Raw genomic sequence first — 143046 nt, 5'->3', positions numbered from 1 at the left:
ACCCATTATTCAACCACTAAAGACTACCCGCTACCGCTTATTTTGCTAAACAAGACCGTGTACTTTCGAGAATAGTGTGTGTAATGGAGTAGGAATCTATTATATTGCTTTTATTACAAAGTAATTTTATTTTCCCGTCAAAAAAAAAAACCTTGTATTTTGCTTCATCACTTGGTAGTATTCTTACCTTAGTTCTTAGAGATGTAAGGTTCAAATTATACTTGGTAATATTGAACCAAAAAACACTATCTAGCGTTAAAAAAAAAGGGGTCGGGTCAACTAAGTCTAAGAATGAAAATCAAACTTGTCATTGTGAATGTTCACATTTTGAGCAGTCAAAAGGTGATCGAATAAAATGAATGGCAAAATAAACTAAAGTTTTGTTAGTGTGGCTAAGTTAAACACTACACATCAACACATGAGAAACCATTCAAAAATTCAAATACATGATCTGAATAGATATTTTAAGACAATTAAAGGGGCAGTGGTACTCCAATATTAAAATTGGATGGAATTCTATTAGGAATATAAGAAAATTAAATATATCCAGTATATATACTATTGTGAGTATGTTTTATACGAAATTTATTTTAGACTAAGTTATTAAGGATTTTATGCATCTGGATATATATCCAACAATTGATACACTTCATATATGTATGCCAATTATTTTTAAACGATTAGGGGTGTCCATTCGGACTTTGGATTGAACTGAAGCCTAGTCCAATCCAATCCGAAATATATTTGGACTCTCATTTTATAGTCTAAATCCAAACCAAAGTTTTCAAAATCCAATCCAAATTAAAATTTCATAGTCCGAATCCAATCCGATCCTATCCGAATTAATAATAATAATAAAAAAAAAAAATTCCTAAGAAATTGATAAGAATCGGGACTCCAATAAACAAAACAAACTTTAAATTGTAATAAGGGGATTTGGCGAATTTGGGCTATTAAGTTTGGGCTTACTAATGTTATATGGGTTGAGGTTTACTATTTGGACTGGATTGGACTTAAAAAATTAGAGTTCAAATCCAATCCGAAAATCTGAATTTCAAAATTTTTGAGTCCAAATCCAATCCAAATTAAAAATAAAAAAAATAAAAAATCAAATCCGAATAGCTTATTTGGACTGGATTAAATTGGATTTCGGTCTGGAGTTCGAATAATGGACACCCCTATAAACAGTGCGGAGTACGATACACTAACTATGTACAAGTCTATCCGACCATGAACCATACCTCGAGTTTAATTAATTTTTTAACAAGAAGAAGTCCATAATAATCAACCATTTGAAGATTGAATAAAAACCAATGAAACAAAAAAAAGTTACATGCTAGCCTGTAAATTACATGTACTACTAGTTGTACAAGTAACTAGACTAAGGCCTTGTTCTTTTGAGCTTCTGGGCAGAGCAGAGCAGAGCAAAGCAGATTTCAGCAGAGCAGAGCAGATTGAAGCAGCTATTTTTGAGTACTATTTTTAAGCAGAGCAGAGCAGAGCAAGGCAGAGCAGATTGAAGCAGAGCAGAGCAGAGCAAAGAAGAGCAGATTTCAGCAGAGCAAAGCAGAGCAAAGCAGCTCTAAAGAACGGGGCCTAACTAGTAATTAACATTTATAATGATGTCACAAACTATTTGCATGCATGACGTAGCTTTACAAAAAAATATAAATCAATTGATGATAAAAGTACATAGAATTAATAGAAAAGTATTAATTATTTAAAATAGAATGTAATCCAAAGCATGCAGCAGCAACAGATCGAGACTTTCATATATATTTCCATCACCGTGTTGAAATTTCATTACGTTCCACGCATGTATTTTAAACGACTTTAATTTAATACACAAAATAATTCAGGACTTTTATCTTTTATTTTGTTTCTGTTTTATTAGGCGGTCTAATTATAATTTACGAGTACATTAAGTCAATAAAAGCATTTGTGCACCAACAATCAATCTATTGTACTAACATAATCAAACATGCCAAATTAAAATCAATAAATAAAACTCCAAAACATGCATTTCTATCTTGAGACGGACAGTGTCGGACTATGCTAATGCAATAAATAAACAACTCGATCTCCCGTTTTAGAATAGTTCGAATAGTTTTTATCTTCGTTCATAGGTTTCTTTTGTATTTCATTTTCGGTTTTATAGTAATTTGTTTTTACTTTGCGATTGTAAGGAGTTGTCAATGTATGTGTGGTTTGATTTGTTCCTATAGATACATAATTATTATTCGCTTCATTCATGCAAATTTTATTTTTATTTTTTTTTTGGTGAAAATTTTCATGCAAATTTTATAACGCTTAGACTTTATAATTAGTTAGAAAGTGTATCAAGATTGGTATATTGTCATCCATATATATAGACTAATTCACACAACAAACAATGACCGACAACATCCTTCTCAATCACTGCACCCTAAAATTGAGTTTCACCAACTATTTCCATTTCATCCTTGTGTGAGTTGTACTGATGTGTATAAAAATATTAGGGAAGAGTCATTCCAATTCAAAACAACATGACTTACCTCATAGATATAAATTAAATTTGAGTAGAAATTAGAACGAAAATGGTGTTAAACTACTTCTTTAGACTATTTTTTCATAAAGACATAAAGTGCTACTACCATGATAGTACACCAAAACATTGTTTTTTGAATTCCTTGATTAGCTTTTACGTGCAAATGCATGCATGCAGTTCAATTCATTTTAAAAAAAGTTATTGCTTAATTAATAACCTACCTTCATAGCTTTGTCCCCATGTCCCTATTCACTACGGAGTATAATTCATCTCAAAATAATTAGTACATAGCTAATACATTTAGTCATATAAATCTAAAAATATACGAAGTAATAAGCCGTTAACATTTTTAAATAATATATATACATTGAAACAAATCTAATCATATCTTATTATTTATATATTAAAACTAATTTATATGTATAATGCTTCATAATAAAAAAAAATATCATCAAAATAAAACATTCCATATATGTTCAATGTGTAAACTGACAATTTTGGGGGTACATATCAAGTTATTAACCGATCACCCATGTCTCATTTAGTCACAATATTGGGGTCAATCCCTTTTTTGGCGTGCATGATTCTGTAGATGACAATATAAGCAAGTCAAATTCTTTTTTCTTTTTTTTTTTTCTTTTTTTTTAATTATTAATTTTTTTATTTTTTAATTATTTTTTTTATGATGTGGCACCAACTAATGTTAAAGATCCGATTTTCTAATATTCAAAATAGTACTCCGTAATTAGCTAGTTATTTTCTACTCCAAGAACCAAGCTTGCAGCTTCCAAAAGCGAGAAAAGCTCATTCGATCGAGTGACTATCGAAGATTGATCTGAACATAAATAAATAGTCCATGTTCAAAAGCAATTTATGGTCATGACTTAGGACTTCTATAATTTTGTGAGCAGTCAAATAATATAAAGAAATAACCCAATAGTTAGGTCTTGTACCAGGGTATTGTTGTAACACAATATATTCGGATATACATAAAAAGGGGAGTAATTCTTTTTTGAAGAAAACTTCATATGCCAAAAATTATATACAAGCTAAGTACTTCAAATTTATTTATTAAAAATCAATTAACTTTTTAGCTTAGCGCCTGTTCACTTCAGCTTAATTTCAGTTCAGATCAACTCTTAATTTCCCTTCTTTCTCTCATAAAATATTCATTTCAGCTCATTCATTTCAGTTAAGCTCAGCTCAGTAAATATAAACAGGCCCTTAGTCTAACACATGTAAACATTTTTTAAGCTTACTATCACTATTTTGATAATCAAGCAAACGGCTATCCACAACACTTTCCTATTATTTAAAATCAAAATTTTAAAACTTTGACTAATTATATATTATTTACATTTTATGTAGACATCATCTGATCTAACTCACCCTTTCCCTTAATTATACTTTTACAACGAACCCTTAAAAATGGTTTAAACACACTAATGTTAATCAACTGTTGAATATAAATAGTTAGCTTAGGGAGGTTATAATATCGCATCTCTTTGATGTAGCATATAAATTGTGGTGAATAATTTTTTTTTTTTTAATTTACTTAAATTCAGAGTAATTTATTTCAATGATGACTTCCTTGTTTATCTATCATTATGCATGATATTTTTTATTTGGACAATCAAAATGTTATAAAAATATAATTATAGTTGAAAATTTTATTTCACCAAAAAAATGATTGAAAATTTTACCCATATACTTCATAGTTATTGGCTCCCTCAATCAGTATAAAGTGTACTAAAATAAATTAAAATTCAAAAGTTTTATTTATTTATTTATTTTATTTTATTTATTATTATAACAAAACACATATTTTAATTGATAGTATTTGTATTGTCCTTAATTATCAAAATAATTGTAAGAAAGGGCAGTTTGGACATGTCAATTAAGTAGCTAATTCTTGTGATTTCAAACAGGATAAAAAAAAGACAATTCATGTAAATAGCTTAGATACCAATTAAGCCCTTACCCTTCCCACTAAATAATTATAATAGAACTATAATGTAAATTTTATTATTTTATATGCATGTTGCTATAAAATTCCCAAGAAGGATTAAAGGAAATCAGCAAGCAAAATGCAAGAAAAAAAATTCCGTGGTTAAATAACAAAGTAACAAATGAGTGATACTATAATTAAGCATATTAGCATATATGCCCTATTATAACTATTCGAATAGAGTTAATTGATTCAAGGCATATTCTTTTGTTTATGTTATTTTAGTATGTTCATATTTAATCACGTTGTTGAATTGTTGGCCAAAAAACGATCTGGTAAGTTCTTATTAGAGATGGCAATGGATCGGATTCGGATCGGGTGGAGCTTCACCCGCATCCATCCATTACTTTAATCGCTCCATCCATATCCATCCATCATCCGCTTCACCTATCATCCATATCCGTCCGTCCATCATCCGCGGATGAAACGGGTGGAGCGGATGATTAATGGATAAGTATTAAAATGGAAAAAAAATTCACATAAACTCTAAATTCAGTTATTTGTACAATAATTTTTTTATTATTAATTAAAAATGAAACAATAACAATATATGTTTGAAAAATTAATTTGCAACATAAAAAATAAGTAATTTTCTTGCACATTTCATATTTTATTATTAAAATTCTTAAATTAAAAAATCTAATATATGTTAAATGGGTGGGTGGATGGTTAGCGGATGAAAAAAGTATCATCCACATCCGATCCGATCCATCACCCGCTTCATCCGTCACCCGCTTTTCATCCATTTAATTCGGGTTTTCGTCCATATATTTATAGTGGGTGGAGCGAGTTTGTGGATATCCACTTAATATTGCCATCCCTAGTTCTTATGTAGTTATGGACGGAGACAGACTTTGGTTGTTAAGTGTAAATATAGTCAATTAATTAATCAAGTAAAGAACAAATCGGTAATCATGCAAGCTAAAGCCACGACATTAATTAATCCAAATTACAAATTAATTACACATTTTATGAATGCATGTGGGTCATGCATTATACGAGTACTCTTTTTATTTTAATGCTTGTCTTTGTGGAAGGCCCACGCGAATCTTTTACTTTTAGTTTTTTACTTTCGAAATATGGTTGACAATCTTTGAAGAGTAAATAAAAATAAATAAAATCTTTGAAGAGTAATAATAGAGTTTAGACAGGTGAATATTAGCTATTCATGAAGAAATTTTATTCTATTTTTTCATACAAAATTACTCGGAAAAATAATTAGGATTGGAATATTGAAAAAATCTCTTGTTAATTATTTGAAATATTTTCAATCATTGGTAGTTTGGTACTTTAACTTATCAATATTTTTGTTAGATTGTAGATATAAGCTTAGAGGAATTAGATTTCCCCCTTTTTTATTGGATAATTTGTAGTGGTTACTGGTTAGTGCATACCCTATAACACATCAAATAAAAATAAATTTAGTAATTTGTTTTAAAAAAATTATAAGTGCATGGTTTGAGTCACAATTACTAGATCAATATGTTATACAAATTAGATTTTTTTTTATTATTTTTTATTTTTTTTTTCTCTCTTCTCTCTCTAAAACCCTAGCCTCCATTGTTGAATTTTGAAGGGGCTTCCATCGGATTTACCGGTGGAAAGCCCCAATCGTTGTTTCTTTTGTGTTTTTTCTCTTGCTTTAGGTTTATAATAATTCTTCCTCTTCTAGGAGGAATATTTCTCCCTCGAAAGACAGAGTTTTTCTTCCTCTTCTAAGAGGAATATTTCTCCCTCGAAAGACAGAGTTTTTCTTCCTCTTTAGGAGGATTTAGCTCCTTCGAAAAATCGGGTATTTCTTCTCTCTTTTGAGGGAGGATTTGCTTTTTTATTTCATGGATTGCTATAGAGTTGTTTCATGCAATGGTTAAAATTTTGTGCGGATTGAAAAAGAGATTAATATTTCGACAACAATCGAACGAATCAGACAGAAATTTTCTGCACGGCTACAACAGATCGATAGACCCCCTCGCCGAAAAAGGCTGTAAATCACAGCGATATGAAAGAGGGTATGAAGAATGTACGATTTGCAACAACGATCGTAGCTTTGCTTACGGAATGTTTTTATTTGATTCAATTATTATGTATTTGTTAGATCTAAATCTCTTTGTAGATGTCATATGACTTATTTATGAATCAATTTTATTTCAAAAAAAAAAAATGTAGATTTTTTTTACCAACAAAATCTTTGACAAATGATTAACTATGTTTAATTTAAGCACAAGATTATATTAAAGGTTTGAATTTTGGCACTTTAAAGTATGCTTTATTTGTATTTCAATAATTTGTTAATTATTTGAAATATTTTCAATAATTTGTACTACAACCTATCAATATTTTTGTCAGATTGTAAGCTAAGAGGAATTAGATTTTCCCCTTTTTTCTATTGGATTGTAGTGGTTAGTGCACTAGTGCATACCCTATAGCACATCATATATATATACTTCGTATAATATTAATTAAAGGTTTGAATTTTGGCACTTTAAATTAAATTTCATTTTTCTAGGTTTTGTCACTATACTTGTTTAGTTTGGCAATTCCTAATCCAATTGGTTCACCTTTCATACTAGATTTTGGCATTTTTACATACATAAAACATCTTAAAAGTAAATCTGTACTTGCTTAAGAAAACACAAAATGAATACGTTTATCAAATTAATTTATCAATCTAAGGGTCTGTTCTCACGAACTCAGTTGAACTGAACTGAACTAAACTGAAGTGAAATGAATATTTTATAAGAGAAGGAAATTAGGAGCTAAATTGAATTGAACTGAAAATAAACGTATGAGAACAGACCCTAAGATATTAACCTTTTCCGACGTTTTGAGAATTGATTTTATCAACCTTTATTAACTTGTAACTACCTAGTAATAGTAACTAAATATGATTAACGGTTAATCCAATCAATATAAACAGTCATACACTCATACGTACGATAATAAGTCCAATAACTGTATCGTTGTCCCCTCTTAGCCAAACAATATTGCTCATATTAACATTATATAATTAAATGGAGTGCAATAGAAATATTTCATCCCATAAAAAATATTCTTCTTGATCATACTTCACATGTAGTGTTATTATTTTTTTTTATTTTTTTTTTTCTTTTTCCGACCAATTATTTCGGCAAGATCGTCTACATTACCGTGTTTCAGTCCACTCCATAATTCCATATAGCCGTGTCTCACATGCCCAAACTTTATAAAAAATTATTATCGCTTTTATAATTTTATCAAAGCACTATATCTTACTTTTTATCAAAAAAAAAAAGCACTATATCGTACTTCTCACGTGTCACATCTTCTTGATGATTCTCCAAATAAATAATGATATTTCTCACACGCTATGCGTTGTATATAGTAATTAATTAGTATTAACTTGTATATAAATATATTATTTGACTAATTACTTCATTTTCCTTGAATATAAATAATGTTGATGTGAAGTCAACCATGCCCCACCATTCTTAATAATATTTCATGCACTACACATTGCCATACATGAAGATTCACTAATTTAGAATCTAAGGTAGATTAATAATCATTTTTACTTAATTGTATTTAGAGTGAGAGAGGCTTTGGAGAAACGAACCTTAGCAAACAAATTCATGAGTCGGGTTGACATGAAGGCCGCTTAGGTCTAACATGAATTCGTCTAATAACCTAACACAAGTCCATTGCAAGTTTGACAGGACACGAAAGGTATGCAAGGGGCTTGATCTATGGGTCCCGCATTCTAGCTCGCTCACTAATATTGATATAATAAATAGAATAAAGTAATTTTAATGGCCCATTGCATAACATGAATTGACAAATTAAGACATTTGGTTTGGGTTGTGCATGAGCCATGTATAAAGGATCGAGTCGAACCTGACATGCATGAATTTTCCTTTATTCATTTCAACCACAACCCAGTTCAGGACAAGACACGTGAGTCTACAAGGCTCGCTCTAGGCCCAACTCTAAGTTAGTTGTATAATAATGGAGTATTCTTGACCTTCTAAGCTTTTAATTATTTAATAAAGCTAAATAGTTAGAGAGTATAATAGGTCTTAAAATCTTTTTATTACTTCAAAAAAAAAAAAAAAAAAAAAAAAACCAATCATAAATTGCATAACCATTAAAACATTATTTCTATTGATCACTAAAAAAAATCATTTTTTATATGTGTTTATACGTTTCACATCTTTTAGGCCAACTATATACGATAAATAACAAATGGTATCTATGAAGATGACAAAAATTGAATCACCCAAAAATTCAGAAAAATAATTACTAATTTAATTTGTATAGAACACACTAATCCAACACAAAAACACAATCCATTAATCCATTATGGAGTATTCAATACTTCAATAATATGAATGTATGATTTTAGCCATAGTGAATTGAATATCGAAATAGATGTGCCATCTCCTTTCAAAATTGATGTCATAATCACTTTATTATAATGGGCTCCCCTCTCCTTTTTAATTGATCTGACTATTTGGCCGGTAGTAGCTTAGTTTACTCCTCGAGTGCTATCGTTATATTTTGCTTGGTTTTAAATTAAATGTATGTTATTTTTTTTGTAGTTTGTGTACTACTACCGTCCATATTATTTTGATTATTCTCACAAATTTCCCATTTCATCATTTGTATTATTGTTTCTCAATTTTCATAAATATACTACGAGGTAGTATTATCAACGACTTTCCTTGATTAAGTGATGGTTGAGTATATGGGTTGTTTCCTTTTTTTGGTGTCCTTAAATGATGCGTCTGTTTTTAGAAATACCGCATAGTTATCTTGTTATAAGGTGTCTACTTCGTAACTCTCAATTCGTGTATCAACGTAGGACACTTATTATATGTGTTATTTGAGATGGTTATTCAATAACAGAACCCTAAATCAAACTAAGCTACCATAATATAACCCATTTAGCTTAGCCAAATTATTGATTTAATTTTTAAAATTTTTTTGCCAAAAATATAATTAATTATTGAATTAGTTTTTATCATCATTTCAGTTATAGACAATAGATATGTAATGACTGGTCGTAAATATTTATTTTAAATTGTGTTCCTCTTGAATGTCAAAAATATATTCGTAATTCGTAATTCTGATTTATGCTAGATTTATAATTGACATATATATATATATATATATATATATATATATATATATATATGTATATATGTGGAGCTTAAACATGCATGTGCTGTTTTTTTTCCAGACTATTCAACACATGTATTTATGTAGTATATTGCTGTATTTTGTTTAATTTTCATGTTATTAAATTCCCTAACAATCATTTTTCTACCTTACCAGTAGACAAAACCTTTTATTTTATACTTGTACTATTTTTTGTACACCTATATATCGGCTATATATGGATCATATAAAGTAATAATTTACAAAATCTATGCACTATATATTGTTCGTTGAGGATATATTGGTTCAATTCGTTCATATGGCACTACTGTAATTACATTATTTTAGGATGATTAAAAGCTTAATAATGCTCGGGATTTGCGGTACATGTCTCTTAATTGACATTACAATAGTAAACTACTCTTATTAGTGCTCCCTAATTGGCTAATAGTGGAGACACACTTCTATGCATGTAAGTAACATTACTAACATATTTAAAAAAAAATTAAAATAGTATATAGTAGAATTAATTATATATGCCACGAAAAGTCATAAATAGAGGAAAATTTTATAATTGAAACATATTGGTACTTGTAATTATTAGTAGCAAAGACTGATTTTTTTCTAAATGATGCGGACTTGAAAAAAAGCAGCAAAAAACGAGTGCACACTTGCACATGATACATGCCTAACTGCTTGTGTGTGGAAAACCAAAAAGAAAAACAAAAAACATTAAAAAGCATTTAAAAATAAATAAAATGTGTAGCTTAATTCAGCGTGACTTTAATTTAGTGGTAGTTTTGTCCTTAGTAGTGTTAATTAGTTAATTAATTAGATTGAAGATGTATGTACCTTTCAATAGTGTGTTACGTCCATACTTTTGTAGTAGTTAGTACATGAGTAGTTGTCCTTTTTTTTTTTTTTTTATACCTTATTATAGCCTATGATTTTCACTTAAAGTATCATTATTCTGGCCGGTAGTCATAACTCATAAGTAGAAGGGGACATGGAGAAAATGAAGTTAGAGAGAGTGGTATCAAAATTTTTCGCATCTACCATGGCTATCGCGTTGGAGGAAGGTGCATCATGGTGACGCGTTGTCTAGAGTGTTCAATTTATAATTGAATTTAAACCTGACCTGTTTATGGTCAATTTCAGTAATATCGATTAATATGACTTGTTGAATCAACTTGGAAATATAATACCCCACAATGTTTTTAAGTGATGAAAATTTGTTAGGCCCTGTTTACGTACCCCGTTTAAAAAAAAATGATATTCAGTTAAATCAATTTCACTTCAATAAAAATGAGTTCAGTTCAGTAAAATAATTTCAATTCAGAAAAAAACGATAACTATAAAGAAGAAATATTGTACATAATCAATAAAAATAATTTCAATTCAACAAAATTAATTTTAGTTCAGTAAAAATAATTTCAATTCAATAAAAATAAATTCGTTTCTGTAAAATTAATTTAAGTTTTGCAAAAATAATTTAAGTTTAATTAGTTAAAATAATTTCAATTCAGCAACATGATCTTAGTCTACTCTTGACACAAGATCTTGTTTCTATTAATAGATAATTGGGCTTTTGTTCTTCAAATTCTTAGACCTTATTAAATTATTATCTTAGCATACATATATAGTAATTCCTCCTAATAGTAAAGTAATTTAAATTTCACTTAGTTTAGCAAATTAAATGTTAAGAAGGAAGTAAATAAGATAATAATTTACGTTTTAATATGTTATATGTAATTGATAGCATACATGAAATTGCTTGTTTTACTAAATTCATATAATTTAAATTTTTTTTTTATTATTATTATTGACTATAACCTAGTTACTATTGATTTTTAAGGTAGTATTACAGCTTTTGAAATTTAATAATTTGCCAGTATATATTGTCATCATGTGAAGTCATCAATTATTTAAGTTTGTTTTTACTAATATTTATTTAAAATGAAGAGATATGGCCTTAAAAAATTCTATTAAAGATGAAATCATCAATTAATTTAAGTTTATTTTTACTAATTTATATTTAAAGTGAAGAGAAAGGGCCTTATAATTATAGGGTATATGTGTATGTTGTTGAATATAGAAGTCAGATCAAAAGAAACATACATGATCTTGATCTTCATTGAATTGAATTGAGAGCATACATATATGGTGTAAAAAGGGTATAAATTTATTATAAAATGTTGTGAACGTTATTTTGTTTGAAGCTCTTTTTATGATAGGGTTATAGACAAACCTTACCAACAAATTTGTAGTTAGGAAAATTACATTACAAAACTTTCTGACAGAAGATTTTCATATACTAAAACAATTGGCAGTACGTGTATATGCTTATTATAGAATACGTATGTCCAAATTATCTAGCGAGCTACTGTGTTTATATTATTTATTATAATTATTATCGCGAATTGCGGTCTTTGTCAATTTCAAGTCATACTATTTTACGTGTTTTTTGTATATACATGTATATTTAAATATTCAACACTCGTTGAGTTATTGACACTTTTTGTAAGTCTTTTGGTTCATAAAAAAAACTCCGTATTACTCTATCCGTTTCGTATTAATCGTAACATCAAGGTGTTCACAAAACTTAAGAAAATTTATAGGGTAGGGTCCAAAAGAGAAATTTTTATAATACGTAGTATAAAGTATTATTGGTAAGAGAGAGAAATAATATTAATAAAAGAAAGTAATATAAGTGGGGTTAGTATTCTTAGTAAGAAAGAGAATTACTTCGTAATAAAATATTTTTGAAAGTGGGGTTAGTGGGAGGGAGAAATTATAAATAATGGTGGGTCCTTTTCAAATATAGAATTGTTACAATTAATATGAAACGGATGTAAAAAAAAAGTGTTATGATTAATACGAAATGGAGGGAGTAATTTAGGAAATCTTCATCCCTTAAGTACCCCTCCGTGGGGTTAGATTGCATAACCTTAAAACAATGAGGTAAAACCTTTAATACTACTAGATTGGCCTTATTCACTTCACCTTATAAAAATAATATTTAGTATGATCATTAAAAATAAGTTTAGTTCAGTAAAATACAATAATTTAGTTTGGTAAAATTAATTTTAATTCAGTAAAAATAATAATTCAGTTTCTATAAAGGAGAAATATAATAGAAAATCAGTAAATATAATTTCAGTCCAGTATATAATTTCAATTCAGTAAAAAAAATTAATTTCTAATTTCAGCAAAAATAAATTCAGTTCATTAAAAATAATTTCTGTTCAACAAAAATTAGGTGAAATAAACATAGCCTAAGTTTTGATATGATTTATTTGTGATGGTTATTAAAATAATGATTTTTGTACCATTATAACTTATTTTATAAAAAAATATAAGGATATCATTATATAGGAATAAAAAAAAAAAATACTTCCTCGCCCCGTTCTACCATTACTGTATAAAGTTACATCTAGCATTATATTTCAAAAATTATCTTTGTTCATACTTCATATGAGATTTTTTGGAATTTTATTTTTATTGTAATTATTTTATATAGTTTGGTAATAAATCAAATGCTCGTAATTGACATTAATATCAGAATTAGTTGATAATAATTTGAATAGTGCGCTATCATGCACATCAAATATTGACTTCTTCGGTCACAATTTTACTTCAAAAAACCCTTTTTACTTTCAAAGATACGATTTTATTTTTTCCTTTAAATTAAGGAAATCCAATGAACTTTACTGCGCAAGGCCTTTGGTGCTTACTTTTTAAGGTAGGTGGAAAAATATTCCTCTATTAGCAGCTCTTCAAAAATAGGAGAAAAATAAATTTGGACAAATATTTTGTTTGACTAAATTTTGTTGATTTAATATAATTTTTTAATATTACATTTCATTGATTCAAGGTAACTAAATTTTGTAGGGCTTTTTGTTGAACGAAATTTCTTACTCCCTTTAACACTGGTAAATTTTTTAAGATTATAAGTAAAGAATAATTCAAACAGAAAACAAAGATGAAAATGCAAAATTTTGTGATATTGTCTCATTGACATGATCAATGACGCTATTTTTAATCAAAAAAGTTCTCAATTTATGTTTCTTTTGGATCATATTTCAATAAACTTGTTCTTTGGCAGCAAATTTATGTCCAACAAATGTCAGACATGCAGCTAGCTTAAAACATACTTGTATATAACTACTTATTGAATGTATTGACTTGAATTGATACTTAGTTGTAGCTAGACATGAACTCATTCAAAATTCAAAGTTTTTACTAATTATTTCAAAAACTAGTTCTGAATTTAGAGCAAGACTTTTATGAGTTTTGCCCCTAAATTAAACAAAAAGAAATTCGATTAAATTAGAATTTTAAGTAGATTTTTTTTTAAAATAAAGAATTTTAAGTAGAGTATATGTATGCAATATGCTTATGGATTAATTGCTACAAAATTAAAATTAAAGCGAAACACATTTAGGGGCCGTTTGGTTGGGGGTATTCATCAAAGGGAAAGGGAATCAACCACCCTGATTCCCTTTGTTGATGTTTGTTAGCCCTTTTTTTTATTCCCTTTCCCCCATCCATTCCCCACCCCCTAGGTATTTCCGTTCTCATTCCCTACCACCACCACACCACCACATCACCACCTTCATACCTACCCAACCATCAAAAAACCCAACCACCGTCCTACCCGACCCTCGCCGCCCCTCCCCCAACCCTCGCCGACCCTCGCCGACTCTCCCCTGCACCGGAATCGGATTTGTTCGCTGCCCCTTTTCGCACCGAAATCGTACGTCGCTGCCCCTTTTCGCACCTCCCCCAACCCTTTTCGCACCTCCCCCAACCCTCGTCGGAGATTGTCGCACCTCAAACGGCGAGGGAGAATAGTTTCTAGGGTTTATTCGGGGCTGAGGGTGGTTTTTCGGGGTTGAGATAGAGCTGTGCGAGGGGCGGGGATGACCGGCGAAGGGGGAGGAAGGTGCGGCGAGTGGTTTGGTGGCTGGAAAAGGTGGAGAGAGAAGGTTTGAGGTGGTGGTGTGGTGGTGGGACTGGTGACCCTGGCCTCATTCCCTTTGTATTTAAGACCAAACAACATAGAAAATTTTAGGTATTTTCATTCCATTCCTTGTCTTTCCCTTTGTTTATTTCATTCCGATTACCCCTCGCGAACCAAACGACCCCTTATTGTTAGCTGGAAATTGACAACACTAGATTTGATGTATGCATTATTTTGTAAATATCACAACCAATTATTTCTTAATCAAATGTCGCATCTTTTCACCCTAATTTCTTGAAAATCAACCTCATTCATTTACTCATTCCAAGTCATATCCATCTTTTTCAGGTGGGTTGGCGATATGATGATAGTTATGTTAATTTGTTCGGTAAAATAAGGTATAAGTAAAAAAAAAAAAAAATACCAAATTAAATCTTATCACAAAAATAATAAGCAACATGAAACACTACAAGTAGGACATAATTAATTAACAGTAGCAAAATTTCTTAAAATTATATGAACATAAAACAAAAGGCAGAATTTATTCAAACCAACATTTTTCTTCTCTCATCTCATATCCCATACAGTGGGAATGGATCAGAAAATATGTTGACAAAAACAAAATACTAATAATATTAATATTAATAATAATACTTGTTGATCCATATAATAAATAACCAACTCCTATCAAAAAAATAAAAAAAAATAAAAAAATAAACAACCCTTAAAAACAGTAGTCAATACCAAAGTCATAAGCTCAAGAGAGGGTAAAGCCGTCATTTTAATAAAATCAAACAGATAATTCTGGTCAATTTATGAACCGGATTATTTTTAAACCAGCAGACTTTCAACCTTCAATGCTCTTTCTTTCGTCTCCGGTTCACTTTACGCGATTACACGTCTATATTCTTCAAATTAGCAATATGAAATAGTCTAAATTATTCATTTATCAATTTCCTATTTTACCCTTGATTGATATTATATTGTTTTCGCACTAATAAAGTCTAAACCATGGCATTTTCTGTAATATTAAACAATATCTAAGGGTATTTGGTGGAATGTAGTGGTTGGCGGTCTATATATACCCCCTCTGATTTATTCAAATGACGCTTCAGAGTTCAACAACCCAAACTAACAACCAATTTCATAATATTCTCTCTTTCTTTTATTTTCCCATCTTTAAAGAAAAATAAATGGCGCAAATTGCTCAATTTGGATCTATGCTTCCATCTCACAACCTTAAACGTGCCGGGTTACGGTGTGCACAACAATCTTCGTTGTCGAGGCCGAGCCGACTATGGGCGTCGGCTCGGGCTGCTCACGTTCAAGAAAAGGGTGGTAATCAAAAGACAAAAGATCATTTATCTAACCTTGATAAGCTGCTACAAAAGGAAGCAGCTCCATTGCCGCCGCGGCCAATGAAGTCCATTGACCGCGAGCAGCAATCTGAGAGCAACCGCAATAGGGGGTTATTGCACGGGCTCAATCTGGCCCAAATTTGGCCCGGGGGGATACCGGGCCGGGCTGTCGAGGCGGCAGCTGAAATGTCGCCTCGTCGCCTGACCCGGATCCAGCAGATGTTACTGAATCAGCAGCCCGAGTACTCCCCCCGGAACCACCTGGGAGCGCGGTGGAGGGAGTACCACGGGAGTAGGGATTGGGCGGGGTTACTTGACCCTCTCGACGAGAATCTTCGTCGAGAAATGGTCAGGTATGGGGAGTTTATCCAAGCTGCATACCAAACCTTCCACTCTGACCCCGCCACTACAGAGGCGGGGATCAAGTCGTGGAGAGAGGTGGGGTTACCTGATAAGTCGTATCACGTAACCAAAAGTCTGTATGCCACATCATCCATTGGACTACCTAAATGGGTGGACGATGTGGCACCAGATCTTAGTTGGATGACGCAGCGATCTAGCTGCGTCGGTTATGTTGCAGTTTGCCAAGATGAACGTGAAATTGCTAGGATGGGAAGGAGGGACATTGTCATCTCCCTTCGAGGAACCGCCACGTGCCTCGAGTGGGCCGAGAATTTCCGGGCCTTACTCGTCCCAATGGAAGAATCCAACAATCAAGCAACCGAAGAAGATGAAGCCAAGGTCGAATGTGGGTTCCTTAGCTTATTCCGAACCCAAGGAGAACACACCCCAAGTCTAGCCGAGTCAGTGGTACAAGAAATTAAAAGATTACTAGAAACATACAAAGGTGAAACATTAAGCATTACAATAACCGGACATAGTCTTGGTGCAGCCCTAGCCGTACTAGTGGCAGACGAGATTAGCACTTGCGCCCCGGATGTCCCTCCGGTGGCGGTTTTCTCATTCGGAGGACCACGTGTCGGGAACCGTGCATTCGCCGAACGTATAAAGGCCAACAACGTAAAAGTGCTAAGGATCGTAAACAACCAAGACGTGATCACAAGGGTACCCGGTGTATTTATGAGCGAAGAGCTAGAACAAAAGCTAATGAACAATGCACAAGTAGCCGGTGTTGTTGAATTCCTAACCAATAAAATGCCATTAGCATACTCTCATGTTGGTACAGAACTTAGAGTTGATACTAGAATGTCACCTTATTTGAGACCGGATGCTGACGTGGCATGCTGCCATGATCTGGAAGCTTACTTGCACTTGGTAGATGGTTTCTTGGCATCGAATTGCCCGTTTAGACCGAACGCCAAACGAAGCTTGTTTAAATTGCTAAGTGAGCAAGGGTCTAATGTGAAGAAATTGTATACAAGCAAGGCTAAGTCCTTGACTTTGAAAATCGAGAATGATGGAGTAGTGTCTATGTCTAAATGTTTACCTAGTCCATCCTCATCATGAAAATTAATAAAAAGATTATTTTCTCCCTGAAAATTAGTGTGGGAGAGAATTTTCGTATATTTAGCTTTTTCTGATTTATCTCTACTAATTAACAACTAACTCGTTTATAATTGGTGTTGCATAATTACTAAAGAGCAACCAATTAAACTTTTCATTCAATTTTTGGACCATCTATTATCCACACCAAATTTATATTTTTTGAGTGGACGAAATTAATTTAACATTCAGGTATGGCCCTACAGCTGATTGTGTGAGAGTTATTGAAATGAAGATTTGGCTTAGAACTAAGCTAACTAAAATGTCTGCATCTGCACTTAGTACTAATCAGAATTATAACCATTAAACAATGTTTAATTAACTCTGTAATTTATTTGTTTCAAAAAAAAAAAAAAAAAAACTCTGTAACTAATTATGATTATGCAAGAGAGAGCATGCTAAAATTCTCTTATCAATAGTTTATATTTTAGTAGGTAAATTAAAACTTTATGAAACTAGGTTTTTTTTTTTTAAATAAAAAAAAAAAAAAAACATAATTGAATTGACTTTTTAAAATGTACTGAAAATGAGCATGATACAGATTTTGTGGCAGACCAATGAAACAATTTCAAGTCGATCATGATGGAATTGGCGAGTGATTAAGCTCATGTAGGCAATTAACAATTACGAGTATAGACAAAGTGGTGCACCAATGTATCATGAAGCATGATGAATCGCGTAAAAAGGTGACGAAAAAGAACAATGTGATATTACTTTTGCATAAATAATCAATCGCAATGTCAACTAATCGCTGTTGGCTCGTTACATTTGTTAAACCCTCAATTGTGGAGCTAAGGTTTGAATGTACCCCCACATACCCTTAATTGTAACTTTTTTAAAAAAAAAATCTTAATTTCGATCTACCTTTATTTCTTATTGTTTAATTTATTACGGTTTGAAAATTTCTTTATAAGAGAAAAATACATGATCGAAATGTAAAAAACAAAAAGGAACGGATGGAGTATAAGTTAGATTGCTAGAAGTGATAATTTATTATTTTCTCTACTAGTTAGTTTGAATATGATTTTAAAATAAGTACGCCAAAATATTTATTGATTAATAATGCATCACTGCTATATAATTAGTATTAAGTATAGATAATCTATTTACCTTTTTTTTTTCTTTTTCAAAATACTGCCTCAATTTGTAAAAGCGAGCTATCAACATCACATTCTACTCTGTATATTGTAAACTCTTGATCTAGCTAGCTAAATTTTGTTATTTCATTTTAATTAGTTTATTAGCTTGTTCATTTGGATACAATGTATATAGGAAATATACATATGTTTTTTTTTTTTTTTTTATCTTTTTGGATGGATCACTAGTGAAGTCTTAGATTTATTGTTTACAATTGACAACTTCCACTATTCAAAATCAATAGTCTATGTCCACGTCATTTTTAAGCCATAATTTTTATCAAAGACTTTTTTAAGATTTTGGTCATACTTTCTACACATAATAATATTAATAAATTTGCATACATGCATGGAACATAGAAAATATGACTACTCTTATTATGTTCAAGTTGAACTTAAAATATATTGATTTGAACTCCTTAATTCCATTGAAATATATTTTTTACTCCGTATAATTTACATTACATGCATTATTGACAAGCTAATTATCAGATGTTAGAATCTCAATCAATTTCTCTTCTAATCCTTGTAATTCCACATTGGTTTGTTTTTCTTTTAAAAAGTTCGAAATCTCATTATTAGATGATTAGTTAATACGAATTTACAAATCGATACGTATTATACTACATACTATACCGTTAATTGATACAAGATGAGATTCCCTGGCCCTTGGAAGCAAAACAAATTAAACCAATATAACTCAACGCGTGCAAATTAAATACAATCGAAAGACAAATTCTAACATGTTAATAATATTTTGTTCTCTGACCTTGAGCAATAATACTAATCGGACAACTGTTTTTTGATACAAACTGATAGATGCTGATTTACGAATTCAGGATAATACAATTTTATTGGAGTACTACGTATTTTATATTGCAAGAAATAATGAAGGGAAAAGTCACGCATTTTTTTTTTGTAAAAAACGCTCTTTTGTTATTATTTATTTTTTTCAAAAAATAATAAAATAATACGGATTAAAACGCTAGTTTGACTAAACTTGCATGCAAAATTGTTTTACTTTTTTTTTTAGCATTAAACGACGTCTAATTATAGCCGCGTTTGCAGTCACATTCCCATTACTCGTACCTAAAAAACTAGGATAAGTCCACTTCGGATGGTGGAATATATTTTCAACAAGCATACGTTTGCTAATTAAATTAATGTTTATTCCATAACATAGGGAGGTTTGGGACTCCTAATTTCCATGATATTTGGAGGTTTGGGTTTCCAAACCAACACTTTAACCCCATTATTTCTTGATTGATTGCTGATCTGTAGGATTAAGGACGTGGAGAGGTGGGACCAATGATGAGTTAGGCTATATCGGAAACAGTTTATTAAATTCACCCAATTAGTTTGGTCGTATTCTCTTTACCTTAAAAAAAATAATGTTTAGTTAGTTTAGCCCTATTTTCTCTTTACTTTTAAAAAGTAATATTTCTGTGTCAAATTTAAAAAAAAAAAAGTAAAATTCCGAAATAACTTTAGTTCAGTAAAAATTGTAACTATAAAGAAGCAATATAAATAGAAATTAGTAAAAATGAAACCTAGATTATTCACATTTTTGAAATTATAGTTGGCTAGTTTCAAAATTGTAACCTAAGCCGCTATATTATTATTAACTCAAGTTAACATTTTTTTTTTTGACGGAAAAACAAGGTATCAATTTAATCAATTAAAGAGTCAAATACAAGAGTATCTGACACACACGTCGGGACTTCCTCAATTCACACTCTCATCTAATCATAGTTTCTAGGGGCGTGTTCGCATTTACTGAACTGAGCTGAACTGAATTGAACTGAACTGATTGGAGCTGAACTGAACTGAACTGATTGGAGCTGAATTGAAATGAATATTTTATGAAAGAGGGAAATTAAGAGTTGAGCTGAACTGAACTGATTGGAGCTGAATTGAACTGAAATGAGCTGAAATTAAATAAATGTGAACATGCCCTACTTAACTACTAACAAAAGCAAGCCTATATATGAGCAACACCATTGCCCTTAACAAGGCTAAAATATGATTGAATCTACCGACTACACAGCTACACCAGTATCTTTGATTAGTATATACATTTGCATACTAGTCTATTATAAAATACGTATGTGTACTCCGTATGTCATAAACTTATACTCCGTACTCGGTAACTCATAACAGAATATATACATAATGTGAATAGTAGTATATTAGTGTATCACTAGTCTACTATAAATATTTTTTAACTCATAAACGCAATAATCAAAGTGATTGTGAAGCTTACATTTATTTATGTTGAATTTGTACAACCTCAAGTCCATGGACCATGGGCCACGACAATGCCATTTGGCTCAATTCAATTTCAAAATTTTAACTGCTCCACAAGTTATTATGTCAACATATAAAGTTGCTCTTCATAATTCCATATTATGGCTATAACTTTCAACTTGCATATTAGCATAAATGACAATTCTGGACCATCTCATAATTTTAAGATTAGTCTATTGTTGACGATGTCTAAAGTTGTAAATTAGGCTTTCAATATGAGTGCGGAAGACAAATCACCAGTAGGCAAGTTTTTTTTGCTTATATGAATATATGTAACTTAAAATACGGAGTAATAGTTTTGCGGTAGTAATAAGAGGTATGACAAACATTTTTTATTTTTTTTTAAAATGAAAGTTACCTTAAAGTTTTTTTTTTTTTTTTTTTTTTTTTTTTTTTTTTTTTTGACAAAGGAAACTAACTAAAAAAAAACTTAAAAGACATGAAAAAGTAAATCCCGTCGTCGAGCAGTTGTAGCAAAAAAATGTGCCTTCGCAACTAAAACCTGAGAGACCTTGCGGATCTGACAATTGACGAAGGAGCATAAAACATCTTGAATCTCCTGTAGAATCCAAGCAACCGAGATATCCGTCGAACCCAGACCTAAGAGTAACTGAGGAATCCGCATACAATCAGTGAGAAGACAGACATGAATAAAACCCCTACGACGAGCATGCCTAAGCCCATAGAGACAAGCTAGCAATTTAGAATGCAGAGCAGAGGTGGCCATACTAGCACGGGCACCACCTCCCACAACCTGGGAAGAATAGAGTTCCTGAAAAAACCAGCCAGTTCCAGCATTATGGTTCCCTGGATCCCAAGCACCATCAAAACCTACCACGACCTCATAGGTAGCTTGAGGATCACCCCGAAGAATCCATGTCCGAGAAGAGGTCACGAAACCTGGAGCAAAAGGGAAGAAGGTCCCATGATCTCACGAGCCTTCTTGCTACGGAAACACCATTCAAAAGCTAAGTCTATCACTGATTGGGGAGAATAAACTGCCGAACAAAATCTAATATTATTGCGAGTCAACCAGATAGCCCAACATGTACCAAATAAACGGTCAAGAGCTTCCCAATTCTTGGACTTTACAAAGTTTGAGATGACCTCTGAAAACCAATCAAAAAATGGCATCAAGGTATCTGGTGTTGGGCCCGTATCCCAAGGAAAGAAGTCCCACAAGAAACGAGATAAAGAACAATCCCGGAATAAGTGATCCACATATTCAAAATGGCAACGGCAGAAGGAGCAAGAGGACTCAACTGGCAGACCCTTGAGACTAAGTAGTCATGCTGTTGGCAGGGCATTATGTAAAATTTTCCAAGCTAACAACTTCCATTTCGGAAGAATAGGCAAACCCCACAAACATTTCCACCAAGCAGAAGAAATAAAAGAAGGGTCCATAGGAGAATTATGAGAAAGTAAAGCAGTATAAGCTGACTTGGTGGAGAAAGATCCATCCCGAGTGAATTTCCAATAAACATAATCGTCAAACTTCTGACTTGGGCGATCCAAACCAAGGATTTTAGAAGCCACCGATTCAGGAAAAAGATGCCTAACCAGAGAGGTATCCCACGCACATGAATCTGAAATCATCAATTCAGATACCAAAGAAGGTCAGTCGGCCTCTGGAATAGAATCCTTAAAGATAATGTTAGTATGTGGAAGGCAACTATCATTAATAATATTCACTGTAGAACCTGAACCAACTTTCCAAGCAACACTTGAAGAAAGAACACCACCCCCTTCTAGTAACCCACGACTACCCCATGAAGGTCTGTTAGAAGTAAAAGAAGGATTAAAAGAAAGAAGGCCAGGATACTTAGCTTTGAGAACACGGGAAGCCAGCAATTGTGAATTTTGAATAAGCCTCCAAGCTTGTTTGGCCAACAGAGCCAAATTAAAAGAACGCAATTGACGAATACCCAAACCCCCCATTCCTTTGGGAAGGTGTAAAACCGAAGCCGGGGTTAAGGATAATCCTCTGGACTTCTTACCAGAACTCCACTAAAACCGGGACAACAAGGAGTCTATACGGTCACAAATAGTCGAAGGAACTTTGAAGACAGCAAGAACATGATTGAAAGTAGCCACCATAATGGAATTAATAATAACCAACTTCGCCGCCGGAGATAAGGAAAGAGAAGCAAAAGAAGACAGGCGCTTAATCACTTTATCCACCATAAATTGAAATTCCTTGCACTTGCTGCGACCTAAATCAACCGGAAGACCCAAGTATGTACCAACCGACGAGCATGATTTCATCCTTAGGGTTGAAGATAAATAGTCCCGATAATCTTCCGGCGTATTAGAAATAAACCTAACAAAAGACTTCTGTAAATTGATCATCTGCCCCGAAACCGAACAGAACTCATGTGTGACCGACAGAATGTTTTCACAAGCCGTCGGATAGACTTGAAAAAACAGTAATGCATCATCCGCAAAGAAAAGATGAGAAACCGAAGGAGCATGGCGAGAAATACGCAAACCTTTGAACAAGCCCTTCTGTTTATTTAAATTTAAATGAACGAAAGTTACATTATATATATAAGTTAGCTTGATATAAATAAAAATTATTTATGCTTGATAAAAGTTATCCAAAAAATAATCTAAAAGTTACCCTAATTTCAATAATAGATACCTCGATGTACAGTTATATTACTGTACATCGATTGTATACAAAAGTTTTTGATAAGGTATTAGCTAGCTGAAAAAAAAATGTTTAGAATGTTGACACATTGTATATATATGATCTTACATTTAAATCCATGTCAATAAAACTTTTTGGAAAGTCATATAATATACTTATAATAGTTTTTGCTACAAAATAATAGAAAATTAAAAAAAAAAGTAAACATGCAGAATTAATATTCAAATACTTAGACAAAGACTTATGTTGGTAGCCAAGGATACATGGAAAAGCAATTTAAGACAAAGTTAGCTGAAATGTGAAAAAACTGTAAATGAAATTGACCGATAGTTGACATTTACAACCTTATGGTAGATTATTAAGATTAATAATAGAGCTAATTAGTTGTTTAGGTAGCTAAAAATGTGAGATGAGAAGAGCTGAGGCATGAAAAAGTTGCAAGTTGTATTATTCTTAGAGCATCAGATAATTTATGGAATATGAGACTAACAAAAAATATCACACTATAAAATAGAAGTTATAATTTTCACAACGGAGAGTTTTGGAAACTAAGATAGATAAATAGATAACTAGATATATACTTCGTTTGTACAATAATGCATCATCACTTACAGAGTATTTGAATTCTTTAAAATTTAAATGCGAAGCGTGTGTCACGACACCTGACCCAATTATTCATGATCGAATATAGGATTATTATTCTAGATATTCTGTTATCGTTGGATATATTTTGTATATTTTGTGTAATTATCTTTTGAGATTTCCTAACGTGATTAGGACTCACACTTGTAACCCTATATATTGAGATCAATGGAATCGACTCCAAGCTGAGGAGTTTCATATTATCTAACATGGTATCACAGCTTTAGGTTTCGATCCAGTTTCCGCAAATTTTTATTTTTTAGCTGCCATCCCTGTCTTCTTTGTCTTCTTCCCACGACAAGTCTAACCTTGGTGCATCTGTCTTCTTTCCACTACCTTAATTGATTTATTAATCAATTCATACTTTGCTCCCAATTCTTTTCTTTGTAATTTCATTGGTGTACCTACTTTCTTGCTGCCATCATGGGCAAAGATGACGAGAGTTCCACTTCTTCTTCTTCTGACTATCATCCAGCTTTAGGTGTAAACAATATCAAAAACGTTTTCCCTCTTATTCTTGATCGAGAGAAAGTCCATTACTCTAATTGGGTTGAGTTATTTGAGTGTCATGCCCACGCATACGATGTTCTTGATCACATTGACTCTAAAACACCTAAACCGACATATTTATCAGATAACATGTGGAAACGCCTTGACTCTATTGTCAAGAACTGGATATATGGCACAATATCTAAGGATTTACTTGAAATGGTTATAGAAAAAGGGGCTACGGATCAACAAATTTGGGATAAACTCAAGGCAATTTTTCAAGACAATAAAACTACTAGAGCCGTATATCTTGAAAATCAATTCAACGCCTTGCATCTCTCCAATTTTTCAGATATTTCTTCATATTGCCGTGAATTGAAGAATTTAAAAGATCAATTGGCCAATGTTGATCAACCGGTGTCGGAGCAAAAAATGGTGATTCGCTTGGTCTCGGGACTTACCAATACCGACTTCGATACAGTGGCTGCAATGATTCAACAGACGGAACCCCTGCCTTCTTTTGAAACTGCCAGATCCCGTCTTTTGCTCGAAGAATCTCGTAAAGCAAACGACACAAGTACTCCGGCTTCTTCTTTTGTAGCACAAACCGGAGCACCAACCCAGTCCGGAACTCCTGCCCAGTCGACATCCCAGCAGCAGCAGTCGGCTGGCCGTGGTGGCGCACCACCTGGTCGTGGCAGGGGCCGTGGCAAGGGGAGAGGCAGAGGTCGAGGTCGAGGTCGAGGGACACCACAGCAACAACAACAATATCAACAGCAACAACAAGCTGCTCCTCAATGGGGCGCCCCTCAGCAGTGGGCCGACCCACAAAATCAGGCCCAGCAAGCCCCCCCTCAATGGGGTCAGCCATCGTACCCACATCCTCAGCAGTGGGCTGGGCCGCATCCTGCTAATCCAATGCAGCAGCAACAACCTCAACAACAAGCCTATTATTCTGGGCCACCACAGCAGTCACAACCCGGTTATGCTAATTCAAACTCGGAGTATGGCCCAACCATGACACCGACAGAGCTAGGCAATGCGTTTGCAACGATGGGATTTCAAAACTATGATCCATCTTGGTACATGGATTCCGGAGCCTCGTCTCATATGACAAACAATGCCGGTAATCTCTTACCCCTATTTAATTTAAGCACTTCTAATTATATTCAAGTGGGTAACGGTCAACGCATTCCAATAACGGGTTATGGTCACTCTAATATTGCAAATAAATCTCTTACCTTACGTGATGTTTATTTAACTCCCCAAATTATCAAAAATTTAATTTATGTTAGAAAATTTACTTCTGATAATTCCGTGTCTATTGAGTTCGAACGGGGAAACTAATAACCAGATGCAATAGTACCGGGGACCTTTATCCAGTGACCACATCACCATCAGCTTGTCTAGCCACCTCTCTCACAGCTTTGTCTCCAACCACATGGCACAACCGCTTAGGACATCCCGGGGCACCATCTTTTAACTTTCTTAGGAGTAAAAATTTGATTGATTGTAATCAGGAGCTTCACTCCACTTTTTGCGTAGGTTGTCAATTAGGAAAACATACTCATTTGCCGTTTTATAATTCCAATAGCACTACTATTTCTCCTTTTGATATTATTCATGCTGATTTGTGGACTTCTCCTATCCGTAGTGAAAAGGGTCACAAATATTATTTAGTGCTTTTGGATGATTTTACTCATTATGTGTGGACCATTCCTCTTATGTATAAGTCTCAAGCCTATCAAACCTTTCTTAATTTTCGACAATATGTTCTAACTCAATTTGAACGCCCTATAAAATCCTTTCAAAGTGATCATGGTCGTGAATTTGATAACGAACCGTTCAAATTATTTTGTGTCAAAAATGGAATGGTTTTTCGCTTCTCATGACCTCACACTTCTTCTCAAAATGGCAAAGCCGAGCGCATGATTCGAACTCTTAACAATGTTAAGCGTACATTATTGTTTCATGCCTCTCTTCCTCCTTCTTTTTGGCATTATGCCTTGGAGACATCTACTTATCTATTAAATATTCTACCTACCAAAACTCTCAATCACATTACTCCGTCTCAAGCTTTATTTGGGGTTGTTCCGTCTTATAGCCATCTTAGAGTTTTTGGGTGTGTTTGTTTCCCAAATTTATCGGCAACCATGCCTCATAAGCTTGCCCCTCGATCCACCCATGTGTCTTTTTAGGCTATCCTTCTGACCATAGGGGATATAGGTGTATGGATATTACTACTAGAAAAATTATAATCTCTCTCCACGTCACTTTTGATGAAAACACATTTCCTTTTACAAATATTTATAGTTTTCAATCTCATGATTATGATTTTCTAGCTTCTGATGATCCATCACCATTGTTGCAACATTTACATCACAAACCCCGTACACAGCCCACATTGCAATTGGGCTGCGGCACAACCCCACATACCGCAAGTGGGCTGCAGTCCACTCTGCCTCTCCTCCAAAACCCAGTACACGCTGGAAATCCAGCGGGCCAGCCAGCAACCCAACTGGGCAGCCCCAGTCATCCAGCACACTCTGGAAATCCAGCGGCCCAACAGCCCATTTCTGCCCCACACTCACCTCCTAGCCCACCTCACTCAAATCAGCCCAACACCCTTATTTCACCAACTGACCCAATCACTCCAACACCCACATCACGCCCATACACACCTCCACCTCTTCGAGGCCACACACCTATTATTCCGACTACTCCTCCGCCTCTTTCACCTCAAATGCAAACAAGGTCTAAGCACGGAATAATTAAACCCAATTCCAAATATGGCTTATCTACCACCATTCGATCTCCACTTCCTAAAAATCACAAACAAGCCCTTTCCGACCCAAATTGGAATGCTGCGATGCGTGATGAATATAGTGCTTTAATTGAAACAGGGACATGGGATTTGGTTCCAAGGCCTACGGGGGTGAACATTGTTAATTGTATGTGGTTATTTCGTCATAAATTAAAAGCTAATGGTGATCTTGAAAGACACAAAGCTCGTTTAGTTTGTGATGGCAGGTCTCAAATTGAAGGTGTTGACTGTGATGAAACGTTTAGTCCGGCTGTTAAGCCGGTCACTATTCGAACGGTGTTGAGCTTGGCTATGGCTCGTAAGTGGTCTATTCACCAACTTGATGTGAAAAATGCTTTTTCGCATGGTGAATTGAATGAGTGTGTGTATATGCATCAACCCCCTGGGTTTGTTGATAAGAGATTTCCAGGATATGTTTGCAGACTTCGCAAAGCTCTATATGGCCTCAAACAAGCTCCAAGGGCTTGGTACCAGCGTTTTTCTAACTATCTTTTGCAGATGGGGTTTGTCATTGCTAAAATGGAGAATTCTTTATTCATCTTCCGGCATGGGAATGATATGACATATTTGTTGCTATATGTTGACGATATTGTGTTGGTTACTTCCTCAGATAAACTACGTGAGAATATTATTTCTCATCTACGAAACGGGTTTCCGATGACTGACTTAGGTCCTTTGAATTATTTTTTGGGTATTGCTGTTACACGTACACCTTCATATTTGTTTCTGTCACAGCAAAAATATGCACAGGAAATTCTTGAACGTGCAGGTATGAGCAGTTGCAAACCTGCACAAACTCCAGTGGATACTCAATCCAAACTAAGTGCAGATGTTGGACCCCAGTTTCATGATCCAACACTCTATCGCAGTCTTGCAGGTGCCTTACAGTACCTCACTTTTACTCGCCCTGATATAACTTATGCAGTTCAGTAGGTCTGTTTATTCATGCATGATCCCAGAGTGGCTCATTATGATGCATTGAAGCGAATTCTGCGATACATTCAGGGTACCATTGATCATGGGTTACATTTATATCCTTCGGCTCCTAAAAACTTGATTACATATACTGACGCAGATTGGGGCGGGTGTCTAGACACTCGTCGCTCCACTTCCGGTTACTGTTGTTTTTTGGGTGACAACCTTATTTCTTGGTCATCTAAGCGTCAACATACTCTCTCCAAATCAAGTGCAGAGGCAGAATACAGGGGCGTCACAAATGTTGTTTCTGAGGCATGTTGGCTCCGCAACCTTCTTTTAGAGCTACATTGTCCTCTCCGGCAGGCTACTCTTGTTTATTGTGACAATGTCAGTGCAATCTATTTATCTCACAACCCAGTACAACACCAACGCACCAAGCACGTTGAAATGGACATTCATTTCGTTCGGGAAAAGGTGGCGTTGGGGCATGTACGGGTATTACACGTTCCTTCTCGGTATCAGTTTGCAGACATTTTCACGAAAGGCCTACCCCGACAACTATTTATGGATTTCAGGTCCAGTCTCAGCGTACGTCCTCCTCCCGCTACGACTGTGGGGGTGTGATAGAATATAGGATTATTATTCTAGATATTCTGTTATCGTTGGATATATTTTGTATATTTTGTGTAATTATCTTTTGAGATTTCCTAACGTGATTAGGACTCACACTTGTAACCCTATATATTGAGATCAATAGAATCGACTCCAAGCTGAGGAGTTTCATATTATCTAACAATTCATAAAAAATAGAGGATTTTGTTACTTACGACATTTTCAGGAAAAACCTTTAATAAATACAACGTATTTATTAAAGGTTAAGACTTTGTACCACATGATGGTAAAGTAAAACGGAGTACTAATTAATAAGCCACCATACCAATATACCTCTAGTATTTCTATACAGTTAACCTTCTATGTGTTTAGGCCCGAGTCAATTTTGATTAGTCACAGAAAAGTATAAGCTTTGAATTTCTTATTAGTACTTATGATTTGTGTCTTTATAAATATTTTTCTCTAAGCATCCTTTCACACTTCATTAACTTCAATTGCACCTTCCTACCTATTAATTCGGATCAATTATCTAACATTCTCAAATCTAGTTTCACAAGTAATAATTAATTAGTTGATAATATATGAATATGATGGAGTAGTTAGTTAGCTAGTCTTAATCTTCACGTAATTATCAATTCTTTTTCTTTCTTACCGAGTAGAGTAAGTGAGTATACATACTAGTATAAATTATAGTTGCTAATAGTATAGTTAACAATGTTACACGAATACACGCCGTCCATGATATAATATTATTATTGAGCTGAGGTTGACTTTACAACTTTAAATGAGTAGGAAATTAACTGATCACTAGATGACATAGGAAATTAGGCATATGCATGTGTAAATACAGTCAATTTTTATTAATTAACGGAGTACTTAAGACGTCATTAGAGCAACTTCAACCTTAAGAAGTACTATAATATAAGTTGTTCAAAAAAAAGAGAAGAAAGTACTACTTTGTATAATATAATACTAATAGAGGATTTAACCTAAGATGATACCAACAAAAATAATTTGAATTGTATAAATCTATATCAAATGTCAACTATGTTAATATTGATATATTAGAGCAAATTACGCATGTACCCCTTAATTAGTATATGAAAAGACGCATGTATCTCTCAACTAGTACATGAAAAGACGCTTATACCCCCAAATAAACAAATTTTGTTTATATGAAAGATAAATTGGACACGGTTCAAAGTAAATTCGAGTCGTCATAAACTCATAGCTCATATATATAAGTAGGGGTGTACACCGGTCCAAAACCGGACCGGACCTGGACCGGACCTGTTTGGACCGGGGACCTGAATTGGATAATTATGAGGACCGGGGACCGGACCTGAATTAACAGGTTCGGTTCCGGGCCAGACCTGAAAAATCAGGTCCGGTCCGGGTTTGGACCTGAATGGACCTGTTTTGTGTCTTTTTCGTTTTTTTTTTTTAATACAAAACCTGTTGGACCTGCATATGGACCTGCATATGGACATGTTTTGTGATTTTTAGACCTGTTGCATAATTTAATAATTACATACAAACCAAAATTATCAATTACAAAACTACATAAAGTCTATAAAGTCCCGATTCTCAAACACCAAAAATACAAATGAGTCCACCGAAAATACAAATAAGTCCACGAAAACTCAGTTTCAATTTTTCAGAGTTTGGTTTTCTTCTTTTTTTTTTTTTTAATTACGATTTTCCCGGGTTTCAGGTCCGGACCTGAAAACCCCGGGTTTGGACCGGGTCTGGACCGGGACCGGGAACCTGGATTTTTAAGAACCGGGACCGGACCTGAATCAACAGGTCCGGGTCAGGTCCGGTCCGGTTCAGGTCGGTTCAGGTCCGGTTTCAGGTCCGGGCCAATTTTTGTACACCCCTATATATAAGTGGGCAAGTGGCTAAACATACTATTCAAAGTTGTGGATTGTGGGGGTCGATGGTACGGCCGCGTGGGAAAATGGCTCCCTAAATAAGTTGATGTCTTTCCACTAATTTATTAATATGGATCATATACGTCAACGAACGTAATCATGACAATTATGTGATCTGAAATTGGAGTAATAGCAACTTGTAATATAAAGGTTTAGACTTTTTTTGCGTCAAATTCAAACTCATAAAATTCCTAGTATAGTTGTGGAGTAGCACCATATTGAAACATTATCCCTTGATATATGAGATATGTATGACAAAGTCAAAATATGTTACGAATTCAAGTATGTTGTTGGTACTTGGCATGCAAGTTTATATAGGTATTAGTTGTAGTCATAACTTCTGCCTAAGGTATTAAGAGCAACTTAAGTTATTAATTTGTATAATATTCGGATTCACATTATTCTTTGATCTAGGAATAAAGCTAAGGTCGTAGTATTAATCAACATCAAAGTAATATTTCTCATTAATAGATTATGAATGTAGCCCATTGTAGCTTTATAGTTTGTTATTGTCAAATGTTGATGATTTACCTTAATTGGTTGAGTGTAGGAATTGGTCAAGAAATGTGGAATAAAATGGTCTATGCATTTGATTAGACCTATTAGTATAATGAATTCAATCTTATTCAACATAGGCTCAAAAAATATCCAAAACTAGATAATCGGCAACTCAAATTGAACCTTGAATCGACTCATAAATAACTCACAAGTTTCTTGGCTAATCAAGGGTTTTTTTTTTCCTCCCTTTGATTAATTATATTTATTTAAATAAATTAACGTAGAATACTAACAACGCAAACTAAAGTTGTCAAAAAAGGGACAAAGGTAGCAATAGTAATCATGAACTCATCTATGACGATCTTGTAGTAGTAGTTTTTTTTTTGGTGAAAAGGTAATAATATGTAAAAAAAAATTGTACTAAAGGGAGTGGCATCCTATAGTAAAGATACAAGATGATTTATTTGAAAATGTAAAAAAAAAAAAAAAAAGAATGCAATATGTAGCACGGGAGTGTAGAAATAAGGTTACATTATATATATACCCTCAAAATTTCAAAATAATATTGATATAATTAAGATTGATAAGGTCTAATACTCTAAGGGGGTGTTTGGTTGGTGTACTTACAGATTCATTTAAACCAATACCGTTACCGTGTGTTTGGTTTGAAATCATGGTAACAATTACTATTACTTATGAATAATGATTACCCTTCATTTGTTACCTCTCAAAACCATGGGGTAACAAATACCCTTACCTTCCTCCCTTTCCATGGTTAAATCAAACAAATGAACATGGAATAGCTAAATGATTCATTTTTCCCCTCTTATTTGTTTCCTTTCCACTTCGTTTTCATTTTCCAAACCAAACGCCCTGTAATTGTGCGTAAACAAAGTGAACATTTGAATCAATCAAATTTAATAAGCTACATTATTCAAGTGAAGAGAATGTGTAGGAGTGATGTTGTGATGATATGATCATATAACTAATTAACAATAGAGTGGATATGTAAACGTTGTTCTAAAATGGGCCCAACTCAATTCAAAGCCCAACTCAAATCCAAATATAAATCCATGATTGATCCAAAACTATTAAACGACAAAATATAAAATTAAATTAAATGAGTTCTAAAGAGGGAAATAAGGATATTTTACGCGCGATAAACTATTTCACTTCACAGTTCACGTCTTCACTTTATTCCACTCTATCAGTCTCTCACTCGACAGTACACAAGTTGTAACGTCGGTCATCAGTTCATCACTTCCCTCGTTAACCGTCCTTGACGAAACTTCTAGAATTCGAATTAGTTTGTCTTCAAGGTAAACCCCTTTATCTCTCCTCCCAATTCTTGATTTTTAAGTTTTTATTACAATTGCATGCAAACAATTTAGGGTTTAATTTCGAATTTCTGCTTTCCAATTTGGTATAATTTCTTAATTTAGCGAAAGATTTACTTATTAGGGTTTTGATCATCTTTCTTATGTAGTTTTTCCCTAATTATATTCTGTTAACTTTCTTTGACAATTACAGTTTGGTTCTTGATTTTATTATGTGATTGTTTCAAATTATGGGTTGTTAGTTGTTCTTTTGGAATAAATAATAATCTTTTCGTTATTGCCTGCAAATTGATGCAAAGTAGATGATTGTTTGCAGAGTATGATTATCATTTTTTGATTGCAGACTGTAATTAGTGTTTGTAATTAAATAGTGTAGTTAGCATTTGTGATTGCAGAATGTAGTCAGTGTTCGTAATTACAGAGTGTAATTAGCGTTTTCAATAGTGTAAGTACTGTTTTGTAGTTGTTGTCTTTGTTGAGTGCAATTGCATTATGTGGCCAAAAATGTCAAACTCGAACTTGTCGGGTTTACGGTTGATAAATTAGTAGTTTGCGTCTAATTGGACTTTAGGCTACTGATTTACCTGGAACTGTAACCTTCGAAATGTTTTGGTTTTTTGGGAAATGCTGCTACCTTGTAAAGTTACAAGTATGTGATAATTTATCCTAGTAGTGTCTCTGTGTATGTCTCTGCTTTGTGGATCCCTTTGAATGGTCTCCCATCGTATAGGCCTATCGGGTTATGTTGTAGAGGTTTTGGGATCAAGTGTTTAAGTAACCAAGTTTGTGTTCGTTCTAGTTATTTGGTGAAATATTTAAACGCGAATTGTTACTGATTTTTTTAAAATGTGAATTGTTTTACTTCCATATATATGTGTTTGATCATACATAAATTTTATGTCCTTGTAGACGACCCTACTTATGGGATTAAGGCTTTCATTGATTGATATTCTATTTGCTTTTTAAGTACCATCATAGGTGATGGAATTTCACTTCTTCGATGACAGTTATTAAAACTTTTATGTGGAGATTCTAGCATATTATTATTTGCTGTAGTGTCTTTTGTCTAAGACAGTGCTTGCCTTATGATGCAGATCTGTGCATCGTCACTCATCTTATACAAATGTCTGTAAGTGACGAAGGTAAACTTGATGAAGTAGACTTCTCGTGGGGTCTAAAGAAGGGATTAGGTGGTAAGGATGGGGATTTGCAGATGTATCATTCTTTTACATATGATGGTGTGGAGTACTTTCTCTATGATTCAGTATATCTGTTCAAGGATGGAGTACCAGAACCATACATTGGTAAGCTCATCCAAATTTATGAGCGTCCTAATGAAGAAAGGAAGGTCAAAGTGCTATGGTTTTTCCGTCCTTCGGAAGTATCTAATTTTTTGGGAGGTGTAAATGTGCTTGAGAATGAGCTGTTTTTAGCTACTGGTTTTGGCAAAGGTTTGGCAAATATTAATCCCCTGGTAATGTTTTTGAGTTTTTAATCTTACATTTAAATGTTAAAATTTCTTTCACCTGTTCTCTATTTTTTTTTTTTTTTTTTGTTGTTGTTGTTGTTGTTGAGTGTGGAGTATGGCATGTACACGTTGCTTCCCATCATTGATCGTGCCTTATGAGCTTGTTGTAGTTATATATTACTAATGTTCATATTGCACTTCTCTCTTTTGTTTTTCTTTTTTGTTTTTGTTTGTTTTTTTTAAGTGTGTGTGAGTGGCTTTACCTTTATAGTTTACTAGCTTTGGTTATTCTTTAATTTTTGGCACGTAAGTCAATTAGGGAGAAAACTGTCTATGCCTTTTTACCTCTTGAAATGTACTAGTAGGTGCTTTGGGTTTTATTTGCAACAATATGGATTTGGTGGGTGTTGAGACGCTGCAGCAAGCCACTAATGCTATCCTATTTAATTGTCTTTAAGGCCATGAGTTGGTTTGTCTTTGTGTGACCAATCAAGGGGAAAGTTTATTAATTGTTGTTGTGCTGATGCTGTGAGGCTATTAAAGTAACAAGGGAGTCAATATATCAAAGATCATTATAATATTACTGTCTGATAGAGAAGGTAGAAGTTGCTAAATGGAAGGCATAGGTAACTGTGGCCACTTGAAGGTAATTCTGATAAGATAGATGACTTTTGGTGCATGTTCCATAGCATTGTTTTGTTGAAATAGGAAATTATGTTGAGGTGGATGGGCAATGGGTTTAGAAATTTTGATTTTGTTTGTTATGCTTGATTGAAGATTCCAAATATTAGAGGCATAAAATAGAGATGGCTTAAAAATCGGTTTGTTTAGTACTTTAGTATCTTAGTGTAGGGTGGTCAATTAACTTAGTTGTTGCTTCTACTTGGAGGGAGGATGAAAAGTAGTTATGCTTTTTAGATTTTCAATGGTTGTGCTAATGTGCGGTATGTGCTTGGGTGATACGATGAGTAGCATAACAACACAATATATTTCCTCCATTTTCCAGTTATGACACCACATGCTTTAGACATCTTCCATCATGGCACCAACATTATCAACTGATCCCCTGTATGTTTTCCCTTAACAAGCATCCTTCCACCCTCATTTCACCATGGCACACAGCCTTACTGCCCATTGGCCATCGTGAATATGCGCTACACATTTTTCCATCTTTGCTTCAACTAACAACATTTAGTTTAATACTCAAATCTTAGAGAAAATCCCTAGTGCCAGTCTAGTGTTCAATATGACACAACCGTGGTAGTGGAAGGTGATGATGCAGAATAAATTCCAAAATCTTAATAGTTTGTACTTTTTGAGCAATTAACAAGGGCTGACTTTTGGAAGCTAAATATAGTCATTTATGTGCTCAGTTCTATGCATTCAAATTTGACCTTCACTAGGTTTAATCTATTCACTAAAATAAATAGTCCAAGTTTCATATTGAGGTGAAACCATGAAGGATTGTCCTTTTACTTCTTTAGTTTCCCCACCCCACTTCACCTCACTGCACTACAATGCAAACAATAATAATTGTCCTTTGGCTTAAACAAGTTTTTACACACTATCACTTTCTCACTCTCAAGAGACCACAAAAGGAATGGTGTTATTATATATATATATATATATATATATATATATATATATATATATATATATATATATTTTATTTTATTTTATTTATTTATTAATTTTTTTTTGATGTGTGCTTGCATTTCACTTGCGCTTCTCAAGCATATATGAAATATGAACTTTAACGTTCGTGAGAAGTTGCTCTTGTAGAAGCTAATTCATTGTTTGCCTTAATGATCCTTTTTTATTTCATTCTTGATTCAACTTTATAAAAAAAGGTGAGCCGGAGGAGCTCCACTGCTGCACCTTTAAGATTAACAAGCCAATGAAATATGGTTTGTTAGGTTTTTTCTCGGGTGATTGAAGTGAAAAAACCATATTGGCTTTGAAACAATTTCTAATATCTTACCAAATGTGGGGGATAGTATTGGGGTACCTAATCTTGGTCGCAGAAGACGCGACAACATATTTAAGGTGCGTTTTGTTCACTTTAAAAAAAGTTTTAAAGTTAATCAAGATATAAGGTGAAATCAGATCTAAAAAGTGAGGTGAAGAGAACACACCCTAAAGGTTGTGATGGAGGCTGAGAGCCCTTGACTGAGGTTTTGATTCCCTAAATTCAACCACATCCCAATGACGAAGAGGACATTTTTGGAGTCAAGCTAAATTCTGTTCAATTTTTGCGCCTTTAGGCGTTTTAAGTTGCAAGGACGTTCTCAGTGTTGATTTTGATATGCATTACGATGCTTCCTCTGATTCTGCTCGTGCTAATTCAGGAAGCAATTGCCGGGAAGTGTAATGTTGTTTGTATTTCCAAGGATCAAAGAAACCGGCAACCATCAACTGAAGAAGTTAAGACAGCACACTTTGTGTTTTATCGTACATTTGATGTTCAACATTCTACAATTTCTGATGTGCTGGGTGAAACAATTGCCACAGTTAAGGGTGTGTTTTGAACCCAAAAATCTGTCTTTTAACCTTCTGTTAGAAAAAGTTTTTCTTTTGACAGTATTGTTTTGTTGCTATTCTGTTTCAGTTTCCTACTTATTGAACATAAATGATTTTTCACTATCAAGTCACGCTAAGTTAGATAGTGGAAATACAGTAGTGAAGATAGAAAATTCACCTAATTCTGTTGAAAATACTCTCGTGGCCGAAAATGCTGTAGAGAATGACGCCATTGTAGGCTCTCTAACATCGAATGATGATGATGGAGCAGAAGATATTTTGGACAAGTCAAAATCCTGTCCTCCAAAAAATCGTGAAGATGTTCAATGTGATGATACGGGTCTAAAAAAGGGACTAAAGAAAAACTTGGTATCCAACAAGGATTATGTTGGTGCATATGAAAATGTGTTGTTTGATGCTGGTGTGTCTTCTTTCTTGGTGAAGGATGACAGATTGTCAAACAAAAAGGGTGTTCCTATATCTGATAATAGAGGTTCAGTGGATTTATGTGAGACCAAAGTGGTCTTGGGTTCTGGTCAAAAAACCAGATTGAGATCAACTTATTCCAAACAAACTGAAGTGGACAAAGTTACTGAATTTGCTGCAAAAACAGGACCATCATCAAGTGGTACCTTGCTAAAATCCAAGCTTGAAAAATCTGTCTATCCATCGGATGAGAGAGCAAAGAATCATGGGCAGAAATCAGTTGCTGATTTTGGTGCTATGGTAGAGAGGCCTACAAAGAAACTTACTGGTAATGTTGCTCCACTACCAAGCAGTAATGATAAGGTTTCACAGTCTTCCGGCATTGCTGCTGAAACAATTGATAAAAGGAAGATGATAAAATTTGTTAATCCATCGGGTGGAAAGGCAATTAATCTCAGGTTGAAGTCACGTGATGATTGTGGGAAAGGTGATGGCTCTGATTCAGTTCCATCCTCTTCTGTCTCTGAGAAGGGAAAGAAAGAAGTGAAAATGGGTATTCAAATAGGAACTGGTTTGGTGCGGAAATTGAAGTCTGTTAATGATTCTGGTGCTTTGGAGGAGAGGCCATCAAAGAAACTTAAGCATAGTGTTATTAATCCATTACCATTGGATGATGGTGGTCGGTTCAATGCACATAACTCTGCTTCTGTTTCTGCTGCAAATAATAATGCTTCGGAGCCTTCTGGTGTTGCTGCTAAAACAACTAATAAAAGCAAGTTGAGTAAACAATTGGTTGGTAGAAGCAGTGGCATTCCTAAGATGCTAAAGTCTACTAGCATAACTGAGAGTAAACCTGTGGGAAAGTTGCTTAAAATGTCTACTAGACAACATGTTGGCAATGCTGCTGAAATTAGTGATAGCAGACAATTGGACAGGGGTACAAGTCATGGCCTACCTAAGACGCGAAAGTACAAAAACGTAATAAGTGAGAAATCTAGTGACAAAGCTAGCAAAACTGGTGCAATGCTATCAAAAGATATGCGAAAATCAGCCCTGGCCTCTCGTACAAGTGACAAGGCTCCACAATACAATAAAGTGGAGAGTGGTTGTGGTGTGGGGTTGGATGGTACAAAGGATGGCCTCACACATCTCAAATCTAAGGGCAAAGTAGAGGACAAATCTAATCTTAAGTTGAATAGGGCGTCCATCAAACAAGCTAAAGTTATGGGCGCTTATGCTTATGGGCATCTTATCGAAGTCACTCAAAGACCCCCTGTAAGTTTGTTGCTATTTAACCTTCAATTGGATGCTCCTTACCTTTTATCTATAGTATTTCACTATCTTGTACCCGTTCATTTCCTAATGGCTTAAAAAAGGATAAAATGTTCTCTCTTCTTTGAGTTTTTCGGACGTGCTTCAATAAAACTACTTGCTAACCAAACCCTTGTATTATTAGAATGTGTGAGTGAATGTGTGAGAGACTAGTGGAGAAAATCTATGTTTAAATTTCTTGTTTTGGTGTAGGTACTTCCATTTGCCCCAGATTACTTTTAACAGCTATCAAAATGCATATTCTAGGTTATAAGTTGTTTGTGCCTATTGTTATTTTATTGAAAAAGCATATATGAAAAGCTATAGGGAGGTATTATTTTATTGAAATGTTGGATGTTTAAGAGATCTTGGGGTGTATTACTGTTGGATGTGAGTGTGAGGGACTATATATTTTTGGTGGTGGAAAAAGAGGTATTAAATTAATAGTTGGGGTTTCTTCTTAAATAGTGTAAAATTCATTGCCTACGTGAAAAGAGAGAAGGTAAAATGTAACTTGGATAAAGTCAGAAGTAAATTTTTTGGTTTAGAAGAATGACTTACTTTGACTTTATTATGGTAAAATGAATGTTCACACTATTTAAATGGCAAGAAAAGAATATTGAAAAAGAATGTTTATTCATTTAATAGTAACATATTTTATTAATTAGATGCTAACATGTAAAACAATACTCCTTCCTTTCCCTAAAAGAATGTCCCAAATCTCTATCTCACTTTACAAAGAAGCAAGTGCAAGTTTATGCACAGATGGTTACAATTATTGATGTTGAGAGAAAGATACGCAGCAAGAGGGTTTCAAGTGGGAAATTTACTAATTAAGGTACAGAACAATTTTTAAAGGATATTGTTGTTTTAAATGTGATTATGGGATAATCTTTTGAGGATGGAGGGAGCATTACCTCTCGTTGTAATGGTGGTTGTAGTTCTTTGCTCTTTGGGCTGTAAAATGTAGTGCCTTTTGTGTTTAGACAAGGTGGCGTTATGTGACTTACCTAAGTTCACTAGAGGAACATGTTCCTTTTGTGTTTAGACAAGGCTATGCTAGGAGATTTACCTAGGTTCACTATGACGCCTCGAAAGGAACATGTGCCTTTTGTGTTTAGACAAGGCAATTTTAATGCCTAGGCTCACTAAGACATACCCAAGAGGCATAAAACTATTGTCACTTGAAAAATCTCTTTTGCCTCCCTTTATATTACCATACAATCGATGTTTCCTGATTGAGTGAATGGTAGAGTGATCACCCCATTGCCCGTTTATCTCTAATTTTGGTTCTTTTCTGCTTTTTATAGCCATGTAAAAATATCTTCTTGTACTAATGTGTCATCTCTTTCATTTGTTGACTTCTATCTCTTTTTATTGGTCATATTCTCTTCTGTTTTGTAGCTTATAATTTGTTTTTTTTAATAAATATTTTATCTACGAAAAAATGTTGATTATGATATGATTTTCCTGTGGTAGTAATCTTCTTGCATTCATTCTCATATTTTACACAGGACGAGAGCAAATGGGTGCGAGCTTGCAATGTTGTGAGTATTTTTCTTTACGCATATCTTTTTCTGTGATCTGCTATATTTGATTATTTGGTGTATTCGGAAGGGGTATGTGCCAAAATTTGCAAGTATAAAGTGCAATGCTTCCTCAGTAAATGTCTTGGTAGAAGATATGATTTCTTGCAACTCCGAGAATTTATTCATGTATGGTCCCGAGATGTTATTGCCTAAGTTGGTAATGGATGTTGCTTAATTCTAATGAATGTTATATTTGAATATTTGGATTTTAGTATGGGTCATTCAAGACGTGAAAACTAGGGAGAGAGGAGGTTGATGTGGAATTTGGTAGACATTGTTTGATACTGTTGGTTGTTCTGCTTCTACAGTTATCTTTTTTTCCCTTTTAGCTGATAATTATCCGACTCTACAAATCTATATGTACTTGTGGTCTAATTCTAGAAACGTAATTGGAAAATGTGGAAAACACTTTGTTCATGCTATGACTCATCTTTGCCTGTGAGAATATTCTTACTAGAGTTTGGGTAGGAGGTTGCTTAATTGTCATTGAGTATAGAATTGCTGCTGATTTTTGTTTAGTGAAAAATGAAGGCAATTGGCCTTTGGCCGTTTCTATCAAATTGATGGAAAAATAGATGGAATAACTTCTCTTTGTTGTCTAGGATAAAGAGTTTTAGTAACCATCCATTCTTTCTAATTGTGTTTATTGTATTAGCTTTTGTTAAAACATAAAGAATTTGATATTTACTTGATTGAACTAAGTGTTGGAGTTTATTTGAATTTCTATGGTTATAACAGTAATTACAGAGTAAAATTTAGCTATATACCTTAATGAAATATTGTTATAGTATTATTGTTGATTTCCTTATTCCTTTCCTTGTTGCTAATTTTTGTATTCTTTGTATTTAACGTTAGTGGTGTTGATATAATTGTTATCTTATTCACGTGTAATATAGTCTTATTTTAATGAAGCACAGCTCTAAATAATTATCACATATTGACTACTTACTAGCCGCTATATCTAATGATTAAAGTTAATGGACAATGATGATGCTTAAAGGTTGACTTTTTTTTTTTTTATAGATAGCTAATGTAGTTGATCTATTTGTTAAATCTAGCACAATTCATCAAAATACTTTCTGTATTCCTTCTCATAACAATGGTCACAATACATGAATATATAACACTTAGGATAATAATATCCTCAATATTCTATCATATCTTTTCACAAGATATATTTCCTAAGATATGCACAATAATATCACAATGATATAATATCCTAGATACACTAGAATATCTCCAATACCCCCCCTCAAGTGGGAGCATACGGATCATATATGCCCAACTTGCGGAGTAAAAATTCAAACTTGACTTTACCCAAAGCCTTAGTGAAAATGTCAGCCAACTGAAGCGTCGTAGGCACATACGACGGTTTTATCAGACCCTCTGTAATAGCATCTCTGACAAAGTGGCAATCAGCTTCAATATGTTTCGTGCGCTCATGAAACACGAGATTTTTCGCAATGTACAATGCCGACTGACTGTCACAATATAGATGCATGCAACTGTCATGGCACACCCCTAAATCTCGTAGAAGCCGCTTTAGCCACTTCAGTTCACGAGTACAAGCATTCATAGACCAGTACCCTGCCTCTGCAGAGCTCATAGCCACCGTTGGTTGTTTCTTAGTCTTCCATGATACGGGAGATAGACCAAGAAACACAAACCAACCTGTCAACGAACGCCGAGATAAAGGACAACTCGCCCAATCCGAATCACACCATCCTTCCAACTGTAGAGCACTATCAGATCGTAACAAGATCCCTTGACCTGGATTCTTCTTCAGATACCTTACAACTCGCAAAGCTGCATCCCTGCATAAATTGAGATAAGATATGCACAGAGTATGCCAAATCCGGCCTTGTAACTGCCAAATATATTAGACGCCCTACTAGACGTCTATACTTTTCAACATCACCAAAAAATTCCCCATTTGCCAGAGCTAGCCTGTAGTTTTGCTCCATGGGAAAATCTGTAGGTTTTGCATCAAGCAAGCCTGTTTCTGTAATAATATCCAAGGCATACTTTCTCTGACACATGAAATTCCCTGCTTGCTTCTGGCTATTTCTAGCCCCAAAAAATATTTCAGAACCCCCAAGTCTTTCATCTTGAAGCAGTCCCCCAAATATTTTTTGAATGACAATAAAGCAGATTTATCATTCTCTGCAACAATTTAATCATCAACATATACCAACACATTAAGTTGCATGTTCCCCCTTGTCAGAGTAAAAAGGGAATAATCATAGTATGACTGTTTAAAGCCATACTTCTTCAAAGCCGTTGTCAGTTTTGCAAACCAACACCGTTGAGCTTGCTTTAAGCCATACAATGACTTCTTCATCCTGCAAACTTTACCAGAATTATTTTTGTCAAAGCCAGGGGGAATTTTCATGTATACCTCTTCCTCTAAGTCACCATGTAAAAAGGCATTATGAACATCCATTTGATGGACCTCCCAATTTTTCACTGCTGCAACTGCAAGAAATGTTCTAACCGTCACCATTTTTGCCACGGGAGCAAATGTCTCGTTATAATCTAGGCCTTTAACCTGATGATTGCCGAATATGACAAGTCTAGCCTTCAATCGTTGAAGATTCCCATACTCATCATACTTTTCTTTGTAAACCCATTTGCTACCGAGTGCCTTTTTACCACGAGGTAAATCTTCTAAGACCCAGGTGCCTTGTTCTTCAAGAGCTTGAATCTCATCGGCCATTGCCTTCCTCCAACCTTCATGCTTCATAGCCTCTTTAAAATTTCTTGGCTCATTGCTTCCTGTGATAGCTGCAATATATTTTCTATGTTGCACAGAAAAACGGTGAGAATCAACAAAATGTGTTATGGGATAAACAGTACCTGAGGAAGGTGTCTTAGACGAGCGGTGAGGCGGTGATGTACTTTTATTCCGTATGGTGTGTGTCACATAATCGCGAAATTTGACCGACGGAAATTTTTGGCGCTTGCCTTTACCCATGGTGTTTGCATTGTCAGCATGCTCGAAGACCTCGAGATCACCCGCACTCGGATCCTCCGTAGCTGTTGTCTGCTCGTTGCTATGGTGAGTACACCCGGCTGCCGCTGGAACTCCAGCAGCCTCAGCAGACGTGCTAGGCTCCTCGGCAGTCCCTGCCGCAGGTTGGCTGCGGTGCTGCTGTTCCTGCCGCAAGCCACCTGCGGTCTCTTCTAGTGCTCCTCAGCAGTCCGTGCCGCAGGTTCGCTGCTGTGCTGCTGTTCCTGCCGCAAGCCACCTGCGGTCTCTTCCGAGGGCACACATTACGTCCCTCGCACTCACTCTCCACCTCGCTGCCCCCCTCATCTTCACTCCCCACAAATTCCGAAGGGTGCACCATTGTAGAGCTTCGAACATAGTACACATCATGCCTATTCCAAGGAAATTCATCCTCAATAAATTGCACATCACGAGAAACAAAACTCTCCTTAGTCTCCAAATCATACACCTTCCATCCTTTCTTACCAAACGGATATCCCAAAAACACGCACCTTCTACTCCGACTATCAAACTTGTCACCCTTGCTTCGTTGATTGTGAGCATAACACAAACACCCAAACACCTTAATGGAGTCATACAAGGGTTGTTTTCCAAACAAAATCTCAAACGGAGTTTTGTAATCAAGCAATCTAGGAGGAAGTCTATTAATCAAATAACATGCTGCTTGCACACATTCCCCCCAAAATTTCCGAGGTAAGTTAGCTTGAAACCGCAAGGCACGAGCTGCATTAAGAATATGTTGATGTTTTCGTTCTACACGCCCATTTTGTTGAGGCGTTCCCACACACGAGGTTTCAAAGATAATCCCATTAGCAAAAAAATAATTTTTCAAGGAGTTAAATTCAGTGCCATTATCACTACGAACCACTTTGATTTCACTATCAAATTGACGTTTCACCAAAGCAACAAAATTGAGAAACATGTATTCAACCTCAGTTTTATTCCGTATTAAATACGTCCACACTCCTCTTGAAAAATCATCAACTATAGTTAAGAAATAATGAGAACCACAAGTCGATTGAGTCTTGTAGGGTCCCCATAAATCTACATGAATAAGTTCAAAAATACGACTAGCTTTATTATTGCTAATGGGAAAACTACTCCTATGTTGTTTTGCTCTAGGGCATACATCACAAGATTTATTTTTAGAATTTCTAGTAGAACTACTCACAACGGAAAGATGTTGCAATATTTTTTCCGACGGATGTCTCATTCGTTGATGCCACAACTCTGTCGACTTGAACAACCTTCAAAGCCTTCACCACAGGAACACCACGGAAATAATAAAGTCCATCCACACGTTCACCCGCTCCAATCACCTTCCTCGTCGTTAGGTCCTGTGTAACACAAATTTTGTTAGTAAATTGCAGAGTACAATTTAATTCATCACATAATTGAGTTGCAGAAATCAAGTTGCAATTCAATTGGGGCACAAATAAAACATTATTAATGTTCAATCCCCCTTGTAAAATAACAGTGCCAATTTTAGATGCATTAGCACTCTTTCCATCCGGAAGGCCAACTGGACGACAATGTTGCACATCAGTCACATTTGTCATCAAAGTCAAGTCACTAGTTACATGATTGGATGCGCCGGTGTCAACGATCCAACCTAGGTGATCTTTACCCTGTAATTTTGGTTTCATACTGTTCAAGTGATCAATAAGTTGCTGAATTTGGGTGGGAGAAACACCCACAAGAGCAGCTCCATCGTTGGCCGTAGCACCTCCTCCTTGCGTGGGATTAGAGGACGACTGTCCAACCGTCTTGTTGGCACGCACCTGCTGACCAGCAGCGCCTCGACCCCCTGAACGACCTCCCCCTCTGCCAGAGCCCGAGTCCCCTCGACCTCGGCCCCTACCTCCACGGGGACGGTCTCCCCACCAAGACGGATAACCATTAAGCTGATAACAGTCCGTCTCATCATGGCCGGAGCGATTGCAATGAGCGCAAATTTTGTCGGAGCCACCCATTGATCGTTGCGGTTTAGCATTAGTGTCATGCTGAAGTTTGAAAGCCATAGGACTTTCACGCACCTCTCCTCCTTTCAAGCGCTCCGCCTGGATGATTTGTTGATAAGCTCTATCAACCGATGGTAAAGGATCTTGAGCCAATAATTGACCCCTAATCGAGCCTTAAACATCATCCAACCCGATTAAAAAATGATGAACAAAATCTTCCTGCCTCAATTTTTCAACTTGAGCCACAATATTACATGTACATGCACCGCAAGAGCAAGATGGGACAGTGATGTAGGTGTTGAGTTCATCCCAAATTTTGGTAATTCGACCAAAATAAACAGCCACTGAATCCGTCTTTCCTTGCTTGCAATAACTCAAGGACATCTTCAATTGACAAATTCGAGTGCCATTAACCACACAAAGCGGTTCTTTAAATTGTTCCACAAGAGAAGAGCATCATCATACTCTCCAATCGTTGCCCTTACCGAAGGGTCCAACGTATTTGTGATCCACGAGACTAACATTGAATGAATAGCCTCCCAATCCTCCAATTTCTCTTTATCAGTAGGTTTCTTGATACTTCCATCAACAAAACCATACTTACGTTTAGCCTTCAACGAGGTACGAATAGCCCTCGCCCACTCATTGTAGTTTTCACCCCGAAGTTGTATCGGAGTGATAACATTCCCGGGTCCATCACTCGAACCTAGGTGATAAGTCATGTCCACCTTAGTTTTCCCACCGTCACCACCAGAGCCGCCAGCACCACCCGTCATCAGTCACGACGTAGCAGAGGTAAGAAAACAGAACACTAAACGAACAAAAACCAAAAAAATTGAACAAGAAAAAAACCTGCTCACAGACTATCGTACATCAATTATGGAAATCGAACGTACGTAAAAAAAAAATTTAGACCTTAACTAGGCTCTTGATACCATGTTAAATCTAGCACAATTCATCAAAATACTTTCTGTATTCCTTCTCATAACAATGGTCACAATACATGAATATATAACACTTAGGATAATAATATCCTCAATATTCTATCATATCTTTTCACAAGATATATTTCCTAAGATATGCACAATAATATCACAATAATATAATATCCTAGATACACTAGAATATCTCCTATACTATTTGAGGCATTTATTTGAAGATTTGATATGTGAGTTATGTAATGCTAATCATTTTTATTATTTTCTTAAAATTTTTGGTAAGCAAGTAAGAATATATTACTAATAAACTAAATTTAAAGCAGGATCAGGGCAAGCCCTCAAGTACACCAACAAAGCCTAACCTAAACAAAGAGAATACAACAAACCAACAATAAATTCAATTGATATTTATTTTCCTTGTAGATTAGCGTACACATAAGGTCCAATTTTACTCAAATTAGACAGTTAGATTAGATTAGGAAAAAATAAGTTCAGATCATGTAAGCAAAAATAAGGTGAATTAAACAAAGCCTAAGATAGCCAATGTATGCATGAATGTAGATCAATCCTTTCTTGATCGATGTGTTAAGTGTCCCTTTTATAAATATTAAAAATATACCTGAATTAAATTTGTAGAGAAATAAATGAACTTGTAAAAAATATTACAAACTGAAGATGATGACTCTTAGAGAGCATATAGGACTTAACATGCTTTTTTTTTTTTTTAGACTTTTAGTCATTTTTAGACTTTTAGTGGAAACAAGCTCTTTATTTTTACACCAAGGAAGCTCAATTAAACTTTTTATTATTATTTTGAATGAGGTTATTTATTTTAAATGCCTTCCAACGAGTTTACGAAACATGTGTTCCAGCCTTGGGAAGAAAGAATGAAGGAAGCCCATGATCGGAAAACTCTTGTTCTGCTCTTGAATTTGGATCCCACATACACCTCACACGAAGTTGAGGTAATGACCTTTTGGATTTTATTATTTATTAAATAAGGAGTAATGTGTTTGTTTATGTATTTGGCTTCTGTAACAAGTTTAAGTTTGTCTTCTTGTCAATGAGCTCTAGGATAAATTCCAAGCATGTTGTAATAACCAATATTTTCTGTTTCAGTCTTTACTGTTAATGTCTCTAAAGGTCTGCTTTTTTTTTTTTTTTAAATGGTTGATTTTATAAACAATGTGGTCTTGTCATTTTATTTTGCTTTTTGTGTTGCATATCCATTTTTGGATTTCTATACATATGTGATTGGAAATTGAAACTTATCAGGATTCAGGATTAATGAAAGACCTCGCTAAAAGAAATAAAATCACGTGCATGCTTTATAGTCATGAGATTCGAGAAGTGATCTACCTAGAGTTATGGAACCTATTTTCTTTTTCTTCCCTGCACATACAAAAGTTGATCCTTCTTGTTGAGCTATTTATGTAGTGTTGATTTATTGCTCTTCCATGCCCAAAACACACGCCAGCACAAATAAAGAAGAAAGAAAATTGGCTGCAGGATAATATTTTGCTTGAATTTGTCTGTTTCTGGAGCATACCTTTAATATTGGGAATGCCTGCATTTTATGTCAGAACATAGTATGGCATGGTCTTGGATACGGTTGCACAGCAAAAATGGTGCCTCATACTGCCTTATCTAGCCCACATTCTGGCAAGTCACCCTATACTACTAAGAATTTTTTTACATAACCTTAAATCTTTAGTTTGTTATGATGTTGAGTTATGTTGAATATCCTGCTTGTAGGACAAGCTTTTGCTATTTTTAAAACTCCGGAAGCTGCAAAGAAGATTGTTAGGAAGCTTGATGAGGAGTGCTTAATTCTCCCTAATGGAAGGTTTGTGCAACTATATATTGTGTGTGTGTGTGTGTTCTTGCTTGCTATGGTAGGTGGGGTGGGAGAGGAGAGGGGTAGAGTTGAGAAGGGAAAAAGGGTGTTTTATTAATCATTCATAACTGTGCCTGTGATTGTAACTTCTTAGATACATTGTGCTAGATCTTTGATTATTATGTGCATGAATGTGATTGCAACTTTGATACATCGTGCAAGATCATCTTTCATTGAACTTCATCCTCCACTTCCAATTCTAAAGTTGATATCTGTAGGCAAGGTTCCGAGCCGCTGTTTACTGCTGTTGTAAATAGGGAATGGGTATAATGAGTTGGGCCAGACACCAATGAGCCTTTTTCTGGCAGTTAAGTGGTGAAACTGAATGATTGTTTGAATCTGTAGACGTCTGTGTAGCCTGGAAGTGAGATAAATACTCATAAGACATGCTCAACTGTCCTATCTTAGGGGTTAATTGTTAAATGTGCTGCTATTTAACTTATTTCTATTCAAGAATTGGTACGTTCCTTTTTCTTTGTGTATTGTGCAGTATGTCTTGGTTGTTTAGTTTTGCAAATAAATGGTGGAAATTCTTTTCAGGACATCATTTCCAGGCAGTGAGGTCAATATCTTGTTCCCAGATCTTGGAGAAGAAGCTTCTTCATCTGCTTCATGGTCCTTGGCCTTTTTTTTTTAGTCTAATTTACTGTGCTTGCACCAGAAGTAGTCCATACTCCAATGTGTTGTGAAATTGAATTATTTGGTTAATGATTTTGTCAAAGCCTAGAATCCTCTCTTTTGGGACTTGGGAGGTGTAGATGGGTTATTGTCTTGTTGGGGAATTACCTTTTCTGTGATGACTTTTTGTTGAATGTAGTATTTCTTGTGCTATGATATATGCGAGGTTAGAAATTAAGTATCGGTGGATGTCCAAGAGATTTTAAGGGGAGTTTTGTTGTTTCCAAGAGAAGCCTTTTTCTGTTATTTTGTAGCTTGCCAATATTTTCATGAATATAATCTTGATGAGTTTTTAAGGGAACCCCTTTCCATGCTATATGAATCTATAAATCTTTACTATTTGTTCAGAGCGTAACTTACATATGCTTTCAGGGCTCTTGTAGGTGTCTTTAAAGTTCTAACCTTCTTTGGAAAGAAGTCTTCATTTCCTGGGCATCTGGTCATTGATAAGCTTAGAAACCAAATGTCACGAGAATTGGTAACGTTAATTTGCTGGTTTATGTTTTTGGCTTCGTCTTGTAGTACTTTTATTAGCATCTTGCTTTTGTTTCCTACTTTGAAGTTGCCTAGTCTTCTCTATATTGATGTTTCTGACTTTTTCTATCAGAGAGAAGCAGTTTCTACTTCTCATACTTCTCAACCTAACAACCTTGAGTATGAGATGGCACTAGATTGGCGAATGCTTCAAGAGAGATCGAACGCGTGGTGGAATACATTGCATAAGGTTACATGCATCTGTAAAGTGATTTTTTTTTTTTTCCAAGAAGAATATTTGTGATCATTTCCTCAAATTTGTCTGTTTCCCTATCTGTAGAAACAAATAGAAGAAATTGAAAGTTTGAAGACGAAGCTGCAGTCAAAGTGATCAAATCACTGTATTGGTAATAACTTGATATTTCTACTGTTTTAGAATCAAACAAGTGAATTTTAAAAGCTCAAGCATTAAGTAGTTCGTTGTTGGTCTATATATCTCTCCTGTTATGCCCTTCCTGTTTAAAATTGTTCATTTCTTTTCTTTTCTTTTCATTTTTTCCCTTCATTTCCTTCTTTTAAATAAGGGTGGTCTGACAATTTCCATGTTTTCATAATCGGTGTGTACTACAGAAATTTCTGGATTAGGAGTCCATGCTAGAGGTCCTAGTGTGCTGCTTCGGCAAGGGATATGAAAGTTAAAATGCTAATCATGATGGATGAATTTTGCTCTTCAGTGTATATGATGATGTAATGATTTTGGGGAATGTTCGGCTCAGCAACTTCCAAGAACAGAGGGAGTTCTTCCCTTGTTTTTTGTATGACTACATTTTTTGCAGGTTGCTACTGCTGTGATGCCTGGTGTATATGTACATATATCTTAGGAGTATATACTTTGTATATAAAGAAACTTAGTCTTTGCAATGTTTACCATTTTGTGGCTGACACTGTTTTGTTGCATATGGCTTCAAGTTGCTTTCTAGCAAATTTCTCTTTCCCCCCCCCCTTCTTTCCCCAACTGATCAGTAGCTGTACCATAAGGAAGCATCGTTTGGTGGCAGGATTCGCTGTGTTTGGTTTGATGTCAAGAACTCAAACGATGAAATCTTGCCGGTTTTCACTAGAGCCGAAATATTATTAACAGGTTCTATGCTTATAAATCTACTAATGAACAGAAGCTTTGAGACTGGTGCGTTGAGGCTGAAAAGTGCTGGTTGGCCATTGTTGGGAAAAAACAAAATCTTAATCGAACAGGATTAGATATGTACCATTGTAAATTTGTAATAGACTAGTCGTTGGAGTGCGCGTGCCCCCCGACGGCAAGATAAGCAATATTCGTTGAGTTGTATTGCAATTGCGATATTCGTGGTTCTTTTACAGTATGAGATAACAAATACCTCTTGCGGTATTAGGGGGAAACAATATAATTGTGTAGTACATAATTTTATTCATTAGTGTTAGTGTTCCTATTGTGAATGTTGTATCGAGTAACAAATTTTAAAATTACGGGTATGTTTGCTATTTATGTATATCTAAATGATACGTTTCCGATTTTACGCAAGGATTTGTTGTGTTAGAATTATAGCGTGTCTAAAATAGACAAGAGAAAGCTTCTAACCGTATTTAGTACACGTGTGGTTAGATATCATGCTAAAAAGAAAGTACTATATGAAAAGGGACATTCTATTGTTAGATTTTCTGGTGATTGCATTTATAGCTAATTATGTCTATTAGTGGAATATGAAAAGGGACGTTTGACTGTGGGTATATAATACAGGCTATATTTTTTTGGGAGGGTCAAATATTAAGCGTTACTGTTCTGTTCTGTTCAGCTTCTGCTTTTTGTTCCTTCTTCACTGGGTCTTTGTTTTGGTTGAAGGAAATGGGGAGTGTGGATAGTACTGCTAGCTCCGGTAAAGGATTTACACCACCTGTCTGGAAGCCGAACTCAAATAAGTCAGAAGATGAAAACATTGCTAGTTTCCTTTCTTACTGTGCGGATGTTAAAGAGAAAATGAACAGGCACCTTTAAGTACTACAACAAGGGAGACGAAACAGAAAGGGGAAGGCGCAAGAAGGCGAACACATCAATAAGAGGAAGCGGGAAGTGGAACAAGATGAGCGGCAATTGAAAGTGATTGTTATTGAAATTGACAGTGAGCATGACAAAGATGAAATTCAGATAGTAGCTGAGCCTGCTGGAGAGGACAAGACCGAGGAAGATCGTGATAGTGGTGAAGAGGACGAGACTGAGGAAGACCATGAGAGTGGTGTAGAGTTAGAAAGTGCTTTGATTTCTGACTCATATAATGAAGATGACGAAGATTATGTCCCGGAATCATCTGGACTACTTGAATCAGATAGTGGTCCTGATCGCAGTGACTACTCTGACGCTGCTAATGATAGTGGTTTTGATTCTGATTCTGGCAATTATTATGGTGGAGATCAGGAATCAAGTGAAGATTCTGACATGTATAGAAGGAGAAGTCCGTAATTGGCTGGTAGAATAGTGGCTTTTGCTTTTGTAGTGTTTATTGGCTTTTGTAAGGTTATTTTTTGTGGTTCTAATGAAGTGATAATATGTAGGTAGGGCCTTATATTTAGGGTTCTTTTGGTATTAGATTTAAGAAGCAAACTATTATGGTAGGATGATGGGGGTATCTGTAGGTATAAAGATAGTCTGCTAAGTTGTAATTAGGGGTGGGACTTTTCAAACCGAACCGTAAAACCGTCCGTTACCGAACCGAACCATCACGGACCGAACCGTTTATAACCCGCTAATTTTAAACCGAAAACCGAATTGAACCGTATAATGTCAAACCGAAACCGAACCGAACCAATTAATGTTAACCCGTTACGAACCGTAAACCAATAACAAACCAAACCGTTTATAAACCGAAACCGTTTGAACCGATTAATGTTAACCCGCTAACTAATTAAACCGAACCGTTTATAAACCGAAACCGTTTAAACCGTAGGAAAAAACCGTTTAAATCGAACCATTTACAACCCGCTAACCGTTTAAACCGAACTGTTATAACCCATTAAACCGTTTAAACCGAACTATTTTCAAACCGCAACCCGTTTAAACCGATCCGATTACAAACTATTTAAACCGAACCGTTTACAACCCGTTCCATTCAAATTGAACTATTTACAGCCTTTAACAATTTGTTAGAATTCCACGAAATATATTTGATGTTTAATGTAATTTAACAGTACAATTTTTTTTACATATAATTATTGATTTAAATTTGTAAATTTTTTTGCTATTATAAAATTAAAATTATATTCTTGTATAACTAAATTAGGAGTTATAAATTAAATAAAAAATGAAAAAATTTGGCCACCCACCCAATCCAACCACCCTCCACCCACCCACCACCGTAACCCACCCTAACACCACCCCCGCCGTCACCCCAGACCCACCCTAACACTACCCCCCACCCACCACCGTTACCGTAACCCACCCCCACCCCACCACCGTTACCGTAACCCACCCCCACCCCACCAACGTCAACCCAGACCCACCCTAACACCACCCCCGCACCCACCATAATTACCGTAACCCACCCCACCCCACCCCACCACCCACCATAAATAAAAAAACCCAGACCCAAACCTTACCCCACCCCATCCACCACCGTCACCGTAAATAATAAAAACCCAGACCCATACCCCACCCCACCTACCACCATCACCGTAACGTACTCCACCCCACCCCCTTAACAAACCCCACCCCACCCCACCCACCACCGTCACTGTAAAAAAAAAAAAAAAAAAAAAAAAAAAAAAAAAAACCAGACCCAACCCCAACCACACCCACCACCGTCGCCGTAACACACCCCACCCCACCCCATACAAAAAAATCGAAAAAAAACCCAAACCCACCGTAACCCCACCCCACCCACCCCCACGAAACCCAACATCCTCGAAACCCCCCAACCCACTCTAATTGCTCACCCACCATAAAACTCCCTCCCTCCCTCGAAAAATCCTCCCTCCCCACCCACCCGAACCCAGTCTAACCGCCGCCGCACCCACCTTAACTCGGCCCCCTCCGTTGCCCACAACTTGAAAAAAAATTAAAAAGAAAAACAGAAAATAAAAAAAGGAAGAACGAAAACACCTTATATATTAATCCTGAATTTGGCCTCGAATTTGGTTTTAAAAGGCCAAATTCGATCATGAAACAACTAGATCTAGAGTTTCGTGGTCGAATTTGACCATAAAAACCGTCGTGCGTGGTGCCGGTGGACGGAGACGGAGAAACGAGATGGAAGAAAGGAGAACATAGACGGAAGAAGGGAGAAGAAGGAAGAAGAAGAAAGGAAGAAGGAAGAGGAGATGAGAGAGAAAACGAGAGAGCAGTGGGCATATTAGCAGCCATGGCTTCAAAAAATTGATAATATTACAGAAGAGGATTAAGAAAACGAGAGAGAAATCAAAAAGAGTACTAAAGAGACGATGGTAAGAGTGATCTGATTGGTGGAAAAGAAAACACACGGATCGTGAATTGGAATGTGTGCGATGATAGGTCGTTAGATGACATGCAAATCAATGGCTGATATTTAATATAAGACGGTGACACGGATCATGGGATAATGGATTTGGATAATATTTTTTTTTTATTCATAGCTACGTACTAATAAAAACACTACTGTACTCTTAACTTTATGTAACTTATAAATTGTAAGAAACACAAATGTTTGGAAATTGGAATTGATTCAATATGACATATTTAATGTATATTAGTTATATGTATATCAGTATATGTAATAAATAATAATGTATGGTACGATTGGTGTCATACTATCATTGGTATGTATAGATAATCGATAAATGTATCTGATTATTAAAACTTAAAACAGTTGATGATCGATCTAATTGAATACTTCTACTTCCCCACCCGTTTTCTTTAACTTGCAAGTTGCAACATATATATGTTGCAGCCTTGTAGGCACGTAATCTTAAAAGGTGATTAGAGAGGGTAAGACAACAAAGTAATTCAGCAATATAACTTTAACACCAAAATTATGGAATAGTTACAAACAATTGTCAATTATTACTTTATTAGACTAATGGGAAATTGAATAATCGTGATTTTAATTAAACATCCAAATATAGTTCCGTAACATTAAATTATTAGTTTATTACAATATCAATTATCGATTTATCGTATTCAAAGTACCAATTCATCAAATCATGGTTATGACGCGATCTTTAAAACAAGAAGCTGATAGCCTGATAATATTTGATAATGAAACAATAATACATTAATACCTTATAAATTTGTAATAGACTAATATTTAATAAACAACAACAAGACTATAACCAAATTTGAAACATAACACATTAACATGATATAGAATGAATGAGAATTTCTGTAATTCTATATAATCTGATATCTGAATCGATTTATCGTATTCAAAGTAGCAACTCATCAAAACATGGTCATGACACGATATCTAAAACAATCCAACAAGAAGCTAATAACCTAATAATATATATTTAATAATGAAACAATAATACATTAATACATTATAAATTTGTAATAGACTAATATGATAATATCGAATAAACAACAACAAGAGTATAACCAAACTTGAAACATAACATATTAACATGATATAGAATAATTGAATAAATGAAGATTTGTGTAATTGTATATAATCCGATGTCTGAAAATAAAGTGACGAAGTCCCAACTTTATATAAAACGAAAATAGCTAACCGGTCAAAAATCTCTTAAAACCCAATTTCTACTCGATCCATTATTTTTTTCACCAACCTATGCCGACCCGCTAATGAAATGGAAATACTAGTCCCAACTTGATATAAAACAAAACGCGCTAACTGGTCGAAACCACTTTTTAGAACTCGATTTCAACCCGATCCAATTTAACCGATTACCAAACTAACCCGAACGATTTTAGCACCAAACCGAGTATAAACCGAACCGATATGAATCGAACTAGCATTAACCCGGGTAAACCCGTCCCTGAACCGACCCATTTTAAAATAATCCGTTCATGACCCGAACCGATATGAACCCGGACCGACGTTGACCCGGTAAAACCGCCCCTGAACCGATCCGTTTCAAACCGGTCAGATCATGACCCAAACCGTTTATAAACCGAACGGGCATTGACCCGGGTAAACCCGCCCCTGAACCGACCTGTTTCAAACCGACCCGATTATTAACCGAACCGTTTAAAAACCGAACCGGCATTGACCCGAGTAAATCCGCCCCTGAAGCAACCCGTTTCTAACCGATCTGATTATGACCCGAACTGTTTATAAACCGAACCGTTTATGACCCGAACCGAATTTAAATCGTACAAAAATAAACCGAAACCGAACCGACCTGTGACTAATCAAAACCGAACTGAACCGACCCGCCGTCTAAATGAAACCGTTTTAACCCGAACCGTTTCAAACCGAAACCGTTTCAAACTGAGGTCAAACCGAACTGCCAGACCGAAGTCCCACCCGTAGTTGTAATTAAATAATGTATCAAGACATGAAGTATATATATAATGCTTGAGTTTCTTCCGGTTTTTTTAATAAATTTTTTGTGTTTTTTCTGTTGAATTTGTTGTTTATTGCTTATGACTACAATTTGCTATGTTGTATACTTGGTTGATATTGATAAGTGGTTTAGGAGAATGACTAATGTTGTCTATGCCACATCTAATCATGTAATGAAATTGTAATGTAGCTAACAAAGTAATGTTTGTGTCTATTGTAAACATGTATTTATAAGGTCTTAGCATCAGTTAGCAAATGAAACATATGTTTGCTGTCAGAATGAACTTTGGTGATCCTGCTTATGTTAATATTACCAAGTATATGTCCGACATGACTTCCACATCTTTTGCGAAGGAAATTTGGCATAAGATATATGATAACACAACTTTCCCTCCTGAATATTACCTGAGCAGGTATATAAAGGAAGGATTCATTAACTACCTTAAGATAGACTGATAAAGGGAAAGGAAATTAAAGTGGGAAGGTTTTACAGTAAAATTTACCAAATGCTTGAATTATGTAGGTGGAGTCAGCTACAAGATAATGGAACGAGTCATTTCTACATCGTTGATGCAGAGAGAAATGCAGTGTCAGTAACAACAACAGTCAACTATCCATTTGGAGGCGGGGTGTTATCCCCTTCTACTGGGATCGTGTTACATAACGAAATGGGTGATTTTTCAACTCCTGCAGAAGTAAGTCCTGACAGTCCTCCTCCTGATCCTGCAAATTTTATACAACCAGGAAAACGACCCTTGTCTTCGATGACTCCCCTCATTATTCTCAAGGTAAGATAAAAGGAAAACATTAAATTAATATTCTCTACCCTTATTGTCTTTTGAGAAGTTTGATCATGTTTCCTATTTTGGTTAATTGACAGGATGATCAACTGGCAGGAGTTATAGGTGGTAGTGGTGGGATGAACATAATTCCAGCAGTAACCCAGGTTTTCCTAAACCATTTTGTTTTGGGAATGGATCCTCTCACTGCTGTCCAAAATGAAAGAGTCTACCATAAGGTTTTATTTTTCTCTTTTTCCTTGCAACAACTGATTGAATCCAAAATAATGTGTATAATTTTTACTGAATTGCAATGGCCAACCTCTTAAGTGAAAATTGATGTTCTGCAGCTAATTCCGAATGTAGTCCTATATGAGAATGTGATTGTGATTGACGGGGAGCACATTGAACTTCCCCATAGGAAGGAGGACTTTCTTGGAGAAGAGGGGTCACAAACTGCAACCTATTGAAATTAGAGCAATCTGCCAGCTTCGAGAAGAGGGGTCACAAACATGAACCATTAGTCCATAGTTAGCAAATAAGATATTACTGATATAGGCAGCACGTATATAACAGTGTCTGATTTGTATCATTAGAGAGGGCATGCATTTAAAGCATTATAAGTTCAATATAGCTATTGGTAAGTATGTATGCCAAAAAAAATGCAAGTATATAAGCATAGTAGTTTCAGACTGAAAAATGGTTCATGTAGAAGAAAGCAGAATATACCTTAAGCCGAGACAGACTGATTTCATGTCCTGCAGAGGAGTAAAAGCTTCCTTGTTCTTTGTTTGTTATAGCTGTTTGATACCCTCGTTTTTGCACGAACTTGAATTTACACGTGCAGGGTTACTCTTTTACCAAAGGGACCATGGATAGTATAATTATCAAGGCTACTAATATGAGAAATAGCACTACCTCTGATGAACAGAAGTAGACCATGCTGCAATTTTTTTTTCTTTTCAAAAACTTCAAGTTAAAATCTAAAGAGTGTATATAATTTGATAAGTGTTCAGATGTTAAAAAGGGAAAAAACCATTTTTGCAAAGCTTTAAGCTGTACTGAAGAGTATATTTTGCAACACTTAAAGCAGGAAGTTATAATAACATAGGTTATATTATAGATAAGTATCCTGATTTAAGGATACAATGTGCTACATCATAGGTACCTTAGCATTTCTATATACACACCAAAAGATTCCAGTTCTACTACAATACTATTCCTTAGATACTATCATAAAGTAGCCATTACTGCATATTCCTAGCACTCTGTACGATACTTGATGTTTATAGGGAACAAAAGATGCCCAAAATGTTCCTTCTAAACATTCAAAAGGTACTTTAGACTAAGTAAGGCATGACACCATAATACTAGATTACTACCACTATTTAAATTGCAACAGCTAATGTACTCTAATATTTTTAAAGTTCACTTAGTTCATGGTTCATCAAGGAGGCTTCAAGGAGTCTCTTTGCTCTCTGCCCTGTCTTTCTCTGAAGTGTCTTTGAAAAGGGTTGTTCTGAGTTTCTTCCTCGGAACCTGATCTTCGTCATCTGATTCCAACATCTCCTCAACAAGCGCTGGCTGTTTGTTCTTGACATTGCTGCGGGTGCGAGCAAGCTTGTTCCAAGTAGGGAGCTGAGCATATGATGCCGCTGGTTCTGAAATTGTAATCCCTTTGCTCGGTGGCTGCACTGGAACATCAAAGCAGTCTGCATCGAATGTTTGAGAAGCTAGACTGAATTCATGGAACTGAGCAATTTCAGCAAGGACCTCATAACTTGCCTCTGTGTTTTCTTGACTGTAATCAGCAGTTAGCTCTGGGTCAGAAACAACAATTCCTTTGCTATGAGCCTTAGTGCAGGGAGAAGCTGGACTCCCATGCATCAGTAGTCGGTCTGTTGTGTGCCTTTTATCTGTTCCAAAGGCAGGCTGTTCTTTGTTAGGCTGCAAAGACGGTGAGCTTAGAACCTGGACATGTGGTTCTGCATCATCTATTTCAACAGTCTTCAGAGTCCATAAGAGAACGATGTTCCTGGCTAAATCCAGAGTCGGAGTTACCTGAATCAAGAAAGGCTTTGTTGCTAGTATAGTCTGGACAACCTTAAAAGCTTCGACATTCCCCTACAAAAGTAAAGGTATTATGTAAGTATTAGGTATACTATGAGCAATGTAGACATTATGTAATCTAATAATTGAAACATGAACTAATAAAAATGTATATCTTTCATAAGCAACTGTGATGAGCACTGTAGGTTTTGCCTGATACAGATAAGTGTATTGAATGCGAAATGTACAGCGTATCTACCCGTGATATTGTATATAAGTGTAGACACACTTGAACTGAACTTGCAAAAATGCAAAGAAGATAGTATTAGCAAAAATTCTTACAGTGGCTTTGATATCCCAAATTTCTGCTGCTGTCTTTCGGAAAATCTTTTTCGTATCATCACTAAAAGTTGTAAATGACATCGTTCCACTGTGATCAACAGCTTCAAACTTGAATGTAACTCTGCAGATGCATACAGAAAAATAAATCTAAGTCTTGCATTATATTTTATTGTAAGAAAAATAATACGAGGCAAGGTGTTAACACTGTACTTGTGTACAGCTACGGTGTCTCCTTTCTTGCAAGAAATGCAAGGGAACCGAGTCCCAAGTGCAAGATGTGTCCGTTTTCCACAACCAAGGCAACCTACATAGGCATTCACTCTCTGCAGATCAGCTTCTGATATTGTAACTTCGATCCAAGCAACTTCATCGGGAGTTGCATTAGCTGTCTGCATTAATGCAAGTAATCATACATTAGCTAGGAATTAACTGCTATATTTGAAAAGAATAATGCACTGTAAAGGAAGAAAATGTAAAATTAGAAGTGGATTTTAAAAGCCTTGACCTTTTTGCTTCTTAGTTCAGCTATCGTCACTACTTTCTTTTCTGCGCTTGGATATCTTACGTTCAGAATTCTTTCTTGTCTGTCTAGCAGGACATGCTAATATAATTTAACCCTGAAACAACAAAATGGACTCAGTTATGCGAATATTTGTTTGTGGCTTAATTTTACATTTATAATAAATAATAAATAAAATACTAAGTACCATTCTCGAAGCATGTCTGCCCTTGCTCCCTTAGGATTCATGATTATTCTAGTTGAAATTGTTGTATTCAAAGTGAACCCTGTGAAGAAGCAGTAAATTAATTTGATATCTGGTAAGTGATGATGAGTGTGATATCTACACTAATGCTACTAATTGTACCTCTTGTGTGACGGGTTTTGAATGCAGTAAATCCTACAACATTGAATTTCTCAGGACAGTTGTTGATAGCTGATAGGGTAAAGTCGTATCCCCTAATCAAAAGTAATGCCTAAATCCTCTAACTAATGTAGATAGGGAAGTAGGGTCGATCTCCACAGGGAAACAAGTCTTTCTATTCCTAATTAACTAAAATAATCTAGATTATGAAGTAACCAATATTTATATTTGAGTATGAAACTAAACTACAAAGAATGAGAATAGGGAGAAAACAATATATAAAAGTATCTAGGGCATAGGTTCACCAATAAATAATACTCCAGGGTAAAACATAATAATCAATCATTGACATTGCATAAATAACATGATTAACAGGCTCTCGCAATTTATTAATCAACATAGATCTAACAGGCTCTCGTAATTTACTAGATCTGATCTCTTATTGAAAATAGCCTTTAATATCAAATTAACATCTGCTCGATTCATCAATTCAATATTGCTATACTTTTACAAGCCGTAATTGTAAAACGTTAAAACAATTCAATAATAAATTATCATGCAATACCAATAATCAATAATAGTCAATCATTAATGCATCAATTAACCAGATTGTTAAGGGCTTTCGCTACGTATTACAATCACACAATTAATTTACCGGTATTAAATCTCATCTCTCGAATCTCGACTTAACCATTTATAAATTAATCTGCCTATTGAAACTAGACCTAAACATCAACTCTCATCTCTCGAATCTCGAATCAATGTTGTCAAACTCATGCATAAAAGATAGGCCTAATCTAGTCACAGAGCATTAAATTAATCAATAGGAAATTAATCTAGCATTGACAATCAACAACAACAAATAACCCTTTCATATTATTTATGGATCCCCTTAAACCCTAGAATTAAAACTACTCACACATATTAATAACTAAACTAATCAAAGCAATAAAATAAGTCATGATGAAAGGAATAAAATAAACAACTAAGATTAAGAGAAGAGAGATCGTTATCAAAATAAATCTGGAATTAAGAGTAGATTAAGAACAAAGGTTTTGGAGAAAGAAATCTAAGAGAACAATTAAGAGAGTCAAGAAAGAGTAAAAAGAGGGAGAGGAAAAAGATCTCTTAAAATCGTATTACGGAGGAGTATTTATACTCCGTACAAATCCTAAACTAAAACAAACTAAAACGACGCTAATCGTCAACTAATAAATACACGCGCCCGATCGGGCGAGGCACCGCCCGATCGGGCGCGCCTTTTTATCTCTAATACTAATCTCGCGCTCGGCTGGGCGCGTCATCGGGCGCCAGCCTTAGCTTCTCCCGCCCGGCCGGGCGCACCTCCGGGCGCCAACCTCTTTGGCCGGGCGGCTCTCTTGGGCCACTATTTGGACTACGATTGGGCTCCAATTCTTCGGGCCAATATGGGTTTCCTCTTCCGGTCTTGAATACTCGGTCCAAATACCTCGGAATCCCAATTACCAAGCCCTTAATCACCGGCTTGATGACTCTAACCGGCCTTGGGCTTCAAAGATGGTCGTATTTCTCCAATGCTCGCGATTGCTCCCAAAATAACTCGGGAAAATACTCCAAAAGCATAAATCCCTGCAAAAGTCAACCAAATCTACGAAAACACCAATTAGTAATAAAAATGGCTCTAAAGAGCCAAAAATACTACTAATTACGACTAAGGAACGGGGGTAAAATGCTATATAAAATAGACACATCAAACTCCCCCAAGCCAAACCTTTGCTTGTCCCTAAGCAAAGATCTCATCAATGAATCAATAAATATGCTTCACCCCAAAAGTAAAAATCAAACGCAAACGATTCAGGGTAAATCAAATAAACATGCTTCAAAATCAACCAATCAAATCCATCTAATTACCAATTTTCCCTAACAATTGTCAAGTAGAGTAAACCACAAGAGCATATAGAATTCAAGACTAGTGCTCACGCACTCAACTCTCATTTTTGTGGCGAGTAAAAGATGTACTCGATCGCTCTCCATCCAACCCCTTTATGTGAACAATGCCCTCCCAACTCACACTCTCGTGTGTATAAGAACAATGAACGCTCAACATACTAGTCGACTCGAAATATGCCAAGTCATAACTTGCATTGACAAACAACACTTTCACATTTACATAACTTCTATGCACAAGGTCGGAAGGTTTTTAAAGCTTGTAATGTAAGGCTAGGGTAAAGGGTAGGATAAATTTGGGAACAAGTGAGAGAAAAGCTATGCTTAAGGGAGAAAATCCTATCAAAACCCATGATCAAAATAAATAATGATCAACATCTCCTACATAACCAACTCTAACATCAACCAAATATACTCCAAACAATATAAACAATCCCAACACTTACAATTTCACTCATAAAAATATAATAATGAAGAAGTAGATTGAATAAACAAACTTTATTTCCAAACTTGAATTTTTTTATTGAAGCACTATATTTTTTTTTTTATCAACCTCCAATTGGAACATTTGAACATTGAACACTTTTTTCCTTTTCTTTTGAAGTTCACTTATTTTTCTCTTCTCTTTTTTTTCTTGAACTTCTCTTTTTTTTCTTCATAACATCATGCTTTATTTTTTCAAGAAAATATAACTCTCAAACTCATCAAAAATAAACATGATAAAAAACAAACAACTTCTCAAAACCCACCCAAGCTGTGCAAATAATAAGCACACTACAAACTCCCTTACCTCACTCACTAATAGCTCCCCCAAGCCAAGCTTGGGACTAGTAACCAATGGGGCAAAATAGGCTTGTAATGTGGCTAATAAACAACAAAAAGTCAAGGCAACAACATGGGTAGCAAGAAGGGAACAAATGTATCTACAATATCTGGAGGCTACCTAAAAGAACAAATGCCTTCATCCTCCTCAATGTGCATAATGATGAATCATATAAACATTACTAATAGTTGCAAACCAATACTCAAATTCATTGACATATCAGGAATTATGGAACTATCATACATTTCCTAACCAAATCAACTAGTCAAGCACTATATTCACAAGTAGTTGGACAAAATTGACGCATGTTAATGGTTTCAAGGCAATCAAACATCAAATCATGATCAACTAATCCACAATGCCTATCATGAAATACTAAGAATCAAAACAATTTTCTCAAGTAAGGGGCACAGGGAAGCATAATTTACAATTCATTGGAACAAAAATAACCTAAGAAAGTAATAAAATCTATACTAAGAAAAATAAAAATAAAAAGAGAAGAGAGAGAGTGAAAGATATACCAAGCGCACACGAGAACCTCCCCCCAAGCTAAATTAGACAATGTCCTCATTGTCTTAAAGGGAAGCTAGTAGTCAAGGTGACTACTCTTCATCATCACCACATCAATGTCACCAAAGCCTCGAGGATTGCAATGCATCTCTTTGGAACAAAATTAGGCAAGAAAGAAACAAAGTGTTAGTGGGAAAAAGTTCAAATTTGAGTCAGGTGCACTATTCTGATCATAACTTTTTATATATAAATGATAATACAGTGATTCCAATTGAATTGGAAACTAGACTTGAAGAGCTTTCCAACGACAGGTCCCACAAAAAAATCGGATAAGAAACGCAAAAGTTATGGCATGTCGAAGTTGACAAAGTTTGCTGACGTGAGCTCTGCCCGATCGGGCCCGTGCTACTGATTTGACGGGGCAGCTTGCTGCTGCTATTTGCCCCGGGATTCCTTTAGCCCTTCGATCTTTTCTCGACTTTTCTAGTATCTCTGCACAAAATCACACTCCCACAAATATAAGATATACTCTCCTCTACCTCTCTAAAACAAAACAAAAAGAAAACACACAAACAAATAAAAAAAACTAAATAAAAAGCAACAAAATACGGGTTGCCTCCCGCAAAGCGCTAGTTTATCAAGGTCCCGCTCGACCATACTCCTTCTCTCAATCGGAAGAATTCAATGCCTTGAGTAACTTATCAAACGCTCCTGCAAACATTTCATTAAGCACTATATAGCACATAAAGAGAACTCAAGGTAGAAGGAAAAATAAAAAGAGGAAGATGAAAATACACCACAACCTTCTACTTCCTCCGTTAAAAATTTAGAATTAATAGAACGAACATGGAGGTAGTCATTGTCCTTATCATCCAATAATGACTTGAAAATTCCACCCTTACGCATAACTTCATCATCAACAAAGGAATTTTCAACCACCGTTTCTACAACTAATGATTTTTCAATCACCGGTTCGTCAACCAATGATGTTTCAACCACAAATTCTATAACCGATGGTTCTTCATCCTCAATAACATTCACATTATTATAGTGTCCATAGACTTTTTCATCAAGAGCCTTCCAATAACTTTCATTAGCAACTAATCGTTTCCGAATATGATCATATGTATATGGAAAGACTCTAAAATCATCCGGAGCACGCACAAAAAACTCACTATAAGGGCATTCATGATTTTCATGACAAAGACATTGACAACTACAGTAGTTAGGCGCTGCATAAAATTTATATAATTCTTGTAGTGGCGTAAGCATGGATATTTTCAACTCATAAAAAAATAAATAAATAAAATTAAAAATTAAAAAAAAATTAAAAATAATCTAGACTCTAATAATAATTAGACTTGGTGGGAGGGCTAAAACTGGAATTTGATTTGCTTCATCAGTCGACGTCACACATACATCAGTACCTAATCCATTAACAGAATCAGTTTGCTTTGAACTGCTCTCCAAGCATTCAAGATGGTCCTTCAAAACCAAATAATTCTCCCGTATCAAAGAACATTCTCCACTAATCTTTGCTGCAACACCATAGTTAGCATCAATTATTTCTAGATTGCAAACAGAAGCTACAAAGAAACATGCTTTCTTTGCAACTCGCTGCTCAGCAATGTACACTTCAGGACAGGGGTCATTGAAAATGCACTCCATGGAAATACTATTACGAAGGCAGGTCACCGTTAATCAAGACATATAGCCATGGCCTTCTAATCTAGTGGTTTCAATGCCAGTCACAGAAACACCAGACTTCCTAACTAAAACTCCCAAAAACTGTGCAAAATCCAATGACACATGAACATCATGAAACGATGCATCCTCCCTTGTACTGCATTCTGCACGTATACGACTTAAATCTTCTCTGTCCTGCACTAACTCAGCACATCTATTCTTATACAACTTCACACACAATCGATACATCTTAATGCGCTCATAAGTGAAATCAGACACGCGCACACTAAACCGACACATCAATCTCTTCACAGCTTTGTGGGCCGCTCTTTCACGAGACTCTTCAACTGAACTAGCATCTCCACCATAGGAAATGAACCTTGCACGAGAGTTTGGCTTACTAACTCGCACAAAGACATTATTCTTAGCAGCATCTATAAATCCATAAACCGGCGATGGGAACTGCAGCCAAGCAACAACCTTTTCCAAAAGAGGCTGAAAAGGGACAAAAACTCTGTTTGACCGTCTAGCCATAACCTATAATGGCAAAAACGATATTCAACCAAAAATCATCTAACAAGAGGAAAGGGCTTTCTCTCCTAAACAAAACTACTAAACCCTACGCACACCAAACCGTAAAAATAGAACTAAATTCCACTAATAGAAACCTAATTAGAAAAGGAAAGCTACAATGGAAACAAAGCCAAATCATATAAGAAATCTAGAAGTAGAGCACAGATATCTTGTACTAAACACACATACACGTAAATAAGTATTCTTAAAATTACAAACACTCCACCAAAGAACAATCATGCCATTGGTGCTCTATAACAAAAATAAACTCTAAATCTGAAGAGGCATATATAGAAAACAACTCGATAAGTCCAACAAAATGTACAACTTTGTTCCAGTCCATGTCTGATCCCTACCCCTGTGTACTCAATTAAAGGTAACCATTGCTGAACACTCAATCATACTCTATCATTAGCTAACATTGAAGAGCTATGCCATATAAAAACAACCAAACAAATATTACTTTGCCTCTACATACAATAGTTAACAGGTACTATTTCTACTAAAATCGGACATGAAATAGACTACATAAACACTTAATTAATAAACCCAAAAATTATTATATGCAGCCAAGCTACCAGTAAAGCACCACATATAAAAAAAAGGGTCTTAACTATCCAACATCCAATACATAAAAAGAAGCAGAAAAAGTACCTTAACAAATGTCCAACAACACCACCACAAACAATGATATCAGCAAACCTGTAACCCCCCCAAAAAAATGAAATAAGAACATGGAAATGAATCAATTTATTTGTCGATATTCCTATTACCACAACAATTTAACCCATCTACCTAGTGCATTCATATCCACAATACTAACACTATATAAACCATTTTATGAAGACAATTTTATCACCATTTCTCAGAGGCTGCAGTACAAAAACAAACCCGAGACCACTATCATGAACATTCAATGAGCATAGACACATCTGTATAGGGAATTATAACAGGCTTCCAACACATTGTAGAATTGTATATTCAATATTAGTCATTGTATCACAATACACATAATAATCTGTTAGTAAATTAAGGCTCAATTTGCTAGAGAATCCGAAACAGAAACCATATGGACAAATGAAGCCTGTACTATAAGTAATGTAATATCATCCATAACAAAGCACCACCTTTCACACAAACAATTCCGCACAGGGAAATCAGATCACCCACCGCCAAAAAGAAACTGTTACTGCGCATGGATCGCTTGCCATGTCCAAAGAAAAGAACACCTTCAAGCTATATATATAGACTATGGTCAACAACCGCACCGACATCAAGAACCCTAGGAAAGTCATAATTTTTTTCCCCTTTGACACAGACATTGCAGTGGCGCCCAAGTAAGGCATTCCAATGCAAGAAACAAACCAAAATACTGGCTAGATAGCAAAAAGAGCGACGGAAACATACCAGCCATTCTGAAACATCCACCCACAGAAAGAAAACTCCATTCCAGACCTGGCCATCAAGCAAAAAAGCTAGCAAAAGACCCAAACCAAAGCAAGTAAGCAAAACTGAATCAGAAATTCAACACACAAAGCTACCTGTACAAGCAACAAGGACCTTAGCTGTCAGGCAAACAAAGGCATTCTAGGGGTGTGTATGTAATAACACGCAAAAGAACTATTCACCAGCTACAGTGAATACTTTTGCATGTTTTATAATGGTTATAGATAAGTGTTAACGTATTCTATTTACCAGTATCTTTTTAGTTCCTTTTTATTTTACGTCAATCTGTATTTCTGTTCAGTACTAGTATAATCTATAAATGGGAGGGGCTAGAGTTGGAGCATACATACTACATCCGTTTCAACGGAGGGAGTACTTCATAATTGCTTTGAGTTAAGTAAAAAAGATTTAGTGGAAAGGTATAAATATTGTAGATTTCTTTTTTTGGGAAAAAATAGGTAGACATTTTATTACAAGGTACTCTGTGTAGTTAGAGATGTTTGCCAAAAAATGAATTATATAAGTTGGCCAATTTATATAAAATCTATTCAAACTTTTAAAAAAATCGGGTGTACAATAATTATTGTACATCCATTATAAAGATAACCTAAAGTGATTAAAAGTTACCCATGAAATGAATAAAAGTTACCCCAATATGAGTTAAAGTAACCCAATTCAAATAAAAATTATCTATGCTTTATTAGTAAAGAATCAAATTTTAAATGACTAAAAATCAATTATTAGTGATTGAATGTAATTAAATTACCTTTATAAAACTTTTCTTGTTGTTGATTTATATAAAAATTGTATTATGTTTAAAGTTACCCAAAAAAAGACAAAAAGTTACCCTAAAATTAGCTAAAAGTTACCCTTATACTGCTTGATGTACACTAATATTAGTGTAAACCGGATGTATACAAATTTTTTTGTAAAATCTATTGTTATAATTTGTATATTTTTTTTTAAAAAAAAATGGATGAATATAAACAAGAATTATGCACTTTGTACAAAAATATTTATACTTTTAAAATTTAGTTCTAATACTTGTTCAACTATGTCTAATACATATATTAAATTATTAATGTAGGAGTCAATTTATTAGTGAGCTGCTTAAAATTATTTCATTTTTTAATGATAAATTGATAGAGACCTGGCAATTCTGACTCGACCCGAACACAAAGCTGACTCAACCCATCCCATACCCAACCCGAAGTAAAATTGACTCGAATTTGACCCGATACCCGAATTGACCCGACCTGAACTTGATCCGATACCCGAATTGACCCGACCTGAACTTGACCCGATACCCGAATTGGCTCGGCTTGAAATTACCTGATACTCGAAGTGACCCGACCCGAAGTGATCCGACTCGATTTTGACCCGAATTGATTAACTCGAACCTGATCCGAAAGGACCTGACCCCCGAAAATTAACAAATACTGAAAATGACCTAACTGATTTAGGGCTTAATTACTTTATCAGTATAACATTGTGTGTATAATACTGTTGAAATATCAAATATGCGTGTAATTTAGTGTTGGTAATTCATAAAGAGTTCCATTTGATTAGGAACACTTGTTATTGTTATTATTACTACTACTCTTAGCTTCATCTTTTAAGTGTTAAATTGATTTTTTTTCCCCACTATTCACTTTATCTTATTTGAATTTTTGACCAATTAATTAATGATAGTGATCATACATATAAAACAATATAATCTTGTGTATACAGTACTGCTGGACTGTCTAATGAAAATATTATTAAAACTCAATTGTTATACTATATAGTTATTGATAATTATAATATATTATTGGTCAAATTTCTATATCGACATAGACAAAGATTAACCCGACCCAAACTTGACTCGATAATTGGACCCGACGACTGACCCGACCCAAAGTGTTGACCCAATACTTGACCCGACCAAAATTACCATTAACCTGAAACTGACCTCGAAACCCGAATTTACCCAACCATACCCAAACCCCGCCCGAATATTGATTGACCCAAAATTGACCCGACCCGACCTGAACAACCCATTTGCTATATTGATTGACTTGAATTAATCGACTTGTGCCCTACCTGAACGATTCGTTTTAGTTGTATTTATAATGTAGAAGCTTTCAATATTCAAATTTCAAAATTATTAAATATGATAACTTAAATATATATATATATATATATATATATATATATATATATATATATATATATATATATATATATATATATATATATATATATATACACACACACATCATCCTTACATTTAGGCGGGAAATATTTATTATGAGAGTGACATGTGGATTATGATGACATCAACAACATTTTGTGTTAGTAATAGTTAATATATTTTACAAAAAGTATGTACAATATATAGTTTATTATTATCATTATTATTTTTATTTTATATAATTTTTTAATCGATGAGGTCAATAATTCACTATATTGGTATTAGAAAAATCTCATTCATATCAAACAACCCATCAAAAGGATTAAAAATAAAATTATCAAAAATAGCTTTAATTTGTTTTTTACAATAATAAAAGATTGTATGATAATCAAGCTTACAGTGAGGCCAATCACAGCATAACATCCCATTCGGAAGTAGGGTTTTTAAGATGAGGTTGAACCATCAGCCCCCATTTTCCTGCCGCTATACTTAGGGTTTTTCTCTCTCTACTCTCTCACTCTCTCTCTATCACTCGCTCCCTAATACTCACTCAATTTGCTCTTCTTCCCCAATTTTGTACTCATTTCCATGGATTCTTTATCCTTAAACTAGGGTTTCTCTTCAATTTTTCTGGGTTTAATTTAATTCTGAGAGGTTAGGGTTTTTCCGAGGGTTTTTCAAGTGAGAAAATGGCAACAACAAACCCCTTCAATTTGTTGGATGATGATGCCGAGGATCCCGCCCTCCTCATTGCTGCGCAGGAGCAGAAGGCTGTTGCCGTTGATAAGAAGGCTCCGGCTGCTGCCGCACCCGCTGCTAAGCCCGCCAAACTCCCGTCCAAGCCTCTTCCTCCTACTCAAGCTGGTCATTTTCTCTCTCCTCCCTTTTTTTTATTAAACTGATTAATCTGGCTTTTTTTAATTAGTATTGGATGATAAATGAATGTAAAGTCTGATTTTTTTTAATTTTAATTTCATTTTGTTTATTGTAGTTTCATTGAGCTTTTCTCTGTTGATTATTTTTTATAATCATTGATTGATTGAACTGCTTTTGATGCTAAATGAATGCTGTTATATTGGTATTTTTTGGGTATGATTTAGTTATTTAATTAAAAAAGTTAGTTTTTCAAATTGGTTTCATTTAGGGTTGGCTGGAAATCACTAAAGAATAATCAAAATGGCTTTTTTGTTAAATCATTATGTATTTATATTATTTTAATTTTATTTTGCGTTTATTTTGTACTCCTATATGTCAAATAGGAGTTTAGTTGACTCTAGTCATTAGATGAAACTTCCCAAATAAGGCTATAACTAATGTAAGCTGTATAGGATTTAGTAATTTCGATGTTACCTTTTTGGCTTTTTATTTTGAGCTGATTTAGCTTGAAATCAGTTACGAGTAGATTTTTGTTTCGAGCATAGCACTTGTGAATTTAAAGTTTTTGTATTGACCAATTAGACCCGAAAATTTAGAAATCAATCAAAGTCCTATAGGTTGATAATGTCCGTATCTATCATTTGAATCTTTCTCCAATACTTTGGAGTTTTTCCATCGTTGGAATTGGCATAGTTTAATTCTCTGAAACTCACTCCTAGCTACTGGCTTTATGCTTAAGAACATAAATTTTTTTATCACTGCCTAAACTGTATTTTGCTTTTCTAATAATGTTAGATTCCCTTCCAATCAGAACATGACTAATCTGATCATCCGAAGTTTTATTTCCCAACTCTGGTGGTTAGTTTGTTAACGATGTTAATTATGTTATATGACGTGTTTTGCTTTCCTAATAATGTTAATTATTTTCCCCAAGGTTTCCCAAGTTTTCCTATTTCCAATGATTCATTCCATCTATTTACAATTTTCATATTGAACTTGCAGTGAGAATATTAAGCAATTGGTTACATTACATTATGTAAATATTGATTGCATCAGTTGTGTCTCATTCTCTCAGTTTATTGAATGGTAGTTTAGACATGATTTAGTGGACGAATAGGAGGTATTCTTTGAAACCTTTACTATAATGGATTATTAATTTGCAAGTCCCACAAGCTCCATACCTTTTGATGCATCATTTAGGTTAGCAGCATTCTAGTCTTACTGCTAAATTGCTGATGAGTATATATTGAGTGTTTACAGTGAGAGAAGCAAGGAATGAAGGTGGTCGTGGTGGAGGTGGCCGTGGTGGTCGTGGTGGCGGTGGCCGTGGACGTGGTCCAGGTGGAGCTAACAGGGATTTTGCTGCCAATAATGATGAAGCATTTGCTAATGAAAATGGAGCTTCAATGGCATACAAGGAGGAAAGAGGGCAAACTGAAAGACGTGGAGGGTATGTTGGTTCTCGCGGTGTTTACCGTGGAGGGCGCCGTGGAGGATTTGGCAATGGAGAAATTTCTGAAGGAGAACGACCCAGGAGGACATTTGAGCGCCGTAGTGGCACTGGTCGTGGGTGAGTTATACTGTTACATTAGCTATTATTGTTTGTGTGCTATGTCAATTTAAGAGTGATTGAATCACATATTTACATCAATTGATTCTCTTGAGCAGAGGCGGTGACATTAAACGTGAGGGTGCTGGTCGCGGAAACTGGGGAACTCCTACTGATGAAATTGCTCCGTGAGTGAAAATACTCTTTCTGTTTGTCAATAATTGTAATACTCTTTCAGGCAAACATGCTAATTTAAAACTCTATTTTAGGGAGACTGAGGAACCTTCTGTGGAAAATGAGGCAGCTGCAGCTGAGAAGCCGGCAGGAGAAGAAGTTGTTGATGCTGAGAAGGAGAATCCAGAAAAAGAGGCTGAAGAAGTTGAGCCTGAAGAAAAGGTGGGTTTTATTATAATTTTCTATTTCCTCTTTATTGCTACAGATTTCTGCTGGCATATAAATACCTGTACTATTAATTTAGTCACCATGAGATTTCCTTACAAGTTATTCAACTGCCAAAATAATGCTAATGTCCTTGATTATATGCTTGGGCCTGATTAGGTCTAGAAATTTCACGGAATTGAGTGCAACATGTACTAGATTTGGCAGGCTATGCAACTCCTGAACAGTTGAACTTAGTACTACTTAAAGATCTATATTCATATACACGCGTCATAAAATTATGTTAGAACTTTAATGGTTCAATTGAATATAATGTAGGATGGTTTTTGTTTATTCTGCCTTGTAATTGCCAATCTAATGAGTCTTTCAAGTTGAAGTTCAGAAACTCAACTGTTCTGTTAATCTGTAGGATTTATTCAATGCTGGCAACATTTCTTGGGTTATTGTTAAATGACTGAAAATACTACGAAGTATTTTACAGAAGAGTTATGTATGTTAAAAGTTACTGTAAAGTTGATGTTTGACTAAATTTTTTATTCATTTTTTGGTGGTTTGTATTAGTTACTGCACTTTGACAAGTCGTTTTGGGCCTTTGGCCTAGTTCTCGTACATTTAATCTGTTGTAAAAATGTTAATTCTTCATGTTTCCATATAAACATGGGCCAATATTTCGTACTTATGTGGGTGTTTATCATTGTCAGCAAATGACACTTGAGGAATATGAGAAGGTCTTGGAGGAGAAGAGGAAGGCTTTGCTAGCATTGAAGGCTGAGGAAAGGAAGGTTGATGTGGACAAGGAATTTGAATCTATGCAGTTGGTTTCAAAGAAGAAAATTGATGACGAGGTCTTCATAAAATTGGTAAGCTCCCTCTTATTATGGTTACTAATTATTTAAGAAGAGGAATTTTGGAATAAAAATTTCCTACCAAACTACCACCAATTTCGACTTCACTCATTTAAGCAGATTTCATGTCAAGGTTTTATTATTTTGAAGTGTGTCCTATATGCTATACCATATTCAATATAATATGTTTTCTTGTCATCAGGGTTCTGACAAGGACAAGAGAAAAGATGCTGCCGAGAAAGAAGAAAGGGCTAAGAAGGTATCGTCTCTTTATTGCTTAGTATATGTTTTAAGTGAATCTTACAAATATTACACCTGAACATTTGACATGTGCAGCCGATTACATTGAAGTCTAGTTTTACCCAGGATATTTTGTTAACTTTTGCTCAGTGAATGAGGAAAAAAAAACCTTGGTTTACCTTTTGACCCCAATGGAAGTGTCTTTTCTGTTCTCTTGTTTATCAAAGTTGCCTTGTTAGTTTTTTACATTTTTTACATTTATGTTGGCAATCCTCCTTTAGTTCATTTCCCTGGTGTGTGTTCTTTTTTTTTGTGGCTCCCAGTTTCTGATTGATTTGTAGATTTTTGGGTTGTAGTGGGTTATGATTACAAATTTTGTTAAGAGGTTTGGGATAAATGTTTCTCGTGGGTTCTTTTGGTCCAATTTAAATTCTGTAGTAGTCTGCAAGTTCATATAATTTAAAGGAAAATTTATCAAGTTAGGTATCTAAGAGTTTTAGCAGTCGAGTTGAAATGAAATGTAACTGAAGGTTGAAGTACAATAGTATCAAGTTATATTAATATTCTCGTGTAATTGTGTTGAATGTGTTCTTTTGTTTGTTTTTTTTTCAGTCTGTGAGCATTAATGAATTTCTGAAGCCTGCCGAAGGTGGTGACTCATACTATAGGCGTGGTGGAAGAGGAAGAGGCCGTGGTGGTAGGGGTGGCAATGGAGGAGGATATGGCATGAATCATGCTTCTGCTCCTAAAATTGAAGATCCCAACCAGTTCCCATCCTTGGGTGGAAACTGAGATTTTGTCCACCGTTGTCTTGGTTATTTTTGGCGCTCTTAAATTTGAGACTTATTTATGATGTTCAGAAGCTCAACAGTTGCAGAAAGATTTGACAGGAATAATTGTGTTTTTTCCTGTATTAAGAGTGTAAATCCCGTAGATTTGTCACCTTGCAAATTTTTCTTTGTTGTCTGTTGTGTCTTCATCTTTTTCCAAATCATTAGGTTTGATAGCAAGAGTGTAACTTTGGTATTAGTTTTGAACTTCAATTTTGGAATCTATGAATGGCTGGTAGGTAGTACTGCTGGAAAGTTTCAACTTTTTTTTGGGAAGATTTGTTCAGATGCAGATGTAGATTTAGTTTGTTAAGCCAAAATCTAATGATCTAATTGTTACATATTGTTCTAGGTTTAGTGCATAAACCTAACATTTGGTGTGTTTAAAGCTCTTACGATAGTTCGAAAACATGCGTGGCCGACAATTAATATCAGCACTAAAGTGCGTTTGACAATTTTGCAAGATGAACTGGTGAATTAATTGCCCAAAGTTGATTAAATGTCTGATAATAGTTTGGCGATTTTAAAAGGTGAATTGATTTTCTAGATCTGATTATGAACACTTGAATGGAATAAAATGATTTGACTCAACAATCACCAAGTAACCAATATGTGTTGTGTGTTGGCTTGATTCATTCTTTACTTGGTATAATCTACACAACTAGACCTGTCAAAAGTTGACCCGTCCAGAAATACCGACTCAAACTTGATTATTAACAATTCATCTGAACCCAAAAAATGGTGACCCAAACCCGACCTGACTCGATCTGAAACCGACCATAGACCCGAGTATGTGAGATCCGAATGCGAACATGAACTGGCCTAGAGATGACCCGACCCGAATGTAACCCGTAATTTATTGACCTGAACCAAACCCGACTTGAACCGAAATTGACCCAAACCCGTTTTAACCCGTCAAAACCCGAATTTAACCCGACTTGTTACTAACCCTACCTGAATTCTACCTGACCCGTTCCAAACCCGGCTCGAATTTAATCCAACCTGTTACAAACCCGACCCGAAATCAACCCGACTTGTTATTGACCTGCCCAAAATTCAACCCGACTTGTTATTGACCGACCCGAATTTTACCAGACCTATTACTAACCCGACCCAAAAATTCAACCCGATATGTGCTAACCCGACTCGAAATCAACACGATTTGTTATCGACCCGACCTAAATTCAACCCAAATTGTTCCTGATACGATTTCAAATCACCTTAGATGCAATTTAGACTACCTTATTATTGTTGATCAAAGCATTTTGTCTAGGGAGACCAGGTCGGTCCAAGCCTAAACCCGACCCTAACCCGATAAGAAGTATGACCCGACGTGACTCGACTCAAGCATGACCCAACCCAAATCCGACCCGCATAGGTTGTGGAAATAATCCGGATTGACCCGACCGGAGTTGACTCGACCCACTCTTATCGACCGAAACCCGATCCGTTTACCCGAATTGACATCTCTACCCGAAACCTCCATAATTTCTCAAAAAAGTGGATATTAGTCTTTAATTTTGGAATTTTTTGACTTTATTTCACTTGCAAATAAAAATTGTCAAAATGTTTACCATGGTCCCAAAAACCCCCGGGAGTCCAATTGGCTGGGAGGAACCATCCAATTTTCCTTTAAACGACCAATTTACTGGTTTGTAAGTTACAACTTGCACCGATTTCATTAACTCAAGCTTACCACGAACCTTTATGACAACATATAATGATCATATATGGATCCAATCGACATTATATGACCCCGAGATGTATCCCCTAGAATCTCAATGCTTTTCGACCCCGGGCTTCAAAACATTCGGAATTTCTCAAAAAACGAGGTTATTAGCCTTCAATTTTGGATTTTTTTAACATTTTTTCGCCCGGATATAAAAATTGTCGAAATGTTTACCATGGTCCCAAATACCCTCCGATAGTCCAGTTGGGTGGATGGAACCATCCAATTTGCCTTCAAATGACCAATTTACCGGTTTACAACTTGCGCCGATTTCATTAATTCAACCCTACCACGAAAATTAATGATAACAAATAATGATCATTTATGGTTCCAAACGACATTATATGACCCCGAGATGTATTCCCTAGAATTTCAAGACTTTTCGACACCGGGCCCCGAAGACTCTAAAATTCTCAAAAAGCGTGGATACAGACTTCAATTTTTGAATTTTTTGACTTTTTTTCGTCTGGAACTAAAAATTTCCGAAATGTTTACCATGGTCCTTAATACCCTCTGTGAGTCAAATTGGGTGGGTGGAATTATCTAATTTGCCTTTAAACGACCATTTTACCGGTTTACAACTAGCGCTGATTTCATTAACTCAAGCCTACCGCAAACATTTATGACAACATATAATGATCATATATGGTTCCAAACGACATTATATGAACCCGAGATGTATCCCCTAAAATCTGAAGGCTTTTGGACATCGGGCTCCGAAACCTCCAAAATTTCTCAAAAACCGTGGATATAAGCCTTCAATTTTGGAATTTTTTTACTTTTCTTTTCCCGGAAATAAAAATTGCCAAAATGTTTAGCATGGTTCTCTAATATCCTCCGGGAGTCCAATTGGGTGGGTGGAAACATCCTATTTGCCTTAAAACGACCAATTTACCGGTTTACAACTTGTACCGATTAAATTAACTCAAGCCTACTACGAACAATTATGATAATATATAATGATCGTATATGGTTCTAAACGACATTATATGACCCCGATATGTATCCCCTTAAATATCAAGCCTTTTCGACACCGGGCCCCGAAACCTCCAAAATTTCACAAAAATCGTGGATATTAACCTTCAATTTTGTATTTTTTTTTACTTTTTTCGCTTTAAAATAAAAATTAACGAAATGTTTACCGTGGTCCCTAATACCCTCCGGGAGTCCAATTGGGTTGGTTGAATTATCCAATTTGCCTTTAAACGACCAATTTACCAATTTACAACTTGCGTCGATTTCTTTAATTCAAGCCTGCCACGAACATTTATGATAACATATAATGAACATATATGGTTCCAAACGGCGTTATATGACCCCGAGATATATCCCCTGAAATCTAAAGGCCCTGAAACCTCCAAAATTTCTCAAAAAGCGTGGATTACCTTAAATTTTCGAATTTTTTGACTTTTTTTCGCCTGTAAATATAAATTGCCGAAATGTTTACCATGAACCCTAATACAATCTGGGAGTCCAACTAAGTGGGTGGAACCATCCAATTTGTCTTTGAATGACGAATTTATCAGTTTACAACTTGCACCGATTTCATTAACTCGAGCCTACCACGAACATTTATGACAACATATAATGATCATTTATGGTTTAAAACAATATTATATGACCCCGAGAAGTATCACCTAAAAACTCAAATCTTTTCGACACTGGGCTCCAAAACCTAAATTTTTTTTCTAAACGCATGGATATTAGCCTTCAATTTTAGAATTTTTTAACTTTTTTTCGTCCGAAAATAAAAATTGCCGAAATGTGTAACCATGGTCCCTAATACCCTTTGATATTCCAATTGGGTGGGTGGAACCACCAATTTGCCTCTAAACGACAAATTTACCGCTTTACAACTTGCACCGATTTTTAACTAAAGCCTACCACAAACATTTATGACAACAAATAAAGATCATAAATGGTTCCAAACGACATTATATGACTCCAAGATATATTTTTTAAAATCTCAAGTCTTTTCGACACCGGGTCCCGAAACCTCCAAATTTTCTCAAAAAATGTGGATATTATTAGCCTTCAATTTTGGAATTTTTTGACTTTTTTTTTGCCCGTAATCCGAAATTTTTACCATGGTCCCTAATACCCTCCGGAAGTCCAATTGGATGGGTGGAACCATTCAATTTTCATTTAAACGACCAATTTACCAATTTACAACTTGCACTGATTTCTTTAACTCAAGCCTACCACGAACATTTATGACAATATATAATGATCATATATAGTTCCAAACGGAATTATATGACCCTGAATAGTATCCCCCAAAATCTCAAGGATTTTCGACACCGAGCCTCGAAACCTTCAAAACTTCTCAAAAAGCGTGGATATTAACCTTAATTTTTGGAATTTTTTGACCTTTTTTTTTCGCTTGTAAAAAAAAATTGCCAAAATGTTTACCTTGGTTCCTAATACCCTCCGAAAGTCCAATTAGATGGGTGGAACCATCCAATTTGCATTTAAACGACCAATTTACCGGTTTACAACTTGCACTTATTTCTTTAACTCAACCCTACCACGAACATTTATGAAAACTTAAAATGGTCATTTATGGTTTCAAATTTCATTATATGACTCCGCGATGTATCTAATAAAATCTCATTTCTTTTCGACACCTGGCTCCGAAATCTTCGAAATTTCTCAAAAAACGTGGATAGCCTTCAATTTTTGATTTTTTTTTTACTTTTTTTCGCCATAAACAAAAATTGTCGAAATGTTTACCATGGTCCCTAATATCCTTCCGGAGTCCAATTGGGTGGACGTATCCATCCAATTTGCCTTTAAACGACCAATTTACCGGTTTACAACTTGCACCGATTTCATTAAATGCCTGCCACGAACATTTAAGACAAGATATAATGATCATAAATGGTTCCAAACGGCATTATATGATCCCGAGATGTATTCCCTAAAATTTCAAGGCTTTTCGACACCGGGCCTCGAAACCTCCAAAATTTCTCAAAAAGCATCAACCCTAACATTCAATTTTGGATTTTTTTTACTTTTTTTCCCTAGAAAATAAAATTGCCGAAATGTTTACCATCGTCCCTAATACCAAAAAAGAGTCCAGTTGGGTGGGTGGAACCATCCAATTTTCCTTTAAACATTTAATTTACCGCTTTACAACTTTGTAGACATCTAAAAATGTCTCCCCAAAACCAAACCCGATGATAAACAACCTTTCACCGCCATTATTGGTCGGGTTGAGTATTTAATCTTGGATTGCTTAAATCCATATTCAATCCCAATACATTTCATAAACAACCCAATTCCTAGCTCATTTTCCCAAAACATAACTTATTTTCCTCTTTTCATGCCTTTAAACCCAAAATAATTCATTTCGTGTCCTTTTTATAAAAACGTTTAGTACAGTTTATTTTGGTCCATAATCTGGGCCAATGATTAAATAGTCGGATGGGACTTGAAAAGAGCTTTCCAACGATATTTTACAAGCTCAAATCCGAGTTATAACGAATAAGCTGTGGCCAAAATACTAAACTGAGCCCAAACCGAACCTAAGCGCACCTTACCTATGACCCAATGATCATGTGGAGGGTCCAAAAGATTTTATCCCATTCCTAAACCAATTTTGGATTAATTGGAAGCTTATATAAGTTTCTAAAATATCTTAATTATCCTCTTTGAAAAGATAAAATTAAAGAGTGACATTTAATAAAACTTTTTTTTTAAATCCTATTTATATTCAAATTGAAAGACGTCCAAAGATAGTCAGATATTATTTTTGTGCCTCATAGTTTTTATCTAAATCTTGATGGTTGGATAGCCCTTGAAATTATCTTTCCATTGATATATTATAATATTAATTCCGAGTTATAACAGAAAAAATATGATTGAAATACCAAACTCAATCCAAGACTGACACCGTCTCACTATTTCGTCCATATCTTTTATTATACAAAATTTTTTAATAGAAAGTAGAATTCAACATATTTCCAACGACATATTATTTATCTTATTCCGATTTCTGGATAAAAAAATATGATAAAAAACAAAAACCGCTAAAATTGTTGTCTATCGAGTTTTATTCCGATTTAATTTGGATTTTATCTTAATTCTTCGACCCTTCTTTTTTTCCTTATAAATAGAGGTCATATCACCCCTTTTCAATCTCAAAAAGCTTGATCATCAAATCATTCTCTTTTCCCTCTTTAGCCTAAACACTAGCCTCCCTATTCTTCCATAATACTTCCCCTAAGCACTCCAAGGAACCCATAATCAACCCGAAGTTCCGTCCTTGAACCAAGGCGTGAAAGGTATAATTAACCGAGGGTTTGGACCAAATCAATTCTAATTTTTATTTAATTTAATTGTTTCAATTTGATTTTTATATTTATTGAAGTTACTAACAGTTTATTCATGATGTAGCAATTCAAGAAAACACGGAAAGTGAGTAATTAATTACTTAATTACTCTTTATTTTTATTCTTGTTGCTAATATCATGATTCGATTTATTATGATTTGATTTGACTAACGCTATTATTGTTAAATTGTTTCCAATATTAATGTTTGTTCTATTATATATTTATTGATCACCATATTGCATGTTTAAAGGGAATATATAATCGAAAATCACGCCTATTAAGATAATTTGGACGACCGGTTTAGGTTCCTTTAATTTCTAATCTTGTTTTTTAATCAAATGATCACAAATTTTAGAATTATGTGTTGCATTAATATTCAACCAATTTAGCCTAATAATAGTTTGGAGCAAATTGAATCTTTAATTGTTTGCATGCCTTTGAGATCGCAGGAATCACTTTTCACTATAAGAATCGAGTAGAGGCCAATACGGGCGAATGTGACTCCATGACTCACTTCGTACCATCATCCCCGATCCTCCTTTTGTGGTTTCGAACCATATGGAGTTAGTAATCTCATGGATTATGAATGAGGTGTAACCTTCACGGGTCAATCGTTATTACCTTTCGTTGTTCCTTTATCGTGGTTGCCTTAAATGATCCGTGAACGGTTTACAAGGTCCTTATAAACTTGTTGGCGGCTTCTTACTTTCCTTGTCCCTAATCGTATTATGTCAATTCCCACTTCCTATGAGTGCCAAGCATATTTACAACATGCTTTAATGTAGGCGCACTTCAAACGAACTTCAAACGACGCCTACAAACTTGCACTGATTTCATTAACTCAAGCATACCACTAACATCTATGAAAACATATAATGATCATATATGGTTCCAAACGACATTATATATATGACCCCCCAGATGTATTCCCTAGAATTTCAAAGCTTTTCGATACCGGGTACGAAACCTCCAAAATTTCTCAAAAAGCGTGGGTAATTAGCCTTTAATTTTTAAATTTTTAGATTTTTTTTCCCCGGAAATAATAATTGCCGAAATGTTTACCATGGTCCCTAATGTCCTTCGGGAGTCCAATTGGGTGGGTAGAACCATCCAATTTGCCTTTAAACGACGTATTTACTGGTTTATAACTTGCACCGATTTCATTAACTAAAGCCTACCACGAACATTTATGACAACAAATAATGATCATATATGGTTCCAAATGACATTAAATGACCCCGAGATGTATTCCGTAGAATTTCGAGACTTTTAGACACTGGACCCCGAAAACTCCAAGATTTCTCAAAAAGCGTGGATAATTAGCCTTCAATTTTGAAAATTTTGACTTTTTTTTCGCCCGGAAATAAAAATTGCCTAAATGTTTACCATTGTCCTCAATACCGTCCGGGAGTCCCATTAGGTAGGTGGAACCATCCAATTTGCCTTTAAACGACCAATTTACTGGTTTACAACTTGCACCGATTTCATAAATTCAAGCCTATCACGAACATTTATGACAACATATAATGATCATATATGGTTCCAAACGACATTATATGACCCTGAGATGTATCCCCTTAAATTTCAAGACTTTTCGACGTCGGACCTTGAAACCTTCTAAATTTCTTAAAAAGTGTGGATATTAGTCTCCAATTTTGGAAATTTTTGACTTTTTTCGCCGGAAATAAAAATTGCCGAAATGTTTAGCATGGTCCTTAATACCCCCCGGGAGTCCAATTGGGTTGGTGGAACTATACACTTTGCCTTTAAACGGCCAATTTAATTACCGATTTACAACTTGCGCGGATTTCATTAACTCAAGCTACTGCGAACATTTATGACAACATATAATGATCATATATGGTTCCAAACGACATTATACGACCCCGAGATGTATCCCCTAAAATATTAATACTAATCTACACCGGGGCCCCGAAACCTGCAAAATTTCTCAAAAAGCGTGGATATTAGCCTTCAATTTTGAAAATTTTTGATTTATTTTTTCTCCCTAAAATAAAAATTGCCGAAATGTTTACCATGGTCCCTACTCCCTAATACCCTTTAGAAGTCCAATTGGGTGGGTGAAACCATCCAACTTTCCTTTAAACGACCAATTTATCGGTTTACAATTTGTCAGTTCGGGCTTTGGTTAAGTGTTATTCCCGATGAAAAAAGATAATACTACACAGTGATGCTCGCAACACTTACAGCAAATATGGGTTTAACATACCCCCATTATCAACATCATGCCTTAAATTAGGGCTTACATTGTGTATGCTGAGGGTGGGTGAGAGGAGGGTTAGGTCTCAGACCCCAAGTCGGGCTGAAACCTAAAATCCAGGCGAGCACCAACTTAGATAGCATTGCAATTTGCAACCTTGCTAAAACTTCTTTGTGAGACAACAAGGACTATAGTTTCAAATACTGTACATATGCTTGCTAAACAAAAACAATTGCGGAGTAAAGATAAAACATTAGTGAACCAGCTGAAGCAAAATTTGTATATTCCTCAGCAAGATTGCGTTCATAGAAAACTATGTTTACAACAATAGAACTACTGAATAACCATTTAAAAATGAGACCATAATGATGCCACTTCATGATGAGCAGCAGCCAGCCTTCTGATTCAATGGCTGTCCTTTAAGTTGAACAGTCGGCGCCTTAGCATTCATAGCAGGTTGGCTAGCCATCCTGCAGTTGCAAACCAAAATTTTAGATAGAGTTGTAAGCCTAAAACATTATACTGTAAACAAAACCATAGTTGTCTCTGTAAGGAATTAAGCTAGTCTCATCTGTAGTGCCATTTCTCAATTCTAAATCTCATAAGTAAAAGTTTATAACTATACTATAAGTTCAATGTCCAAAGACGAAGATATGATTTAATTTACCTATTCTTGATTGAACCAGTCATAGCCATAAAAGCTTGTTCCACATTGGTGGCACTCTTTGCACTGGTTTCCATAAAGGGGATCCCAATTTCATCTGCAAACGCCTGTATAAACGCAAGCATAAGTTTAGAACTAGAGGGGGAAAATCAAGAACCAAATAGAAGATACGCATATATAACGTAGATGAAAATTCAAGTTGAATCACTCACCTTACCCGTCTCATAGGAGACAACTTTATTCGCTGTTAAGTCGCACTTGTTTCCAACTAGAAGTTTGTTTACATTATCACTTGCATAACGATCAATCTCATTGAGCCATTGCTTCACGTTGTCAAAGCTCTCTTGGTCAGTCACATCATAAACCACCTGCAGATAAGCAAGCAGCTATTATTCTACAACGAACAGTATAAAAAATGAAGATATATTCAATACAATGAACATTATTTAACCTACTCACAATGATCCCATGAGCCCCACGGTAGTAGCTACTGGTGATTGTTCTGAAACGTTCTTGCCCTGCAGTATCCCACTGAACAATAACAAACCGTGTAAATGGAAAGTACTTCCAAAAGATTTACACCACATTGGCGCATAGTGTTAATTCAGACATGGAGTGTCCCACTAAAAACATAAATGAATCGACTTTTAGTGGTTTTAAATACACTCTTAAATTACAAAAGTTTCTATGATATTCACAAAACAATCCCTACTCTGATTCAGATAAATGTCCTTCCTGCTTAACTTATATATGTGTTGAAAGGGCATAACCAACATTCATCCACTTTTTATTTACACTCTCATTTTAAATTGATAAGGATTGATTTAAAATGTTACAAACATGACCCTAAGTCCTTGATTGGCCCTTCTGGGCCCTGCTGGCACTGTTTTTCTTTCAGCCTATTTTGTATCAGTGCCTTTGGAATAAGCTTTAAGAATCTAAACTATAAGGTCATAAAATACTTACAATCTGGAGCTTGACACTCTTCCCATCTTGTTCAACAGTGCGGATTTTCTGTAGATAGATCATGGTCATTATATTAGATATTACTTAAACCATCCCCATTTGTTGGAGGGGAAGGATTGAAAAGTAAGTTAGAGCCATAAACTTACAAAGTCAACTCCAATGGTGCTGATGTAGCTCTCAAGATAGGCATCATCCTGTTATCATAAAACCATCTAATGTCAGGCAAATGTAATAAGGTAGTGTTCAAGGAGCCAACACACCACAGTACCACACAGGCACACACGAGTAATGGAAGTGTTGGGAGGAGCAACATAGTGATGTCTATTCCAAAATTCTTCTCATGATTTGCTTTATTAACTTTACTCAAATCATGAAAGATTGTTGACAAAATCCAATCAAACAAAAGGGAGAAGCAGACTTAACTCAAAAATCACACATACATAAGCATCTACATACAGAGATGAAGATGCTAAAAGGTGACAAAGAAAGCTAACACACTCACTTGCAACTGTTTCTACAAGAATCAGAGATTCAGCCCAGCTCAGCATAGATTATGTCCAGTTCACCTAAGCTATAGCACTCAAGCATATTGCCTAACAGTATGTTTGGATAGAAGGAAATGGAGGGAAAGGAAGGGAAGAGAAATGGAAAGATGGAGTATCTTCCATTTGGATAGCAAATGAGGAAGGGAGAGAATTGGAGGGGAGAGAAATGGAAGGATTAAATTGTAGAAAATTAATCCCTCCAACAATGGAGAGATTTGGAAGGAAAACTCACCATTCTTCCCTCCCCTCCCTTTCCTTCCCCTCCTCTTCTCCTCCCTCCCCTTCTTTTCCTTCCCCTTTCTTTATCCAAACAAACTGTAAAAGACTATACATTTAACGTTTGGGAAGGCAAACACCAACAAAAACAACTATAGAGTCACCGAGGGCACCACAATCTTAAACCTTCCAATACTCAAATACACTTAGAAATGAGCCCCATTTTTTTTAAAATCCAACTCTCTGGAAAAAGTACTTATATATATCACTAAATTAATGCAAAATCTCTAGCCAATTTAAATTCAGAAGTCATCCGTACTAAATGAATCAGGATGTAGAAAAAATTAATAATGAGGCTAAGATAAAAGTTCACACCGAATAAATTACCCTTGAGTGACTATCCATAAAAGAGGAATTCTGTAACCAATTCATTAAAGCTAAGCAATGATATCATCCACACAAAGTCAAGTGAAGGAGCCACCGAGCCATGCAAATGATTTAAGAACAAAAAGAAAAGAATTTTAAGGTTCGGAAACTCACAGCAAACCTCAACAGAAGACAAGACTTGCCAACACCAGAATCTCCAATGAGCAAAAGTTTGAACAAGTAATCACTGCATAAAATTATGAAGTAAATTCATCAACTGACTTTATTGATTTCAAAAAAAGGACTCTTTTAATCTTAGTACTCTTCAAATAAATTATGAAGTAAATTATGAAGTATATTAAAGCATCATTATAACAATAGTTAAATTGTTTTAAAAGGAAATATTCAAAGAAATCAGAATGACGGGTAATGTAGGTTCACAGTTTCACACAACAGCACAAAACATGGAAAAGTAAAGTTCTTCGTCATACAACTTAATACGACTTTCAGTTGTTCTAACCTTAATAACATACCTATGATATGTACAAATATGAGTTCGCAGAATCCATTATTACAACAATTTTCCATAACGCATCCAAAAGCTTTGGCAAGCTATTAAGCTATCAAAAGGATCACTCAGGTTCGCGTTACCCCATAGGTCACACTTCCTAATTTTGATATAATTCATTTAAATTGCTGGTTTCATATAAGATTATGGCAGCCAAGTTGATGCCTGCTAGCACATCCCAAATCAACATTGACCGTATAAAAACAAAGCTTATCCCCACATATTACATTATAACATCTCAATATACCCCCTCATATTCTGAATTTCTGACATTAATAAGTCTAATAAGGGGAATGATTAACAATTGACAAAATAGATCAATAATCAAGATCATTACAATAAAAATTGAAATCATCCAGAGTAGAATGCGACCGCCACACACAGGCTGCAAAATTAATAAAATTGCTTCATATTATTGCATTACATTGAATTGATTCAACCATTGCTCCTCTTAAATTATTATATTTGTCTTACATTTGAATTAACATACTACCTTAGCATGATAACATATCTATAATTCTGCTACTAACACATGAAAAAAAGAGAATTCTAATCCAGAAACCTAAACCTAAAAATATGAAGAATTTATCACTTACATATAATTATCTCATTTTGCCAATTAAAAAAAAAAATTCAAAATTCATCAAAGATCAATGCCTTAAAGAATCGATTAATCCATAAATAAATAAAAATTACTAAAATCATATAATCAGATCAAATATACCAAATGCATGTAAAAATTTGCAGTCAATTTCAAACTAGGTCTGTATAAAAGATAATCAAACGAATTATAAAGTAACAACATTAAATTATGAATTGATGGAAACATAATTCAAAAATTACATAAAATGTAAGCTAAAACTGATGAATTAAACTTACTATTCAGAATTCATGACTGAAATTAATGGAGAACACCACCTGTTTTTTTGATCAAATAATTAAAAATAATCAAAGAAAAATAGAGAGAGAAAATGAAAGTGGTTCAAAGTTTTAAATTGAACCGAAAGTGTCGGCCTTTTATATATGGGAAATGAAGGAGAGGCGTGAATTTATGACGTCGGAACTGCGGCGAGGAGTCGCCACGTGTCATAGATCTTGGTTAAAAATTGTTTGATAAATGTGTGATTTTATTTATTTGGTCAATTTTTTTTGGAGGGAAATTGGGATCTCCACCCAATCATGAATTTCTTATATAAGCAACTCTTCTTCCTTTTGTTGTTTTTGGTTATTTTTGTATTGGAAATAAAAAGTGTAGATTTATTTTCTTGATTAAAATATGCAAGAAAAATTATAAATGTTAAAAATTAATTTGTGGGCTAATAGGTTAAATTATCTATTCAAATGTTATTTAGTGGTAAGAGGTTGCTTTGTTTACATGGCTATAATATTAGGATATCAATTTCCCATTCAAGTGTCACTAACAATATGGAGTATTATAAAAAAATATTATGAGTTAAATGTGCACATTGTGCACTTATATACATCATGATGTGTGGAATGAATGATGCATGATGCTTGTTGCTACATTGATACCCTTTACTCTCCAACATGTAAAGCATTACCATGAAGTATTGGGTTACTTGTTTCGCCGTGAATTCACCTATTCAATATATATTTGTATAAAATTTTAATAAAAAAAATGTGTAATATCATAAAGTATAATAATCACAATAAAATCAAGTTAATTGGTATATTAAATTATTTAAAGGGTTAAGATTATTAGAGAACTAAAGATTTCTTGTCATCTCCATTTCCCTCCCCAAAATCTCTAATTTCATTCCCTTGCCTCCCTCTTCCCCTTTTCTCTCTATACTTCTTCTATATAATTTCCCTAATATCTAAAATCATCAAATCATAAAGTATGTTAATTTTTGATGAATTAAACTCATTATCAATCATATCATTTAATCAAATTAAGTTTGTCATATCATTAAATCAATAATAATCTCATTCTTGAGACTAACTACAGATATCATGGTTAATAAAACTTTTATAACTCTAGGATCGATCCATCCCACCTCATTTTCTAATTTCAGCAAATTACTTCAAAAAGGAAATATAAATGATCTAGTTAGATTAATATTCGAAAGCTAAAATAAATGTAAAAGAAAGATAGTGATGTTAATAATTTATTAAATAAATACAAGATGAAAGAAATAATTAAAAAAATAATATATCATGTATATAACATTTGGGTGGAGATCATAACAAAGGTATAATATTAAAATATACTTTATATATAAATTTTTTTTTTCCTTCAAAATAGACACTTAACAAAACATGATCGTATTTGATAAATGTAACGCAACACGGAGGAAGTACGGAGTATAAAATAATATAAAGGGCCAAGATTCGAGAACGTAAGGTTTCCTTCCAATCCCCATTTCCCTCCCCAAAATCCCCATCTCTCTTCTTTCCCCCGCCACCCCACTTTCCCTTTTTCTCTCCTTTCATCCTCTCTTCCCAAAAACTTCATCAAATTCCTTAAATCTCTCAACAATAAACCAATTCAAATTCACAAAATTCGTAGACAAAATCAATCAATCACCCCAAAAAATGCATAGATCATCGAGCAATACAAGAGTAGCAGATGAATATTACAGAAATTCATCTTCCTTCTTTTCATCTTCTCCATTACCAATTGATGGTGATGCAAATGGGAACACCAATGCAAATCTTTCCAGTTTATAATCCTGGATCTCATCCCGCTAAGAAGGAGAAATCTCGCCTTAGATCCGCTGAAAATGCTATTCATCTTATTCCTCTTGTTCTTCTTCTCTGTGCTGTAATCCTTTGGTTTTTCTCCAACCCAGGTTTGAATTTTGTTTTTCTTATATCTTGAGTTTAAATTATTTATGTCCTGTTTTTATGTCTTATACTAATTGCCCTGTTAATTTTATCATCTGGGTTTTGTTGGTATTCTTACGTTAATTATGAATTTTGATTGTTTTGTTATTAGATGGAATAATGTAATTGGAATTAAATTTATTTTGAAGGTATAATATATGGTGTTGAGTCCATTTGTTTATGAAAGTGGGTTTATGATTGTATTATATGATTATTACTTATGAGTTATGAGTTATGAGCTCATGGAGATATGAAGAAGGGCCAATTGACCAGTAAATAAAAAAGACCCTTAGCGACAATTTGTTAAAAAAATTAACCCTAAGCGACCAGTGGCGGAGCTAGGGTGGGTTCAAGTGGTGATTTTTTGAAAAAAATTAAAAACTTTTTTAAAAAAAAAAAAAAAATCAAAATAGATTTAAATAGAATATTTGTGTATTATATGACAACAAGTAAAGTTGTAGCCTAGTGGTTATTTTTACCTCCCATCACACTAAGAGTTTGTGGGTTCAAAACCCATAACTCACACTTTTTTTTTTTTTAATTTTGTTTCCTGAGCTTTCCCTGCTTCCAGCTTTCCTCTTCCTCATTCCCCCAAATTGCAAAACCCTAACTTCTTCCTCCTTCTCTTAATCTCTTCCCGTTCTTCCTCCTTCAGTCCTTCTCTTCCCGTTCTTCCTCCTTCTCTTCCCGGCGCAACACGGCAGCAGTCAGCAGAACGCCAGAACACGGTGGCAGTGGCTGCGCACCAGCCACTCACCCAACAGGCCAGCAGACCCACCGTCGTCCGTCACAACACTGACAGCCTCACAGCCGTGTATCGGTGTATGTAGGTAAGTGAATTTGGGGATTTTTTTTGCAAATGTAATTTACTTCTCAATTTGGGGATTTTTTTTTGCTAAATCATTGAATACTTGAAATTCATATGCTAAATTGCTAATATACATTACGAATTGCCAATTTTTTGTAAATTGCTGAAGTTTGGTTATAATTATCTAATTTACTTCTCAAGTTCTCAATTTGGGGATTTTTTTTTGTTACATTGTTGAATTTCATATGCTATTTTCTGTATTTCGTTTTCTGCCTTCTAGTTTTCATAATTTCATATGCTATTTCGTTTTCTGTCATCTAGATTTCGTTTACTAATTGAGTAACTGACTGTAATCTTTAATTACGATAGTTTTAATTAGCTTTCTAGATTTATCATTCATTCATTGATTTCATTCTGCATTTATCATGTGTGTGTAGCAGACTAGCAGTATATACCTATTATACCATGAGTTTAGAGTCATTTTGGAAACGTGCCGGGAAGTCACAAAAGTCTTCAACTTGTTCTTCACCTAGTTCAAGGGATCCTCCAATAGAAGAACATGTGTCTCCTAATGATGATGAGGTTCCTATTGCTGCAACAATTCCACCACCTGAGAACACAGGTCCAAGTGTTCCAAATACTACTGTTGACTCCGATGATACTCGCATTTATGATGTTGATCTTCTTCCACATGACCCTGGAAAAAGAATTCCAATTATGGAGTATCCTCCTAATGATCGAGATGTCGTAAGGAGAGGCTATATTACAAAGAAACGTTGTGATCCACGCACACATAATTTTCCTCAAAGAAAAGTTGGAGGTATGCGCCGTTTTAATGTTACTTGGTTTGATAAATATGAGTGGCTTGAATATAGTGTTGAGAAAGATGCGGCTTTTTGTTTTGTGTGCTATTTGTTCACTGATAAAGTTGATTATTCTTTGGCTGTTAATGATTCCTTTATTAAAGGGGGATTTAGAGGATGGAATAAGACTGGTAGATTTGATGTTCATGTGGGTGGTATTGGTAGTTTCCATAATCAGGCTAATGAGAAATATAGTATGTTTATCAACTCAAAGACATCAGTTGCTGAATCTCTTTGCACTTATTCTAAGGAAGCTAAACTACAATACAAATCTCGCTTGACTTATTCATTGAAATGTATTAGATTTCTTTTAAATCAAGGTTTAGCTTGTCGTGGGCATAATGAAAGTGAAGAATCTTGGAATAGGGGTAATTTTCTTGCACTCTTAACATGGTTTTCAGAAAATAATAGTGAGGTAGCAAAAGTTGTTCTAGGTAATGCCCTGGGAAATAATCGAATGACTAGTCCTTCAATTCAAAAAGAACTTATTAATTGTTGTGCCAAAGAAACCACTAGACTTCTTATTGATGATATTGGAGATGACTATTTTAGAATAATGGCTGATGAATCAAGTGATGTATCTTAAAAGGAACAAATGGCCCTTTGCTTGCGTTATGTCAATAATAAAGGGAAGATAAATGAGAGGTTTCTTGGAATTGTACATGTTAAGGATACTACTGCTTTGTCACTAAAGAGTGCAATTGAGTCTTTGCTTATGGAATATTCATTGAGTTTGTCTAGAGTTCGTGGACAAGGTTATGACGGTGCTAGTAATATGAGGGGGGAGATAAATGGTCTCAAGACTTTGATCATGAATGAAACAAAACAAGCCTATTATATTCATTGTTTTGCTCACCAACTTCAATTAACCCTTGTTGCTGTTGCTAAGGATAATGATGATTGTATTTGGTTGTTTGATCAACTTGCTATTTTGTTGAATATTATTGGTGTTTCTTGTAAGCGAAGGGAAATGATAAGAGAAATACAATCTCAACATATTCTACAAGCATTAGAACTAGGAGAAATTGAAAGTGGGCAAGGTTTAAACCAAGAACATGGCTTAGGTAGGCCTGGTGATACTAGGTGGGGATCACATTACAAAACTGTTTCAAATGTTACCGCATTGTATGCTACTATTGTTAAAGTTCTTGAGAAGATTGGATCAAATAAGATTAATAAGGATGATCGCGTGAAGGCTATCACTGTCATGTCTACATTTGAATCATTTGAATTTGTATTTATGATACACTTGATGTCCGAAATATTTGGGATTACTGATAAATTGTGTCGAGCTCTGCAAAAGGGGGACCAAGATATTGTTAATGCCATGACATATGTTAAATTGACTAAGGAGGGATTACAACAAATGAGGGACCATGGGTTGGAAGACTTTTTACATCTTGTGGTTTGTTTTTGTGTTAAACATGATGTAGAAGTTCCTACTATGGATGATATGTATGTTCCTCGTGGAAGGTCAAGACGCTTCTTTGCCAAAGTTTCAAATCTTCATCGATTTCGGGTAGAAATATTTATAAGTGTCATTGATTTACAACTCCAAGAGCTCAATAGTAGATTTGATGAAGAAAATATGGAGTTACTTATTTGTGTGTCATGCTTAAACCCGATCAATTCATTTGCGGCATTTGATATGCAAAAGTTGTTGAGACTTGCTGAGTTATATCCCAAAGAGTTTCCAACTAATGATATGACGATGACTGCACTTCGTCATGAGCTTCAATTTTATATTAATGATGTGCGCCAAGATGCAAGGTTTGGAGACTTGAAGGGTATTCATGAGCTTTCTATGATGCTTGTTGAAACAAATAAGCATACTACTTACAACTTAGTTTACTTGCTTATAAGACTAGCATTGATCCTTCCGGTTGCAACTGCAAGCGTGGAACGAGTGTTTTCCTCAATGACATACGTAAAAAATAAGTTGCGAAATAGTATGGGTGATCAACTATTGAATGATAATTTAGTCACTTTTCTTGAAAGAGATTTATTTTCAAGAGTTAGTGATGATGATGTATTGGAACGCTTCCAAAGTATGAAGACTCGAAGAATGCTTCTGTAGTCTTTTTTTTTTTTCATTTTTCTATGTGTAATCTATTTGTAATCCATAGTTTGAACTTATTTATGTACTGAATATTTAATTATTGTATTTTTATTCCTTTGTTAATTATGATTTCAAATTTCGGAAGTTTCGAACCCACACTTCGAAAATTCTGGTGACGCCACTGTAAGCGACAATTTGTTAAATAAAATAATATCAGGCGACAATTAACCCACAAAATACAAAAATTTCCGACAAAGTACTCCCAAATGCTTAATTTAGTTCGTTTTTCTTGGTTTTTTTTTATCAACCCTTTTAATGGATATAACAATTTCAAGATAAAAATTGTTGAAGTATCAATTTCACTTAAGTTTCATAACTCTTATTAACGAAATTCTTTTAAAAAGGGGTTGAAAATAAATTTGGTATTGGGATTTAGCAAAATAAAAAGGGGATGTAATTAATAATAATTCAAAATCTTAAATGGGAAAAATAAATTTAAAACACCAAAAACAAATTAAATTAAGATTTTTAAAGAGTTTGTCGACAAAAATAAGAATTTTTGGGCTAAATGTCGTCGGAGTTTATTGTTTTTACCAAATTGTCGCATATAGTTAGTTTTTTTTACCAAATTGTCGCCGAAATAAGTTTTTTTTACCAATTTGTCACTAAGGGTCTTTTTTATTTACCAATCTGGTCAATTAGCCTATGGGGAAGAAATGCTGGCTAATTTTTAGTTGGGTTAGGCCAGACACGAGGTCGAATCGAATCCCGTCTATATCATTGTTCTCTATGGCTTGCACTAAAATTAGAAATTATGTTATGATGACACGAATAATTGGTGTTTTTGAGTATATGTTTGTATGCTACGGAGCATGAATTATTAGTTCAATGATTTGTGTCCTTGATAGGAACTAAACAACCTCGGATCAAATCATATCTACATCATTGCCCATTGTTTGTAACTCTATATACACAAAAACACACACGAATAATTGGTGTTTTAGGCCAGACACGAGGTCGAATCGAATCCCGTCTATATCATTGTTCTCTATGGCTTGCACTAAAATTAGAAATTATGTTATGATGACACGAATAATTGGTGTTTTTGAGTATATGTTTGTATGCTACGGAGCATGAATTATTAGTTCAATGATTTGTGTCCTTGATAGGAACTAAAACCAATATACCCTTGTTGTTTTGGGATTTCTTACCATTGTTGGTTATTTAGGAGTTAAAGATAATCTCTTTTACTTCTTTTTTTGTGTGTGTTTTTGTGTATATAGAGTTACAAACAATGGGCAATGATGTAGATATGATTTGATCCGAGGTTGTTTAGTTGTAGGACTATTAAAATCATTATTAGTTGGACAAAGTTTTTCTTTTTTATTCATTTTCATCTCTTGAAAAGAATGTTGCAATAGTTATAAAATGAATCCATGAACCCTTTAAAACAGTAATTGTATGTCAATGTTGATTCCATGTCACTTCAATTGTTTTTGGTAATGCGTTCTTGTAAGCTACTTGATCTTCAAGGACTGAGGAATACTGGTTTATGATTCATTTCATTACTACCTGTTCCATTCATGTTGACATGATTCTTTTGGGAACAGTAATACCCTCCAATTTGAGTGTAATCGCAATGGTTTTCCCCTCTAATCCATTTCCTTGTGTTAAATGATCACTGGTTTTTCTCTAAAATTTCAGTTGACGTTATAAGTAACAAGCCTGGTTTGGTAGCTGCAAGAATTGAAGGTTTGCAGGCTGCTGGGGCTGTTGGCATTGATGGCACTCAGAACACTGTGCACTTGGAGCTTGAAGAACATGATTTGTTGCACCAGCATCGGACAATTGATAAGAATCACTCGAACTGAATTCAGATGGATAAAGCTGTTGCGCTCTTTTCACTCGTGGAGATCTATAGAACCAACTGAAGCCCTGTTTGGTTGAGGCAAGCTTCCATCCTTTTGAATTCTTCGACCAGAAGGATAGTTTAGAGAGATGCAGAGTAGAATCAAATTATTTTTAGGTGAGAGTTTTTGTGGTCAGCTACTCTTCCTAATATTGCAGCTGAGAGTATAGGCTATATACATATGTAGGTGGAAGACTAAATGTATAAATTTATGGTAAAGACAGCTTATTAATTTATTATAATCGTATAATATTTATATTATTGTCGACTTCTGAGTTTTGCACATTGAGTTTGACTATATGTCTATTTCTTTCCCCCCCAAAACCACTCCGATTCTGTTTAACAATGTCACAATTACAGTGGTTCACTAGCAAAATTTGTATGCTCCAGCAGAGGTCCTATCTGGACTACCTTGGGTATAACAATGCTATTTCTCACTGCACAAACTGCAGGATTCTCCCATTGGAGGAGGTTGCCAACAAGATTTGCTCGTATGGTTAAGGGAAAGACACGAGGCCACCTCTCATCTCCATATGATTTCATTGCATCTATAATAGATCCTTGTCCATGATTTATTGCTCTAGAGAGCTTCTTTGCCAAGACAATTGCATCCTCTAGGGCACAGCATCCACCTTGACCAAGATTGGGAGTCATTGGATGCCAGGCATCTCCGGCTAGCACAACTCCTCCTTTTGACACTGGGGGAGTCAGAGTGGGCCATAGCCACCGGTCCTCGAGGGCTGCTCGACTGATTGTCTCTTCAGGTGTAAGATCTATGGTGTCCCGCAGCTCAGAAGGCCAGTTGCTGACTAAATCGAGTGCTTGTCTCTTCACCTCTAGTGGATTGGAAATTTTTGGACCTGAAAATTTCAAAAAAACTTCGTGTTATAGCCCTTATAGGCGATTTAATGAAAATGAATGAATGAAGATATCCCTATGAGAACTCAAATGTAATAAGGTAAGATATATAGCTCTACAAAATGTAATTTGCTGGACCTGGAGAGCTTCTGTTGAAGCAGATGAACCAATAAACTTTTGTTGGCGAAACAGGAACAAATCCAGCTCTCACTCCTCTTCCATAGATGTAACTCACTCGCGGTTGATGAGGCTGCCCTTCACTGTAAACTGCCAGCCCTCGAATAGCACAATGACCAGCATACTTAGGCTCTGGAAAACCCATCCACTGTGCTATTTGAGACCGGATTCCATCACATCCTATTACAACCTAATGAAACATGATATCAGAGGTAGTTAGTGTTATGTGCTGTTACTCTGTTAGCCTTGATCCTTGACATATTATGAAGAAAACATCAGAAGACAGCTACAACCTTGGCTGATAATTTAGTACCATTAGTTAACTCTAGCTGAGTTTCCCCTGTTCCCTGATTTGTTTCAATCTTAGCCAACTTCGACGAGAATTGCACAGAATTTGGGGGTAGTGCATCAGCAAGAGTCTGCAGAAGAACTCTCCTCTCCACTGCACGTACCTCTTGACTACAATTTGTTACGAAATATATCAACCGAGTTAGTACTCCGTATCAAAATGTATAGGCTGAATCCGAAGGAAATTTCAAGAATGGCTTTAAATACCTTGGATCTACGTCTTTGAACTCAAATGACCTAAGTTCTTTCCCTTCGTCTGTTTTTATAGTCATCCTGTGCAGCTGATATCATGTACATATTCAGTGGCAAAAACAAGTACCATGAATCATAAGATCATACCAAGTATTGCTCAATCAATTGTAATGTCTTATTCTTTTAAGTGGTGATTTAGAAGGAAACATTCATGGATTCTGTCACGATTTTCAATATGTTGATCAAACTCTTAGTACTGTATATATTGTGCTTCAGATATTGCAGTGAGAAATTAGCTTTTACAATACAAAAACCTTAATATTCGAGTAAACCGAAATGAAATGATCAAAGAAGATTATTGCATAATTATTACTCCCTCCATCCCTTAACTACATGCCTATTTCTATCATTTATTACTCACATAATAGAGAGAAATAGACACATAGTTAAGGGACGGAGGGAGCATATAGAATATGAAAGCATTACCCTTGAATTTGAAGAAATTGGGTCCTAAGCTCATTTCCAACACCAAGAATATCCAATACTTTCCACCCATTCTTAAAGAGGGTGAGTGATGTCCCCCCTTTTCTTAAGAAATCTGATTGCTCCAAAACTAATGATGGAATTCCAAGCCTTTAATAAAACAAAATCAACATTTCATTATCATACTATCCAATTTACAAATTAAAAGAACAAAATTTCAACCCAAACATTTAAGTTCTTATTAATCTTCTTATGTATGTACAAGTATCTAAGGTATGTAGTCTGTTCGGAATTACATATTACATTGATAGTTTAATTTGAGCTAGTAACGTGATAACTTAAACAACTAAAACCAGTGTAGTATGTTCAGAATTAAATACTACGTACTTGTATTACATTAACAATATACTTTAAACTACTAACGTGACAACTAAATTCGAACAGAGGTAATTCACACGGGGTGTCTAAAATACCTGTGAAGGGCGAGAGCGGTGGCAAGACCAGCAATTCCAGCACCAACAATGACTATATCTTCATTCCGGGTATCAGAATTTGATTTTGATAAACAGAAGAATTTGTTTCCTTTTTGTGGTTGATATGGAATGAATTTGTTAGGTGAGTATGTTGATTTTTGGTGATTAAGTGAAGTTGAAGAAGGTGGGAGAAATTTGTTGGCAAGAAGAAGAGATGATATAGTTTTTGATGACATTGTTTTTTAGTGTTGCAGGGGAAGTTAACACACAGTCAATTGCACAAAGGAGAGAGAAAAGAGGGTTGTGGGAAGATGGCCATAGAATGATGCCAACATTGAAGCAGTGGCTGAGAAATAAAGATAAAAAACAATCTAAGGGCTTTTTTCTTTTTTTTTTTTTTTTGGAAAATCTAAGGTCTTGTTCTTTCCACGTTAAACAAACAATGTTGAAGAACTTAATTTAATAAGTTTGTACTAGTTTCAAATTTTGATTTGATTTGCAAATAAATCAGTTACTATATATAAATAAAAATATTCCCTCATTAGTCAAATAATAACAAATTACAACCAATAATATGGTGCATTAGTTGTTTTTAAGCAAAAGTTACAAATAATGTAAAACGGAAGTAGTAAAAAAAATTACATAGGAGTAATAAAATACACGCTATTACAAATCTAACAAGACCGAACTTAATATATTTTTGCAAAATATGTACTTTTTTAAAAAGACCTAAAAATGAAAGTATAACGGAAAAATAAAGCAAAAGAAAATTAATCATCGATCTTGATTTAACCCAGAAATACAAGATGTGAAAGAAATCACTTAACTACATATATAGTGTACTAAGTGGGTACAAGCACCGCTGAATTGGGTACTAGTTTCATGAAAAACAGAGCAAATACTAAGACCAACAAAACCAATTGCATAATAAGGCATTTTGTAACCTTAACTACCCGTTTCTGCATCTTCTGAATCTCTTCACAGCTCAATATACTACCATACATTGCGTCTGACTTCTCAGATTGCCCTTGTAGCATGACACCCTTGTTTGTCATTCTTGGAGACAGCGCTCGCTCCTTAGATAGAGAAATTTGCTCCTTCAAAAGCTTTAACTTATCTTCAACGAGATCACTCAAGTCCATGGAAGATCTTGATATCACAACTGACTCAACTTCAGCTTCAAGTTTTTTCTTGAAGAGATCCTGCAGCTCGGCTTCAATTTCTATGCATCTTTTGTTTTGCTGCTCAATAGTGCTCCTTACACGTTCTTGAGGTGAATCCATACATGTCATGGTTTCGAGTTCAGCAATCCTCAGTTCCTTCTCCTTTAGGCTACCTTCAGCTTCATTCAGCTGTCTTTCAAGTGTTGGGACAATCTTGCTCAAATAGGCATGATTAAACTCACTCCAACAACCATCAGAAGCATTTTCCATGTAAACTAAAGGATCAACAGGCACAGAGGGGACAGAAACACCACTAGTCTTGTCGGAGTCATCAAACAACGAACAAATGCCCTTGCCTATCTCCTCGAATTTCTGAATTTCTGCAAAAATCAAATGCAGGCTAGATATAAAATGTAGAAATAACTATAGTACCTCCAACAGATGCTGTGCAAGGCAGTTTGGCAGTTAGGTCTAAAACAACTACCAAACCCAGAAAAAAAAAAAAAAAAAAAAAAAAAAAAAAGAGCAATATTTCACAATTAGCAGATCACACTTATGGCAGGAAAACGTGAAATTGGAAACAGAAATTTAAAAACGAAGAATCAAACTAGGACACAAACACAGAAGCCAGGAAATCAATTTTCAAAGTTAATATAGATATTTATAACACGTGTACAAGATTATAAAATATCACAGTGTTGACAGAATTGTCTGGCAAACTCCTGATTACAGAGTACTAAAAACTGCATCATAGATCTGATATTGATTTAAAAAGTCACACAATGAAAAGGCTTCATGTTAATGTTGTTGCATATGCTAAATCAAGTATGACCTGCACTATAGCATATTAATTATCTTCTAGTTACTAGTCCATGCACACAGCCCTTAATCAGTATGGCATGGACTAGTAACTAGAAGATAATTAATCTACTTCTTGTTGCATCAGGTAACGTTGGAAGAAAAAGGCGAGAGCAATTATATAAAATATAAATATAAATAAAAATAAAATTAAATAAAATTAAAAAAATTAAAAAAATATCTGAACTAGCATACACAATTGGGTTCCAATTCAGAGAGTATTATCTACAGCTGAAAAATGAAACAAAAGCAGCCGAGCAAGACATTCTAGAAAGAGCATACTGATTGTTTTTGCTTGTCAGCTTATGTCTAGTTTAGGAAAAGGTTTTTTAGTTGGCTTTAGCAATTTAGCATATTAATGTGGTCAAACAACAACAGTATATTTTTGGCAACTTATTTGTTTATGGAAATGCTAGAAAACTGAAGAGTAAGCATTTCAGCCAAATGAAAAAGCTTATTGGAATTTTGAAGTAGATTTTCCTCTTAGTTGTAGTAGGATTATCATAAATGCAATAATTGTTTAGCTCAAAAGCAATTCATATGTATTCTAACTGCTAACAGCCAATATTACCAAATATCTTTATGAGCAACTAACACTAACAAGTCAATACATACAGCTCATACTACAAGCTTGTCAAACAAGCCAAGCAAAACCTATGAGTTGATTCTTAGATAATTGCCAGAAAAAAGGCCTTATATAACATAACTATGAATGAAAGTTTTAATCCAAAGGATTTTTCCATGCTGAACCTTAATAATAATGGGGTGTTCATTGCAACTTCTAAGTAAATAGGGAAGCATCAACAACAACAACAGTCAACTTTACTCCACTTTCCCTAAATAAACCCCATATCAAGATGAGACAAGGTGTTTGCCCTGTTTGGGATGTATTCAGCTTCATCCTTGCCATGTCATGAAGGTTATAGACTACAGTTACTGCTGACACATATTTTGGAGACTAGGAGAAAGATATTCAGTAGCAGGGGCGCAGGGCATGTGTAAGAAGTAGGAAAGTAGGATCAAACTCCTATGTTCTAAAGTTTTTCTTGTTGTTTGATCCGTTACAATTAGAAATGTTGGCAAGTTTATTTAGGAAAAGTACAATACATAGAGAGAGAGAGGGATTCAAACCCTAAAGTCACTAAATCCCACAACAATTCATGAGGAATAGTAACATCTTTAAAAATACAACAATCTCTTTCTAGGCAACCAAGCACCACAAGATTGCCATCACTGCATTTTGGCAAAACAAATTCTTTGACCTAACAAAACCCAGAAATGGAATTTGAAACAACTCTTGAATGTTCGAACAGCACACCCTAGACTCCTTGATATCACCACAAAGAGTCTTCTCTAAAGATAGCTAACCAATTCATAGTAAAGGAAAACACGCAAACAAGACTCATTGGCAGGGCAAGCATAAAACACATTCTACATAAACTTCATTGGCATAAACCCGGTAAACTTCAAATCTACTGGCGGTGTGTGATCAATTATTTTGCAGCTTAAGTTTAATTCTAGCGCATTGTCTGCCATTTGCGCCTTACTTGATTTGCTATTAAAAGCCTAGTTTCTTCATTTTTTTTAATTTATATTTTGAAGATAAGAAAATATGTTACATCATCAGCTAAATAAATTGAATCATGATTCAATATACCCATTTCATTGAAGACAACCAAGGGAAAGTCTCTTGCGTTGGTTCAGGCATGTAAGACGAAAACCTCAGGGAGCTAGTGGGATCATGGAGAGCTAAAACAAGGTATAGGAAAAGTCAAAAATGACTTGGTTGGAAGGGGTTAGGAAGGATATAAAGCAAATGGATTTACATGAGGATGAGGCTCTTGATCATAGGGGATGGAGGAGGAAGATTTTTGTGGATGACTATACAAAATAATCACTTCTGGTTCTTGTAGTCGACCCCAATCATGGGATTAAGCCTTTGATTGATTGATTGATAGGAAACTTTGTCTTAGACCAAATTAGAAGATAAGGAAGCTCAAGAAAGACACAAGAGTTTTGTTCCAAATATTAAAATTGTGGCACAAAGAACTTCTACTCCTCCTCCTTAGCAAATCCAAGAAAATGAAAATGTCGCGAATCCACCACCAACAAGGCAAACCCAGGATTCCTAATGTGAAGCAAACAATCTAAATCTCCTCCTAAGATAATTTGTCAATTCACATACCTAGTAATATCAGTTAGCCAAACATTGAAGCATGTCATTAATATTGATCATAACATATATATACTGTCAAACAATAGAACAAACAAAGATATTACATTAGTAAAAATGTAGGTGTCTAGCAAACCTGTTTGAAGAGCAAGTTGGGCAGATTGGAGCAGCAAGATGGAGTCGCCAACAGGATCCGGCAAAAGGGAGAAAACCTCTAATTTCATACTTCAATCCTAATTATTGAAAGGATTGTGCAATACATTAGCATTTACCAATCAACTTTCATTCAATTATTATCACATAATTTTAGGGATATTTGATTCAATTATCAAATTAGGTTCATAATTTTCTTTTCATAATCTTAGTATTTACTTCAAATTTTCGAAATTAAACCCTAGATTGTGAAATTGATTACGAAAATAAACAACAGTTTACCTCAGAAGCTGCTTCAATGGAGGATTCAAGTATTAGAAGGCGCTTCAATGGAGTGCGTCAATGCAGAATGCGCTTCATTGGAGAGCGTCAAGTAATTCGAAATGAACATAAATTTCATCAATTGATATGCATTAACGCCTAAAGCGAGTATTAGATTGTTATTTAACGCTTTGGGTTATTATTAGCTAGATCTTCAACTTCTATTACCAACAAAAATATTAATTTCTCTTTTACGGAGTATCCTTTTATTTTTTGAACGGGGTATTTTGTGTGTTTAGTCACACACCATGTAATTGACGGTAAAAAAAATTAAGTAATTCCTATAACACTAGCCGATTAATCTCTATAATATTTGGCTGAGTTTCCAGTAGCATTGACCGAGTAAACCCGATAACACTGGCCAAATAAATAACCTCTATAACATGATCGAGTAACCCCTACAAACTTATGAGTCAAATGGTTCTATTTTCATTCTTATATCAATTGTATGTTTGTAATATTATTTTTGAAAATTTTTTATTTTTTATTTTTTATTTTTTATTTTTAAAAGAAGAGATTAAAAAAGGCGATATCAAGACTTATGAGTCAAACGATTCTATTTTCATTCTCCAATCAAACTTGAATTCGACTAATTTTTGTTTTTCAATCTAATATATTGGATGCTTTTAAAATCTAACATTTTTAACCTTTTTTTTTTTTTGATAGAATAGGAGAATTGACAACCCTTGATTTAGAGTTTTTGAAGCATACTTCTATCAATCTACGCCAAAAAAATTTTCTCTCATGGTTGAAGAATATAACGGACATAGAAAGACAAAAAGTTACATACCAACTTATCGATCAAAAGGAAAGAAATTAGATGTATGGAGTAATCATAAATATGATAAGTCTCAATCCGAGTTGCCCCACTGAAATTTTAATGTGTTCCGCCCCTCCATAAGTGGCGGATCCAGGAATTTCTGACCGGTGAGTCACAAACTCACAATCGATAACCAAATATGTAAAAAAAAAAAAAAAATTACCAAAATTCCCAAAAAAAATTATTTACAAAGATAATCCAAATAGAAAATTGACAAGATTACAATACTAACTAACATTTAACAAGCTTAAAATTGACAAGACTAAAATTAACAAACTAATAATTTTTTTTTTTTTTTTTTAAAAAAAAAAAGACTTAGAAATTTTTTTGGGCCTTGGTGAGTCATTTGACCCACCAGGCTTAAGGCCAAGTCCGCCCCTGCCTCCATTAACCCTTTAAGAATTTGTCCACCCTGCCCTAACTCGGCCCATTACGTACAATTCTATTATTAGTATTCATTAAAGTAGTTTGTCCTGCGTATAATTATGTATTGCATTTCAATTTATTGTAAACTTAAAATACTTGTCTTATTCGTAAATATTTTACTTTGTCAAATCTTTTTGGGTTTATACTTTAATTGGGTGGTAAATACAACACATAAAGTATATATTGGATGTAGGTAATGTTATTTTTCTAACAAACAATAGATACAAGTACTTAATAGCTTTGAATTTGTTATTACTAATACATGTGCTCGTTTCATTTCTAAAATATAGTAAATGCCCCAAACAATGCTTCCAATTGCTATTTTTTGTAATTTTTGTCTAGTGAGGAAATTTTGACTTCATAATATGATAATTAATCATTAATATTTGAAAAAAAAAAAACCTTTTTAGTTTGAGAATGAAAAAGATAGTTTATGAAAATATTTAATCTACGATTTTTCCCTATATACCCCTAATTTTCAGTTAATTCATTATATACCTTTGGTCTTTTAAAAATACTCTAATCCATGAATTTTCACAAGAAAAATGCACCATATACCCCTTAATTAATGATTACAAGATAAGTAGAGTTTAATTTGGTTACTTTTGTCATGAAAACCACCCCAAATATCTTCTTCTACCATTGAAACATTTAATCGTGTCATGAATGTATTTGATTTAATTTTATTCGATATGTAGTTTTTAAGTTCTATGGTTTTAAACTCATAAACTCGAGATTATGGGATGAAATCTTGTGCAAAAACATGTTTAATTTAATTGTATGTGGATGACATAAAATAAAACAGCTATATAAATAGTGTCACATGATTCATAGACTTGTTTGGCAACATTTGTTAATTTAAAAAAAAAAAATTAGTACAGATATATTTACACAACGCGTTTTGTGTACTACTGCTGGCCACATGAAAGAACAAAGTAACCTTAAAACAATTATAGAGTAACCCTATAGTATTCACAAAACAACCCATGTATATAACACTGATCGAGTAACACTTATCTATAACTAAAATAAAAACTACTTACATCACCATTGTACCTATCTCAATTTATTATGAAAAAAATTTCCCTCGCTCCAAAATTGCTTATAACGTCATTTTTTTCCCATAATTTTGTCTTTCCAAATTCAATATTAGGAAAATTACTCTACAAATGTGGACATCAATTAACCAAAAACCCTCCTTTTGTGAATTTCTATTTTATACTCTTTATTGATTTTTATTTTATTTTAAATTATGCATCACACAAGTACTAATCTAGTAACAATAACAAAATAACCCAACATAATAACTAATTACAATAATGATGACAATATAATGCACGGTCATTATCATATTTAACGGCGCGGAGTTATTGAATGTAGCGTATATAGTTTGAAAGCCTTAATGCTATTTAGTTGATGGTTATGAACTTTGATTGGTTCTGAAGACCTTATCAATTACTGTATTTTAGTATTTGCTTGGTTGTACATTTTTTTTTTTTTTTTTTTTGATGTATGCACTTGTTTTAATTTGATTAACATAAAATTTGCAAACTGGAGGAATTGCAACATCTTAGGAAATTTTGAGTTTTGTTATCAATTTACCACATATCAATATATTAATGTCGCCAGAAAATTAATTATTTGAATCTAAAAAAAATATAAAAAAATCACATGAAATATGAAAGTATATTTTAATCTTATGTAATAAGCAAATAATTTTAGCGAATTCCTTGAAAATATGTTGATGAATCTAATAATCCCTGAAGCAACCAAATGAGCACTATTCACAAAACTAAGGGTATGTTCACACTTCAGCTTAATTTCAGTTCAGTTCAGCTCCAATCGGTTTAGTTCAGTTTAGTTTAAATCCTAATTTTTTTTATCATAAAATATTCATTTCAGCTCTATTCAATTCAGTTCAGCTCAATAGACCCTAATCACCTTGATTACACACCTTGCTATTCTTCAAAATTAATTATTTTGATGTATTTAAAAAGTTATTCTCTTTGCATGACTCCTTTGTCTATTTGTCTCCAAGTTCTAACTAGTAAGTGATGGAATACTACTATACCAGTGAAAGCGTCGTGTTTAACCTTAGGGAACGAATATGTAGCCACGTAGGTCAATATAATATGATCATGAAACACCCAAGTCACACCAAATATCGTTTTCAACTATTTCAAGGCATTGGATCTTAACACGCCAGGCCAGAATATCTATATATATCTTCTTTGTTCACTTAGCCTTAAACTATCTATTTCCAACATATAAATATTTACTATTCTTAGGTGCATGAAGATGGCAACATCCTTGGAACTAACCATTGGCATCGAAGGTGCTTACTCAACATCACCAACGAAGACAACCGACCCACGATTATCATACATGATATCGATCTCTAACGATGAATCATTGAATGACAATCATCATAATCACGGAGTATTGCAAAAATGGATGCATACCGTGCTATGCTACAAGAAGCATAGTGATGATAGTGAAGATTATGGGTTGCATGCTAAGGGAAGGATCAAGGAGTCCCTAGGAAAGGCCTTGTTAGAGCACCCTATTTTGGCTGGAAGACTTAGAAGATCTGAAAATGATAATGGAGATTTAAGGATTGTGTCAAATGATAGTGGAATTAGATGTATTGATGCACAAATTTCACTTAGTTTGGTACATTTTCTTGAATTGTCCAAGGAGAAGAAGAATGAAGTTGAAGGCAAATTGCTTTATTGGAAAAACGTTGATGAATCTAATCCTATTTTTTCTCCACTCTTCTACATTCAGGTAAATTATATTACGTGCACACTATTTATTATTTCTACATATTTTTTTTAAGGAAATATTACTTGTTTCATCTTTACATGAAAGAATTATAGGCGATCCTGGGCAAATTGAATAATGTTTTAAGATCTATCGAGTGATTAGATCTCAAAATTCTATTAATACTAATACCGCTAATAATTTAATAATGACTCCCTTCAATTTTAAAAGATATACCTAGTCGATTTGACTGTATTATTTGTCAATTAATGCACATAATTGAGTCATTAATAGTCAACGGTCTAATTACATTGTACAGTATAGTTTAGCTTTAAATCGTAAAAAATTAAACACTGGAATGAATTATGCATGACTTTTTTTTTCTTTTTTTATTCTTTTTTTTTTTTTTTTTTGAAATGCATGAGTATATTTGACAATATATGCATAGCATTTGAAATTATTTAAATGGTTCCTTCAAATTGCGAATAATTGCAACCCCCAAAAAAAAAAAAATACAATATAAATGTTAGTAATAGTTTATTGTGATGATATTATCATTATTTTTTTTTTTTTTTTTTGAGGACATTATATGTTCTTTGTTTAAAGATGCTAATAGTAATATAATTGATATTAGTTTATTGTGATGAATTTTTGGTACTAGTACTTAAATTTTTTTTTTTTTTTTCTGATATAGATGACCAAATTCAAATGTGGGGGATACTCAATTGGGATAAGTTGTAGCCTTCTCTTGACTGACCCTTTGTACATGGCAAAGTTCCTCAACAAATGGGCAAAAATTCATATGAGCATGGTCTACGAAAGTGAAATGTCAAAAACACTCTCGTGTATCTACTCCTCTTATTTCAAATTTGGATCCGAACACGAATATGGTACGATCCATGACTCAAGCAATACTAGAAGAAAAACTTCCAAAACCATGATATTCAACATTTCAACCGAAGAAACAAAACATTATTTAAGAGATGAAATTTGCAAGTATTTTGTGCAACACTGCTTAGAGAAGGCAGAGAACATATTTGGTAGCAAATTGGGTTCACCCTTCACTCTAATGACCAAAGAACCAAATGGAAATACCAAAGTTGAGATTTTTACAAGAAAAGCCAATTTTACATCACCCAAAAACTTGAAATATGAGCTTAATTCTTCTAGTTGGGAAGATTTGAAAATTAATGATGTTGCTTTTCAAAGAGGAAATGGGCCAATTGATGCTTCACATTGGATTTCTTGTGATGCCCTTGAAGGAATGGTATTGGTTGTAATTTCGGAAGCAATCAAGGGCAAATCTGGCATACATGTTTACGTCACCGTTCCTATTGATCAAGACCTTCAAGAGATTGAATGTTATTAGATCTTGTGTGTTGATAATCCCAATTCTCAACCAACTCAAGAAGAAATTAAAGTCCATATATTATTGTTTTGAATTTTTGATTGATCTCCCTCGTTATATATTTTACCTTGTTTTGGTACATTTTATTTTACTTTATGAACAATTTGTTAACATATTTTATACATGTCATGTATGTATGTGTAATGTGTGTATACGTTAATGCGTACATACACTTATAAGTGACCACAATATGTATTGATTTCTATATTATAAAGTATTTCTTTTTTGTCATCAATCAAAGAATTTGGTAGAATTATAAAATACTGTATATGTATATTCTAAAATCATAGAATTGATAATAAGATAAGTAACCCACATTGCCAGACATCACAATTAAACTGAAGGCTCTATTATAAATACGTATGTTGAGACACGACTTTGATCATTAATTTATCAAATTATATGTTAATAAAATTTCAGGAAAATTGATATTATGAATGTATACATTGTATGTTTATATTGAATTCAATAATATACTATACAATCATATTTGGTTTTAATTTTTATATATTATTAAAATAATCAAGTCAAAATCATTATGTGAATAGTAAAAAAAAATTAAAAAAATCAAAGCATAACACTTATTAAAATATGAAAGGAGTATGATAACAGTAGAAAGTAACCCAAACCTTATAACCTAATCACTTTAACCCACATTGTTCTTGTAAGTCACACCAAACATTCAACATGTTCCATATTATCCTCGCAAGCAAGCAACTGGTATGTTGAACTCCTCTAACCTCTAAGGCTCTATATGCATGTATGTGTATCAACTAGGGTTCACTCATCCTCTAGAACACCATACATTACTATTTAAAGGCTTGTACCCACATTATACAACACCCGCATGTTCAAGCACCAAATTAAACCACCACGAGACCCCGTGATTGCATTTTTTCGTGTAAAATTAAATACAAGTTTGGGCTGCATCCATCATTATTAAAATTTTATTTATTTATTTATTTTTAAAACCATATTCCATCCAAAAATTAGAGATGTCAATTCGCAATAGGTCTAAGATGCACACTTGTGCACCTATTTTAGATGCAACACCAGCCCACAAACTCAATTTCAAACGCGCCCTATTAAAAAAGCCTCAAACCAAAGGAGCCCACCCAAAAACTGAACATATTTTAAAAATACAGCCCACTTAACCATCACTTTCAACAACTATTATTTTTTAAATATATTTTTTTTAAAAAGTGTTACTCTTAAGTTTAAATTTCTGAAATTTATTACTCCTCTCTTTGATTTTCTCTCTCTAACAATCAAACACAATTCATTCTTTCTCTTCAAAAACAACCATGAATATTTGAGATGAGATGAAAAATTAAACGGATTCTCCCCCATAAGGCAATTTTATGTAAATTTCACTTAATTTTGTTTGAATTCATATGATTATCACTTAATTTTGTTTGAATATTGTTCGATACTCTATGATTCGAAATCTTTTATTGGAATTGTCAAAAAAAATAGTGAAATCAAACCGATACCTTATGTTCACATTTTGAAATGCATATGTTCATATTTTGAATACTTATGTTCACTTTCTGAAATGCATACGTTCATTTTTTTTATGCATATGTTCACTTTCTTAAATGCTTATGTTCATATATTGAATCCTTTTGTAAACTTTCTGGAAATGCATATATTCACTTTCTAAATCCATATGTTCATATTTTTTATGTTTACATTCACCTTCTAAAATGCTTAATTATGTTCATACGTATTAAAAAATGAACCAATGCATATGTTCATATTTTGAATACGTATGTCCATTTTCTAAAATGCATATGTTCATATTTTTAATACTTATAATGCATATATTTTATAATCATATTATTTTGTTTTCTTCAATTTTTTATGTTCATAATTAAATGCCTTATATTCATAATAATATTTTATATGTTTATAATGTAAATATTCATAGTAAATATTTGTTGTTCATGAAATATTCTCATTAAGTCTGTTTGTGCATATGTTCTGTTTCTTAAATGCATATGTTCATATTTTTTACGCATATGTTTAACTTTTAAATGCTTATATTCTCTTTAAGGAAACCAATGCTTACGTTCATTAATTGAATTGTTATGTAACTTTCTGAAATGCATATATTCATATTTTTTATACCTATGTTCACATTCTGAAAAGATAATGTTCACATTTAAGGAAACCTATGCATATGTTCACATTTTGCATGATTCTGTTTATTGCTAAAAAAAATGCTGAAAATCAGATGAAATTCATACACAGATGAAATTGATCAAATCTAAAAAAATTCAATTTATATGAATTCAAAAAATCAGATAAACTTAATCAATTGACATTAAGCACACATTCACCACATAATAAATTCAATTAAACAATCGAATCAAAAAATTGAAACAAAAGAGAAAAAAAACAGAGAGAGAAATTAAAGAAGGAAGGAAAAAAAACAGAAGAAAAGAAAATCATAATGAAATTTTTGATCAAAATTTTTGATGAGAATTAGGAAAGAAAAGAAAAGAGAAGAGAAGAGAGAGAATTGGTAAGAAGGAAACCAAAAATTATTGATCGAAAAGAGGAGAAAAAATTGGGAAGAAGGAAATGTGTTGGCGCGAAGAACGTTGATAGAGTTCAGAAGAACAAGGCTGCGTTTTGTTGCGTTTCATTCAGTGAAACATGTGTTTTGGGTTGTTGCATCTACCTCTACATGCACAAGCATGCAGCTAAGTATATGCGGTCAATTCGGGTAAACGGGTCGGGTTTGGGTCAGGTCAACTCGGGTTGGGTCAATTCAGATTAATTTCATAACCTATGCGGGTCGAGTTTGGGTTGGGTCATGCTTGAGTTGGGTCACGTCAGGTCATCCTTCTTATCGGGTTAGGGTCGGGTCACGTCGGGTCATACTTCGTATCGGGTTTGGGTCGGGTTACATTCTGGTCGGGTGAACAATAGGTCGGGTTTAATTCGGGTTTTCACAGGTTAAAACGGGTTAGGATAATTCTTGGGTTCGAGTCGAGTTCGTTTCAAGTCAATAATTTGTGGTTTATAATCAGGTCGGGTCATTCTCGGGTTTGAGTCAGATTCGGTTCAAGTCAATAATTTACGGGTTATAATCAGGTTGGGTCATTTCCAAGTCGGGTCATTCTCGGATTCAAGTCAGGTTATGTTCAAGTCAATAATTTGCAGGTTACAATCAGGTCGGGTCATTTCCAAGTCAGGTCATATTCAGGTTCAACTAAATATAAATAGATAATTATCATTTTTATCAAGCTAATTATTTCCTTTGACTATAATATATATGGCAATATACTAGGGAACTATAGTCTATGATTTAGGAAGATAATTATCTCCTTTGACCACACAACAAATATATACTATATTTAACTCTTAAATTTGAGGATGAAGCTCCTATCTTTTGCTGGCCTGGACCGACTTGGTCTCCCAAGACAAAAAGGCTTTGATCAACAATAATAAGGTGGTCTAAATTGCATTTAAGGTGATTTGAAATCCGGTCAGGAACAATTTGGGTTAAATTTAAGTCGGGTCAATAACAAATCGTGTTAATTTCGAGTCATGTTAGTAACAGATCGGATTGAATTTTTGGGTTAGGTAAGTAATAGGTAAGATACAATTCGGGTCGGGTCAATAACAAGTCGGGTTGAATTTCGGTCAAGTCAATAACAAGTCGGATTAATTTCGGGTCGGGTTGAATTCAGGTCAGGTTAGTAACAAGTCGGGTTGAATTCGGGTTTTGACGGGTTAAGGTCTTCAAGTCGAGTTCAGTGCAAGTTAATTAAATTGGCCGTTGTAAACCGGTAAATCGGTGCAAGTTGTAAACCGGTAAATTGGCCATTTAAAAGCAAATTGAATGGTTCCACACATCCAATTGGACTCCCGAAGGGTATTAGGGACTATGGTAAACATTTCGGCAATTTTTATTTCCGGTGAAAAAAAGTCAAAAAATTCCAAAATTAAAGGCTAATATCTACTCTTTTTGAGAAATTTTGGAGGTTTCGGAGCCTGGTGTCGAAAAATCTTGAAATTCTATGGGATACATCTCTGGGTCATATAATGCCGTTGGGAACCATACATGATCATTATTTGATGCCATAAATGTTCGTGGTAGGCTTGAATTAATGAAATCGGGTCGGTGCAAGTTAATTAAATTGGCCATCGTTATAAACCGGTAAATCGGTGCAAGTTGTAAACCGGTAAATTGGTCGTTTAAAAGAAAATTGAATGGTTCCACACACCCAATTGGACTCCCGGAGGGTATTAGGGACCACAGTAAAAATTTCGGCAATTTTTATTTTTGGACGAAAAAAATCAAAAATTTTCAAAATTGAAGGCTAATATCCACGCTTTTTGAGAAATTTTGGAGGTTTCGGGTCCGGTGTTGAAAAATATTAATATTTTAGGGGATATATCTCAGGGTCATATTATGCCGTTTGGGACCATATATGATCATTATATGTTGTCATAAATGTTCGTAGTAGGCTTGAGTTAATGCAATATGTGCAAGTTGTAAACCGATAATTAAATTGGCCGTTTAAAGGCAAATTGGATGGTTCCACCAACCTAATTGGACCACCGGGGGGTATTAAGGACCATGGTAAACATTTCGACAATTTTTATTTTCGGGCGAAAAAAAGTCAAAAAATTCCAAAATTGAAGACTAATATCCACGCTTTTTGAGAAATTTTGGAGTTTTCGAGGCCCGGTGTCGAAAAGTCTTGAAATTTTAGGGGATACATCTCGGGGTCATATAATGATGTTTGGAACCATATATGATCATTATATGTTTTCATAAATGTTCGTGGTAGGCTTGAATTAATGAAATCGGTGCAAGTTGTAAATAGATAATTGGTCGTTTAAAGGCAAATTGGATGGTTTCCACCTACCCAATTAGACTCCGGGAGGGTATTATGGACCATGGTAAACTATTCTGGGGAATACATATCGGGGTCTTATAATGTCGTTTGGAACCTTATATGATCATTATTTGTTGTCATAAATGTTCGTAGTAGGATTGCGTTAGGGCCTAGTCTAATAGAATGAAATAAGTTGAATTGAACTTTACTGAACTGAACTGAACTGAATATTTTATAAGAGAAGGAAATTAGGAGTTGAACTGAACTGAACTGAACTGTACTGAGCTGAACTGAACTGAACTGTACTGATGAGATGAACTGAATTGGACCAAAAATAAACGTATGAGAACATGCCATTAATGAAATCGGTGCAAGTTGTAAACCGGTAAATTGGTCGTTTAAAGGCAAATTGGATGGTTCCACCTACCCAATTGGACTCCCGGCGGGTATTAGGGACCATGGTAAACATTTCAGCAATTTTGATTTCCGTGTGAAAAAATGTCAAAAAATTCCAAAATTAAAGGTTAATATCCATGTTTTTTTTAGAAATTTCAAAGGTTTCGGGGCCTTGTGTCGAAAAGAAATAAGATTTTAGGGGATACATCTCGGGGTCATATAATGTCGTTTGGAACCATAAATGATCCTTATATGTTGTCATAAATGTTTGTGGTAGGCTTGAGTTAATGAAATCGGTGCAAGTTGTAAACCGGTAAATTGGTCGTTTATAGACAAATTGGATGGTTCCACCCACCCAATTGGAATCTCGGAGGGTATTAGGGACCATGGTAAACATTTTGGCAATTATTATTTTCGGGCGAAAAAAAGTAAAAAAAATTCCAAAATTGAAGGCTAATATCCACGGTTTTTGAGAAATTTTGGAGGTTTCGGGGCCAGGTGTCGAAAAGGCTTAAAATTTTAGGAGATATATTTTGGGGTCATATAATGCCGTTTAGAACCATATATATATGATCATTATATGTTGTCATAAATTTTCGTGACAGGCTTGAATTAATGAAATTAGTGCAAGTTATAAATCGGTAAATTGGCCGATTAAAGGCAAATTGGATGGTTCCATCTACCCAATTGGAATCCCAGAAGGTATTAGGGACCATGGTAAACGTTTCGACAATTTTTATTTACGGGCGGAAAAAGTCAAAAAATTAAAAAATTATAAGCTAATATTCGCGCTTTTTGAGAATTTTTTGAGGTTTCGGGATCCGATGTCGAAGAGGCTTGAGATTATAGGGGATACTTCCCGAAGTCATATAATGCTGTTTTGAACCATATATGATCATTATATGTTGTTATAAATGTTCGTGGTAGGCTTGAATTAATAAAATCGTTGCAAGTTGTAAATCGGTAAATTAGTCGTTTAAAGGCAAATTGGATGGTTCCACCTACCCAATTGGATTCGAGAGGGTATTATGGGCCACAGCAAACATTTCGGTAATTTTTATTTACGGCCGAAAAAAGTCAAAAAATTCAAAACTTGAAGGCCAATATATAGCCACGCATTTTGAGAAATTTGGAATCTTCTGCGCCCGGTGTCTTAAAGTCTTGAAATTCTAGGGAATAAATCTCGGGGTCATATGATTTTTGGAACCATATATGATCATTATTTGTTGTCATAAATGTTCGTGGTAGGCTTGACTTAATGAAATCGGTGCAAGTTGTAAACCGGTAAATTGGTCGTTTAAAGGCAAATTGGATGGTTCCACCCACCCAATTGGACTCCCGGGGGGGTATTAAGGACCATGGTAAAAATTTCAGAAATTTTTATTTCCGTGCGAAAAAAGTCAAAAAATTCCAAAATTGAAAACTAATATCCATGCTTTTTTAGAAATTTCAAAGGTTTGGGGGCCCGGTGTCGAAAAGAAATGAGATTTTAGGGAATACATCTCGGGGTCATATAATTCCGTTTAAAACCATAAATGATCATTATATGTTGTCATAAATGTTCGTGGTAGGCTTGAGTTATTGAAATCGGTGCAAGTTGTAAACCGGTAAATTGGTCGTTTAAAGATAAATTGGATGGTTTTACCAAACCAATTGTACTCTCGGAGGGTGTTAGGGACCATGGTAAACATTTCGGCAAATTTTATTTCCGGGCGAAAAAAAGTCAAAAAATTCCAAAATTGAAGGCTAATATCCACGCTTTTTGAGAAATTTTGGAGGTTTGGGGGCCATGTGTCGAAAAACGCTTGAGATTTTAGGAGATAAATCTCGGGGTCATATTATGCCGTTTGGAACCATATATGATCATTATATGTTGTCGTAAATGTTCGTGGTAGGCTTGAATTAATGAAATCGGTGCAAGTTGTAAATCGGTAAATTGGCCATTTAAAGGCAAATTGAATGGTTCCACCCACCCAATTGGATTTCCAGAGTGTATTAGGGACCATGGAAAACATTTTGGCAATTTTTATTTTCGGGAGAAAAAAAGTCAAAAAAATTCAAAAATTATAAGCTAATATAATATTCGCGCTTTTTGAGAAATTTTTGAGGTTTCGGGATCTAGTGTCGAAAAGACTTGAGATTATAGGGGATACATCTCGGAGTCATATAATGCCGTTTGGAACCATATGATCATTATATGTTGTCATAAATGTTCATGGTAGGCTTGAATTAATAAAATCGTTGCAAGTTGTAAATAGGTAAATTAGTCGTTTAAAGGCAAATTGGATGGTTCCACCTACCCAATTGGACTCCGGGAGGGGTATTATGGGCCATGGTAAACATTTCGGTAATTTTTATTTACGGGCGAAAAAAGTCAAAAAATTCAAAACTTGAAGGTGAATATCCACGCATTTTGAGATTAAATGCAATTATATAACCCCTTTTGATAATGTAAAGTATTTAGACGTACAATATCATATCACTTATTTATATAATTGTGTACTTTTTTTTAGTTTTGTTTGTAAATAGATATCTATGTTATTATTAACTTGATATTTTTTATTGCACTTAGATTAATCTAATGAACTGAAATTATTTTTACCAAACTATTTTTTTTATTAAAACTAATTTTCTATTTTTTATTAAAATATATTATAAATGGATTAAAAGAACTTTTTAAAAGAAATTTATAATGAAAATAGTACTAAGTTATAAGATATTTATTAAAAATCATAATTAATTTTGTATATATGAAATATTAGAAGTATATTGATAATAAAACAATATACAACTTTTTTATCTTAAAAAATCTATCCAATATTCGCTTACTTAACATCCGATGCGTCATAATAATACCTATTTTGTCGCCTACGGCTCGACACTTGGTGGAAAAAAAAATAATTTGACACTTTCTCTACAAATGTGAGATATTTATGAACTTGATGAGAAAATATTTTTAATAATACTTTACTATGTAAAAATAACAAAATTCTAAGATATTGAAATTTTATCGAAAATAAAATTCTAAACCAATCATTTTATCCTAAAATCCTATCCAAATTAAATATAATTGAAAATAGAACACTAAACTATTTTTTTTTATCCTACAAAATACAACTAAACATTACATTCAAATAAATCCTACCTGTCATACTAATATTTAATTGTTGCCTATGTGGCGCGACACTTGGCAAAAAGTTATAGCGTCAAGTGTCATTGTCTCATGGTTTGGGTAAAAGTTTAGCTTTATATACTGGTTATTAGTTTTGTGCCCAGGCGATGCCCATTGAAAAAATTTATTCAAATACGACCAACGATTCTATAATCCCTTTTGATAATAAATGATATTTAGGCTAATTATATCATATCACTTATATTTATATAAATAGTATGCTTTTTGTAGTTTTGTTTATAAATAAGATAAACGAATATTACGATGGGATGGAATCAAGTTATAATGGGATGGAACCAAGTTATAAGATATTTATTAAAAGTTACGATGAATGTTGTATATATGAAATATTAAAAGTATATCGATAAAAAAAAAAAAAAAAAAAAAACAAACAAACAAACAAACAAACAAAAAAAACTCTATACAAAATTTTTGTCTAAAAAATGTATTCAAAATTTGCTTACTTAACATCATATGTGTTACAATAATACCTATTTGTCACCTACGTGATTCGACACTTGGCGAATGATTAGAAAGTCAAGTGTCGTCTCGATCGTAGCCCGTTTGTAAGACTGACTTTATTTATTAGTGATATGATATGATATAATAGTTCACAACTTGCCAATTTTCAAAGATATTTTGTTTTGACATAATATAATCCATATTTATTCAATTATTTATTATGTGATGGATAATTAACCACTTTTTGCTATTGGCCAAAGGACCCCAATAACAACTTTACATTTTCAAACTTCCACCACGCACTAGAAAATTGTTATCAATAATAGCTCATTCACGTTATAATTTCTATTTATTATCACATGCCACTAACTATTAGGCTATAAATAGAGATCATGACATAAGTACCTCACTGAGCTATCAATAATCAAAGATCGATCTTAATACCGACTTGATAGCTAATTATAACCACCAAAATTATTTTAATGGGGAGAGTTTTGTTCAATTGCATCAAGCTAATCATCCTACTTATTCTTGTGCTAATTGCTACAACAGGTTAATTTTCATTTCTGTTATTGTACTTCATAGTTCATATATGCATTTCACTCTTCTACATTTAACTTATTCTAATGGTTTTCTTGTACATAACCATAATTAGTTTTACTTTCCGTCTAAAAATCTTTGATTCGAGTTTAATTTTACCTACTGGCTACTGCTAATTAACTTGGATTATGAGATGTATATTATGAAGTATAAACTACAACCACAACCGAAAGGTAAGTTTTAACAGCTTAAATTTGAGGGTTAGCTACTTTTATACTACAAAGCATATTTTGTATCATCATAGATGATCCAAGTTAGTAACTTATATAAGAATCTTACTGTTCTTTTTTGACTAAATTTTGTGCTACAAATGAGGGAGGCCGGGGGACTTAATCGTACATATGTCCTCAGTCTTAATCACTAGAATCACGTCCTCATTGCTTGTCAAATGTCAATAGACTATAACAACTAATTAACCAACAATAATCGAGGTTTGTTATGCTAATATAGGTCCGGTATATGCAAGAATGTCGGAAACAACCAGTGGGCAGAGAGTCCATAGCATGAAAGGGACAGAGCCGGCTAAAGGAAGAGGTAGGGTTAGCCAAGTGGTTCTAAATACAAAAGAAGTTGGCATACTACAAGATCAACTTGTAGACACTGAGAAGAAGAAAAAAGAGGCATGTATACGAAAAGGCTATCCTTGTGAACCCTACGCCAAGTGCTGTAACTCTTGCGTTGTTGATCCCATCTATGGCTTTTTTAAATGCTCCTGATAATTTGATGGTTCTAATTTCCAAGTCTCATAATCTCATTAAGAGACCTTTGGCCTACCTATGATCTATAAGTTCACGCGTCTTGCTTTTTTGTACTATGAGATGACACACGAAAGAGGTCACATTTGATTCGGGTGTACAATAAGTATGTGAATTTATTTTGTATTAACAATAATGTAAACCCAATAAATATTGTATTAGACTACTAGAGTGAGGTTTCCAAGTTTCGTATACATCAAATCACAGTCCCAATCAATCTTATCAATTTATAGCTCAGAAACATTAATGTTGAGATGCAGTTAGTGTAAAATCGAGCTTGATGCTATGCTACAAGTCTTGGGGGTGATACTCAACACGAGTAACCAAATCCCATCACACATTTCATTCATAGTGTATTGGTATATGAAGTAATGGCAACATGATAAGAATATAAGATGAAATCACAAGAATTAGGGTGAAGATATGCTACTGTTAGACCTTTAGACTACAATCACTACATAATACTTCGTATAAAATAAACTGCAAACTAACAAATGATGAAGGCTGGGATGATAGGAACAAAAAAAAAAAAAAAAGAATGCCCTTCTCTTTCTCATTTGATGTACTGTGATGTTAATTCATTTCTCTATGATCTCCAATTGTAGTGTGTATATTATACTATATGCTGATACACGTACCAAGATCAACAGTTTCAGAAACATGAACACACAAAAAAGGCAAGGAACCTGATACAGATTAATTAAGAACTCAAAAGGTTAATCGCTAAACCTAAGTTGAAACTGATTTTATGCATGTAGATCACCATGAAATTTCTATCTCCTCCGTTGTTTTCTTCTACATTTGAAACAATCAGAACAGGGAGACTCGTTTCTAAAAGAATGTCTAACTTGGAGCTTACTAGATGGAACTTTCAAGTCTTCAACCAATACTTGACGAAGTCTTTCATTCTCTTCCATAAGCTCCTCAATGACTTGCTGATGTTTGACAACCTGACCAAAATTGAAGAGGAAAGAATTAACCTCGGGATTTAGTTTCTTGTAGTTTTTACCAAGCTGATATGTACTTTTAAAACACAACAAACTTTTACTAAGTACTGTATTTTAACATTTTTTGTTCTCATTTTTGTTGATTTGCAACTGGTTTGCTAAGTGATTCTATCCCTTTGCCTATATTAATATACAATTTTGAAAATAAATGTTGGTTGTATAAAGATTAATAACAGAACTGACCATTCGAAGCATCCTGTTTTCTGACTCCAACTGTTCATCCTGCAGGAGCTATCCAATATGATTAGTATGAACTTCTAAAACATTGAAATATTGAATGAAATATATGTTATACAAAAAATTTAACAAAATAACAGTTGTAATTCAAACACAGAAGCTTAAACCAGAGCATAATTAAAGTGTTTCAACTGACTACATCTTACAAGACTTTACTCATTTAATCATTCTAGTAGAACCCTGCAGTTCCCTATAGGGAGGAACCTAAGTCACTGCTGCCCTAGCAGCACTTTATGTCATTCACAATTGTAACGTCTAGCTACCAAACTACTAAACACATATCAACTCAGTAGACTGGGAGATTACAAGTTATAGCTTGGCGACTTATTATTGGAAATCGTGGGAGCCATAATAGAGTTTACTATTGTAGATGGAATACACAAGCAAGAGTAACCAGCCAATGGAATTCAGCAGTGTCAATAAAAAATATATCGCTACGTAATATATATAACCTTAAACATGTTTTGACCAAACAATCAACCAGTAGAAAGGCATATTTGATCCCATTTGGAAACAGATAAACCTTATTACCTTGAAATTGAAAATGGAACATTTTTTTAGGGACATCATAATGTAGTGATAGAGAACTTTGTATTGAAAAGTAGGTAATTATGTACTAGCATATAATCTTCCTAGTTATACATACCCTGTCATGTAGCTCAGAATTTTCTCCTATCATAACTGGATCTTGCAGAAAGCCATTGATAAGCTTCTCAGTTCGGTTTCCCAAGGATAATTTTGAAGGCACATCTTCTGATCCAAACCTTTCAATCCCTAAATTCACTTTTCCATCTGGTGGATCTTGGTTTTTTACATCTGGTATCTTCTTTCCAAATTGTGCAATGCTTCCCATAGGATCTTGAGCTGAAACTTGAATAGCAGTCATACTACTTTGCACAGATGCAGGGAGAAGACCTTGCCCAATAGATAAATCAGGGGCTACTCCAAATTTCATCATCATTTTGCTCACTATTTCCTAATAATTTCAAATATTAAACCTTTACACAAAATCAAAGGGAGCTTAAGAGATTATAGAAAAATCAATACATACTATCATGGACAACTGGATACGTTGAACCACTCCCGGCTTCAGAGCAAGACCTGCACAGATGCATGTTGATACATTAACAGGTAAAACTGAAGCACCACAAGTCAAAGCTCAAAGTTTATTAGTTGTTACTATTCCTTACTAACTGCCTTAACCATTCCACAGAAACCACTAACATAGCCCAAATCCCCATTCCCAAAGTTCAGAATTCAGAACAGGAGGCATATAGATGTCAGCAAAAAAATGCTTGTTTTCTGGGTCTTTGAAGCACAGCAGAAAGTAGATAATAACATTACAGTTTAAATGATTGGAGTCTCAGTACAGAGTACACTGACCTAATAATCTCTCTTTTGAATCAGTTAGATCGTCCTTTTACCTACAATCTCTATTGACTGACCTTGCAGCCCTGATTCTAGCTTATTGGAGATCAGTTCTACTGGCACATTATTCCTCTCAGAAAAAAGGCTAAAAGGTCCTAAACTGGGAAACTTGCTACCTCAATGCCTTGGAAACCAACAACCTTATCCCCAATTACAAATGTTAGAATGAAGACAGAATGGAAAATCACTTTACATGATGTACATGAGAAATAGCGAGTATATAATTTTCTACTTTCAAGGTCTTGTGGCTACTCCAATTGAGCCAAAATATGTCCTCAATAGACACTACTCCCCAGTTGAGAAAATTCACTGGGAAGCAGGGGCAGAGCCGGGGGGGGGGGGGGGGGGGGGGGGAGGCCTCCCCTTGGCTCAAGATATTAATTAAATTTCCTTTTAGTTGTCATTAATTTTGGTGTAGAGGAGTTGGTTTTTTTCCATGTGATAGTATGGAAGATGTCAAGGGATCAAGTCTTGTAGCTAACAATTTTTTTTTTTTTTTTTTTTTTTTGTAAAGTAAATGTAATCGATTCAATAGTTGCAAAATTATATATATTACCTCCGTTACAAATTATGTGCAACGATTAGACATTTTCCCTCTCTGCTTTATGACAAATCGCTGCACATAACCTGTAACGGAGGTAGTATGTAGGTATAATTTTGGCCCCCCTTGCTTAAAATTCTCGCTCCGCCACTGCTGGGAAGGGATCAATCAACTTTCTAGCTATATTTTTCAGCTAGATCAGCTGGGGAGTGGGGTAGACAAGATTTACAACAGAAAGAAAACACCTTTTACATGTTAAATTCTGTGAAATAATGCCAAGTCTTTTCGCCTACATTGCATCTTTTTCATAGATATACGCCATTGTCACAGAAACACTGACTTGAACATTTCATCATCCTTTTTTAGCATATCATTAATCCTTAATGATATGAGTTCATGTTGCATGTTGCCATTCTCACAGGTCATTTTGTTATAATACAGAAATCAAAAGCAAAGGAAAATGTACCTCATAAAAGATAAAGACTCTAAAAGGACAGCTACAATAATACGATATCATGAACAAAAGGGTACAAGTATATTATACTTCCTTTGTTTTTTTTTTTTTCAAATTTTCCAATTCATAACTTCAACCGTTAATATCTTTAATTATGCATTTGTAAAAATTATAAACTTATAAGTTAATAAACTACACTTGAGACAGATCTAACAAGATCCCATATGACTACATTTTTCATTATAAATCACAAAGTGTAATTAAAGTGGAGTAGTGAATAGTGTATAATGTAGAAATGTTGCAATAAATAAATACAATAAAAACGGAGGAAGTATACATTAAGCTGGTTATTGATTTGGAAGACTTAGCAATTGAACAAAAACTGGTTTCAATAATGATGGCTGGCCATCTTAATCACAGAATAATTTTAGCCACTGAGGAACAAAATACATAAGTATGGTTTCAATAATGTCACCAACAGTGGTCTCAGATTAAAAAAAAAAAATTATAAATAAAAATTATTTTGCGCCCAGATTTCTTTCGCCATAAAGTTCAACTATACGCCATAAAGTTTCAACAGAGAGTATCTCAGAACTCAGATATCGCCAAACCAAATCAGCAGCAAGCTAGTAAAGTAAATTGTTGTCCCCTATACTATCATAGAAAGTCACTTACCAGCTCCAAAACCATGACCAAAACCAACTCCACATCCTATCCCTGCCTCAATGTTCTTTGCACCTACTTTCTTCAACTGGAAAAAAAAAACAGAGAAATATGTGATCAAATTGAAAATAACTTGCAAGTCATTGTAACATATCAGAATAATAAGTTAAAAACTATATTCAAAGAGGAGAAAAAAATTACATACGGAATGGTTCACATGTCTTCCAATACCAGAGAAAGCCTGTGTAGCACCACTAGCAGCACTCATTACTTGGTTCAGCATAGGGATAGCACCTAACAAGATTGGTCAATTGATTAACAATGTTCATAGCAACTCATTCCACAAAGCAATAAAATGATATGAAAACTGCAGAATGATATGAACACTTTTTACTGCTTCAAAACAACTGAGTTCTGGCTTAAGTTGATGAAAATGTAAATACACCCTAGTGGAAGAAGAAAGAAAAAAGTGAGAAGACAATCCTCCTAGAATACATATTTCGTTCATCATTACATGTAACTATGGTAAAAATAAGCAGTCAAACAGATTATTGTCCAAAGCCCAAGAGCAACCTATACAACAAAGCAAAAATCTAGCCTAAACTCAATGGCTCAAATATCATATAGCCCAATCCAATTACATGATAGTGGTAGGATCAAGACCAAAGCTTTGCCTGATGGAACTACTTGCATGAATGCTGGGAACCTTCCTACCAACTGAACTAGCTATTGGGTGGAAAATCTCCTAGATTGGGCACATACTCAGACTTGGTTTCTTCTTCCTTTAAAGGTAACAGGTTCGCCTCTAGACCACAAAATACACCCAATTTGGATCTCATTAACGGTAAAGTCATTACAAAACCTTAATGCCATTAACCCCAGCAACAATCGAGGCAAAGAATTGAAAGAAATTTATCATGACCTGAAGTTCGAAAAAGTCCAATAATGTATGCAACAATGCATATCTCATCAAGCAAATTACAGCCATCCTACAAAAACTGACCAACAGAAAGCACGATTCACAAAGGGACAAATAGACCCTCCGCAAAAATCTTGTTCAACCAATGTATCAATGAGCATGTGTACAAACCCCAACATCTAAAAGTCATCCTGAAGCTCCACTAACAAGACCAACAAATGTCTACATCTCTACATTAACACAACAAACAAGATACATACAAAACAAGTAAAACATAGAGCTCCAATTCAAATTTTAAAAAATTAAGTGCCATTTCATGAATTTTGAGGAACATTAAAGCTCCTGCTATCCTTTTTCCTTGACATCATACATTAACACCCATTTGATCCTGAAAATAGGCAATTCATACACAATTATAACTCTATATATTACCAAAAAAAATTCAAACAAATAACAATTTGTGGGGCTAATTCATAACCAATCAAAACTAATATAATTCAAACAATCAACAATTTATGGGGCTAATTCATAATCAATCAAAACTAGTACAGAAAGCAAAATAAATCAAACAATCAATATAAACTAGTACATGAACTTGCAATTAAAGATAACAAAACACAAAATTGGAAGTTTACAGGGTTTTTGAGGGGGTAATTGAGGTGGGTTATCCCCATTTTTGCCTTTGAACAAATTGCCCAAATCCATAACTTACTATGTGAAATGAGGAAATGAGGAGAGAGAAAGTACCTAAATTGATGGGGCGACCAACGCCGATACCAAGACCACAACCAACGCCAAAGCCAGTAAAGACCTGACCCACTTTAAGCGTAAAGGGAAACTCGATTCTCATACTCTGACTTTGCCGTACGATTATGGTACTACCTTCATCACTCATGCTGCTGCTGCTACTGCTGCTTGTGCTTGCTGTTGAAGTTCTGCTCTCCATTTTTTCAATCCCACAAAAGGGTTGTTACATGAGAAGAGGGTGTGCCAAGTTTTAAGGTTTTAAGATTGATAAAGGTACCCAATATTCTATAACATGGTTGCCCACCATGTTGCTAAGTTGTCCGCTATTAATGGATTAATACGTTCGGTTACGGCTTACGGAGTACGTGTGAGACGATATATAAACTAATTATAAACTTTAAGTATTTGTTTAAGCCAAGTGGAATATTAAGCGCCGACCTTTAGAAACTAATTGATTTGGTTGAAACGAACAAGGCCTTAATAGAGGCATCGACTACTCTCATGGTTTAACCAACCTTGTTTTGTAGGTCGACGCTTGAGATGGAGGTAAGGGAATCCCCCTACTCTTAAGCATTCTGTAGTTGGTGAGGCTCGAACTTGTAACCGCAAAGTCACAAAGTGAGTTCTCCACCAACTTCAGCAAGCTTTGCTTGGTGTACCGAGTATCTAAATGCAATGGCTAGTTTGACTATCAAATTATATTGTATAAAAGATTAAATATATTTTGTAATGAGTAAACTAGCTTCATTCTATAAAATGACAATAAAGGTATGACATAATTTGAGGGGTGTATTTTTGATTGACTTTATGATAAAAACCAAATAATAGTCAATTTTCCTACGGTACAAAAATTAAAGCTTTTCATGTTAGTCAAAAATATGAAAACTTAATGTGAATTGCTAAATACCGCCAACAAAATTTATCAAACCGCCAACATTTTAAGTAAAGGGACAACATTGCCCTTACTAAAATCTTCCCCATATTCTTTCTCTTTAACTTCATTCCATGATTTCCATCCACCGCTTCTAAAGCAACCACATCAACCACCACCAATCACACCACCGGTACCACCCACGCCACCATGTCGACCACTACAAACCCACAACCACCGCGTCAACCACCACCATCTACACCAGATTGCCAAGAATAATAACAGTTAATCAATATAATTATCTACAACAATAGTAATAAAATTAATTATAATTATTTTGTAATAATAATAACAATTAATTAGAATAAGTTTTGAATAAAAAAAAATAAGTTTTTTTTTTAAAAAAAGTTGCTGGCTAACGACGCTCAAAACCGGTTGGCCGCCACCGGTAACCGGCGATCAAACCGATTGACCAGCACGGTCAACCGGTTTTGACCGTCGGTTACTGGTGGCGTTCAACCGGTTTTGAGCGCCGGTTACCAGCCACAGGAATTTAAAAAAAAAAAAAAAACTTAAATTCAAAACAAAAGGCTAATCGACAAATTTACCCTTCCCCGGTTTCCCGCCATGTCCCCACCGTCAACCACCGTCACCCATATACGCGCCACCACCTGACTGGTACGTCGGTTGTCTCTGTGGTGGTGGTGGTGGCTGTTTTTGGGGATCTTGAGGGGTTGTTGATGAGAGAGAAAAAAGAAAGTGGAGAAAGATGGGTTTGGGTTTAGTATTTTAGTAAGGGCAATAATGACATTTTGCTTAAAAAGTTGGCGGTTTTGATAATTTTTGTTGGCGGTTTTGATAATTTTTGTTGGCGGTATTTAACACCTCCCAACTTAATACCAGTGCTATGAAATTGTTCAAACCGATTATCCAAATAAATGATTTTACGAAGTACTCGTATATATAAATGACTACTTTTGTAAATAAACTGTCAAAATTTTATAACTTTGACCACATGATGAATGTTAAATGATAAGATCTTTAAAATCGAATGAAAATCAAGAAAGGATTAATGTTACCACACGTATTTGTAATGAATAAATTGTTGTTGTCTTCCATAAGAAAAATAAAACTAAAAGAAGAAATGATTAGAATACTCGTGTATATGTAATTTAAATAACACAAACAATTGAAAAAATTGGAGCTTTAATATTAGTAATTCAATAAATTGCTGAAGAAAAGATATAATGACCAAAAGTCAACCCATAACATACGTACAATAAAAGTACGTAGCATGTGTAAAACTGTCATCGGAAACAAACACAGAAGAACAAGTATGCATGATTCTCGAATTTCCCCTCAACAAACACACAATAATTTTTTTTTTTTTTTTTTTTTTAATGAAGGGTACAAAGTTCTTTTATAAATAAATGACCATAAAAGATTTAAATAAAATAATTTGATGCTTGTAATTTGATGATGAATTAGGCAAAGACAGCAACTGCTCCAAGGGCAGCAATGAGAGCCAAGCTGCTTCCATGAAGAAAAGCACCATTATGATCATGACCATCGAGATCATCATGAACGCCATCCGGTCCCGGGGCGGGGGCCATGGAGGGGCCGTCCATGGTGACGTCAGTTGGAGTCATAGCAGCCATGGTTGGGGTTTCCGCTACAGGGGCATCAGCAGTTGCCTCTACTGGGGGTGCCACGGGTGTGGCGGTCACGGCCACTGGGGCTGGGACAGGTGCAGCCACAACTACTACTGGGGCTGGGACGGGTGCCACAGGTGTGGACAATGTGGTGGGGGCTTGGCTTGGGGCCATAACGGGTCCTTGGGCAATGGCAGACCCCACAAGGACAACGATAAGAGTAAGGGCAAGAGTGACGCGTGAAAGACCCATTGTCAGTTAATTTTTTATTTTTTTTTGGAATTATTGGTTTATCACACCACCCTACAAAAAAAACAAAGGTGTGTTAAAAGGAAATAGGGAGGAGTGTGTATTAGTTTTTTTTGGTTTTTTGAAAATGAATGTGGAATTGGAGCTTGATTTATAGCAAAACAAATGAAAAGGATGATTACTTATCATATTATTAAATAATATTTTAAATATAATTATACTCTACAATAATAGGATTAGTGGGATAATTGTCATGCACGTTAGGGGAAGAAAGGAATTGATTGGAGAATATATCTTAAGAAATTATGAACTTAGTGGAGAAGCAGTTTCTTTTTATTTATTTTTTTAAGTTATATTCTTCGTATATGAGAAAAGTTCAATAAATAATCAGAATATACAAAATTCATTTGTAAATGGGAAATCGTATCCATCAAAATAATTGAAGGAGGGAACAACATATGACTTAATTATGAAGTACTTGATGAGATAGTTTATATCCTGCAAGTTATATATTCAACTAACCTAATAGAAAACTTTCAAGCCAAAGAAGCTAGTATAGTCATAATTTTAATATTTTCATGCATACAATTATTTAAAAGCTAAATTGAGTAAAAGCCATTAAATTAGTATGCATAGTATGTAAATGCTATATTGCCGTAATAATTCAGTTGAGTTATTATGAATGGTTTACGCAAAGAAAAATTCTAAGGAAATCATCAATATATTGTAAATCAATGTCTTATCTTGTTAGGAAAATAATGTATACTAGTTTTATCCCCGTGCAAATGCACGGATTTATAATAATAAGACTTGAAAATTAAAATAAATAAATTAATTAATAAAATTCAATTAAAATGGAGTTAGTTTAAATGAAATGGCTTATATGCAACATTTTTTATTTTTGAATTTGAATTCATATCATGTCTATCCTTAAAATTCTCATGTTAGATACATTATTTAAAATATTTTATAAATTATTGTAAGTTTTTTTTCATTAAATTTTTTTTATCATGTTATTTTTTAAGGGAAAAAAAGAAATTAAAAAAAAAAGCTAAAAAATATTTGGGCGGGAAAATTTTTGTTGTGAATGTGACATGTGTACTTAAGGGATAACTCTAGTGATTACTTTAGTATATACTATAGATAGATAGATTTGAGTTGAATTAGGGGAATGATGACTTACATGTACAATAGTAGGGTACTCCTATCAATAATTTTTCCTTTGATGTAGCCTTGTTTACCGACTAATTAAGCTTATCTATTATACTCCGTAGCTCACATATAGAAATGATAATTGTCGAAGAAGATTAGTGGGCTACTTCTATTGCTAGTTAGTTTTAGGATGGAACCTTTTTTAGCTTATATATAGTTAAACTCTCCTCTAATAACTTGTTGCATGGCCCGATGGCAGCCCAAAAGAATTATGATTGGCCTAAATATATCTGATCTCATGTTAAAGTCCAAAGAGGTCCAACAAAAAAATATTATGACCTATCCAATTTACGCTTCATCTGCTAATCCTTCCCCTCCCCCCCTTACTAGAGATGACAATGGATCGGATTCGGATTGGGTGGAGCTTCATCCGCATCCATCCATTACTCTAATCGCTCCATCCACATCCATCCATCATCCGCTTCACCCATCATCCATATCCATCCGTCCATCATCCGCGGATGAAACGGGTGGAGCGGATGACTAATGGATGAGTATTAAAGTTGAAAAAAACTCACATAACTTTAATTTTCGGTTATTTGTACAATAGTTTTATTAATTTTATTAATTAAAAAGGAAACAATAACAATATATTGTTTGAAAAATTAATTTGCAACAAAAAAATACATATAATTTTCTTGCACATTTCATATTTTATTATTAAAATTCTTAGATTAAAAAATTAATATATGTTAAACGGGTGGGTGGATGATTAGCGGGTGAAAAAGTATCATCCATATCCGATCCGATCCATCATCCGTCACCCGCTTTTTATCCATTTAATTCGGGTTTTCATCCATTTATTTATTGCGGGTGGAGCGGGTTAGTGGATATCCACTTAATATTGACATCCCTACTCTTTACTCTATGTTATGTTTGGATAACATCTTGGAAGAACAAGAAAGGGATCCCTCCAAATCTCTCCATTTTCGGAGAGAATGTTAATTGGAGGGAGGGAAAATGAAACCCTCCTTCCTAGTTCGTACAACTCTGAATCCAAGCAAGGGTATTTGATTGGATAGAGTGTTAAACTAAAACTATTAGTATCGATCACTGAAATAGAACATACAATGTAACTTGATTTGTTTCACAGTAAAATCCATCTTTAAACCATGAATGGTATTTAAACATATGCGCTTTGCATTGATCCAAGACAAAAGTTGCTCCAATAACTTCTTTTATTCTTATCAAAGATAATAATTACCAGCTGAAAGTGAAAGGAATACAATCTTCAATTTAACAAGGACCAATTCTATCAACTTATGACTCTATTAAGGTACAATCTATCTGCGACATGTTGCAGAAAGCCAGAAACCGAGGCGGCAAAACCCTCTGAGCTCAAGCACAAAAAAATCTAGTGCCCCTACTTTCGAATAATAATCCTATATGGTACCACCAGAGGCAAACTCATTGCCCTACGAAACAAAACAAAACAAAATCTAAGCTCTTGGCTTTGATACAATTACATACATTGGCATACGACAAAAACTTAAATCAAGTGAAACAAAAGACCCTAAATTATGCCTATCAGCTAAAACGAACCACATTGTCGAGTATCATAGCTGCAAGTTCAAAAAGGTCAATGACCGATTCATGAAAAAAAATTATTGGACCACTGTTGCAGTATAGCATTGACATATGGACTCAACTTCTTGTTCTCGGATAAGGCTTCGGTGGTTTAGAGTGCCATATCTCACACCCATTCTTCACCTTTGGTCCCATTCATCACCTTTGATCACTCAGAAGAGGTTGAGATTCAGAACCTGTCATAATCAATACAGAACCCATAAATCTAAATCTTCATAAGGAATTTATAACAGCCAACATTATATAAAACTCGAATTTTCAGAGTAAAAAAACATATTGATCAAATAAGATGAGTTATCAGGCACTAAAGATCAGTGATACATTTTCAACGCAGTCTCAAACTCTCAAACACCTTACACAAAAACTGGTCAATTACTTAATTGTGCATTTAGTCCTTCTTATAGCTTAATGTTGATGCCAACAGCTCAGCAAGATGATAAACAGAATTCGAATTTCTCATCACTCCCAAACTGTGGGCTCATATCTCTCCATCTTTAACAACATATCAAGCCGTGATCTCTGCCCAAATGAATAAACGACAGGCGACCTTGTTTTATTATTTAACATAATTGTCTCGGCTACCTTACCTATGTAAACCCTGATCTCACTACCCTTTCTTCCCATAAAGGAATAACCCATCGGAGATGCATGGCATGCTAAAACCATTCTATTGCCTACTCTTCCAGAATTTTAGTACACTTGCTCATTGGGTGAGATTATTTAGAAAAATTATATATATAAATCAAAATAAGTTTTATGCATAGTACATTTCAATAGAAGTCAGCTTTAAAACTTTATTTTATTTTAAATTAGAGAGGACGGGAAGCAGGGATATCAAAGGTAGGAGGTTAAAGGTAAGGTATGGGGTATTGAGGTGGATAATATGGCACTTCTTCCTCATATAGGGAAGAAGTTTTCCACCACTTACAAACAAAATGAGTTCACCCTGATATTATTTATGTTTGCTTTATGACACAAAAAAAAAAAACGGTAAACGGGTAGACTTTCATGGAAAATCAACCCTTACCAATCTGTCAACCCTACAGTATGCTGAAATGAGTGAAATTTCAATGCAAATGCTACAACAAATCCAAAGCACCATTCCCCAAGTATTTATCTCTTATTCTCTAGTGGTCATCCACAAAGATCTTGAAAACCACTTTCTCCGTGTCTATTTGAACTCCCTCTATCCAGATCATCTTTGGCCATAGAAATCTACATTATACCAACCCTTCACTCTACCAACTGCAGCATCTTCCAGTTGTCATCTCACTAGCCCAAACTAATGTAGCTGATTTCCCCTTTACCTTATCCTCAACATTGGAAACTCCAACATTCCTCCATAAATCTAAATTTTCATTCTATCCCTCAAGGTGCACCCACACCCATTCATCTAAACATATGCATCTCTGATTCTCTGATACACTCATCTTAAATGCCCAGCATTCTGACCTGTATATAACAATGCCAGACTAATCGCTGTCCTCCAAAAATGAAAAAGAATTGCAAAAGAAGTTGCTAAGAAGGATCACAGCATGCAACTCTGATTCACCCATGGAAGAAACCAAAGCAAATCTACTCTACCAAAGTATTAACACAGCAGAGCATCATTGTGTGCCTGAGTTCAGGCCAACATGACGATACTAATTACAAAACTTGGAGAGTTGTGAAAAACCAAGGTCATGAGGACAGATCATCTGAAATCAAATAGCCATATTGCCTATCTTTCTAAGCACTGCTTGATTCACTTGTCCTACACCAAGCTTAGCATCCCAAAAGAACTAACAGAACAAGGTCATGAGAACAGGTCAGTGAGCACAAAATGTGTTCACTACAAACAGAAAAAATGAAAGAAGCTACAAACAGAACAAATGAAAGAAGCTACAAACAGAACAAATGAAAGAAGAAACAAAAGTACACGAAAGAACCAAACATTTTGCGTGCAGCAAAAAGTCAATAGCAAATGGACACTAAAAAGTAAAAACCCTCATCAATAGAAATCTAGCTCACAATCAATAATATTTACCAGTAATCTTATTCTCAAGATCCACAACCTATTATTTTGGTTTGATCCCAAAAAGATCAGACAAAGAGGTGGAACTTTACTCAGAATATTACAGCAATTTAAAACAGCAGAAAAGTTACCTGTGGTGCTTTGTGCATTATTAGATTGATTCCTTTTGAGAAAATCACTGATTTCTGTTATTACCAGCCGTGACAGCAGAAGGCCAGCAATCAGGGCTCCAATCATCAGCATCAGGAAGACCTCATCCCATCCCTTTCTTGAAAGGAATCCAGTCAGAAGAGGACCCAATGCTGCACCTGCTGAGCCTGTACCATCAATAATAGCAGTAACAGTTGCCAGTGCACGAGAATCCCCTTTCAGCGAACTGTGAGTACCCAAATCCGCAGAAACTGCAGTAGTTATGAGTGCATACGGTCCATTGACAAACAATCCAACAACCATCATGAGGACAATGTTCATAGTCATGGATTCACCGCCATAAAAACGATATAGCAGCATTGACGGGATTGCAAGGTACATAAAAGTGGCTGCAGTAATAGCTCTAGCATTAAGTTTATCAGAGAGGTGGCCAGCAACTATGCCACCTACGATGCCCCCTACATCAAACAGAGTGGAAAGATTTCCTGCAGACTTAACAGATACATAAACTCCACCAATTGCTGCATAGACAAATAATAAAGAAAACATCAGATTTCCGTGCCCACTTTTCAATTTCATGAAAACTAAGAAAAGTTCATCACATGCAAAATAGATACAATTTAAGACAACCAAGGGTCAAAACATTCTTTGAATGCTGGAACCTATATTTAAGTCATATAACTTGAAAAATGACACATGAACGATATTGAATCTTAACTATATTTGCAAAGCTAATATCCTAGTCAAGAAACCATATCCTAAGCCACCAAGTAATCCCTTGACCTATCCCCCAATCATAGTTCAAAACGATGATTTAAAAAGATACTCACTCAAACATTATGAAGCTAAGTTTATCAACAGCTTATTAAGATATTGAATGTACTTAAGTGAAATTAATTTCCTAAGTTCATAGCACGTCAAAAAAATTACACAACCTTTTGTCTACGCACAGATCCAACCCCCAACCCCTCTTCCCCAAAATAAAAAGGAGATCCGTTTCATGCAAGTCCTACGGGCAACATGTCTGTTTATCAGCCTTATATCCTTTCTTCCCCAACTAAAAAGGGGGGTGGGGTGGGGTGGGGGGAAGAAAAAATTAATCAACCAACATCCAGATAATATCTAAAAAGTTAATTTACTGACCTCATAAAAGAATTGTGTATAAACAGAAGCACAGGTTGAAAGATGAGATAAGAGATTGAATAATTTCCAAGTAAGAAAAAACTTTGATTTAAACAAAGAGCTACATCTAAGGTGAATTCAAAATGGCAGGACCAACCTGTCTGACTAAGATAGAATGGAAGCCAATATAAAAAAGTGTATGCCACAAGCTTCGAGAAGAAGAGACACAAGGCAAAAGGTATCACCCCTGGTATTAAACATGCTTTAAAGAGCCCGACACTTCTCCTGGAAGTTGAAGATGATTGAGGGGCAACATGTAGTTGACCATCATTTGATTCAAGTTTATCACTTTGTGCTTCTAGCTTACTCGGCCCTGTCTCTTCATTCTTCGAAGCATAAGGACAAGGGAAACCCACATCCTCAGGATAGGCAGCCAAGAACATGTAAACCAAAATGCCTCCGAAAAAAATTAAAGCTCCTGGAAGAATGAAAGACCAACCCCATCCATACTCCAAAACACTAGCTGCAAGTAGGGACCCGGTAATATTCCCAACAGATGTATGAGCATTCCAGATACCCATTATCAAACCTCTCTTTCTTTTACCAAACCAATTACCAATAACAGCAACTACAGAGGGCCAACCTGTAGCTTGAAACAATCCAGCAATCATTTGCATCAGTAGAAAGAACCAAAAAGCATGAATATTCCAAAAGTAACCCATTCCAAAAAGCGCAACAAATATGCCACTACCAATCATGCCAGTAGTCAAGAACAGACGCAGATCAAGACTATCCCCCAGGTGGCCAGCAACATACATACCCATGGAATAGCATGCAAGAAATGCAACATCTATCTCACCCAATTTGGACGTCCCATCTTTTCCATCAAAGGGTTCCCAGCCCTTCTTTGTTAATCTGTTTACATCACTATCGAATAGTTCTTCCCTGAAAAAAACATTCCCAATAGGCCAAATACTTGACAGTGTAGATTTATCTCGTTCAGGATCCAGAACACTCTTCACTATGCTACTAGGTTTTCTGGAAGCATGATAACAAGTGTAAGCAATAAAGGTAATCAACAGAACAGCATATCTGTATGACTTAAAACTCCAATCTTTGCCTCTCAATTTTCTTATAAGAGAAATCCCTGGAGGAGGTGTCCCCCTGAACACATTTGAACCACGAGCCATCTTTATGGTAAAAAAAAACCTACACGTCACATATAACAAAATTTTCAGCATCAACTCAACTTAGAATACTGATATTCATCAATCATCTATCACAAAAAATTTATAAGATACTTCAATCTTCAATTTATAAAGTTAACATTAATTATAAAAGACTAGCTAATGATGCTTTTGGCCAAAACCACCAAAGAGATTCTAAGAACATGGTGAGCTACATCACCAATCAAGTATCGTTACTCTAAGCGTAAACCAATCAATATAAGTTCAACGACACGTTATAACAAATCTATAACTTCATAGTCCTATACCTAGGGATGTCAATGGGGCGGGTCAAGTAGAAGACCTGCCCCATCCCCGTCTCACTGGATCCCGGTTTGGCGGGTGATGGGCAGGAATGGGGATAAAAAACCATACCTGCCATGGGTGATGGGGCTGGAGTGGATCTTAGGTTGTACCCGCCCCATCCCCACCTCATATCCGCCCCGTACCCACATCCATACATATAATTACATAAAAAAAAAAAATACTTTTATACCATTTTATAAAAAAATTTAAGTAAAATAATATATTACCTCGTTAACTATTATTTGCAACAAAGGAATATTTTATATCTCACAAATAATACCCCTTTATTGCAAATAATAGTTAACGGAGGTAGTAGTAAAAGTATAATACTTAGTAACAGACTTATATTATAAACAAAAAAAAAATGCACAACTTAACAATATTTTTTTAAAAAAAATCATTTCTTTAAAAAAAAAAATCATTATTATGTAGTATAGTTGTATTTGGAAGGTGGGGATTAGACGGATCTTAGGTGGGGATGGATATCTAAGTGGAGGGTGGGGCGGGGATGGTTTTGGGATTGTACTTGCCACATAGGGATGGGGATGAATTTGAACCCGCCGTAGGGGTAGGGGTAGGGGTGGGGATAGGAATTAAAATGTTAGGCAGAGATGGGGATGGGGATGGGGATGGAGATAGGGAAGCCAACATCCGATCCGCCCCGCCCCGCCCGCCCCATTGACATCCCTACCTATACCTCAGAAGATAAGTGACGGGTATACAAATCAGTTCGATGCTTTACATCGTAAATAGGTTGTTTTAAGCTTAAGCCTGGTTGTTCTGCTTCCTAACTCATGGCAGTCCTTCCTAGAAAGTTTGCATTGGTCTAGATTTAACCAGTGAATTTTTTAATGTGGTAATACAATTATTATGCTTACTTACCAAATGAATAAAAAAATATTTGTATAAAGAATTCCTGAAATTGTAAGGAAAATAACAACATAACAAAGAACAACAGATAACAAATCAATTGAGCAACCAAGTAACCAACAATGTCAACAGATATCTACTTTCCATACATTGCATATAGGATAGAATTCGCCGGTGAAATCGATCATCTTGGAAATTTAAGAACTTTACATACTAACATGATGAATTCGATATGTTGCAAATTACATGGTGTTAATTAGTGAATTAGCATCCTTCCTTCTCCAGTAGTATATAGGCTAATTAGGTGTGTTAATATGACAATAATTAAGTCAATGCTGCATCAAACACAATTAATATAAAGCCTAACTTCTGTTATAAATCAATTTAATCCTGAATTTAAAATTCTTTCAGGTATTTGAGCATTAAATTTTCTGCATACAAATTATTTTATCACTTGCTTTAAAAATTCCACCTAGACCTAAGTCACCAATATTTTAAATCTTCAGTTTATAACAGTTATTCATTCTAGTCACCGGCCTACTCGTGGATGTCAAGTAGCTAAGTTGGTAAAATACGAGGGCAGGTAATATCCAATATCTCGAATCGAATTCCGTCTACATCACTATTTTACCCTAATTCCTTTCTACCTCTCTATTATTATATACACTATACCATAATTTTTACTGTATCCATAGTAACTAATTCTCATAATTTGAATTTTAAATGTCAGAAATGGCAACAATAATAAATCAATAATCAAAAAATTAAAAATTGAGACCTATTACAATCACTAAAACAAATAAGAAAAACTTCAATTATGCAAACCAACATAATTAAGGAAAAAAATCAACAAATTGAATTATTTAAATATTAAATGAGTAGTTAAACAATTTCACCTCGTACGAAAAATTTCAATTAAACAGCAAACTAAAACCAAAAAAAAAAAAAAAAAAAAACTCACCAATTATTCAAAAATACAGATGAATGAATGAATCAACAACAATTTGAAGATGAACACATTGTAGCTATAATTTCTGACATCAAAATCAAAATTTCACAAAAAAAAAAAACGAAATCGAAAAACCGATTTGTTGGACGAAATTTCAATTGAGGATAAAAGTAAGAGGAGAGAGAAAGACGGTTTGAAGAGAGGCTAAAAACGAAGAGAGAGAGAGGAAAAAAAAGAGGAGAGAGAAAGTGAGAGAGAGAGAGAGTAGAGGGTGAACGGTGTTGGCGGGAGGGAGTGAAAGGAAGAGAAATAAGAGACGGGTGGAGGTTTCGAGATGGACACGTGGATTATTTGTGAGGCTACATTATTTTTACTCCGGTGCCACGCTGGCAAAAAAAGGTTTAAGTAACTTAGTAATTGTGATTTGTGAATGGAAACAATTCCTTCATTAGTTTACTCACGTCATGTCTGCTGTTTTGCGTTAAGGGGTGCTCTCTTGTTTTGTTTTCTGGCCCAACCAAACTTAAAGTAGGAGAATATTCCACTGCTTAGATCCTATATCCAATATCCAAATTTATACTTGTATAATGCTTTACATTATTAACATTAATAATGCAACATAATCATTTTGATAATTAATACAAAGTACTTTTAAGGAATCATTTAGATCGATTTAGATCTTACTAAATTTTAATTGTTTTAAATTTTAGTGGAGTTCAGTGTTATGAATGAAAATCTCTTGAAATATTGGTTTCAAGACATCTTTCTATATTTAATATGCAATGTGTTACTCTATTTCCATATGAGGTTTTAGAGTTCCAAACTGATAGGGAATACGGAGTATATTACAAATGAATACAGAGTATATTACAAATAGGATCTTGCTAACGAGCGTCGTGGTGCGTTAGATTAGAATAAATTATATTGGTTGAAATGGTATTAAGTTAGGAATTCATGATAAAATCACGCGTCGTTCGGTGTAATTAATGTTATTTTTACTCTAATATTTGCACTTTAATTCTCTTATCTAACGTCCTAGGGGCGCTCATTAGCTTTTGCCTAACAAATATTATCTTCATAAGCTTAAAATATTGTATTCATCTCTCTATTTGCCTTATTTCTTTTTAAGAGGCCCTAAAAATTTATCCCATAAGTAAATTGGTTATTGAAACTACAACTTTACTAAAATAGAAAATCAATAGTTAGATATTGCAATATTTATTTCTCTCCTTTCTTTATTGGCTAATTGGTTAACATTAAGAGGCAGTCCTTTGTTTCTACTTCTTGCTATTCTACTTATTTCATTAATATTTTAATTCACATATATACATATAAAATGTACTTTCTGTCATTTATTTATTTTGCCCCTTAATAGGTTCGATATTATGTTGTTCTATTAGTAATTTATTAGAATTTCGTTATGTTTGATACACACGTACGTCTATTGGCTTCGACAAAGAGGTGGTGATTTGTTTCCATCTCATATTTTAGTATCGCTAGAATCTGTAGAACTCATTATCTCGTGATTTACTCTGCACGTTTTTGGACATTCATTAGCCAATACAAGATCAAATCCAATTAGTGGCAATGTGGCATACCACGCTTCATATTTAACTATCCATATAAAAAATGGGTTATTTTGTTTTTAATACGAAGTACATTCATTTGACATGTCATCTAAACTTTGTTAAATTCAAATTATATAGATTTTCAAAGAAAACATTTCAAAATTATTTTTTCCCCTATATTTTAATCAATTTATATTTTTTTGAATAGCTTAATCAATTTATTTTAGATACATTAATATCTCAATTATTATACACCGTACTACACTAATATGTACTTGTACTTTCATTATGTTGTATGTACTCATCAATCATCATCATGTGAACAATTGAAATTCTTAGAGTTCCGTATAAAGTCATTTTTCATTGTCTTAAAAAAAAGTCGTCTTATTTTAAAATAATAAAAGTTATAGGAAATATATTAGGGATCTTTATATTTTGCCTATAAGAGTATAAGGCTTTTACATAAGCTTTTATAAGTGGCTTATTATACCGTGTAACCAATCATTATGAGGGTTACTTTGTTAGTGCTATAGGGGTTACTTACTCTGTTAAGGTTACTAGGTTGGTTAAGGGTCACTCACTTGATCAGGGGTTACTAGCTCGGTTAGGGGATACTCACCTGGTCAGGGGTTACTAAGGCCATGTTATGTTCACCTTATTTTTACTTATTTCAAAGTTAACAGGTTTAAATAAGTTCAAATAAGATAAGTTTAGGAAAAATCAGTTCAGATAAGTTGTGGTAAGGGCATATAAGTTTAATTTAAAACTAAAATAAGTTCTAATAAGGGCATATAAGTTCAGATAAGATCAGATGAGTTCAAATAAGTAAAAATTAGGTGAATAGAGATTAGGGATTATTCGATCAGGGGGTTACTAAATTGACCGGGAATTACTTGATCAGAAGTTACTAAAGTTGATCAAGGGTTACTCAGTCAGAAGTTATTTTTCGATTAAAGGTTACTTGGTGTATGTAAATTGGCGTGTGTGTGACCACCGTACACAAAAGTTGTTGAAGACTATAAACATTTTACATGCATCCCCAAAATACAATGCAAGTATTTTGAGTATTATTGTAGAGGAAAATATAATTTTCTTTTCATTTACTCTAATATGTTGGACCTTTGAGATTAAATTTTGTCCATAACTTTTATGGCTTCCTTTCCTTGGATACAAGAACTAAAAAGTATACAACCAAAACAAAAAAATGAAGCTCATCAGTTCAACTTATGTTTTAATGGGCCAGATTATAGATTGAGAAATGAGAACATAGTCCGTATTTCCTATTAAAGCCCAATTTTGTTTGTAGATTAAAAAAAATATTAATAAAATAAAAATTGCAAACGGATATGAGATTGAATAACGCAGAAAACTGAAATGGAGAACTAGATAAGGAGTTCCATCCTCTAAGAGCACCAAACTCTTTCACTCCAATGACTTGAATTTTGCTCAGCAACTATTCAACACCAATCAATTTCACCATTTTCTCTCTCCTCTTTTATTCTTCATCATCATCAATGGCGTCCAAGGTTCTTCCACAGGTTTTTCTCTATTTCTCTCTCTTCCATATTATTTTTCTGGAAATTTCTTCCAATTAGCTAAATTATCTTCCAATTATTCATTTACAGGCACTTTTTGTAATTCCTTCGAATCACTCACTTCAATGTCCTCCATTGAAGAAGCAGCTAGGGTTTCCAATTGAGTCTAACCGTCGATTTTCTCTCTCCTACTCCAGAGGTAATCTTACGGTTTCTAGGGCTTTGTCTAACCTCTTTAGCTCCAATTTCAGCTCTATGTTCAGTTCTCCGGCGAGAAATTCGTTCGTTGTGAGGTCGGAAGCTGAGGGTAGTTCCGACGCTTCGGCTGAGAGTGAAGCCGCCGTTGCCGAGGAGGAATTGCCGGAAGTTGAAGTCGAAGCCGAAACCGAAGCTGAAGCCGAAGCGAGGCCGCCATGGAAGCCTAGGGTCAAAATGGGAGATATAATGGGGGTATAATTTACTTTATTGATATTATTTAGTTCTAATTTTGCTATATTGTCAATTTAATTGAATTGTATGCTTGTTTTCTGAGATCATGATTTGTTGTATTGGAATTTGCTTGTTTAGGGTTCCAAAAGTGTTAATCAAATGTTGTTTATTTTATTTGTGCTAAACTTCGGGTGCAATTTTTTCATGTATTGGTGGAATCTTAGGTTATTTGACTGTGATCAAACTATGTAAATATAGATATGGAAATTATAGTTGGCTTTAGCTGTTAGATATCGATGTTGTGTTGCGACGAAGAGTAGATAAATGAAGAACAATGATAATGTGAAAAGTTTAAGGCCTTGAGATGACAAATGAATATAATTGTGGATTAGTTAAAATTTGAGTTTGAGTTTCTTGAGCTTGAAATTTGGATTTTATAGTATGATTCCATTTTTTTAATTTAGATATTGAACAAGAGAGCGGTTGAGGCTTCAGATGAGCTGCGTCCTGTGCCAGACATCAGGACTGGAGACATTGTGCAAATCAAATTGGTTAGTAGTGACTGTGGTTCCACTTTTTCTCACTGAATTTTCAACTGCTTACTCAAGCTCTGTTGACTTCTTTGCTGGGTTCATCTTTATAGGAAGTTCCAGAAAACAAGCGTAGGCTATCCGTGTACAAAGGTATTGTGATATCTAGGCAGAATGCAGGTATTCATACCACCATCCGGACTCGAAGGATTGTTGCTGGTATTGGTGTCGAGATTGTGTTTCCTCTGTAAGTATAAGTATTGTTCTTGTGCTTGTTTCATGAATTCCCTGCACTATAAATTATGTTTTGCTATCTGCATTGGAAGAGGAAGAAGAGGAGGGGGGGGGGGGGTTGGTACCGGAATACAGTAGAGTTCCTATGTTTCTATGGGGTTTGTAGCTATTAAGAAATGCTACTGGAATACAGTAGTGTTCTACATTTTGTTTTAAAATGTTGTCGGATAGGTATTTTATTGAGTAACAATAGCTACCAGATCTTTTTCAAATTTTGAATTAGCAAAATCGCTGTCCATCTTTGCAACATGTAAGATTAGGATTAGGTTGCATGCTTTACTGACAGAAGGTTTGGGTGCGTCATTAATTAGTACTATATCATAATTGTCTTTCTCGCTTAGATCATTAAGAAATGCATCGTTTTTCTGAAACCAAATCTTGATGTTCCTCCATTTGTTGTATATTGATAAGAACATCACAATCACTGTAGAGTTTCTATGTTTCAATGGGGTTTGTAGCTACTAAGCTACTTCCTGACTCTTACTACCCTGACTAATGTCACACAAGTATACAACACCTTTACCCATATACTTATACAACTTTACAAGTAACAAGGCTCCTGCAGCAGTATAAAGATATATATAGCCTTTTATTCTAAGGGAAATGCATATAGCCTTACACATGCAAATAATGATTGCTTGTAAAGAGGATCTTTTGCATTTCTCTCATAAATTACAAGGGATTGTCAGCTATGCCTTGATCTGAAAGGTAATAAGCTCGAATTTTTTGCAAGGGAAGTGTGATAATGGGTTGGCGTGCATGTGATTTTACTTTTTTTACTTGAATTAGAATTATTTGGCATGCAGAATATTAATTTTGTGTATTTGCTTGATCACTGGCTTAGTGGCTTGACTTTGTATAACGAGATACATCGTATTAGGAATTTTTAATTAATGATGTTGATGCACCTTGGCTGGTTGTTCAAGATAATTAGCCTTGAAGATCCTTTCTCATCTTGTTATTGTAGCTAGGCTGTGTTAATTATTGCTGCGAAATGCATTAGTCAAGTTTAGAAGTAACCAAGGGTATTAGACATTTGGACTGTTGGTAAACTCTGTTATATTAAATATGCTGTAGTGATTGCTGAAGATTGGAGTTTATTTGGATGTGCTTTGCATCCTGGAATTCATTATACTGTGTAACAATATTTAGCTTCTGGGTTTCATCTCTATAAACATGCTTCTATGTGATACTTGTACAGGTACTCACCAAACATCAAGGAGATAAAAGTCGTTGCTCACCGGAAAGTCAGGAAGGCGAGGCTGTACTATCTACGAGACAAACTTCCCAGGCTCTCCACTTTCAAGTGAAAACATAAAATTTGCTGAAGCAATTTCATCTTGGAAGCCCTTCATGTTTTTGTCATCGTTTATGGTTTACATATTGTAAGAATTTTGTTTTAAAAGATCTAATATCTTTTAGGGAAACTGTGTAATTGTAATATTGGTGCTGGAAACCTGATTTCCTTTGTAGTAGAGTAGATCGAAATATGCAATGTATAATATCTTCGAGAATACTTATCAGAGTAATGCCAATTGTTTGTTAATGTTTGTTGATACAATCTATACTATGCATAAGATGGAAACTCTTTCAGATGTGTTTACGAGAAGCTTGTTCGAGTAGATTAGATAAGCGCAAGCATCATAGAATATGGCTCATCGACCTTATTAACTAGCCCATGAGCAGTGCCAATAGAGTCTTTCAGCAAAAGGAAAACAAGTGCAAGTGAAAACATCTAAAGAACTCACATTATTATTGAACCAGTTTTGTGAGCACTGATCTCCCATATCATTGAGCTATTTTTTATAATATGCAAAATTAAGGTTTATGAAAAGGACAGCCATAAAATAGAACTTTAAAAAGAGCCTTTTTTGGGATTTGTTTTTAATGATAAGCAATGCTTTTATGACATGAATACTAATCATAGTTACAACACATAGAAACCTCCAAAAACTAAAGTGTAGACATTACAGTTAAGTGAACAATAGAAACCTTCTAGGAAAGCCTTCCTTTTTCGTAGATTTGTTTTTAATAACAGTATGCTTTTTTACTTTTATAGCTTTATTATTATTATTGCATGACTCACCAACCCACTTAACCCTACAAAATCAAATATAATATCATACAAAATACTCCTAATTCTGTTTACAAAGTAATTTATTGATGATAATTTGAGACTGTTATTCATTTTCAACAATCACTTGTTTTATTTTGAAAATAGAGTAACATGTATTGATAAACCTCTCGTAAAATATAAGAAGGTATGCAGACTTGTAACAATTGTTAGGTCTCATATTTATCTATCATGGATTTTCCATTATATTATGGTAAAATTGATACTCTCTCCGTCATGTATTTAGGCTAAACTTTTACAACTTCGACCATAAATTCTATTTTAATCTATAAGTGTTACTCGTAATATATATGTAATCTTGTTGGAATCGTATTATTGTATATTTTAGTTGATATCAAGTTTTTACAATTTTTACGCTTACGAAATTAAATATGTACTCAGACCTTATAAGACGTGTCTTGAAAACCTTGAAAAGTCAATTAGGGCAAATAAATTAAATAGGGATAGAGGTACTATGTTTTCATAATTTTGGCAATCATGGTTTTTTCATATAATTTTATTTTGTTACCCCTATGTAGGTATCAAGGTATGATGTTATCATCTTCACTTTCTACCATAATATAATCAAATATATTTGAAATTTACTCTAAATTTCTTGCTAAACCTTACCTGACATTGACGTGTTATCTTGTTTTAAATTACTAAAAAAATGCTTAAGTAGCACTAGCAAGTAGCAACGCCTTGATCATGATGATTACATTAATAAGCAATCATTATTGAACGTTAATGATGGAACTCTAGGCTGTTACTCACCTACCATCATTAAAAATAATCAAGCTAAAGCTCCTTTATTACGATTTTATGCTTTTTCGACAACATTAAAAATTGAATAACAATATAGATTGCTTTTAGGACTACATAACAAAGCTACAAGTGAAATGCTAAGCCTAATTAAACATCAATTACACATTTACACTAGTTACCATGTGAATTTGTATTTCAATATATTTGAATCTACACGATAATAATTTGTGATTTTGTAGACCATAATAAATCCGTATCTATTTCACGATAATTAACACTTACACTTAGGGTCTGTTCTCATACGTTGAAATTCAGTTCAGTTCAGCTCCTAATTTCCTTCTCTTATAAAATATTCATTTCAATTCAGTTCAGTTCAGTTTAGCTCAGTTCAGTTCAATTCAGCTGAGTTCAGTCAATGAGAATAGGCCCTTACATAAGTACATGCAATGTGGACATGTGGTTGGTAGACCATAATATAACCAAATCTATTCAAGATGATTAACACCTAAAAACTTACTCAACCTTGATACAACCTTGTATTTGTAGAGAAAATAACCAAATTAAAAGAATAATAATGTAAGATGGAAGAGTATTATCAATGAAAGTGGACTAAACTTATTAATTAAGGGTAAATAATAAAGGAATTGTTACCAAAGATAAGTGAAGGACAAGGCATGCATGAGAACAAAAGGAGAAAATCGAACAAAACAGTAGGGCTTGTTCTGTTTAATTTACTATTAAAAGATCAAATGAAATAAATAAAAAAATTTCCTAACCTACTATTTACACTAATAATTTTATTCCAAACAAAATAAGTATGAAAAAAAAAACTATATTGTATAGTGTACTGTAGTAAATACTAAATAGTATCGTTTCTTTTTATACAAACTTTAAAAAAATCGGGTGTACAATAATTATTGTACATCCACTATAAAGATAGACTAGATTGATCAAAAGTTACCCCTAAAATAAATAAAAGTTACCCTAATATGCATAAAAGTAATCCAATACAAATAAAAATTATTAGTAAAAAATCGCATTTTAAATGACTAAAAATCAATTATTTGTGATTAAATGTAATTAAATTACCATTATATAACTTTTCTTA

General features: G+C 34.5%; 16 protein-coding genes and 1 long non-coding RNA gene across 23 annotated transcripts; 9 read left to right on the top strand and 8 right to left on the bottom strand.

Annotated features, from left to right (window-relative positions):
• The first annotated feature begins 15718 nt into the window (after positions 1-15718).
• LOC110730326 (phospholipase A1-Ibeta2, chloroplastic-like) lies at positions 15719-17513 on the top strand. The gene has a single exon (XM_021910124.1). It carries the CDS (start codon positions 15825-15827, stop codon positions 17454-17456), a length of 1632 nt encoding a protein of 543 aa, XP_021765816.1. The 5' UTR covers positions 15719-15824; the 3' UTR covers positions 17457-17513.
• A 3852-nt stretch (positions 17514-21365) lies between these two features.
• Positions 21366-23604, bottom strand: LOC110730059. The gene is made up of 6 exons (XM_021909835.1): positions 23577-23604; positions 23051-23424; positions 22636-22942; positions 22303-22521; positions 21988-22197; positions 21366-21835 (listed from the first exon to the last, which is right to left on the bottom strand). Exons 1-6 carry the CDS (start codon positions 23602-23604, stop codon positions 21366-21368), a joined length of 1608 nt encoding a protein of 535 aa, XP_021765527.1.
• A 23294-nt stretch (positions 23605-46898) lies between these two features.
• LOC110730057 (protein ANTI-SILENCING 1-like) lies at positions 46899-50068 on the top strand. Its single transcript, XM_021909834.1, has 8 exons — positions 46899-47027; positions 47137-47205; positions 47646-47724; positions 47818-47908; positions 49010-49115; positions 49245-49361; positions 49452-49518; positions 49742-50068. The coding sequence occupies exons 1-7, from the start codon at positions 46899-46901 to the stop codon at positions 49500-49502; spliced, it is 642 nt and encodes a 213-aa protein (XP_021765526.1). The 3' UTR covers positions 49503-49518; positions 49742-50068.
• Positions 50069-55878: 5810 nt separating this feature from the next.
• LOC110730056 (putative inactive gamma-glutamyltranspeptidase 4) lies at positions 55879-56887 on the top strand. Its single transcript, XM_021909833.1, has 4 exons — positions 55879-56051; positions 56162-56426; positions 56519-56656; positions 56768-56887. The coding sequence occupies exons 1-4, from the start codon at positions 55894-55896 to the stop codon at positions 56885-56887; spliced, it is 681 nt and encodes a 226-aa protein (XP_021765525.1). The 5' UTR covers positions 55879-55893.
• Positions 56888-64059: 7172 nt separating this feature from the next.
• Positions 64060-66721, bottom strand: LOC110730007. 2 transcript variants are annotated; one of them, XM_021909791.1, is made up of 3 exons: positions 66597-66721; positions 65844-65891; positions 64060-65153 (listed from the first exon to the last, which is right to left on the bottom strand). In XM_021909791.1, exon 3 carries the CDS (start codon positions 65148-65150, stop codon positions 64632-64634), a length of 519 nt encoding a protein of 172 aa, XP_021765483.1. In that variant the 5' UTR covers positions 65151-65153; positions 65844-65891; positions 66597-66721; the 3' UTR covers positions 64060-64631. The 2 variants fall into 2 exon arrangements, with proteins under 2 accessions (XP_021765483.1, XP_021765482.1); XM_021909790.1 differs by having other exon boundaries at positions 65844-66721.
• A 2547-nt stretch (positions 66722-69268) lies between these two features.
• Positions 69269-73860, top strand: LOC110730325 (RGG repeats nuclear RNA binding protein A-like). Its single transcript, XM_021910123.1, has 7 exons — positions 69269-69672; positions 70945-71254; positions 71353-71421; positions 71503-71629; positions 72334-72492; positions 72680-72736; positions 73330-73860. The coding sequence occupies exons 1-7, from the start codon at positions 69498-69500 to the stop codon at positions 73507-73509; spliced, it is 1077 nt and encodes a 358-aa protein (XP_021765815.1). The 5' UTR covers positions 69269-69497; the 3' UTR covers positions 73510-73860.
• Positions 73861-81955: 8095 nt separating this feature from the next.
• LOC110730323 (ras-related protein RABD2c-like) lies at positions 81956-86195 on the bottom strand. Its single transcript, XM_021910122.1, has 8 exons — positions 86037-86195; positions 84764-84836; positions 83609-83656; positions 83463-83510; positions 82956-83027; positions 82709-82864; positions 82500-82603; positions 81956-82302 (listed from the first exon to the last, which is right to left on the bottom strand). Exons 1-8 carry the CDS (start codon positions 86048-86050, stop codon positions 82209-82211), a joined length of 609 nt encoding a protein of 202 aa, XP_021765814.1. The 5' UTR covers positions 86051-86195; the 3' UTR covers positions 81956-82208.
• Positions 86196-87359: 1164 nt separating this feature from the next.
• On the top strand, positions 87360-90528 carry LOC110730322. 2 transcript variants are annotated; one of them, XM_021910121.1, is made up of 3 exons: positions 87360-87970; positions 88660-88834; positions 89253-90528. In XM_021910121.1, exons 1-3 carry the CDS (start codon positions 87748-87750, stop codon positions 90259-90261), a joined length of 1407 nt encoding a protein of 468 aa, XP_021765813.1. In that variant the 5' UTR covers positions 87360-87747; the 3' UTR covers positions 90262-90528. The 2 variants fall into 2 exon arrangements, with proteins under 2 accessions (XP_021765813.1, XP_021765812.1); XM_021910120.1 differs by having other exon boundaries at positions 89250-90528.
• LOC110730055 (zinc finger MYM-type protein 1-like) lies at positions 90271-91752 on the top strand. The gene has a single exon (XM_021909832.1). It carries the CDS (start codon positions 90271-90273, stop codon positions 91750-91752), a length of 1482 nt encoding a protein of 493 aa, XP_021765524.1.
• Positions 91753-93875: 2123 nt separating this feature from the next.
• Positions 93876-96835, bottom strand: LOC110730320 (FAD-dependent urate hydroxylase). Of its 3 annotated transcripts, XM_021910116.1 has the most exons (6): positions 96175-96835; positions 95705-95851; positions 95234-95299; positions 94972-95137; positions 94640-94868; positions 93876-94503 (listed from the first exon to the last, which is right to left on the bottom strand). In XM_021910116.1, exons 1-6 carry the CDS (start codon positions 96408-96410, stop codon positions 93998-94000), a joined length of 1350 nt encoding a protein of 449 aa, XP_021765808.1. In that variant the 5' UTR covers positions 96411-96835; the 3' UTR covers positions 93876-93997. The 3 variants fall into 3 exon arrangements, with proteins under 3 accessions (XP_021765808.1, XP_021765810.1, XP_021765809.1); XM_021910118.1 differs by lacking the exon at positions 95705-95851 and having other exon boundaries at positions 95234-95307; positions 96175-96262; XM_021910117.1 differs by lacking the exon at positions 96175-96835 and having other exon boundaries at positions 95234-95307; positions 95705-95826.
• Positions 96836-96929: 94 nt separating this feature from the next.
• On the bottom strand, positions 96930-101034 carry LOC110730321 (WPP domain-interacting protein 1-like). The gene is made up of 3 exons (XM_021910119.1): positions 100804-101034; positions 100505-100601; positions 96930-97717 (listed from the first exon to the last, which is right to left on the bottom strand). The coding sequence occupies exons 2-3, from the start codon at positions 100590-100592 to the stop codon at positions 97017-97019; spliced, it is 789 nt and encodes a 262-aa protein (XP_021765811.1). The 5' UTR covers positions 100593-100601; positions 100804-101034; the 3' UTR covers positions 96930-97016.
• Positions 101035-104336: 3302 nt separating this feature from the next.
• LOC110730319 lies at positions 104337-106494 on the top strand. The gene is made up of 2 exons (XM_021910115.1): positions 104337-104875; positions 105546-106494. The coding sequence occupies exons 1-2, from the start codon at positions 104381-104383 to the stop codon at positions 106218-106220; spliced, it is 1170 nt and encodes a 389-aa protein (XP_021765807.1). The 5' UTR covers positions 104337-104380; the 3' UTR covers positions 106221-106494.
• Positions 106495-115506: 9012 nt separating this feature from the next.
• On the top strand, positions 115507-116701 carry LOC110730318. Its single transcript, XR_002513026.1, has 2 exons — positions 115507-115697; positions 116196-116701. It is a non-coding gene; the product is annotated as an uncharacterized LOC110730318 (long non-coding RNA).
• Positions 116702-116857: 156 nt separating this feature from the next.
• On the bottom strand, positions 116858-122799 carry LOC110730317. 3 transcript variants are annotated; one of them, XM_021910111.1, is made up of 7 exons: positions 122497-122799; positions 121036-121124; positions 120843-120918; positions 118796-118845; positions 118391-118720; positions 117691-117738; positions 116858-117450 (listed from the first exon to the last, which is right to left on the bottom strand). In XM_021910111.1, the coding sequence occupies exons 1-7, from the start codon at positions 122693-122695 to the stop codon at positions 117274-117276; spliced, it is 969 nt and encodes a 322-aa protein (XP_021765803.1). In that variant the 5' UTR covers positions 122696-122799; the 3' UTR covers positions 116858-117273. The 3 variants fall into 3 exon arrangements, with proteins under 3 accessions (XP_021765803.1, XP_021765804.1, XP_021765805.1); XM_021910112.1 differs by having other exon boundaries at positions 117691-117729; positions 122497-122796; XM_021910113.1 differs by lacking the exon at positions 122497-122799 and adding an exon at positions 122385-122479.
• Positions 122800-124851: 2052 nt separating this feature from the next.
• On the bottom strand, positions 124852-125271 carry LOC110730054 (classical arabinogalactan protein 2-like). The gene has a single exon (XM_021909831.1). It carries the CDS (start codon positions 125269-125271, stop codon positions 124852-124854), a length of 420 nt encoding a protein of 139 aa, XP_021765523.1.
• Positions 125272-127640: 2369 nt separating this feature from the next.
• On the bottom strand, positions 127641-135182 carry LOC110730315 (putative glycerol-3-phosphate transporter 4). Its single transcript, XM_021910110.1, has 4 exons — positions 134717-135182; positions 131511-132562; positions 130213-130752; positions 127641-128243 (listed from the first exon to the last, which is right to left on the bottom strand). The coding sequence occupies exons 2-4, from the start codon at positions 132541-132543 to the stop codon at positions 128206-128208; spliced, it is 1611 nt and encodes a 536-aa protein (XP_021765802.1). The 5' UTR covers positions 132544-132562; positions 134717-135182; the 3' UTR covers positions 127641-128205.
• A 2435-nt stretch (positions 135183-137617) lies between these two features.
• On the top strand, positions 137618-140623 carry LOC110730314 (50S ribosomal protein L19, chloroplastic-like). The gene is made up of 5 exons (XM_021910109.1): positions 137618-137810; positions 137898-138257; positions 138701-138787; positions 138880-139013; positions 140262-140623. Exons 1-5 carry the CDS (start codon positions 137787-137789, stop codon positions 140368-140370), a joined length of 714 nt encoding a protein of 237 aa, XP_021765801.1. The 5' UTR covers positions 137618-137786; the 3' UTR covers positions 140371-140623.
• The last annotated feature ends 2423 nt before the right edge of the window (positions 140624-143046 follow it).

This window comes from Chenopodium quinoa, unplaced genomic scaffold (assembly GCF_001683475.1).
Source record: "Chenopodium quinoa cultivar QQ74 unplaced genomic scaffold, ASM168347v1, whole genome shotgun sequence".
Classification (NCBI taxonomy): domain Eukaryota; kingdom Viridiplantae; phylum Streptophyta; class Magnoliopsida; order Caryophyllales; family Amaranthaceae; genus Chenopodium; species Chenopodium quinoa.
This window is presented reverse-complemented; position numbering and strand designations above follow the sequence as displayed.

Bases quoted from the DNA above. Each gene is read 5' to 3' on its own strand.
- LOC110730326 (XM_021910124.1), top strand. From the start codon at position 15,825: ATGGCGCAAATTGCTCAATTTGGATCTATGCTTCCATCTCACAACCTT.
- LOC110730059 (XM_021909835.1), bottom strand. From the start codon at position 23,604: ATGTACAGTAATATAACTGTACATCGAG. The intron at 22,943-23,050 runs GTTATTATTAAT...TCCCGGTTTTAG, and splicing joins TATCTCCGGCGGCGAAGTTG to TGGAGTTCTGGTAAGAAGTC. The intron at 22,522-22,635 runs GTTCTACAGTGA...TGATGATTTCAG, and splicing joins TGCTTGGAAAGTTGGTTCAG to ATTCATGTGCGTGGGATACC.
- LOC110730057 (XM_021909834.1), top strand. From the start codon at position 46,899: ATGCCTTCCAACGAGTTTACGAAACATGTGTTCCAGCCTTGGGAAGAA. The intron at 47,909-49,009 runs GTTTGTGCAACT...ATATGCTTTCAG, and splicing joins TTAATTCTCCCTAATGGAAG to GGCTCTTGTAGGTGTCTTTA. The intron at 49,362-49,451 runs GTTACATGCATC...CCCTATCTGTAG, and splicing joins GGTGGAATACATTGCATAAG to AAACAAATAGAAGAAATTGA.
- LOC110730056 (XM_021909833.1), top strand. From the start codon at position 55,894: ATGAAACATATGTTTGCTGTCAGAATGAACTTTGGTGATCCTGCTTAT. The intron at 56,052-56,161 runs GTATATAAAGGA...TGAATTATGTAG, and splicing joins CCTGAATATTACCTGAGCAG to GTGGAGTCAGCTACAAGATA. The intron at 56,657-56,767 runs GTTTTATTTTTC...GATGTTCTGCAG, and splicing joins ATGAAAGAGTCTACCATAAG to CTAATTCCGAATGTAGTCCT.
- LOC110730007 (XM_021909790.1), bottom strand. From the start codon at position 65,150: ATGGCTAGACGGTCAAACAGAGTTTTTGTCCCTTTTCAGCCTCTTTTG.
- LOC110730325 (XM_021910123.1), top strand. From the start codon at position 69,498: ATGGCAACAACAAACCCCTTCAATTTGTTGGATGATGATGCCGAGGAT. The intron at 71,630-72,333 runs GTGGGTTTTATT...TATCATTGTCAG, and splicing joins AAGTTGAGCCTGAAGAAAAG to CAAATGACACTTGAGGAATA. The intron at 72,493-72,679 runs GTAAGCTCCCTC...TCTTGTCATCAG, and splicing joins ACGAGGTCTTCATAAAATTG to GGTTCTGACAAGGACAAGAG.
- LOC110730323 (XM_021910122.1), bottom strand. The intron at 83,657-84,763 runs GTGAGTTTCCGA...TTATGATAACAG, and splicing joins GTCTTCTGTTGAGGTTTGCT to GATGATGCCTATCTTGAGAG. The intron at 83,028-83,462 runs GTAAGTATTTTA...GTTATTGTTCAG, and splicing joins AGAGTGTCAAGCTCCAGATT to TGGGATACTGCAGGGCAAGA.
- LOC110730322 (XM_021910120.1), top strand. From the start codon at position 87,748: ATGAATATTACAGAAATTCATCTTCCTTCTTTTCATCTTCTCCATTAC. The intron at 87,971-88,659 runs GTTTGAATTTTG...TTCCTCCTTCAG, and splicing joins TTGGTTTTTCTCCAACCCAG to TCCTTCTCTTCCCGTTCTTC. The intron at 88,835-89,249 runs GTAAGTGAATTT...ATGTGTGTGTAG, and splicing joins CCGTGTATCGGTGTATGTAG to CAGACTAGCAGTATATACCT.
- LOC110730055 (XM_021909832.1), top strand. From the start codon at position 90,271: ATGGCCCTTTGCTTGCGTTATGTCAATAATAAAGGGAAGATAAATGAG.
- LOC110730320 (XM_021910116.1), bottom strand. From the start codon at position 96,410: ATGTCATCAAAAACTATATCATCTCTTCTTCTTGCCAACAAATTTCTC. The intron at 95,138-95,233 runs GTATTTAAAGCC...AACAAATTGTAG, and splicing joins TTCAAAGACGTAGATCCAAG to TCAAGAGGTACGTGCAGTGG. The intron at 94,869-94,971 runs GTTGTAGCTGTC...ATGTTTCATTAG, and splicing joins GTACTAAATTATCAGCCAAG to GTTGTAATAGGATGTGATGG.
- LOC110730321 (XM_021910119.1), bottom strand. From the start codon at position 100,592: ATGAAATTAGAGGTTTTCTCCCTTTTGCCGGATCCTGTTGGCGACTCC. The intron at 97,718-100,504 runs GTTTGCTAGACA...TGATTTTTGCAG, and splicing joins CCAACTTGCTCTTCAAACAG to AAATTCAGAAATTCGAGGAG.
- LOC110730319 (XM_021910115.1), top strand. From the start codon at position 104,381: ATGAAGATGGCAACATCCTTGGAACTAACCATTGGCATCGAAGGTGCT. The intron at 104,876-105,545 runs GTAAATTATATT...TTTCTGATATAG, and splicing joins CTCCACTCTTCTACATTCAG to ATGACCAAATTCAAATGTGG.
- LOC110730317 (XM_021910111.1), bottom strand. From the start codon at position 122,695: ATGGAGAGCAGAACTTCAACAGCAAGCACAAGCAGCAGTAGCAGCAGC. The intron at 120,919-121,035 runs GTATGTAATTTT...TTTTTTTTCCAG, and splicing joins GAAGACATGTGAACCATTCC to TTGAAGAAAGTAGGTGCAAA. The intron at 118,721-118,795 runs GTATGTATTGAT...TGAAATTATTAG, and splicing joins GTATCCAGTTGTCCATGATA to GAAATAGTGAGCAAAATGAT.
- LOC110730054 (XM_021909831.1), bottom strand. From the start codon at position 125,271: ATGGGTCTTTCACGCGTCACTCTTGCCCTTACTCTTATCGTTGTCCTT.
- LOC110730315 (XM_021910110.1), bottom strand. From the start codon at position 132,543: ATGGCTCGTGGTTCAAATGTGTTCAGGGGGACACCTCCTCCAGGGATT. The intron at 130,753-131,510 runs GTTGGTCCTGCC...TTGTCTATGCAG, and splicing joins ATTCTATCTTAGTCAGACAG to CAATTGGTGGAGTTTATGTA. The intron at 128,244-130,212 runs GTAACTTTTCTG...TGATTATGACAG, and splicing joins TAATGCACAAAGCACCACAG to GTTCTGAATCTCAACCTCTT.
- LOC110730314 (XM_021910109.1), top strand. From the start codon at position 137,787: ATGGCGTCCAAGGTTCTTCCACAG. The intron at 138,788-138,879 runs GTTAGTAGTGAC...TCATCTTTATAG, and splicing joins ACATTGTGCAAATCAAATTG to GAAGTTCCAGAAAACAAGCG. The intron at 139,014-140,261 runs GTAAGTATAAGT...ATACTTGTACAG, and splicing joins GTCGAGATTGTGTTTCCTCT to GTACTCACCAAACATCAAGG.